We start from the raw sequence: 144,179 nt of genomic DNA, 5'->3' as shown, positions 1-144,179 counted from the left end.
AGAAAAGACTAAACGCCTACGTGACGCCCATTTAAAAGGAAACAAGAAATTCCAAGTTGGCGATCGTGTACTGCTATACAACACACGTTTACGTCTTTTCCCAGGAAAATTGAAATCAGGATGGACAGGCCCATACATAGTTGAGTCAGTATTTGTCTATGGGACAGTCGAGATTTCAAATTCAAACGGCCAAAAGTTTAAAGTCAATGGACATCAATTAAAACATATATCGATGGACCATTTGAAGAAGTTTTGGAGGAAGTGACCCTCCAACTACCTAAATAGAAAATTAAGGAGACAAGGTCCGGCCAAGACCTTCACAAACTAGGCCTTGTGAATATTCATAAAAAAATCAGAAAACAAAAAAAAAAAAAAAACAAAAAACAAAAACAAAAACACGGGGGCGTGCTTAAGGAAGCACGGTCTCGTGCCAAAAATTGCGGGCCGGAATCTTCGCTGCCAAAAATCTCAGTCAGACTGGTGTGTAACAGAATTGTTAGAGTTAGAACAAGGGACGTGCTCCCAAAAGCACGGGGCCGTGCTTAGGTATCTGGATGGATATAAAAGGCACCTCTTGCCAAAGCATTCTTTGCACCAACCAAAACCAACATACTCCTCTCTGAAAAATTCAACATCCCTACTGAAATGAGTGAAGCAATTCTCATTCCTCGACAACCGAGAAACGATGCCCACCATGTTTCCAAAACCGAGCTTCTCTTGAAACTTCAAGAACTCATCGAAGAACTCACCGAAATGAATCTCCTTGCTGAGATGCGCCTTGTTCAACTCACCGAATCAGTGGAAAACATGAAAATGGAACTTCGAGACATTAACGAACAACTCTAATTTCAAGTTCTCGGTTTCACGTACTTTCCACCACCAGGGCCATTCGGAGGAGGAGAACCTTTCGGGGAAATATAGGAAACTTAATTTTCTGTTTTCATGTGTAAACAAGTGCATTAAGCACATTGTTTTAGGAATTTCGGGCTTATCTCGAATATTTTTTTATTTTTAGGAAAACCGGGCTTATCCCGTATTTGTGTTAGGATCATTAATAAAAAGTGATTTTTCGGATGACTAAGCTCTTAAAATAACATATTAAACATCATTCTAGAAATTCCAACTCTCGCGTTTTGCTGAAAAATAAAAAGAAAACCTTAATAAGAAAAAGCACGGGCCGTGCTTCTAAAAGCACGAAACCGTGGTCACCCTAGAATCTTCAGCATGATACGCGCTGACTTCCGTACAATTCTCTGAATCAGAAACATTTATTCCCCTAGAAGCACGGGGCCGTGCTTCTAAAAACACGGGGATGTGTTCGACTTCACAGTCTCTATATAATGCATGCAAAAACTCACTATTCCATTCACACCAAACACAACATTACTGAAATGGAAAGCAAGAAAGTTGAATGGAGATCAGTGATGAAAGGCAAGCAACATGAATCTTCTTCAAACCTTGAGGAAGAGATAATGAGGCTACAATGCATTATGAGAGACCAAGTCGAAAGCAACATCCAAACTGAAGCTCGCGTAATCGAGCTAATCAACAAAGTCGAACTACTTCGATTCGAGAACTTCCATGTGGTGGATGACCACGACAAGGATGTAGCTTCCAAGCTCAACTTTCTCAACCAAGAAGTCGTAAAACTCGACAAAAATATTTCCGAGCTCTTGGAAGTGAAACGAGCGCCACCTCACATTCAAGACCTGTTCGGGAATGGTGGTCGTTGAAGTCCCGACTTTGTTTTATGATGAAATTGCTTCCGCTAGTGTTATGCGTTAAGATCTAGGATTTTTGTACTTTTCATTTCTACTATGTTTAATTATGTCTTTATGTCTTTATGTTTCTTTAATGAAATTTAGGACCTTTAATTACTATATTAAACTAACCCACAAAGAAAATCAGTTAGAAAACGAACCAGCTCGACAAATAAACAAAAGAACGGCGCCGTGCTTTTATGTCTAGTACAGTTACGGATTTTTAATTAATAAAATAACTTCTTCAAACCATTAACCCTAAAAACAACTTGGTTTCTGAACAACAAACCGCTGACCAACCCCTATTTCACTAATTTTTTCATCAAATCTTGAATTTCGAACCAAAGGTATGTTAATTTAACGATTATATTGTTCAAATTCATCTTTATAGGTCTAGTTTAACCCTAAAATCTCTCAAATTGATTAAATCGGGTCTAAACCCAAAAACGATATGGGTTATTCTATTAGTTTATGATGAATAGATTTTTGAATAATTGATTGTTAAAGTTTAATTGAAAGGAACCGTTCGAGTTTTAGGATCTTGAGATGAATACCCAACAAACTAATAAATCCAATTGTTATAACCGGTTACAAACGAAGGTTCTAATCTGGATAAAGTGAAATTAAGATTAAAAAAACGAACCGTGCTTTGAACAACACGAATCGTGGTCACCTTTTGGTCAACCAAAAGTCAAAATTCTAAAGGAACTGACAAACAGCAACAACACGGTACCGTGATTTTGAAAGCACGCCGCCGTGCTTTGCTCTTTGTTCCAGCTTGATGATAATTTTTGTTGAATTTTGACTAATTTGGGTACAAATTGCAGATCGCCGAGTATGAGGGCGATGTTCATGCATTTCTGGTCTTTCCCGGACATGATGCAAGGAATAGACGGGCCAACACTAGATTAACATACCTCAATCGTCGATATCCATAGGCAAAATTCTATGCATGCAAAGCCACATTGAAACAAGTTAATCAATGGAAATGGTACAAGGCCATTGCGAAGGGACCGTGGAGACAGGTCCTTGGTCAAACAGGAGAGGCTATAACCGAACTTACAAAAGAGTTTTTGCCTTCTTTCCAAATAAAGACTAAGAACCCGGATATGTGGGATGAAGACGCCATTGAATTCAGATGCGGGGGTATATGGTACACAACTTCTTTCACTCAACTCGGATCGACCTAGTAATATACACAGAAGAGAAAACAAACCAAGAAATCTGGTTCAGGGCAGGAGCAACATTTGCAGACAAAGACGGTGATGAAAATGCAGAGCTGGAAATACACAGGTACATGCATGGGAACTATTGGGCTTTTGGGATGAAGCAAACAACGCAAACAGTTCAAGAAGCACAGCCATACGGGACCCACTCATGAGATATATACACCGACTGCTGAGCCAAACAGTGACGGCACGCAGCAAAAATAAAGGAGTGGTAAATCTAAGGGATTTGTGGGCACTTTATTGCATAAAGAATAGAACCGCTTGCAATATTACTTATCTTTTCTGCCAGCTTTTTAGAACAAATGCAGACGCACAAAGCCCGAATACCACAATCTTTGGCGGTGCATGGATCTATAAGCTCTATGAGGCCTATGGTGTAGACAGGGAAGGAACACAAATCCCTGAACCCATTGCCCTTGACCTCAGCTTCTGTAGCAGAATGCAAATAGCCTAACTTCTAAACGCAAGACCAAAGATCTGGAGGTTCATCGACAACCGAGACCAAATTTGGGACCCGGAAAGCCAATTAGAAATGGCAATGAATGATGAACGGAAGGACAAAATAGAAGCACAGATAGAAGCTGAATATGCACGAACAAGGCTTCGTAAACCATTTGACCCGGACACGGGTAACTGATGAGTAGCGATACTAGTAGGTCGGGCACGGGCAGGGGTTGGTGGTATCTTTATGACATTAGTATTATGTGTGTTTTAAACAATTTACTTTCTGTCGTACTTGTTTATTTGTTTGCTTGGATGGACACTTTTTATGGCCGTAGGTGCCAAGACATTATTAGTAGGTACTTATCTAGCCCGTTAGGGCAAGGGATGGATGATTCCATACAGAATTTTCAGCAAATTATGCTTGGTTGTTTGTGGTTGTTTGCAGTTTTATATTCTATAGGTACAAAACAGGAAAACGGATGATAAACATGGGACGCCCTGTCAAAATTTCGTTAGCCCGTAGGGAAGTACCTCTCCATTTGTTGGTGCATAAAAGTCAGTAGTTCATAGTCTAGTGTCTGTAATCGAGTCTGTAATGTTATTTATGTTTTTGTATAAGCGAAGTTGTCAACAAGTTCGCCTAGGCGAACTTGTTGAACAAGCGAAGTTATGGACAACTTCGCCTGAACATATCAGGCGAAGTTGTCGTGTATTTATATATAGGTTACGGATAGTTGGTAAAAGAGTTGTTGAGTGAATCGTGTGATAGTTGTTAGCAGTTTTGGTTCACGAGTCTGTAATAGTGATATCGTATCACGTGTTCGGTTATCAATATAACGTGTTCGTTTATTGTATCGTGTTTGTTTGATTTGCTTTCTACACTCGTAACGATCTACGCAGGGATTCCGCACCTGAGTAGATCGCGATATCTCGTGCGATCCGTCCAGGGAACCTACAATTGGTATCAGAGCGTTTGCTCGATTGTGTGGTTCGGGATATTCACGCGGGTGTAGAAATCGTCCCGTTTCGACTATTCGCGGGACGTGTTTTTGGTGTTTTTGATCATTCTTACCTCCTACCATCGTGTTCAAGCCTTTGCACCATCAAAAACCTTGTTAAATCCAGATTCCAGATCTTCAAAAACGTCCGTGTTCATCAGGCGAAGTTGTCGTCACTGTACGTAGGGTTTCGGCGAAGATATAAGGTTAAGCGAAGTTATCCACAACTTCGCCTACCTTCTCAAGTTCGCCTGTATCAGCGAAGTTATCTACAACTTTGCCTCATTCCTAAGTTCGCCTACCTCCAGCGAAGTTAAGAATCAGCGAAGTTAATCAGCAGAGTTATCAGCGAAGTTCTTCAGCGAAGTTCTCTACAACTTCGCCTACTTCAAGCGAAGTTATCCGTAACTTCGCCTACAGTACTTAAAAAAAAAAAAAATTTAACTTTTCAGGTTTCTTACTTTTCGGAAAAGATGTCGTCGATCAACATCTCTGAGTTAGTGAAGATGGAAGTTGTAGCAGGGTCGGCTACCAAGGCCCCAAGATTGCTGAAGGGAACCGATTTCGTTGCATGGAAGGATCGGTTCATACAGTACGTCAAATACCAGGATGCGAAGATGTGGGTATGCATCCAGGATGGTTATATTCCACCAATTATGGAGTATGAAGGTCGTGACCAAATCAAGAAGTATAGTAAAATGGAAGAAGAAGAGAAGAAGATGTATGAGGCTGAGAGCAAGGCTCATGCTGCTATTACCATGGCTCTTCCACAGGAGATCCTTCATACTTTTAGGAAGTACACTTCAGCAAGGGAGCTTTGGGAAGCCCTTGAGAGCAGATTTGAAGGAAATGTAGGAATCCGGGCTTCAAAAATAAAACTGCTCAAGACCCAGTTCTCAGTCTTCAAGTATTTGAAGAATGAATCATTAGATGATATCATCACTCGATATTATCATCTGATGACTGAACTGAGCAACTATTCCATTTCTTACAGAGAAGAAGAGATAGTTGAGAAGCTTCTGGATGCTCTCCCACCAAAATGGGAGATGTACACTGTGCTGATGAGGGAAGACAAGGACTTTCCCACTTATGATCTCGAAACGACAGTCAACAAGCTCAGGACCTTTGAGCTTAACATGGTAAGAAAGGAGACATCTATGGATCAGGTTCAAGATCCAAGTATGTATGGAGCTAAAGTCAACACTAGCTCAGGATCAAAGACTGAATCGGCTGCTTACTACTCGAAGGGAGAGTCGGGCCCCAACTCATCACATGAGGGGCATGTGTCAGTTAACACAAATGGGGATGTTTGCTATGTAGCAGCTGGATCTAGTGGTTCTCAACCCCAGGCAAGCAAGAGTAGTTGCTCTTCAAGTGCTCCCAGCAACAACTACTCCAAGATGCCTATGAGTGTGAAGTCTGCTGAAGAGCAGTTTGGCCTCTATGCTTCTTTCATTGCTTCATATGAGAACTATATTCAAGGGAAGATTGTTGATCCAGCTATGTTGGATGAAGATTACGATCAGATTGATGCTGACGATATGGAAGAAATGGATCTACAATGGCAGATGGCCATGATTGTGAGGAGGGTGAAAAGGTTTATGAATAAGACTGGAAGGAAGTTTGTCGGTGGTAAGCCAGGGTTTGACAAGACAAAGGTGAGATGCTACAATTGTCAACAAAACGGTCACTTTGCAAAAGAATGCAGGAATGAGCGTGTGGAACGAAGTCAGGGTAGGTCTCCACAGCAAAGTGAGGGTAGAAAAGATTACAGTGCCATGATTTCCAGAGGAGATGGTGAATATAACTGGAACCTGCTTTCTAAAGAATCTTTCGAGCAGGCAAATTTGGCAAAGGTCGAAACAGAAGAAAATGAGAAGGCTGCCAAAGAAAAAGCTCTTATGGCAGACGTTAATGACAAGCTCTCCGAGGTATGCTCTAAAACTACTTGTTCAAAATGTGAGAACTTGTCTGAGCAATTAGCAACTATTACCGATCAGTATGTTAGGTTGGATGCTGAATTTAAAACCTTAAAAGAAGATCATCACTTTACTAAATCAAGAGAAAATAATTATAAAATTAAAATAAAAGCTTGTGAAAAAGATGTTAAAAGTTTAAAAACTAAACTTGCTGAAAAAATTGAAGTGATTGATATAAGTTATGAGGTTTTGGAAGAAAAGACCAAACTAATTGCTGAGAGAGAAAAACAGATTGCTGACCACCAGGTGAAAGTGGTGGAACTGAATCGAAAACTGGAGCAGTTCAGAAATTCCTCTGCTATTCTTGATCACCTTGTTAGTGATCAAGGTTCCTCTACCAAGAGAGGAGGAATCTGTTATCATGAGGTTCCACCACCGTACAATCACAATTATACTTTTAACCCTAGTGTTCAGAAATCTATTGATTTTGAGGTTGCTCAGACAGTGCCAATTAAGGTAACTGTTAAAGAACCAAATGTTAGTAGAGGCGAAACAAGTTCGCCTGTTTCAAGTGTTGAAATTTCTGATCAGAGTCCTGTCTCGTCAGATTCGGATAAGTCATCCGAGTCTGGTAAGGCAAAAGAGGAGGTTGTGTTACCCAAGAGTGGAGAAAAAGATAAAACGAATAAAAAGAGTACTCCACTAAACCCGTACGTCCCACCTTATGTGAGACGAACGGGCAGTAATATAGCCTCGATATCTAAAACACCTGTTGATAAAAAGGTTGAACATAGGTGTTATTTTAGATGTAATCAATTAGGACATCTTGTTGCAAATTGCCCTCTGAAGCAGCGATTCAGAGGTGTAAGGCCTACTAAAGCTGAGAATAGACCTAATAGTAATTATTATGCTCCTAAAAATGAAAACCACTTAAAATTCAAAAATGTGAATAATTCAGGTTTTCATAGAAACAAATCTCAGTTTTACACTTCTAATAACCAAACCACAAGCTATAATACTTTCAATTCTCAAAGGTTTGGAAGGCCTTACAATCAATCTTCAATAAGATATCCTAATGGGACTTACAGGAGTTATCAAAGAGCTAACTTTGGAAAGCCAAAGTTTGGAATGCTTAGATCCAAGACCAATTGGTCTTGGGTCCCTAAATTCTAATCTTTTGCTTTGTTGTGCAGGAACAGTTGAACAGGGCTGCCAATAATCTTTGGGTTGTGGATAGCGGCTGTTCCCGGCACATGACGGGTAACAAATATTTGTTACACGATTTGAAACCTGTTCAAGGAGGGAGAGTAAGTTTTGCCGGAGAAAGTGGAGGCAATATTACTGGAAAGGGAACGGTGTCGAACGGAAAGATGACGTTGGAGAATGTCAACTTTGTAGAAGAATTGAAGCACAATCTGCTGAGTGTGTCGCAGATTTGTGATAAGGAGTACACCGTTCATTTTACAAAGAACGAGGCGATCGTGCTGAAACCGGGTTTTCAGATACCAGAGGAGTGGATTTTGATGAAGGCTCCTCGTGATAGGAATATGTACATTATGGATATGAGATCAACTGAAATGCCCACGGCAGAGTCATGCCTTTTGACAAAAGCGAGTGAAACAGAGTCCGAATTGTGGCATAGGAGAATGGGACACATTCATCTTCGGAAGATGAATCACATTGTCAAGAATGGGCTTGTGCTGGGCGTTCCCTTGAAAAATTTCAATTTTGAAGATAAATGTATAGCATGCAAGAAGGGAAAGCAGCACAAGAAATCCCATCTCACCAAGGAAGTAAATTCAATTGCCAGTACTCTAGAATTGCTTCACATGGATCTCTTCGGTCCCGTGTATGCAAAAAGTCTAGGAGGTACTTCATACTGCTTGGTGATCACTGATAACTACTCACGATACTCGTGGGTATATTTCCTGAAATCAAAAGATGAAACGGCTCAGATGGTGAAGAATTTGATTACCAAAGTTGAGAACGTTATGGATAAAAGGGTTAAGTTCATCAGAAGTGACAATGGAACAGAGTTCAAGAATTTTGAGATGGAGATCTTCTGTCTTCAGAGAGGGATTAAACACACATACAGCGCTCCTTATACACCGCAACAGAATGGAGTGGCTAAAAGGAAGAACCGAACGTTAATTGAAGGAGCCAGAACTATGTTGGCTGATTCAAAGCTTCCTGTGGTGTTTTGGGCTGAAGCTGTTGCTACAGCCTGTTATGTTCTGAATAGAGTCTTAACTGTTAAAAGACTGGGTAAGACATGTTATGAGCTTATGCATGGAAGAAAGCCCAACTTGAGTGGTCTAGAACCATTCGGGTCCCCTTGTTCGATTTTGAAGACAAATTCTAAATTTGGTGAAGTAGCCGATGAAGGAATCTTAGTCGGTTATGTTGTTGGGACTCCCAACAGACGTGTCTTCAATACATCGACAAGCAAGATTGAGGTGGTGTGTAACACAGATATCACAAGTTACCAACCGCCAAAACCAAGCAACGGACCTGCGGAGTTTTTCGACTATGTTAAACTTTTTAAGTCTTTTAACATACCGGATTTAGATATCTCTGAAGAAGAAGAAAGAGTTGCTACGAAGATGATCCTTGATGAGGAAGAAAATCTATTGCAAAGACAGCTGATTGATAAATGTCAACCTTCCTCATCAAATACTATCGATACCCCTGCTGCCTCAACTGAAGAAGAATTTATCAATCCTTTTCACTCTTAGCATGAAACAACCATTGACGAGCTCTCTTCTAACTTGGAAGACAATTTGCATGTCGGTTCTGTTCCGACCACGAGAATTCATAAAGATCACCCTTTGGAGAATGTGATTGGTGATGTGTCCTCCGGTGTACAAACAAGACGTAGCTTGGATGAGCACACCTGTGTTTACACAAGCATTAAGGAGACAGGAATAATCAACGAATGCTTGTACACCTGCTTTATCAGCCAGATTGAACCAAAAAATTATCAAATGGCTTTAAAGGACAGCTCGTGGGTCGAAGCCATGCAAGAAGAATTGGCTCAGTTTAAGAAAATGGAAGTATGGGATTTGGTTGAAAAACCGAAGAATGTGCATGCGATAGGCACAAAATGTGTGTTTAAGTGCAAGAGAGATGAGAAAGGGATTATCATAAGAAACAAGGCGAGGCTAGTTGTGAAAGGATTTAATCAACAAGAGGGTATTGATTATAATGAAGTGTTCGCTCCTGGCGCAAGGTTGGAAGCCATTAGATTGTTTTTGGCGTTCGCTGCTTATAAGAAGATGAAGGTATTTCAGTTGGATGTGAAAAGTGCGTTCCTAAATGGGAAAGTTGATGAGGTTGTGTACGTTGAGCAACCTCCGGGTTTTCCTGACCCAGACTTTCCAGACCACGTGTACAAGTTAAGCAAGGCGTTGTATGGACTACATCAGGCACCTCGTGCCTGGTACTCAACTTTATCAGATTACTTGCTTGAAAATGGGTTTGAAAGAGGGAAGATAGATAGCACGTTGTTCGTTAAGAGAGAAGGAAGCGACTTCCTGCTGGTGCAAGTCTACGTGGATGACATTATCTTTGCTGCATCTAAAGTCTCCATGTGTCAGGAGTTCGAGGACGTCATGATGAAAAGCTTTGAAATGAGTGCTATGGGTGAACTAACTTTCTTTTTAGGATTGCAGGTTGATCAGAAGAAGGATGGGATGTTCATTCATCAGACCAAGTATGTCCATGATGTGCTCAAACGCTTCAAGATGGAGGACAGCACTCCATTCGACACTCCTATCTGCGTCAATCACAAATTGGGTGCTGAGTCAGACGGTGATGCAGATGTGGACCCAACTCAGTATCGGGCTATTATAGGTTCTTTAATGTACTTAACTGCTTCTAGGCCTGATATAATGTTTGCTGTTTGTCTTTGTGCTCGTTTTCAGGCAAACCCAAAGGAATCTCACATGAAGGGTGTGAAGAGGATCTTGCGGTATCTCAAGGGCAAACCGAAGCTGGGGTTGTGGTACCCGAGAGGAGGAGACTTGGAGCTAGTCGCTTACACAGATTCTGAATATGGAGGGTGCAATCAGAGTCGGAAGTCAACAACTGGAGGATGTCAGTTTCTTGGTGGCAGATTGGTGTCGTGGCAATGCAAGAAACAGACTTCGGTCGCAATTTCAACCTGTGAGGCAGAATACATGGCAGCATCCAACTGCTGCTCCCAGGTTCTTTGGATTCAACAACAATTGCGCGACTATGGTCTGAATTTCTTACTTACTCTTATTTGCATTGATAACACAGCTGCTATCTCAGTAACTAACAATCCCGTGAAACATAGTAAAACTAAACATATTGACATACGTCATCATATCATACGGGATTGTGCTGAGAAGAAACTGATAGTGCTTGAAAAGGTGGATACGCTTGATAATTTCGCTGATCTTTATACTAAAGCGTTTGATAAAACAAGATTTCAAAACCTTATAGAGCTAAATGGGATGATCAATCCCGAGTAACCATGCTTTTCTTATTATATTTAAAAAAAAAAAAAAGGGGGTCACTATCGCTTAAAAATATGTCGGTTACATCAGTTTGAAGGACTTGTCTTTGGATATGTTTTGGTCCTCATTTTCTACTTGTAGATTTTGAGGATAGCCATTAACCAGATTACTGATTGTGACCGGGGCGGTTTATGATGTGTTTTCATTCTTTCGCTTAAAATTAGTCGATCATATTAATTAGTTAGAAGGACACATACTAGTATGTGGTCGGTCCAGCTGATCCATTGGATCTTCGGGATAGCCGTTAACCTGACGACTTGACTTGATCGGGGCGATTGAAGTCAAAATGTTTTTTAAGGGAAATGAAATTATTTTTCAAGTCTACTACTTCGTAAGAAGTACGTTTGCTATGTTAAACGGAAAATTGATCCAACCTTGGAAAATGATAGATATACTAACTTTGTGTGCTTAACTGGTGAGGTTATTAGGCTTAAAAGGCTTTAGGACAGTCATTGTATGTCAAGGTAACTTTTTATGGTGCGTAAAAGTAGACGTGATACAAACTAAATTTACTTGATTTTACGTGGAAACTCCTTAAGAGTTCTGCATGTCTTCATATATATCTTTCCGAATGATAGGCAGAAAAGCGATTACCCAGTCATACACGAGCCCATAAGTGTTCTGATTCCCGTGAAGATAGCATTTCAAGAAACTGCAGTGATCCAGATTCGGGACTTGCAGTTGGTTACTACTCTGAAGTCTATGTAAATGTTTATCAAAAAAAAAAAATATATATATATATATATGAGTTATTGAAACATTTTAGAGTTCAACATATCAAGACTTCTTAATCATGGAGTAAGAAAGAAAACGGGAATGAGATGAAGAGTAATTACAAACTTAATCAGACACTAAGGGTCGAAGTCAATTCGGGGTGACTTGGGGAAAGCCAAATACGCTTTGAGAATAGATAGAAGGCATCAATATTTCTGAGTTGTTGCCCACTTAAATTTTGAGGCTTAATTGAACCTAACTCGTATCACAGAAACGATGAAAACCATCTTAAGTTATTTACCTGCTTACAACCTGTCTCTTTATGTCATAATACAGCTAAACACGGATCTATGTGACAGTCACATACTTAGTATGATTCCTGTTCGGATCTTTTCTAAAACGTAGCAGTCCCTATCCAGACTGAAATTTGATCCCTTATACTTAAATTGTTTAAAGTTTTCTTTTTCTGTAGTTGTATTTGTTTATAACGGGTTACTTGGACTTGAACGTGTCATTTAGTTCATAAAGGAAAGTTTTATAACTTAATTGAAAACTGTTAAACTTATAAGGTTAAATTTTGTAAATATATAGGCGATGTTGTTGAACAGGCGAAGTTGTGGATAACTTCGCCTAGGCGAAGTTATCCGTAACTTCGCCTGTATAACTTCGCCCCTATATAAGGATTTTCAAGAGTCAAACAGTTCATTATTCTAAATATCAGCGAACTTATTCTCCTTTTTCTCAGCGAACTTAACTCGATTTTCATCCGATTATCCTTTTTCCGATTTCAGTTAGTATTCAAGGTGTGTTTGGATTCTATATCTTTTACTCGATGTTCGATGTTGTTAATCCTAGGTTGTTTCGACACCCGGTTAACGACCTCGGATGTTCGAAACCTATACCCGATTTCAAAACTTGTTTTACGTGTTCATGTACAACCTGGTCGTTTAGTTATCATTAATATCATGTGTTTGAGCCTCCTCAATCGTCAAAGTTAATCGAAACACCGGTTTTCCGGATTTCGATTAACCTTACTGTCGCCGTTTCAGATTCAGGCGAAGTTAAGGTTTAGGCGAAGTTATCCGTAACTTCGCCTGGAGCTTAAATTCGCCTGAGGCGAAGTTATCCGTAACTTCGCCTGATGCTCAACTTCGCCTGAAACTTAAATTCGCCTGAGGCGATGTTGTGGTGAGGCGAACTTAAAGATGAAGCGAAGTTGTTCCCAACTTCGCCCCAACTTTAACTTCGCCTGGAACCTTTTTAACTTAATAATTTTTAGTCGAACTTAAAGCTGAAGCGAAGTTGTTCCCAACTTCGCCCAAACTTTAACTTCGCCTACACAGTTTTTGTCACAACTTCGCTCATGGTAACAAGCGAACTTGTGTTATGTCTTAATGTTTATCTAACTTGGTTCGTTTGTTGCAGAGATGGCTGCTGTTGCCGGTGCTGGAGGTGCTGGAGGAGATGACGGAGGAGACAATCAGAGGCAATTCTTCCCGGGTCACAACATGTTCATCACCTTAGACCCGGAAGTGAGTGGTGTGGAGGATTATCGCGAGATAATCACATTCCTCCTACGCTCGAGGATATTCCACGCAATCACGACGACACTGCCGATATCCTTACCCAATATCGAGGACTTCTGGCAGACGGTGGAGTACGATTGTCGTCTTGAGCCCCCGGTTATGAGAGCAACAGTCAATAATCAAGAAGTTCAGTTCTCGTCTGAACAAATACGGGTGGCATTACGATTTGGAGAGGAGACTCGGAACGACCCTACGGAGTTTGTGGCTCCGTTTCGTGATGGAGCATTTCTAAGAATGGGCTACTCTGGTCCATTAGGTGATACTCAGAGGAGGAAGGGGTTCCTGCTCGATCAGTGGCGCTTCCTCATGCACGTTATGATAGTATGCATGTCTGGGAGGAAGGCGGGCACTGATGGTATGGGTGCGACCATGCAGTCAGCAATGACTGCTCTGACTTATAACAAACGTTATAGTTTTAGTCAGATGGTCTTTTACGAGATCGACAGACAGAGGAGGGCAATGGCTCGTGAGCGGTTCATAATGTATCCAAGATTCATACAGATGATCTTGAACCATGTGGCTCCGAATTTGCCACAACGACGCCCGATAAGATACGTGGAAAGTGTGAGCAAACGTATCTTTGCTCAATGTCGTACTTCGAGTGCGAGGAGCAAGCCTGAACGTCGTCCAAGGCATACTCCACTCTTCGGGTACTTGATAAACCCGGGGTATGTGCCAGCTCGGGGGGACGAGTTCAGAGACCCTCAACCACAACAGGCAGGAGCAACTCGAGATGTACCTACTGTGCCTGTTGTATCGGCTGAGGAGGATGTAGACCTTGATGCTGCATTTGGCGGCCAAGGTTTCTTTGACATGGATCGTTTTGATCCACATGAAGAAGTGCAGGTCTCTGCTGCACAGGTGAGGGAAGTGATTGTGACTAGAGCAGCTACGACGGTGGCTGACTCAGATCTTGACGACGTTATGGATGAGGCAAGGAGGATGTTGGTGACTAGAGAGAGGAAGTTGGGGAAGAGGAAGAGGACGGTGGATGATAGTGAGTCAGAGGAAGAAGAGGAGGACATACACAAGTTGATCAGACGTTCGAGACGTGAAAGGACAGGTGCTGGTATGGGAGCTGGAGAGACTTCACGTGTTATACGTTTTGCTCCATCCGCACTGTCAGGTATGTCAATTGTTCCTACTTCTGTACAGGTTACAAGCGCTGCAGATGTTGTTGTGGTGGCTACATCAGCTGTTGGCATCCCATCCACTACACTACAGATGACGACTCCGGAGATTGTGTCGTTACCACCTCCAACGCTTACTCCTTCAGAGGTGGTGGCACAATTTGTAAAGTCGACGGTCGTCGCAACTGCAGGGTTGTCGGTCACGATACCACCTGCGGTTACGTCCACAACTGCTTCTGAAGTCCCAGTTGCATTCGAAATCCCTGCTGAGTATACTCAAGACACATCTAACATGAGGTTTGATTTCGATGCAACCATCTCAGACTCGGAGAGAATAGCTGCACTTGAGCGGGTCGTGGCAGAGCAATCAAGGATCAACTTTATCCAGACCCAGGCTATTCAACGCCTTGTAGCAGAAAATCAACTACAGTCGTCCCTCCTGGTTGAGCATGGGAGGATTATAGATGCTATGAAGGCGTTCTTGGCATCTCAGGGGGAGACAGGCTGTAGAGGCGACGAGTTAAGGACTAAGAAGAGAAACGACAGAGACGATGATCCCAATGCACCGAAAGGTGCAGGTGGTGATTTGCCAAGAACTACTCAAGCTCTTGGGACTTCCACAGCTCAGGGGGAGTCTGCAGGTGCAGTTGGTGGTGATGAGGTGGTGATGGTTGATGATGTGATTGATGCGTTGAGAGAGTTAGATGATGATATGCTAGATGATGATGTGTTTGATGATGATGTGCTGCCGTGTGAGGAGATTGAGAAGATTGGCGCACAGATTGTGATTGAAGATGGGATAGAAGAGGGGGAGATAGTAGAAGAAGACGTTGAACACGAGATCCCAGATGTTGAGAAAGCCGACATGGGTACTGAGATGGATGAGACTGAGTGGGAGGAGCAGCCTAGGTGGAAGGAAGGCTGTGCTCATTGGTTTATTAAGACCAAGAAGCCTGCTGTTCCAGCCATGTTCAAGAAGAGTTATAACATCAAAGGCTATGCTGAGTCGAAGAAGGGAATTATCTGTTGGATATATGATGAACAGATAAAGTTGTTTGTGGTGAAGCGTTATGATGGTATTCAATACTTCAAAAGAACCCTGAGATCTCTCAATACGTTGCCGGAATGTGAGGTGAAGGATTTGGCCAGGTTGGGCCTGATAAATAGAAGTGACGACAACATGGCAAGAGTGATTGAGAAGATCGTGTGGAAAGAAAGCATAAAAGAGAAGAAGTTTGAATTATTAAAGCCACAGAAGGGAAAGCTCGTGGAGGATACAGAAAGGGGAATGAGAGCAGATGGCAAGCCATGGATGGTGATGAAGTACAAACCCATCCGATGCATCAAGGAGGTTCCAATGAAGACTATGCCTCAAGATGTGTTGAAGAATCTAAAATGGTGGTACGTTGATTGCCAGACTGCTGAAGCCGTGATGGAAGACGAAGACGAACAAGAAGTGCTGAGGGTGTATGATCCGATGCATCTTGTTAACTTATCGAAAGCTGATCTGCAAGTGTTGAATGAAAAGAAGATATTCTATATTCCTGCTTGGAAGGATGAAGCAAGGAAATATCAGCGAGTAGTCACGGTATGTGTTAGAGAAGGAGTGCATGCGTGAAGATACAGGATTACAAGACAAGAGCTTAAAGATCAAGATATGAAGCTACTGCCAAGGGGGAGTCTGTTGGTGCATAAATGTCAGTAGTTCATAGTCTAGTGTCTGTAATCGAGTCTGTAATGTTATTTATGTTTTTGTATAAGCGAAGTTGTCAACAAGTTCGCCTAGGCGAACTTGTTGAACAAGCGAAGTTATGGACAACTTCGCCTGAACATATCAGGCGAAGTTGTCGTGTATTTATATATAGGTTACAGATAGTTGGTAAAAGAGTTGTTGAGTGAATCGTGTGATAGTTGTTAGCAGTTTTGGTTCACGAGTCTGTAATAGTGATATCGTATCACGTGTTCGGTTATCAATATAACGTGTTCGTTTATTGTATCGTGTTTGTTTGATTTGCTTTCTACACTTGTAACGATCTACGCAGAGATTTCGCACCTGAGTAGATCGCGATATCTCGTGCGATCCGTCCAGGGAACCTACACCATTTCAACCCACCATACTTAATTAGAATTTTTGTCTTTTCATAAATCTTTTCACGTTGAGGACAATGTGAGATTCAAGTGTAGGGAGGGAAATTACTTGATCAATTGCTTATTCAAATAATTATAAAAAATTCTCTAATCAACCAAAAATATTTTTGCAGTAAACAAAGACTATGTTTACAACAAAACCTAAAGAAAAAAATTCAAGAAAAGGTTTTTGCAAATAACCAATTATTAATCTACTATAACTAAAAAGTGAAAAAATAAAAAGAAGTTTTGTAATACTGAGAAGAAATTTATGCAGAATATGGCGTTTATACCCAATCCCTCAGTTACTGTGAGATAAACCTCATGCCATATAAATATTTTTTCGGAAGCTTTGAGTGATTCACCTGTTTCTTTTGATTTAGAACTTGTCACAATTATTCGTTTCAAGACCGCACGAAGCATTGTATAAGGAAGAAGGTAATGTTATCACAAACCCATCAAACCATTCTTCAAATCACAAAAAAAAACCTTACAAAACCTTACCATACCACTTTATCCCTCTCACTGGTAAAATACAACGCTGGTCTTTTACCGGCAGACCCTAAAGAACTGGAAATGCATTCTTTCGATTTCAATTTCCTTTGCTGCATACATTTCGCAAAACCTAGGTTTCCTCCGGACTTAGGGAGAGAATCTTTCTCTTCAACAATGAGGTGGGAAAAAGTGGCGCCAAAACGAACAAAGGCCACCATTTTGTGGAGTTTCCAAAATCGCGATGAAGAGAAGAGAAAAAAGATACGAATGATGCTTAGGTTGCGGAAACTGGTCCCACGAAGGAAGATGTAGAAAAAGTAAAACTCAGTCTCAGCATGAATATACCGAACTAATGAGGGTGGGGGTTATTAGGTTCAAAGTCGAACGATCCACTAGAGTTGGAAGTTATGTTCAGAACAGGATTGAGGAAGAGCTTATCCAAATCCTCGACAAAATTGGTCTTGACGATCTGACCTTAAAAGAGTCACTAGGTTTGTTTTTAAATATATATATATATATATATATATTGGGAGAAAAAGATAATCACTGAAGACATCTTAAGACTCCCGACAAACAACACAAAGTCGTATTTACCGTCCTCACCATCATTAACCTAAACCCTCAAACCACCAATACCAAAATCCCTACTTACCCAAAACCAACCATTATTACCTTCTGATCTATCCAACCCTTCACAAAGGTGGAGATTTGAACTTGTTACAAGCATATTTATCACAGGTCACATTTTGACTAAGAGTGTTCACATACATACATCACAGGTATGAACAGATATAAAATCGAGTGTGAGTGAACATTGTAAGAACGTGACATTCTGCATAAACAGAAGCTCATAAAAACAAAATTGCCTCTTTATTTATCACTACATATATTCCTATGAATTAAGTTTGGTTATTTTATTTCCATCTTCTTGGAACTCTATTAGGGGATGTTTAAGCTATGGTCCTAACTTGCTGTTTTTAGAGAATATTTATAAGTAAATTTCTTGAGGACAAGCAATGTTCAAGTGTGAGGATGTTTGATGTACATAAAATTATACATCTTTTTAGCATCAAATAATCTCTAAAAACTGTAATTTCTATCAAATAACATAACACATAAAGCTACTTATCATACTAAAATGCAATTTCAGGTGAAACCAAGCCCCAAACGAAGAAACAAGCGAAAAGATGAAGAAAAACAGAAGAAAACACAAGAAAAACAAAGAAACAGGCCCCCATGCCTCAAGAAGCACGTCCCCATGCTTCTGAACACCAGAAAAGACAAAAATCTACAAGAAAAGACAAAACATGGGAACAAAAGCATGGGGCCGTGCCCCTTGCCCACGGGGTTGTGATCGTCTACAAGAAACGACAAAACAAATCTGGCACATGTCATAATAAAACACGGGGGCGTTCTTACGTAAGCATGGGGCCGTGTTTCTCACTCCAGATTGCCTATAAATAGTGGCTCATGTTGCACTCATTTGGTGTGCCTTGAAGAGAGTTCTATCCAGTTTTCACTTATAAAAACACCCACTAACACTCATATTGAAGATCTAGTGAAGAGTTTGAAGGCTTGGAGATCATCATCAACCATCATCATCATCATTAAGTGTAAGGCCCCGTTACCGGTAACCCTACTTTCGTGTTGGATTTACTCATAAATGCAGTTCTAATATCAGAGTTAATTAAAAACATTCACGGAATATAAAAACTTTAATAAAACATTTCATAACAATTCAAAACTTGTCTTAAACAACCAACTTGTCTTTCAAAAACTAAGTAATTAAAACATAACACGCCATGAGCCTTCCGATGCCAGTCTCTTATTCAACGCCACGTGTCCCCTCAAGCAAGCTGCCTCATCCTACTCACCTGCGTGCATACTAAAAGTCAGCTACGCTGAGTGAGTTCTTGTTAATCATACATTATACAATACACATAAACTTATATTCTTTCAATCATACTTTCATACTTTCATACTTTCTTTTGTACTAACTTACTTTCATATCTTACGTTATAAAGAGCATTACGCCCTACATTCCTCGAGTATTATTAGGGCTCGGTACCCTCCTTCCTCGAGTATTATTAGGGCTCGGTACCCTCCTTCCTCGAGTATTATTAGGGCTCGGTACCCTCTTTCCTCGACTATTATTAGGGCTCGGTACCCTCTTTCCTCGAATATTAGTAGGGTTCGGTTCCCTAGTTCTCGAATATTAGTAGGGTTCGATTCCCTCTTCGTTACCATACAACCATACATCATACCTCGAGTATTATTAGGGCTCGGTACCCTTTTCGTAACCATACAACCATACAACCATCCTTTCCTTCTTTTATTAACTTTATCACGTTCATACACATAAGCATACATATCATACTTACCTTATACATAGCGTTACAACCTGACGGTACGTGCAATATCCGAAGATCGTTCACGTACCATCAAGCAATCATTCATACATTTCACATTATTCACATAAGGCATACACTTATCTCTTAGGATAAGCGTATTAACAAACATATTGAGTATGCACACAGCCCCGAAAACATAACACATAAATGGGGCTAGAAACTCACCTGAATCCTGTTACGCTCTCCGTTAATCGTTATTCCCTTCTTGAGCTGTGCACGGCTAACTGTATAATATTTACATGTATCAATTAACTACTACTACTCATGTTGTATTTCTATCTTTATATAACCCACAACGAACGGGGGTCCGGGGGCAGCGCCCCTGGCAGCGGGGTCTAGGGGCGGCAGCCCCTAGCAGGGTCCAAGGGGCAGAGCCCCTGGCTGGGGTCGAGCTTATTATTAAGCGAACTTAACAATAAGCGAACTTAACATTAAGCGAACTTACTGTTAAGCGAACTTATCATTCGGCGAAGTTAAGCGTTCAGCGAACTTAACTCAGGCGAAGTTAGCATTCAGCAAACTTAACTCAGGCGAAGTTAGCATTCAGCGAACTTAACTCAGGCGAAGTTAGCATTGAGCGAACTTATCACCAGGCGAAGTTATGGCTTGGCGAACTTAGCCTGCGGGCGAGGTTAAGCTTGCAGGTGAAGTTGTTCAGCAGTGGTTGTTGTTCGCTCTAAAAACCCCGTAATCATAATCGTTTAACCCGAAATCCAGGAATATGGTATTTAACTAACCCGCAACTATTCCTATAGTCGTTTTTGGTTAAGATTGGACCCGAAAACAAGTAAAGTTTGGACCTTTAATTTCATAAATGTTCAATACAAGATCTGCGATTTATCTTAAACGAACCGTACATGTTTATGGGTTTATTAGGTTCGTTCTAGCATCAAGTTCGCTACTTTACGCTTCGTTTAGATCCGATCTATTATCGTTTCAAGTTTCATGGCAAACCGTTTATAAAAACATGAACTTTAAGATCGAAATCTTACCTTTATGTGTTCGGTTTGCGTGGTTATCTCGTAGCTAGCTCGTATATCGAAGATCTAATAATGATTGGCTTGATTTTGGTCTCGGACGTCTCTCTCTCTCTCTCTCGGCCGAAATATAGTGTAGTGTATGTGTGTGTTTTGAATGTATAGAGAATAAGATGGAAATGAATGATGGTTTAGGGTTTAAGGGTGGTTTAAGAGGGTATTTATACCTCTTGAAGCCCATGGACCTAAAGCCCATTACCACTTAATCCACCTTAATTAATCTAAGTCCATGATCCGTTCTTTACTCGATATTAATTAATTAATAACGCGAGATCACTAAACGTAACTTTCTTTATTTAACGTTATAATATTTTAGAATGTTACAAGTCTTCCCTCCTTAAAGAGGTTTCGTCCCCGAAACCTAACTATTATATAAACAGACTAGGGTAAAACTTGCGCATCTCATCCTCGGCCTCCCAAGTAGCATCTGATCCCTTGCGATGTTTCCATATCACTTTCACCAAAGGTATAATCTTGTGACGAAGCTGCTTCTCCTTGCGATCAACAATCTCTATCGGTTGTTCGACGTAGTTCAGTTGTTCATCAACCTCGATGTCCATTAATGGCACGTGAGACGTGTCATCAGCTAGACACTTCCTCAGATGAGAAACATGGAAGGTTGAATGAATTCCTTCTAACTCATCGGGTAAATCCAGCTTATAAGCTACTTCACCCACACGATCTACAATCTTAAATGGTCCAATGTACCTTGGACTCAACTTCCCTCTTTTCCTAAAACGGATAATCCCTTTCCAAAGCGAGACCTTAAGCATCATATTATCACCAACATTAAACTCAATTGGTCGTCGCCGCTTATCTGCATAAGACTTTTGTCTGTCTTGAGCGGCTTCCATTCTTGCTTTGATCTAATCGAATTTTGAAGACGTTTCTCGAACCACTTCTAGGCTTCCCATTTCTTTCTGACCAATCTCACCCCAACACACCGGGGTTCTACATCGTCTACCGTAAAGCATCTCAAACGGTGGCATACCAATACTTGAATGGTAACTGTTGTTATAGGAGAACTCTGCCAGGTGCAGATGATCATCCCAACTTCCACCAAAATCTAAAACACAAGCACGCAGCATATCCTCAAGGGTTTGGATCGTCCTTTTAGACTGTCCATTGGTTTGAGGATGATACGCCGTACTGATGTTTAACCTCGTCCCCATAGCTTCATGGAATTTCTTCCAGAACCTCGAAGTAAACCGTGTATCTCTATCAGACACGATCGATAACGGTACTCCATGCTTGGTTACAACTTCTTTAATGAACAAGCTTGCTAATGTTTCTGACGAGATGGCCTCTCGTATGGGCAGAAAGTGAGCACTCTTGGTCAAACGGTCCACAATCACCCAAATGGTATCATGATGCTTAGCTGTACGTGGTAGCTTAGTTATGAAATCCATTGTGATGTGTTCCCATTTCCACTCAGGTATCTCTAGCAGTTGCATCTTCCCATAAGGCTTCTGATGTTCGGCTTTGACTTGTAAGCAAGTTAAGCACTTACTAACATAATCCACTACATCATTCTTCATTCCAGGCCACCAGTAATCTCTTTTCAAGTCTTGGTACATCTTTGTAGCTCTAGGATGGATTGAGTACCTTGACTTATGAGCTTCATCTAATATCGACTTCTAAGATTACCATGGCGTGGGATCCACATACGGTAGAACCTAGTCTTAACTCTGTAGGTCCCCCCTGGGGCGTCGCCGATCGATACGAGATCCGCACGAGGTCTAGGAGTGCGGAATCCTCCTAGACTCGTTTATTGGTGTAAAGATGAAGAACACAAACACGTACACGAACAAATACACGAACAAATACAAGAACGGGATAAACAAATCTGCAGATTCTTTATAATAATAATTAAACAAAACACGTTACATACCGTAACATAAACAGAAACACGTCCGACCCGAGGTGAGCTCTACCTCGGGTCGTCCCTAACGACACTCTCTCTCTCTGTTTGTTCTCTCTCGACACTCAAACTGTAACACACAACTCTCTGAATTACTGGATTCTTAACCTAAACAAGACACACGTATATATATATATATAAACTTTAGTAGGCGTCAGTAGGCGAAGTTGTTCATAACTTCGCCTATGGCGAAGTTGTGATAACTTCGCCTAAGGTGAAGTTGTCCTAACTTCGCCGTTGGCGAAGTTGTTCTAACTTCGCCTAAGGCGAAGTTGTTCTAACTTCACCTATGGCGTCTCCGCTGGTCTGAATTGCATAGCGACGGTCACAAAATGCACCAACAGTCTCCCCTTTGACCGTTGCTCTCAATTCTATCAAACACAAAAGATCATCTGTTACAAAACATGCACCAACAGACTCCCTCTTAACTGATGATCTTCTGTTTGCTCATCAACCAGCCGTGTCTGAAACTGTCCTGTAGCTTCACAAATCTACCAATCACCCAGCGTCTTCCATATCAGATCTCCCCTTCAGTGTAAGCTTCTCCGACTATAATGATTGAGGTCTTTGAAATGCATGCATCCTCGTGCCAATAGATCATCTCAACCAATCAAGTGAGTCCATCTGACTTCACCAACACGTGAAGTTGGGCGTCCTCCACAACTTCACCAACTCGTCGGCATACGATAAGGTTTAATCTTCCACTACTCAACATCAAGTGATCAATTTCATCACAAAACCACCTTGACAGAATCTAACACATGACCATTAATTAATCTGAAGCATCTTCAATCACCAGGGATAACGATCAAGAACATAAACACTTTAATTCCCGATTAAATCCAACATGTTCCAGAATTTTCACTCTAATAAATGAGCATCACGTTTCAGGATCCAATTCTCGAACGCCTTGAAAATAACATAAATAATATGCTCTGACCGCAATCCAGTAATGACGAAAACCTTCAGTTCAATTTGACTTTCTTCAGTTGGTCAACCTCGAACAACAACAATTTCATTGCCCACAAACACCTAAATATGTGTCAATATCCAGTTTCAATCAATATCCCATTCTCAAACTCAACTCCATATCCAGAGTTGACACGTATTTGTTCACACGTAAGACCAAGAGATAACAAGTTTCACTCGTTGACGGAACAACGTCTTCGGTCTCAAAATAATCGTGTACACCTGGCCATACAAACGAAAACTCCAAATACTTTTTTTTTTTTTTTTTTAACTTCGCCTAAAGTCAACTTCGCCTGTTCATAACTTCGCCTGTCCATAACTTCGCCAGACCTTATATCTTCGTTGAAACCCTACGAACAGTGACGGCAACTTCGCCTGATGAACAATAACTTCGCCTGCGGCGCTGTTCGGCCAGAAACGCACAGAAACGTGCCAGAAACACCAAAACGCAGATCTAAACAATAGCATAAGAGCCTAAGGCTCTGATACCACATGTAGGTCCCCCCGGGGGCGTCGCCGATCGATACGAGATCCGCACGAGGTCTAGGAGTGCGGAATCCTCCTAGACTCGTTTATTGGTGTAAAGATGAAGAACACAAACACGTACACGAACAAATACACGAACAAATACAAGAACGGGATAAACAAATCTGCAGATTCTTTATAATAATAATTAAACAAAACACGTTACATACCGTAACATAAACAGAAACACGTCCGACCCGAGGTGGGCTCTACCTCGGGTCGTCCCTAACGACACTCTCTCTCTGTTTGTTCTCTCTCGACACTCAAACTGTAACACACAACTCTCTGAATTACTGGATTCTTAACCTAAACAAGACACACGTATATATATATATATAAACTTCAGTAGGCGTCAGTAGGCGAAGTTGTTCATAACTTCGCTTATGGCTAAGTTGTGATAACTTCGCCTAAGGTGAAGTTGTTCTAACTTCGCCTAAGGCAAAGTTGTTCTAACTTCACCTATGGCGTCTCCGCTGGTCTGAATTGCATAGCGACGGTCACAAAATGTACCAACAAACTCCATGAGTGTTTTCCATCAATTCATCTTTCTGGCCATAAATCCTTTCTTTCTTTACTTACCCTTCATCTACTGACTGCACCTTGATGATTTCTTCAAAAAGACTTGGGTTCATGATCAACTTGTATGACTTTACTGTTGCAAGGACTTCCTCATTCTTACGACTTAACGCGTCAGCGACCACATTAGCTTTACCGGGATAGTACTTAATGTCGCAGTCATAATCCTTAATCAACTCCAACCATCTTCTCTGCCTCATGTTCAATTCTTTATGCTTGAAGAAGTACTTTAAACTCTTATGATCTGTATAGATAGTACACTTAGTACCGTACAGATAATGCCTCTATATCTTAAGAGCATGCACTACAGCTTCTAACTCTAAATCATGCGTCGGATAAGTACTCTCATAGACTTTCAACTGTCTAGACGCGTAAGCTATCACCTTCCCTCGTTGCATCAACACGCAACCTGGCCCTTGATGCGAGGCATCAGTACAAACAACTAAATCCTCGTCACCATTGGGTAGAGCAAGGATTGGAGCTTGCGTGAGTCTCTTCTTTAATTCCTCAAAGGCTTCTTCTTGAAACTTTCCCCAACTGAATACTATCGAATTTCGGGTCATACCGGTCAGCGGTGCGGCTATCTTGGAGAAACCTTCGATGAATCTCCTATAGTAGCCAGCTAACCCTAGGAAGCTTCGTATATTAGTCGGATTCTGCGGAGTCTTCCAATTCGTTATCGCTTCAATCTTAGCTGGGTCCACGGTAATCCCTTCCGGATTAATCACGTGACCTAAAAATTGCACTTCTCTTAACTAGAATGCGCACTTCGAAAACTTGGCATACAACTTCTCTTTCTTCAGAGTCTCCAATACCTCTCTCAGATGCTCAGCATGGTCAGACTCGCTCTTTGAATAAATCAATATATCATCAATGAAGACGATAACCGACTTATCCAACATCGGCCGACACACCCTATTCATCATGTCCATAAATGCTGCAGGAGCATTTGTTAGACCGAACGACATTACGAGGAACTCGTAGTTTCCATACCGCGTTCGGAACGCTGTCTTAGGGATGTCTGCCTCCTTCACCTTCAGCTGATGATAGCCTGATCTGAGATCTATTCGTGAGAACCAATTTGAACCTTGCAGTTGGTCAAATAGATCATCAATCCTTGGCAAAGGATATCTATTCTTTACCGTAAGCTTATTCAACTCACGATAGTCTATGCACATTCTCATACTTCCATCCTTTTTCTTCACGAACAACACTGGTGCGCCCCACGGGGAAACACTTGGTCTTATTAAACCCTTGTCGAGTAGTTCTTGCAGTTGGGACATTAATTCTTTCATCTCGGACGGCGCTAGACGGTAAGGCGCTTTCGCGACATGCTGGGCTCCTGGTACTAAATCCATTTGGAATTCTATCTCTCGCTCTGGTGGCAACCCCGGAAGATCCTCAGGGAATACTTCTGGGTAGTCGCACACAATAGGAACATCTTTCATTTCTTTCGTCTCGGCGGTAGCGCTGACGACATACGCCAGGTAGGCACCGCACCCTTACCTTAACAATCCTTCGGCTTTTATCATCGAAATGACATTAAGCCCATAACTTTCCTTATCACCATAAACCGTCACCGCACTACCATCCAAGGACTTTAACCTTATTATCCTACTCTTACATACTATCTGAGCCTCAAACTCAGACAACCAATCCATCCCCAAAACCACATCGAACCCTCCTAAGGTCATAACATACAAGGTAACAGGGAACTCATGTCCCTCCAATTCTATCTTACAGTCCTTAACCATTTTCATTATTTTAACCGAAGTGTCACTAGCGGTTTCTACTATAAGAGTTTCAGACACTCGGCAACATTTCATTTTAGCTAGTTTACTAAATGGTGTGGCTACGAAACTTTTGTTTGCTCCCGAATCAAATAATACAGAAGCGGAAACACCGTTCACTAGAAACGTACCTGTGACGACATCCGGAATCTGCTTGGCTTGTTCTTGGGTCAGCATGTAGGCTCTAGTTCTTGGCCTAGCTTGATCGGCATCCTTCTTTCCACTACCTCCAGCTTCACCCTCGGTGCATTCTCTAGAAAAGTGACCTGTCTTACCACACTTGTAGCATGCAGGCTTAGAACTACACTCATGAGCATAATGACCTGCCTTCCCACACTTGTAGAAAACATTCGACCCAACTCTACACTCCCCAGCATGCATCTTTCCATACTTATGACATGTATCCGAACCCTTTCCCCACCTACACTCACCACTGTGTGCCTTGCCACAAGTCTTGCACGACCTGTTCTCCCAAACTCTCGGTTGCTTGTTCTTAGGGTTCCACATCTGGGTACCGGGTCGTTTAGCAGGAGAGACCCATTTCTTCTCTTTCTTCTCGTCTCCCACCACTACATCATCCGCAGCCAGGTCTGCATAGACCATCTCTGCGAGTTCGACAGCAGAATCGAAAGTAGCAGGTTTACTTGTCCTGACTAACATGCGGACTCTCTGTGGTAATCCCCTCACGTAACACTTGATTCTCTTAGCCTCATTGTTGACCATATCGGGCACCAACCTAGACATTCGATTGAACTCGGTGGTGTACTCACGATGTGTCATTGTCCCAGCTTTCAAGTTCAGGAACTTCATCTCCGCCCTCTCAACCTCGGCGTCAGCACAGAACTTCTTCATCACTAATTCCTTAAGATCCTCCCACTTCATCGCTTTGATCTCTTCACGGGTCTTCCTCTGCTCCACACTCTCCCACCAATACATAGCCTCATCTTCAAATGATTGGGTGGCATAACCGACAGCTTGGTCAGGACGACACTCGCTGATTCGGATAATTTTATCCATGGCGGTTATCCACTGAAGAGTAGCGATTGCGTCTCCTAAACCAGTTAGCTCAGGCTGGTCACAACCTTTGAAGGACTTATAGTTGCAACCGCCTCGTCCCCTCTTCCTATCATCAACTTTCACAGACCTTACCTCACTTGAATCACCCTTTTCCCTCTCATCATCTTTCCTACCATTACCACCTGCCCCTTCAACAGTTCTTTCACGGCTTCCAGCAGACCCTCCCGGAGTAATATTCTTCACAGCAGTGGCTACAGCTTGAACAATAGCTGCTTGAATTGCGGGATCCAGTTGAACCCCTTCGTTGTTGATTGGACCTCCTCCAGCTGCACTCCCCTCATCTCCGGTGTTGGAAGCTGTCTCAACCGAAGGTTGCTGGACATGACGAGGCCTGCCGCGTCGTCCAGTGCGACCTCCATCTCCAACAATGTCTCCAGCTCCAGCCATCGTATTCTAAAAGGGAAAACACAAACATCATCACTCAAGGAACTATTTAGTACAAGGATAGTAAGGCTAACAGGTAATAACAGTGGCCAGCTGTGATTAGCTGATCACGTTACTTTCCGTGTCCTATACACTTCCCTTTATGAGTCTATTTGTGCTGGTTCTACTTAAGCAGTTAGTCAAATCAAACAATCAATTATTCCTATCCCTGTCGTTCACATATCTTTTCTTTCTCATTAACATATATCATTTAATCATACACTTTACCTTTACTGATCTTGCTTGAGCGACCCATGGAATTCTTGAACTGGCATCTTCTTTCCTTTCTTACTTAAATCCCATTCTCTATTCGAGTCTAAGCATGTAGGATGCTTAAATCTCTCGAACTTTGCTCTGATACCAACTTGTAAGGCCCCGTTACCGGTAGCCCTACTTTCGTGTTGGATTTACTCATAAACGCAGTTCTAATATCAGAGTTGATTAAAAACATTCGCGGAATATAAAAACTTTAATAAAACATTTCATAACAATTCAAAACTTGTCTTAAACAACCAACTTGTCTTTCAAAAACTAAGTAATTAAAACATAACACGCCCTGAGCCTTCCGATGCCAGTCTCTTATTCAACGCCACGTGTCCCCTCAAGCGAGCTGCCTCATCCTACTCACCTGCGTGCATACTAAAAGTCAGCTACGCTGAGTGAGTTCTAGTTAATCATACATTATACAATACACATAAACTTATATTCTTTCAATCATACTTTCATACTTTCATACTTTCTTTTGTACTAACTTACTTTCAAATCTTACGTTATAAAGAGCATTACGCCCTACATTCCTCGAGTATTATTAGGGCTCGGTACCCTCCTTCCTCGAGTATTATTAGGGCTCGGTACCCTCCTTCCTCGAGTATTATTAGGGCTCGGTACCCTCTTTCCTCGAGTATTATTAGGGCTCGGTACCCTCTTTCCTCGAATATTAGTAGGGTTCGGTTCCCTAGTTCTCGAATATTAGTAAGGTTCGATTCCCTCTTCGTTACCATACAACCATACATCATACCTCGAGTATTATTAGGGCTCGGTACCCTTTTCGTAACCATACAACCATATAACCATCCTTTCCTTCTTTTATTAACTTTATCACGTTCATACACATAAGCATACATATCATACTTACCTTATACATAGCGTTACAACCTGACGGTACGTGCAATATCCGAAGATCGTTCACGTACCATCAAGCAATCATTCATACATTTCACATTATTCACATAAGGCATACACTTATCTCTTAGGATAAGCGTATTAACAAACATATTGAGTATGCACACAGCCCCGAAAACATAACACATAAATGGGGCTAGAAACTCACCTGAATCCTGTTACGCTCTCCGTTAATCGTTATTCCCTTCTTGAGCTGTGCACGGCTAACTGTATAATATTTACATGTATCAATTAACTACTACTACTCATGTTGTATTTCTATCTTTATATAACCCACAACGAACGGGGGTCCGGGGGCAGCGCCCCTGGCAGCGGGGTCTAGGGGCGGCAGCCCCTAGCAGGGTCCAAGGGGCAGAGCCCCTGGCTGGGGTCGAGCTTATTATTAAGCGAACTTAACAATAAGCGAACTTAACATTAAGCGAACTTACTGTTAAGCGAACTTATCATTCGGCGAAGTTAAGCATTCAGCGAACTTAACTCAGGCGAAGTTAGCATTCAGCAAACTTAACTCAGGCGAAGTTAGCATTCAGCGAACTTAACTCAGGCGAAGTTAGCATTCAGCGAACTTATCACCAGGCGAAGTTATGGCTTGGCGAACTTAGCATGCGGGCGAGGTTAAGCTTGCAGGCGAAGTTGTTCAGCAGTGGTTGTTGTTCGCTCTAAAAACCCCGTAATCATAATCGTTTAACACGAAATCCAGGAATATGGTATTTAACTAACCCGCAACTATTCCTATAGTCGTTTTTGGTTAAGATTGGACCCGAAAACACGTAAAGTTTGGACCTTTAATTTCATAAATGTTCAATACAAGATCTACGATTTATCTTAAACGAACCGTACATGTTTATGGGTTTATTAGGTTCGTTCTAGCATCAAGTTCGCTACTTTACGCTTCGTTTAGATCCGATCTATTATCGTTTCAAGTTTCATGGCAAACCGTTTATAAAAACATGAACTTTAAGATCGAAATCTTACCTTTATGTGTTCGGTTTGCGTGGTTATCTCGTAGCTAGCTCGTATATCGAAGATCTAATAATGATTGGCTTGATTTTGGTCTCGGACGTCTCTCTCTCTCTCTCGGCCGAAATATAGTGTAGTGTATGTGTGTGTTTTGAATGTAAAGAGAATAAGATGGAAATGAATGATGGTTTAGGGTTAAAGGGTGGTTTAAGAGGGTATTTATACCTCTTGAAGCCCATGGACCTAAAGCCCATTACCACTTAATCCACCTTAATTAATCTAAGTCCATGATCCGTTCTTTACTCGATATTAATTAATTAATTAATAACGCGAGATCACTAAACGTAACTTTCTTTATTTAACGTTTTAATATTTTAGGATATTACATTAAGAAGGAAGATTCATCCACATCTGGTTAGATTGTTCTAGTTTAATCATGTGTTTGTTATCATCATCAATTCTAATGTTCATAACTATGCTCATTATGAGCTAAAATCCATTTACCATCTAATATCTATGAAGAAGCTTTGTTTTACTTGATAATTATATAAAACATATGGGTTAGTCTAGTAAAGTACATATTCATCTTACAATTATCTTTTGATGAGAAATGTTTCACCATTTTAATTCAACAATTCAAAGTTGGTGATTGTCAATTCTATTGGCAATCATTCATGATCGATTCATGTTCTTGAAAGATAGAAACACTTTGATAACTTATCGAAACATGGATCCTTATATTGTATTTAGAAATGATGAGATATAATTTATGATCTATTTCTCTAAGTCTTGGTAATCCGAAAATGGCTTTGTTTAGAATATCATGCTAGTTAAAGAAATCATATGTTAATGGAATGTGTAAGTATAACCTACTTAAATCAACCAATGGGAGGTTGTGTGACTAAACTACAACCACCCGAAGTTTTTAGAATTGGTATTTGAGAAATCGGAGTCAATCCTAATATTTCTACTTTACGAAACTACTTGCCAACTTAAATTGACATTCTCGAGGTAGCATGACATTAGGAAAGGGTCGACTTTAAAACGCGCATGCTACTCCCTTTTTGTCATAGATGCTCGCTTAGAAATGAGGAGCTATCTATAATATATTATCACGACAAGTTTTACCACATGTTTACGTATTAATTATCAATGATAAAATGGAGTGGATTCTTGATCTTAGATGGCAACCTTCATATAATTGAATTACTTGTTTAGAATCTCTCGTCTTGGTCACCTATATATTATATTTAAGTAATTATATTTTATAAAAGTTCAAAAATTAACCTCAAAATGATTAAAACCTCCGATTAAAGTAAAACAACGGTTCATTATTAGAAACATTTGTGTCTACGGATCGATACTTGGTTCTTACCAATACTATTCTACATATACGATAGGTACACTTGCCTATTTTGTGTGTGTTTAGTCGTTGTGAAAATCATTTTTATAAATTTAAAACACGATCTTGTGCAAAAGCTAAATAATCCAATCCATCCTTTCATAATTTCACCACACTAACGCAGCACACCGCATATCACTTCTATGTGGGATTGATTCTCTTTTCCATTTCCTTAATATGAGATGAACTTCTTATGGAATATTTGTATTTTCTTATATTCTTAACATGAAATGATTTTATTTCCTTAACTAAACTTTCCCATTACTTGTTTTGAGAATATTTTTGATCATTCAAATTTGCTAAGTTGTCAAATTTGGATAGAAATTTTGGGAATGTTACACAAATGCTGAGAATCCTCCATTTACAAATAATGCAATCTGATGGTTTGAGAAATTGTAGAAAGCAACCAAAGCTTTTAAAGTCCGTTTATATATATTTAAGATATATTTAGAAATCTATTATTGTTTTCATATTTTTTTTTAAATATCTTTAATGGTACTTTAAAATACATTTTATTTTTTAAATCTATAACTAAAAATATGGTTAAATAAGTTAAAAGAAGATGTTTAAAATATTTAAAGTGTATTTTATATACAAATTGTTTTCATCCAACAAGGTTAAGAGAGAGAAAAATAAAGTTTTGAAAAATACATATTTTGATAAATAATTTTCAAATAACTCATTTTGAAAAATAAAATTTTCACCATCCCCATTTTGAACTAGTATCCAATACGATTTATGCTAGTAATAAATTATATGATCTATTAAATATGGTTGTTGCCTTGTCGGTGTGAACATAATATCACCTTATTTTGTGTTTATTGTGTAACTAGTGGCAGTGGTGTGATGTGGTGTTGTGTTAGTTGTGGTTCCATCTTCCTCGGGTTTGAATCACCACACCCCCTCCCGGATCTCGCCACTCCCAAATCTTTTTCACCTTATATATCTTTTAATTTTGATTATTTTATTATTTGTTTTAATGTTTTTTATACTTTTTTTCTTTCATATATTCTTTTGGAAAATTGGTTATAAATAATCCAAACTATGGCCTATTGGTAAATATCCCTCCCAACTTTACACTTGCCTGCTAGCAGTACCAACTACATATGCATTTGTTTTGAACCGGCCGCGACTAACGGATGCTAACTCCGTTAGTTTTTTTGCTGACGTGGCCATCCGAGCTGTCAATAATTAAATTAGGTGGACGTCTACGTGGCTTGCTGACTGTGTATAACGTATATGTGTAACTTTACGTGGCCGGCTCACTTTATACAATCTGTATAAAAATACAAGTCCCTAACTCAATATAAATCCCTAACTCAATACAATCCCTAATTCTATCTCAACAACGGTAATATTGACGATTGACGGTAATATAAATCCCTAACTCAAGAACGAACCCTAATTTCTCGACGATTGAACATCATTAGGGCCAGACGATTAAAACAATGGGTGATAAAATCATTATCGACTTCAAGACTGGTGGGAAATTTGACGTCAATCATTAAGGTATGTTGGGGGGGGGGAAACAACATCATTAGGGTTAGATGTTGATAAGCTTTCATATTTTGAGATACTAGGTTATGCAGTGGATTATGGTTCATATGAAAAGAATGAGGATTTGTTATTATATTGCTTAATACCTAGTGATGGTCGGGTAAAACATTTAAATAGTGATGGAGTAGTAAACGAGATGGCATCTCTGCTTGAGCTGATGAAAGGATAGTTATATACGTTCAACCCGAAAAACTAAGGAAACCCAAACCACAACCCAGTAGCCTTGAATCCCAGCCCACTAACACTCAATCCCAGCCCACTAACACTGAAGCCTAGCCCATTATGTAGCCCACTAGCCCCTTAACTCATCCAACAATGCATCAGCCTGTTAAAAATGGTCAATATGTTGCAGTCAACTCAAGTTTCCCAACAATCAACTCAAGTTGCATCAGCCTGTTAAAAATGGTCAATATGTTGCAGCATGTATCAAATGCTCATTTATAACATATGGTTGGTCAAAATGGTCAATATGGGCATAATGGTCATTAGGGGTAAAATTGTCAGTAGGGGCAACATGTGCAGCAACTTGTTTAGAGATCACAGATGGTCTTTAGGGGTAAAATGGTCAGTATGGGCATAATGGTCAATCGGGGTCAAATTGTCATAAGGGGCAATATGTGCAGCAATCAAAGACTATGTATCAAACACTAACAATCATGTGACACTCGTCAATTTCAGGTTAACTCCGTTAACTCAAACTCCGTCAATTCAAACTTGAGATCACTTGATCTATAACGCACATCTCATTACATTTAAACTAGGGTTTTAAATGACGCTTGACAATTACTACATGTGTAGTCTTTCGGGATTTCACCGAAACGCAAACGATTTGACGCAAACCATTGGTGGATAAATGAAAAACATCCAAATAATAATTATGTGTTAGGCTTATGTGTTATTTAATAATATCATTTAGAACACTAACTCAAGATGCAAACAAGTTACTTTAGGCTAGAAAAGTAATATTTAAAAGTTGAGGGACCTATGTGTAACATGTTATTATTTAATAATAGTACAAAACCCTAACTCCTTCTCTCCTCCCTCTAACCCGTTCGGCAGCCCCCTCTCCCCTCCTCTCTTTGCGATCGGCAGCCACCACCCACACCCATATCACATCCGTTTGATCTTGTTCTTCATAATCGGAGCATCCCACACTCGTTTCTAAGCATCTCTCACCTTTCTCTTGGTTTTTTCTGCGTTTTTAAGGTATAAACATGAATCCCTAGCTTTGTAAATTATGTATTAAGTGTTTATATGCTTGATTTTGATTTGAGGATGTTTGATTATGCTTTGGTTATTGATTTAGATGATCATATGTGATTTTGAACGGTGAAAGATTGTTAAATCATTGATTGTTTGTAAACCCTAGAGGGTTACTACTGATTTTGATGAATAATTATGTTTATTACATGTTTGGAGATATGTTGTATGCTTAGGATGCATGTTAGACAATTGTTTGTCCTTGCTGAGTTTTGACAGCAGTTATGGTTAAACTTGAACGATGTGTAACTTGTTAAATATAAAACCAAACTGAGCTATTTATGAGTCTAAAAGTTAGTACTCTGAGTCTAGTTTTCAGAAAACCCAACCACGCCAAATTTGGAGGTGTTTTGGTTGCTCAAACGATTTAAATGTGATTAAAGGTCTAAAATGGTACTAGACAGATTGTAAGTTATGTTTAGACAACTGTAACTAAATGTTAATGTGGAAATTGGTCGAGATTGTTAATACTACAGGGTACTATGTTGTGTCTAGTTTCTATGAAGTCCAAAATTGTAATTTTTGGACGAGTAAAAGTTAACTTTTATTATATTACAAAACTGAAGTGCAAATCTGAATTGTGAGACATGCTGTTAGGTTGTTTTGTAATTATCATATCTCATGAACTACAAGACCAAATGGGTTGGTTCCACTTCTGGAAGTTAAATTGTTGAGTTAAGAACCTAACCCAATTGGTCTTTCATTAATTGGTTTTTTCATTTAACGGGAATAACAAATAACATTCTGTTGCGCATGATTTTGACTGCTGTGAGTTTGCTGTAATGTTTTGGTCATTGTGAGAAATCTATGTGGAATAAAAATACAATAAAATATGTTCTGGAAACCTAACTCATGTATGTTTTTGTGACGATTTTTGGTGAATTATTTGATATGTTGTGATCTATTGAATATAGTAATCTTTCAAGTAGGATTCTGTCTTGATAAAACTAGCTGCTGAACTTTGTGAAAATACATGAAACGTGCTAATTGCTAGATAATTGTTATGTTTTGACCAAATTGCCCTTGCGGGGAATAATTGCTAGAAATGTACACTATTAATACTTGACACGTAAATAGTTGTTCACACATGTAACGTATCACAAGTGTGTTTTTTGAGACACACACAATTCACAAACGAAACACGAAACGTATCTCGTGCATAGGTATTATGTGCCGAGTCTAGAGACTCGATAATAGTTCCAACACTTAGAAAATCTCCTTGTTGTTTTAGAACGCTAGTGAGGGTTTTCTGTGACGCATCACTTGGGTGACTTGTTTTTGGAGTTCTTCGCAAACAGTGAGTTTCATGTTCCCCTTTTACTCTTTTAAAACGTTTTTCACTTGGGGGAGATTACATACTCCGAAACGCTTTAGATTTTGTTATTTATTATATATCACTTGTAAAGGCTAAGTGGCAAATGAAATAACTGAAGTCCTTCACACATCGAACCGTTTAGTATTGGATAATAGCGAGTCACTGTTGAGTAGTACTACTGGGTTTGACAAACCCCACCCAACGCTAAACTCGACTGGAGGTCGAGCGGGTGTAATCTTGGCTAACACATTTTCCATGGCCTGGATAGACATGGTGGCAAGGCAATTGATAAACAGTCAGCTTCGGTGTCGAACACTTAGTAATACTTGTTTTATAGGCTAGCTACCTATAGATATATAATTGATTTAACATTATCTGGTAATGCAAACGCTAAACGCAAAACGCAAAACGCAAAACGCAAACGGTTTATTTTATATAAACTTGTGAACTCACCAACCCCGTGTTGACACTTTTAGTATGTTATTCTCAGGTAGCTGAGGCGGGCGCGCGGTATAGGATCATGCATTACTTTGAACGCTTTTGTTTATGCAAACTTGTTTTTAAACTGTTATTTGGGTTTTTAAGTCGTCCTGCGTGACGCAACGCTTGGCTTATGGTTTTACGCTTCCGCACTTATTTACACTTAAATGTTTTCGTGGTTTGAAAACTTTACTTATGGTTTGATTATAACTAATGATTCCGATCCTGTTAGTTCACACCCTCTGACGGTAAAACTCCGTTAGTGGATTTTGAGGGTGTGACAAATCAAAATTCCAAAACAAAGATTAACAAACAAACATTTCATTACTTAATTAACAACTAACATTACATAACAAGGTTCCATACATAACATTACCAACACAGATTCAATTGATTGCCATTAACATAATTAACATTACACATGTAATATCCACCACGTTGCTATGAGAAAGACCACTAAACCTAAAACACATTTATTCTTCCAATTGGACTTCATTGACAACTGTTGTTTCAGGTTTTTGTTCTCTTCTTGCAAGATAATATTGTGCAACTTCAAATTCTCTATTTTTATATCTTCAAATTCTTGATCTTTTCTTGCATTGCAGTTGCATACTCGACGTTGCTTCAAGAATTCTTCAATTTCTTTTTTCCACTTGAAGAACTTACAATCTTCATTCTACTCATAAAATCAATTAACCTAATTAGATTTGTAAATAAAAACATGAAACTTAGATAAGTGTACGTACCGGCCATAAATGGCAACCATAAAACTCATCCCCAATTCGAATACTTCTACGCCCAGCAATCCTTAGAATGGCAAGGATATCATGATTGCAGTAAACGTTTCCATCGAAATCAAGCTTACACCTTTTAGGGTTTTTCTTGGCACGAGATGAAGACACGGTGGATGAGCTCATTTCCATCTATCGATTGTTGTTCAATTGATTGATTTCGTATTTTAGGGTTCTTCAATTGAACAAAATTACTGTTTTAGGGTTCAAAATCGTTATATAAAGTGAGCCGGCCACGTAATGTTACACATATACGTTATACACAGTCAGCAGGCCACGTAGACGTCCACCTAATTTAATTATTGACAGCTCGGATGGCCACGTCAGCAAAAAACTAACGGAGTTAACATCCGTTAGTCGCGGCCGGTTTAAAACAAATGCATATGTAGTTGGTACTGCCAGCAGGCAAGTGTAAAGTTGGAAAGGATATTTACCAATAGGCCATAGTTTGGATTATTTATAACCAATTTTCCTATTCTTTTTTATATATATATTTTTTAGAGTTTTTAGTTAATTTAATCTTTATCATTAATTTGACCAATATTCTTTCTCCTTGGATCTATTAAATAGATCCTGTATAAATCTTTATATGAGTGCTGATATCGTAATGTTACCGTAACGAACCGAAACGAATCAATTCTGACCGAACGACATCAGTGCCAGTATCGATACTATCAGATCCGATACCAATATTCATTTTTATAGTTTTCAGTCAATGCAAAATAGGTGTCGATATCTTTTTAACCATATCACAATTTGGTTGTTTGGGTTGTTTCTTTGATTGCTATTGCGAAGTACCGATATTGTAACGAACTAACTGATGTTGTCCGAATTCCTACCACGTCTATGTTGAGACGGGTGGGTTCAATTCTACTACTACTTTTAAGTTTTCAATTAAAGATAAAAGTATACACGTCATGATTTTTAAATCACAAGAACCTTTGACTTTAAACCCGTTTTTCCATGAAAAGTTTTGTGTTTGGCTTTTTGGGTTACCTTTTCATGACATGTGATAAAAGGTTAGATCATCTTCCCCACCAATTTATCCGCTCTGTGTGTGATATAAAAATAATTATGATAATGACCAAACAAAAAAAAGTGTCAATAGCTGTTAGTATATATATTAAAAAAGGGATTTTCTCTCACTCATCAAAACACTATTCATTTTACTATTTAATTTAATAATATTTGATTATACAGTATTTTATTTTCTTATTAACTAACTTTACTATATATTTAAACACTATTCATTTTATTATTTAATTTAATAATATTTTATCTTCTTATTAATTAACTTTACTATACTTTTTTTATCTATATTTATATATATTCTAACTTTTAAAAAAAATACATAAAGATATATACACTATCACTTGGTTTTTATTACCTTTACTCACTTTTTTTTCAACTAATTAAAAAATTAACAAACAAAAATTTTAAACTTAGGTAAGTGTCGGTTTTACATGTTTTATTTGTCTGTTAAGCTATTTTTTTTAACTTTGCTTTCGTATTTCTTATAGTTGGTCTTACAATGATAGAAAGTTTTATCATGATTTAAAAATATCCCGTCATGACATGTTTTTATCTCCACGCTTCGACGTTTGCGCCTTTAAAATATGTTTTTTTTTCTTACAAATTCATGTTTACGAGTTTATGTTTGTGCCACGATACTAGCAAAATTTGCATCGGAAATCCTAGTTTTATATTAAAAACATATTTAGTTGGTTAAGGTAAAGGGTATGTACAATTCAATAGTAACAAGGCTTTTGCTAGTATACCACAAAATCACTCACATTTTTTTTAGGAAAAAACACTAAAAAATCATTATTCTGCTTGTAAACTTATAAATGTTTGAAATTAAGTGTTTTAATGAAACAGATGTTTTAATGAAATTTTGAAGGAAAAAGGTTACTTAATAATAACCAATTTATTCGATTAAAAAAATTAACAGCAACAATACACTATATGAAACTTAACTGATTTATAGTTAAAAAAAGTTATTTTATTTGAACAATATTAAAACTTAGTTATTATTTTAAACTTTTATAGCATAACAAAATAAAATAGTTTATTTCTAAAGTGTTATAGCATAATTTTATGAGCTAGAGGTGAGCTCCATAATTGTGACGGTGAACAAAATTTTAACATCAATTTGATTATCTTAATACAAATGATGGTCTTTTGACTTCAGGCATATAAATTATCTACAAATCAACAAAACAAAGATGTTCTTTATCAAATATATCTTGTTTATTCGAATTAAATAACCAATAAAAGCTAAAATTACATTAAAGAGCATTTTCATGGGATAGAATCTTCTCAGGCTGATCTTAAGCCGCCATCCAAGCACAAATACCTTCGTTTAAGAGAATATTTTGGGTGTAGAAACTCTCAAATTCAGGATCTTCTGCCGCACAAATTTCTTGAGAAACGAAGTCATAGGCATGTAGATTCAAGGCCAAACCGACTAGTCCAAGTGCATTAATCCATAAACCAGTTACTAGTACAAATAACATAAATAAATGTAACCAATGTTTATTGGATAAAGCAACCCCAAAGATTTGGGACCAAAGGCGATTAGCAATGACCACTGAATAAGTTTCTTCAACTTGGGCTGTGCTAAAAACACGGAATGCATTTGCGCCATCACCATCTTCGCTTTAATTTACTTATGATATGTGATCCTTGCCAAGTTATTGGCTAACCGCATGTCTAAGTTTATTGGTAATTTGGTTTCGGGACCTCAGACAGGATGACCATCAACTGGTTCTATCACGTTTATACGTAGCCTAAATGTTAATTTTCATAACACAAACTTAACTTTTTAACTTTTAAAACTTAACTTCTTTAACATGGATAATTCACTCTTACTTGTATTACAAACATCGTTCAAAACTTTCAAAATTCATTACTCTCTCTTGTAGAAGGATTTATAAAATATTCAGACAAGCTTTTATTGATGCATATGGAGTCGTCATCCTTTCATCATACTACCCTTGCTTAGGCTCATATCCTTCCGTACAATTACCTAAAAATGTTTTTAAATTAATATGTCATCAAATGCTCGTGAATAATGTCACATGACAAAAATAATTTATCTTTGGGATGAATGAATAGTAAAAACAGTTGACCATGTTTGGATCAGTAGTCTAAACACTCAATATGACTATTTCAACAAAAAAAAACCATTGAACACACAAGTGTTATACTCGGACAACTCATAATATGGATGCCTACTACTGAGCTTCTTGCTAGCCTTGTTACAACGTTTCATTAGTACCACATGTATGACAATACAACTATACATGCACTTATGGCATTTATGTTGTCTCGTTAGACTACCTTATGCATCAAATGGTTTTAAAATCGTTTGAAAAATTTTAACGATATGAAAGTCACTTTCAGGTTAATAAGGAGTTAAACCGGTTCGCCTTGTAGCGATTATTTAAAATGAAAGTCTCTCATAGTAACTGTTTTTGTTTCTCACATATAGTTAAAACCATAGGTTTTATTAATCATCTATCATGGGATCTAGTTTTGTAATCAAGAGTAGACCTTCTCATAATGCATTTGGTGACTTTTGCTTCTCGTATATGAGACTAAGGATGTGAGGAACCAATCATTTTGAATTCCTTTTTTTTTTTTACTTTCATACATTATATTAACACACTTTTGTTAATTACATAAACAACCCGTCCCAATACCATGGTCCCGATAGAGTGTGACGGTGTTCCCGCTCTCTTGCATCCCTCTCCTCGGGTTCCTTGTTTTCAGTCCAATTCGTGAGCGTTGCTTACCACATCAGCTTCCACCTTAATCATGGTATTTTTTTATGGATGAACATAAACTAAATTTAGGTAATGCTTGAGGCTACTGTATTCGTGATTAAGTCACGATATAAAAGATAACAAAAATTATCTACAATACTAATGATTTCTTCATATTACGTGACCATAACTTTTTTTTTTATTTTTATGATACAATTCTTGCAGAAATGGACCTCATTAACTTCAATTTGTACAAAAAAAGTGACATGTAAGAAAATATGAGCATGTTTTTGTGTCTAATGCTGACTTAAGTCATTAAACCATCTATAACTTGTAATAATCTAACTCAAACCTGAACATACCAATACACAACCAAAAAGGAAAATAAATATTTTCACCATAAAACCCGAGAATCATTTTAAACATTCACCTTACACACCAAGTTAGATCTACTACTCCCACATGTCAAAACAACCATACAACTACATCTTTAAACCTTCCTTCCCAAGCAGAACAAAAGTGTGTTGCGGGACCCACCAAAGTCATCTTTGCCCTTGTTCCGACCCATACCCAGACCCACGTGCAGGTGACGTGACAGCTAGTCGATGCATTTTCAGCAGGTGGTGGGACCCCTCATTTATTAGTATATAAACTAAACTTATTAATATTTATATTAAGTATAGGGTCTTATTGTAATTATTGTATTTAGTAGGGTTAATATGTAATTACCTGGTCTATAAATAGGGAATGATGTCAAACAAATAACGATCGTGTATTCAGTATTTTCATTCACATATTCGGTATCAACAATTCAGTATTTTAATTCAAGAATTTGTTTGTGTATATCATCTTGTTCTTATTCAATTGTGAATTCTTTGATTTGTTCGCTGATTACCAACAGTGGCATCAGAGCCAAGGTTTGAGAAGCCTGTGATAATCAGATCAATCTGAAGCATCAATCGATTTGGGAATTCAATTTGTGAACGTCATTGGTTTATAATCAAATAATTGGAATTAATATGTGTGATTAATTGAATCGATTAAGGGCTAAACAATTGATTATGGTTAAGGGTTGTAATAAGTTGAAATCAAGAAAACCCATATAATTGAATTGATCGATTAAAGGAGATTCTGTCTCAGTCAACAAATTGATCAGGAAATCAATTCAATTATAAATCATCCGGTTGACAGAAACTATTTGTGTTTTTTGTTGTCTTGGATCTCGATGAAAAAGAGGCCATTGTTGCTTTTTTTGTTTTGTTTTAGTAATTGATGAATTGGCAGTTCTTGTTATCAAGAAAATAATTTTGAGGAAAATTGTATAGTCATCAGCCAAGAAAAAGGGCTGAACGAATTTTTTTAATCAAGAAACTAATCAAGGCTGTGATCAAAGATTGTGATTGCTTTTTTGTGTGTTACAATCAGTATTTAAGAGAAAAAAAAAGAACCAGAAATCAGAAACATCAAATATTGTACGATTAAGTTTCTGATTCATTTTTTCTCTAGTTAATAGAAGGGATGGTTTTGTTTTAGAAAAACAAGAAAAATATAAGAATAGTTGGTTTGATTTGTTTGGCAACCGAAAAACCCGTGTATTGTTGTCGGTGGAGACGAACAATTGGTTTTGATTTGCCTTGCAACCGTAAACCCAGATACTATTCTTGGTCGAAGCGGTTAGATAAACCAGTATACCGTTTGTGTTTTATAGTCGGCTTAGGCAACGGATAAACCCGTGTACTGTTGTTGGTTGAGACAAACAGTTGGTTTTGGCTTGCCTTGTTAAACCCGTGTACTATTCTCGGTTTAGAAAAAACGATTGTTTTTAGTGTTTAGAATAGTCTGCTTCGGCAACGGATAAACCCGAGTACTACAAGGTTGAGACAAACAGTTGGTTTTGGCTTGCCTTGGTAAACCCGTGTACTATTCTTTGTAGAAAACGGTTTGGTTCTGATTTACATTGTGATCGAAAAACCCGAGTACCGTTGTTGAAATAGTTTGTTTCAAAAAACTCGTTCTCTATTTCTGGGATTAACAGTTGGTTTGTTTATAACTCGAAACTGTTTAGATTAGAGTTAACAACAAATTTTTCTAAATTTGTAATAGTCAATTTATCAACATTGGGAAAAAGAAAATTTGTAAAATGGTCGAGTCCAAGGATAAAGAAGTTGTGACTTCAAAGGAAGGAGGGTCATCAATGAGTTTTCAATGCCCTGTGTTAAACTCCACAAATTACACCATTTGGGCTATAAAGATCAAATCGATCTTTAACGTCCTTGGAATTTGGGAAGCCATCAAACCAAAAGAGGACAGCGAAGTTGATGAGAAAAAAGATAATACTGCAATTGCATTCCTATTCCAAACGATTCCAGAAAACATGGTATTGCAAATTGCTAATTTTATTTCGGCCAAAGAAATTTGGGACGCATTAAAAGTTAGACATGTTGGAGTTGATAGAGTTAAAGAAGCGCGTTTAGAAACACTCGAGTCAGATTTTGAGTCTCTAAAAATGGGTGTTGACGAGTCGCTTGATGTGTATGCTGGGAAAATAAGTGAGATTGCATCACAAGCGAGCAATCTTGGGCATACTATGAATGACAAGAAAGTGGTCCGAAAGCTACTCAGTTATGTGCCAGAAAAATTCATACAGATTGTTGCTGCGATCGAGCAGTTTGTGGATCTTGGTGCAATGCCATTCCAAGAAGCCGTTGGAAGGTTAAAGGCTTTCGAGGAACGCACCAAGAAGAAAAACAAGGAAGTGGACATGCATGACAGACTTCTGTTCACTAAAGAAGAAGTGTAAGGCCCCGTTACCGGTGCCTCACATTTGGACATTGGATTTACTCATCAACATAGTTCTATTTATCAGAGTTAATAAAAACATACGCGGAATATAAAAACTTCATAAACATTGCATGATAAATTCATAACATGTCTTAAAACCTTCACCTTGTCTTTCCAAATTCAAAACATAACTTATAAAACATAGCAAGTCTTCAGATGTCAGGCTTTTATTCTTCCGCCATGTGTCCCGCTCACACCAGCTGTCGCATCCTACTCACCTGCGTGCATACTAAAAGTCAGCTACGCTGAGTGAGTTCTAGTTAATCATACACCATACAATACATTCATTTACCTTCAATCATGCATCCGAAGATACATAATAATTACCTTACTAATTTACTTTTATTTCATACCTTCATACATAAGTTCATACGTTATTACTTTCATACTTTATATTTACTATCCATTCTATCTCAGATATTATTAGGTTCTGATCCCTTTCTTGTCTATCTCAGATATTATTAGGGTCTGATCCCTCTTTCCTTTGTCTATCTCAGATATTATTAGGGTCTGATCCCTTTCTTGTCTATCTCAGATATTATTAGGGTCTGATCCCTTGTTACTTCTCTATCTCAGATATTATTAGGGTCTGATCCCTTTCTTCTCTATCTCAGATATAATTAGGGTCTGATCCCTTACTTCTTCATATTCGTACACACTGTCTATGCATACCCGTACCATACATATACTTGATTTAGTCATTTATACATATTCATACGTTGCACGTATATATTTATATATCATACACATTCATCTTTCATATACATACCTCCCTTGTCTATACGCGCAATATCCAAAGATCGTTCGCGTACCGACAAGCTTTCATTCATAAACATGACATATATCTATCACATAAATTATACAAGGCATACACTTACCATTTAAAGTAAGTGTATTAACTATCACATCGAGTATGCACACAGCCCCGAAAACATAACAAGGAAATGGGGCTAGAAACTCACCTGAATGCGGTTACGTTCACCGTTTATCGTAATCCCTTTCTTGAGTTGTGCACGGCTAACTGTATAATATTTACATGTATCAATTAACTATTACTACCCATATCGTATTTCTATCTTTATATAACCCACCACGAACGGGGGTCCGGGGGCAGCGCCCCTGGCAGTAGGGTTCTAGGGCGGCAGCCCCTAGCGGGGTCCAAGGGGCAGAGCCCCTGGCTGGGGTTAAGCTGTCTTTACATATTTTCCATTAACATTTTAAATTGTTTTCTAAGTTGGGCTTATTTAAATTAGATCCAGCTGTCTATTAAATACTTGGGCCCAACTGGGTTCTGGCCCAAACAGTAATTGGGCTAGCCGAGAACTCTTGGCAGAGAACCCCTACTTGACCGAGAACCCATGTTGACCCAAGCTCATGCCCGACCGAAAACCCGCATCCGACCGAGAACCCGGTGGCCAAGAACTCATTGGCCGAGAACTCAGGTTGACCGACAACCCTTGGTCACCGAGAACCTACTTTGGCCGAGAACTCCAAGGAAGAGAACTCGTGGCCGAGAACTGCCGGTTTGACCGAGAACCATAAGGTTTGACCAGGGATTCTCAATCCTGGCCGAGAACCCCCAGCTCAGTTCATCCTTCTATCTTTTTCATTTCCTTCTTAGCCCAATTAACTGTTCTACGGTTCAAATCATGAACCTTTAACCCCTATATAACGTTATTCATAATCGTTTTTCACTCGTCACTATATCATTATCTAGATCTAACCCGTTTTAGGCATAAAGCTTAGACCTTTATAGATTTAAAACGTTCTAAGCTAGATCTAGGGTTTACTTTAGGAACCGTTTATACCAATGAGTATATTTCGTCCATTTTAATCATCAAGTTTGAAACTTTATGATTTGTCTAGACCCGATCTAGTCTATGTTCAAGTTTCATAGCAAACCGTTCATAAAAATGTAACCTTTAAGGCTAAGGAACGTACCTTTAGATGTTCCTACGGTCACGGCTAGCTTGACTATGAACTTCCGGGTTGTATCTTGCTCTTGAGGTCAAGATCTCTCAATAATAAACGCTCGATCTCGGTCTTGGACCACCTTCTTACTTGCGGCCGTAAGATGGAGGCTTGTGTGTTTTGAGGGTGTAGAGAGAATATGATGGAATGTATGGATGGAAATGGAAAGATTTAGGGTTTAAGGGGTATTTATACTCCCTTAAGCCCATGTACCTAAGGCTCATCTTTCCTTTTTAGTCCATGATCAATTCCATTTACTAGCCTACTTATCTCTCTATTTATTATTTACTAACTCGGGTAAATTCTCTTCCGTGAAAACAAATAATATATTAAAATATTATTATGGAAATTTTGGGATGTTACAAGAAGGTAAAGAGAAAGTAAAGGAACAAAAGTGTGAACATTGCGGTCATGAAAGTTCAAAGAAAGAAACAAAGAACATGGTCGAGGCAAGTATGGGAAGACTTGGAAGAATAAACAAGGAAATCAAGCCCAATTGGACAAGGATCACATAAAATGTTTCAAGTGTAATGAACGTGGGCATTTCAGGCATGAATGTAAAAATTGGAAAAGAATGGAGGAGACAAACTTGATCCCGGATGTAGATGATGAACCAACGCTACTGTGATGGCAACCAGATCTTGAAGAAACAAATACCTCACTTAAACTAAGTTTAGTTTAAGGGGGAGTATTATTATATAAACTAAACTTATTAAAATTTATATTAAGTATAGGGGTCTTATTGTAATTATTGTATTTAGTAGGGTTAATATGTAATTACTTGGTCTATAAATAGGAATGATGTCAGACAGATTAATGATCGTGTATTCAGTATTTTCATTCACATATTCAACATCAACAATTCAGTATTTTAATTCAAGAATTTGTTTGTGTATATCATCTTGTTCTTATTCAATTGTGAATTCTTTGATTTATTCGCTGATTACCAACACCATTTACCTTCCGATTCTAATGGCTCAAGCACATGAACCTCTCCATCAGAAAGCCCTAATGCAAACCGATTCAGTTCTTGTGGTTTTGCCGCGATCACCATCGGCTGCACGTTTAGATTGCTTCAACAAACATGTTGGAGAAACAATTGTATATCTCTCTTTAATATGAGTTATGTTACTTGTAAACATAAAACGGAGAAACAGAAACCTTCGACGTCAGATTATGGCTTTTGGTCAACAAAACCTTGAAGTGGATTATATGAAAGAATATTATATATTGTGATGTTTTTAATTGAATCGGAATGGGCAGCAGGTTTTTTTAAACTAAAGAACTTTCACTTTTCTCTCTTTTCTTATTATTAAAACTCAAAGTAAAGAACCCTATTTATAAAGTAAACAAATATGAGTTTGACTTAAACTAGGATACTAATAAAGATAAACATAAACTTTCAAATAAATAAAACTTAAATAATAGAGTTAAGTGTCATTTAGTACATGTGGTTTGAACAAACTACGCAACTTTAGTACTTATTTTGAATATTTCGCAACTGGATACCCCGGGTTAAAAAACCTGGTCATTTTAGTACTTTTTCGTTAACCCGTTTAATTTGTCTGTTGAGTCAAGGGCATAATAGTAACTTTAATTTTTTTTATTTTATTTTATTTTTTCTTTTAAGCTCATTCCCTTCTCCCTTTATTATCATCCAAACCCTAACCCCATTCTTTCACTCTCAGCGGTACACTGCAGTGGAGAGCACGTGCTGACCAAACAAATAACCCCAAGTCAACCTCAGTACACTTGCCGGAAGAAGGATATTCATCCGGAATTCTACAATGACGCGGACGTGTACTGCAGCGGAGAGCACGTGCTGACCACCGGCGGCACTAAGAAGGAGTACGTGGTGGATGTGTGGTCTAGGTAACCACCCGCTCTACTTAGGCAGTCGGTCGGCTAACCTTATTGATGCTGACCAGGTTGAGAAGTTCATGAATAAGTTCGATGAAGACTGTGGGTTGGATCAGTTTATGCAGATTCTGACCTTGAAAGGTGAGATTATTATTCCTCCTAAACGGAAAGCAACTGGTAAAGGCAAGAAGAAATAGAAAAATAAGTTAAATTAATTATAATTGTGTGTGGTGGTGTTTGATTTTAATATTTTATACATTGGTGTTTGATTATTATTATATGTTTTTTTGCGTAATTTGTGACGTCGTTGATTAATCTCCCATTTTGGTTTTTGTCTAGTTAGTCATGAGACGAGACTACTTCCTGAAACTTAGACCTTTATGCAGCTCAATATTCATTTCGGCCTAAGGGCGGGTTAGTTTTTCGAGTTGTTTGGGTTTGGATGACAGGTGTAAAGAATGGAGGGAGGGTTTGGATGATAACAAAGGGGGGAAGGGAAGGATCTTGAAAGAAAAAAGAAAATAAAAAAAACACTAAAGTTACCATTATGCCTTTGACTTAACGGACAAATTAAACGGGTTAACGAAAAAGTACTAAAATGGCCAGTTTTTTTAACATGAGGCATCCAATTGCGAAAAATTCAAAAAAAGTACTAAAGTTGCGTAGTTGTTCAAACCACAGGTACTAAAATGACACTTAACTCTAAATAATAATATTTGAATTTGATCTCCTCCTTATCCTCCCCTTAAGATCCACCTAGCCACCCCTCGGTTTTATCTTTAACGAATCGGGATTAAATATATCATTCACCCCCTTAATCTTGATTCGTTCCTTTCAGATCTTCAATCCCGAGCAATTTCCTCATCTCTTCAAACTTTATCTTCGGTAGTGCTTTTGTAAGAATATCCGCCTTTTGTTTCTCTCCACTAATGTGCTCAACTTGGACTTCACCACGTTCAATACATTCACAAATGAAGTGAAATCTAATATTAATATGTTTACTTCTTCCGTGAAACACGGAATTCTTCATCAAATCAATAGCGGATCTATTATCCACATGTAAAGTCACCACCTTTTCTTCATGCCCGGTCAACTCGCTTAACAATCCCCTTAACCATATAGCTTGACTAGCCGCGGTTGCTGCTACCATGTACTTAGATTCACATGACGACAAGGCTACAGTTTGTTGTTTTTGCGAGAGCCATGAGATCAATGCACCACCATAATAAACCGTCATTTCGGTGGTACCTCGTCCATCTGTTTGATCCATACCATAACTACTATCACAAAAACCAATCAACTCTCTACTACCGCTTCCATACGTTAAACCATATTCACTCGTGCCTTGTACGTATCGTAATATATACTTTAGAATCTGCATATGGGATTGTTTCGGTTCTTGCATGAACCTACTAGCAACTCCAACTGAGTAACTCAGATCGAGCCTCGTGTGTGTCAAATACCTTAAGCTACTGATTATTCTTCGATATTCGGTTGCATCATCTGGTTCTCCTTCTTCATATTTCGACAAATGCCTTTGATACATTTGGTTTTCTGGCTCCAGAGGCTGTGAAATTTTTTAATAGGGTTCAGCGTGTCGTAAACGGAACCTCTTCAGCTTCTAAGTCCCAAAGCTTCGTTTTTAGCAGGATTGGTTTTGCTATTCAAAAGGGGGTTGCGGCGCAGTTTGTTGCCCGTTTGTCTGCCACTTTATTGTAATCGTTTTGTAGTAAATTAAATAAAAAATACCGATGTTCCATAGGAAATCGAGCCGGGTTGCCTCGCTTAAACCTGCACTCATCAAAAAATAATTAGCATAAGCTTCTTGTTTCAACTTTATCTCGTGCTTCTTTTGGGTTACTTCAATTCCAAAGTAATACGATAAGATTCCGAGATTTTGCATCTCGAACTCATTCTTCATTTGACTTTTGAATTTCTCAATCTTGCCTTGACTCGAACCAGTCACGCTAAGATCATCGACATATACACCAACAATGAGAATGTCGGTTCTCGTATTCCGCTTGTACACCGCCGGTTCTCTCGGGCATCGAATAAAATCCAAACCTTTTAACGTTTTGTTGAGTTTTTCGTTCCAAGCTCATGGGGCTTGGCGAAGACCGTATAAAGCCTTTCGTAACTTATAAACCATAGCGTGTTTCCCGAGAACTTCAAAACCACCAGGTTGTTTTACGTACGCTTCTTCCTTCAACTCGCCATTTAAAAACGCCGATTTAACGTCCAAATGGTAAACGAACCAACCATAAATCGCTGCAATTGCTAAAATCAAGCGTACAGTTTCCATTCTCGCCACCAGGGCAAAAACCTCATCAAAGTCTACCCCGTGCTCTTGCACGTACCACTTCGCGACTAATCTTGCTTTGTACTTTGTTATTGACCCATATGCATCATGTTTGGTTTTAAACACCCACTTCAAACCAATCACCTTGTGACCCGCTGGTAGGTAACATAAGTCCCACGTATTGTTTTGTTTGATTGAGAGTAATTCAGATTTCATTGCTTCTCACCATCTTTTTGAATACTTTGCCTCTTCAAAGGTAGCTGGCTCTTCATCTAGGAGAAGACATTCTCCTTCACTCAACATCACATAATCTTCAAATTTTTTCGGTGGGACCGATTGATGATGATGTGCGAAAAAATATATATAAATAAAACACGAAAACGCAACTAACCTTTAAAAACCAAACAACCTATCCTAGTTCACACAAACGGAAAGTGTACAGGTCGCGTATAGAAAAGATGAGGAAAGTCCGGATATCGAACTCGAAGACACGTGAGAACAGCTCAGATTATAAACCCTAATCCAAGTCCTACCTTAATATTTTTTTAAATGATTTTTACTAATTAACTACTTGACCTAACTTACTTTAACTAAATTAAAAGACTTAACAAGACTTAATGAAACACTTAATGGAACTTAGAAGCTTAACTGGCAATGGAGAATGTCTACCTAGGTAAGAATCCTATTGAAGGCCTAAAAAGCTAATGGATTGAATAATCTCACGACACCGGTATCTAAGGATGACACAACTAAGGTTCACTCAAGAAAGCTATACCACCTTTCGGTCTCACTAACAAACCCTAACTTACACTTAGTTGATTTTAAGAACAAACCGCGAAACGAGTTGCTAAAGTGTTCTAATGTCGACTCTCCTCTTGGACTCACCGACACACGACCCTAATGGAAACGAATACTACGCAACCAATGATAGAGGAACAATTTGGTTTAACTTAAACTAGATCAACTAATCGCTCACAAACCCAAACCCGACAAGAACCGAACAAGCTCTCGCGCAATCCTAATCCTAATAAGCAAAAGCTATGAGACGACCTTACTTCCTATCACCTCTCGGTCTCTAAAAAGGTGCCTACCCGCTGAATCTAATCAATTAACAACCCCACTTAAACCCCACGGTTGTACCTCCCGCAAACAATCTCTAAACACAAAGTAAATAGTCAAACAAGCAATAATCAAATAAAACTAATTCAACCAAACGAAGCAAGGGATTTATGAGTATAATTAATAAAATCACAGCCACTAAACACAACCTAATTCAATATTAAACCAAACTTTCATTAACAAATCAAGTTATGATGATCAAACAATCCATATTACTTACTAAAACCTAACAATATTCAAACCTAGATAGAACTAACAAGTTTATCCTAACATGATTTTTGGACAGCCGGTATAACTCTTAATAAACATCATAAAACTCAACCAATTCATAATCAAACTCATTCAACAATCAATATTAATCAAGCACAACTCAATCTTCAATTCTAATGCAAAACAATTCAAGTTTAAATATCAAAATCAAAAGAGTATGAACTTAAACAAGAAAGCAAAGTTTATAAGTGTTTTACTATCAAGTGTGGCTGAGTTATATGATGAGAAAAAAAATCCCTAGCTGCAGTCACAAGTCGTCCTTATTGATCTTCTTCTTCCCTTGGCTCAAGAATGGCAAAAAAAAACGAATTTTCCTTCCTTACCCTAGCTGCCGATCACAATATGTCCAGCCCACCACCTTTGAGTTTTATTATATCTTTTCTCCTTGCTTGTGGTGTTGCTGTCCACGTGATTTATTGACCAAGAGACATAATAAAGTGATGTTTCTAATAAGGAGTCAACAAACAAATGTTCGTTCCAGCCGTCCCCTCCAAACCAACAAACCTTTTTTATTTCTTTGTTCTTGCTGTCCGATCGCAACCAGGTAGGGATGTTAGGGTTTTTCTTATTTTTGTGTTATAATATATATTAACAAATGTAAGGCTTCATATAAATGGGTCGGGCAAGGCTTTAAACTTGAAATTTGATCATAAAGGCCTCCAATGACTTCAAAAAACCCGAACCTTATCTCTTGTAAAACTTATAACCTACAACATTTATTAAACTTTGTAAGATCACACACAAATAAGCCATAACTATTATTTATTATACGATTAAGCACTTAACACGTGATAAAAAGGTGAGGAAAATAGGTGTGTTTTACAACACATCAAACATCCCCACACTTAAGACTTTTTCTTCCCTGAAAAAGAAATCTACACAGGATCATAACCAAGTGAAAAAATCAAAAAACTCCCAGATTATTTATCATTATTAAAGCACAAGAAACAGCTCGACATATTGACCGTGATTGCCAGTATTGTTGTCTATTTAAACCCAGCCACTAACCAATCAAGCCCCCAATTGCATTAAGCGTTTTAAGTCCAAAAATCAAGGCTACACCTACCCCATCTCTGACAAAGAGAGCTAGAAAAACTAGAGTCAAATCAAACTGGTTCGACAAATCGCCATAAGCCAAGGACTCTTTGATGGTACTAATTAGATGCACTCGGTGAAAATTGATGGATGAATGGTCCTACGGAGGTCGAACGAGCTATTCCTAAATATTATTGGACTTTTTTCTATAAATTCCTAATTTGATATTTATTAACTAGGAACCTTTGAGCCCCAATAGTGTATCCTCAGAGTCATTATCCCCTTGGTAACACGTAAACTCTAAGTCCCGTCTAGTATGTGCATCTTTGGCCTCCTTTACTAACTTTAGAGAATGTTTTTTTGGCATTTTACAATACATAACTTTCTCACAAGTATTTGCTTTCTTGGAATAACTTTTCATAATACACTTTCAAAACATACTTCTCTTTTTCTTTTCTTTTTTTTTTCTTTTCTTTTTTTTTCATTTTTTTATATATCACCATAAAGTATATAACTATTTCTAAGCTCGTAAAAAGATGGACATGTGGTGGTGTGCTGGTTTGAGTGCATCTAAGTCTTATCATCTCAAAGTTTTCAGATTATGGTAATCCTCCCTAAGCATCAAAATTCGGTTTCACCATTTTTCAAACTATTATATATATATATATATATATATATATATATATATATATATATATATATATATATATATAATCTGCTAAAGAGGACTATCAAAGCTAGTTGGCCTACCGACACATCCCATATCAGATATGCAAACCATCTCTTCTTGTATTATTATATTATATATTTCAAAAGTTCTGAGAGTTCGTTAACACAACGGTAATAATATCATTTTCTGCTTAACGTAGAACAATTACAATTTTCAAGGGACATTTTTAAAAAACTTTTTAATTTTTTATTTTTTAGTCGCCCCAGCCACTTTCAGTTTTCGGGTGAATGGCTATCCCGTTCATCTACAGGTAGAAAACGGGACCAAACATATAAGTATATGTCCCTCGAACTTAAGTAGCCGACATAATTTTCAACGAAGGAACAAATCAATTTTTTTTTTAATTTTTTTTCTACAATTAAATAAAATAAATTCTCATCCCCACACTTAGAACGAAATCGTCCTCGATGAGAACAAGGAAAAGAAATAAAATAAAATAAAAAACTTAAAGTAATCAAAAGTAAAACAGAGAACGGGTTACTCCCCTGGTTTATATGCAGAATCTGCACCAGCTGTGAATCATTCGAGCGATCGTATAGCATTTCATTCGTGGGCGCAACCTCGGGAGAACCAGTTCCAAAACGCCATCAGAGCTACCATGCGCGTAATAATACCTGCAATAACTTAAACTCGCTCGCATGTAGCGGCGTACAAAACAGAAAGCAAAAAACATAAGAAATAAACATATTTTTGTGTTTTTGTATTTTTATATTTTTTTTATTATTTTTATTTTTAATTTGTTTTTTATATTTATTTTTTTTATAATAATAAAATAAATAAAGCAGATAATAATGAAAATCATAATACACACTCCACAACTCGGGTCATCTCCCGAGTGATGCATCCAACACGTCTATACCTCGGTGAGTGAGTCAAGATAGAACACCTCGACTGTCTGATCAGCTACTGGCTCGCCTATATAGTGCTTCAACCTCTGACTGTTCACCTTAAACTTCCCGCTTTCGTCTTCAATCTCAATTGTGCCATACGGGAATACCTCAGTGATGGTGAACGGGCCTGACAATTGGGAATTCAGCTTTCCCGGAAATAATCATAATCGGGAATTATATAGCAAAACCCGATCCCCACACTTGAACTGCTATCACCTCTCAACTTCCTATCATGCAGCTCTTTGGTCTTCAGCTTATAATTATACGAGTGTGCATAGGCATGATCGCGAAGTTCCTCTAACTTATGTATCTGATGGAAACGGTCAACTCCAACAGTCGAAAGATCAAGGTTGACCGTTTAAAGCTCCCAAGAAGCACGATGCTCCAACTCAACAGGCAGATGACAGGCTTTCCCATTAATCATCTGAAACGGTGTGGAACCGGTCGGAGTTTTGTACGCTGTATGGAAATCCCACAAAAGCATCATCTAATTTGTCGGACCAATCCTTTCGGTTTAGCCCAACCGTCTTCTAAAGAATGCGTTTAATGCCCCCGTTACTCACCTCCACCTGTCCACTAGTCTGTGGGTGGTAAGCAGTCGCAAGCCGATGGGTGACCCCATAGCGTTGCAATGCCTTCTCCATCTGTGCATTGCAGAAGTGAGTACCTCGATCGCTGATCAAAGCTTTTGACACACCAAAACGAGAGAAATTTTTTTAAGAACTCTCACTACAACTCGGGCGTCGTTAGTAGGCAAGGCTTTGGCCTTGACCCACTTGGAGACGTAATCAACTGCCACAAGTATGTACTTGTTCCCTCTAGACGATGGGAACGGGCCCATAAAATCAATACCCCAAATGTCAAAAACCTCGAAAACCTGAATGGCATTTTAGGGCATCTCATTTCGGGATGAGATGTTACCGACACGCTGGCATCGGTCACAGCTTTTAACGAATGCATGAGCATCTTTGAAAATCGAAGGCCAATGGAATCCTGAATCATAGACCTTCTTAGCAATAAGAACAGCACCACGGTGACCTCCTGTCGGTCCCTCAAGATTGTGGCTCAAAATCCGCCACCCTTCTTCAACATCCACACATGTCCTCACAAGCTGATAAGCACCTATACGAAAAAGAAATGGGTCGTCCCAGATGTAGAACTTTACGTCAGCAAAGAATTTCTTCTTTTGCTGGTGAGACATCCTCCTAGGGAGGGAACCATCGACAAGAAAGTTCGCGATATTGGCAAACCACGGGTATCCGTCATCTTGGGCTTTGGCTGATATGGTCTAAAATATACATATTATTATCTAAATATTTCTACACTTACAAGTAATTTTAATTCATGTTTTATTGAACATTATTCTTAATGTGTTCATATGTGAGTTTTTAAGGTTCTAAGAGATAACGAGTTAAAATTTGGTTCTTTTATTAAACTTGAGCCCAAAGAGTAAATATTGAAATAGATTTTATATTTTACTATAATTATAGATATTATCCATTCTTATTAGTTAACGTGGTTTTTGTTTTATTGGTATTTTTAGATGTGAGAGTGAAGCACAAATTTGAATGGTGCATGTGACTTCTCGTGAGCCAATAAACTGAATCAACAAATGGGTCACAAATCAACTAAGATAATCACATGGGAATTAGGAAGATCATGGATACAAATTTGTAAAGGGAGCCGTTAACTAAACATGGGATTATTAGCCCACTAACAATTTTGATTGCTTAAAGATGCTATATAAATACGCAGCCACAACATATAAAGTGGAATGGGGGTTTTAAAAAGAAAACAAGGGTCGGCTGATTTTGGAAAAACAAATACCCTATGGACCTACGAACGAGAGTTTCGATAATAAGGAGGGCTGCCACAAAAAGAGGAGAGAGCACCTTGGTTCGAGCAAAGAGCGTTTGGGTTCAACACCAACTCGACCATTATTATTGGTTTGAATTTATTATTATCTTTATAAATTTATTATTTGAACCAAGTTATTTACTTTTGTTCTTGAGTATGGTTGTTGGCTAAACCCTTAGACCGCCTAGGCTAATGATGAACTTTTGTTGACGTTGGATTTTGGTTTGGATTTTGTTTTCGTCTATGGTTTATGATTAAGTAAGAGGTGTATTTTTATTTAATTGATGCATATGTGTGCTTGGTTTTTGTTTGATGAGTTTTATTATTCCACATTATCCTTGGTGATTGTATGTCATATAATAGAATTTTGTTAGGTCATTTACTGCGTGTTCTTGACTAGTTTATGATTGATTTGCAATAAGATCATAAGAATAATATTATTAGTCAATAAAATACAAGTGTGCCGCTAACCTAAAAAGTTGTAAGGTGATAGGTTATTGTTAGATCTTTGTTGATTAAGACTGCTAGATTTAGTTCTTCGTAAGGAGTCCGTCGAAGTTTGATTAACTAACATTGTCTAGCGAGTCATGTGAGTTCTTTAAACTACCTTTGATTTCCGCGCTGTAAGGTAGGATTTCTTATAGAGGTAACTGTCATAAAATAAATTAGTGACCGTAAGTGAGTCTAATTAAAACTGGTGTTTTTAATAACTTATTAAGATTCCATAGGTATCTTCTTGAGAAGGGTTAAGGGTCCTGTTAGGTTTCCTATTAAGTGAGTAGTTTAAGATCTCGGTTCCATAACTTAGCATTTTCCAACCATTTGATAATTGATGCATTAGGGATTCTATCTTAGGTGGTTGTTCGTCATCATTTGAATTAAGTCTAGATTTAAGTCGTCTTTAGTTTTATTAATTAGTTTAATATTAGTTTTTAGTAGAATCCCCTTTTAAGAATAAATATATAGCCGCGTCTGTAGTTGAGTCTAATTTAGCTAGTTTACGTAATTAAAAGAGTCTCGTAGGTTCGATATCCAGACTTACTTAGCTGTACTAGAGTCGACCGGTTCACTTGTCGATTAGTAGTTTTAGTTAAGTTAAGAGTCTAAAATTATAACTTAGTGTCTAGATTAGCGTGTTTTTATATAACTACTTTTAGCACATCAAGTTTTTTGGCGTCGTTGCCGGGGACTCTTGGCGATTACGTTATTAGTTTTTATTTGACTTATTTGCTACATACGTGCTATTTGTTTTATTTTTGTTTGAGTCATATGAGTCTAAGTTGTTTTTCTTTTTATTTTTGTTTTTTATAGTTTGTTTTGAGTCGAGGAGTTAGGTTAATATAGTTAAGTTTAATTTCTTTTAATTAGTTTAGTTTTCTTTGATATATTTTTTTTATTTTACTACTATTTGGTGCTCGTGATCCTTTTCTGTTTAAGTTTATCTTTGCAGTGATCTTCATGGATTGTTACTATGGGGCCAGAGTTGAAGGAAATCCTCATAAAAATCAAAGAGGTTTAACTATATGGGAGTCAGAAATACAGGAAATTATGGACCATCTAAATAAAAACAGCTATCAACCTAAATTCTATGTGGTGTATGATAAGATGGGGAATATTATCGGTTGTAAAGACTCATCTGGCGCAATGATGGATCACATACCACATCTAGAAGAGATATTATACGATGTTTTACGTGTCACCCATAGCATTAATCCAAAAGTACCACTTTCAGATATAATGGATGATTTTCGACGAGGCTTAAAGTATCAAATACAATTTTATGAGCCGACGATCAAGTTTGAGGATGTTGGGTTGCAGGATAAGACAGAGGATCGTATTCCTTCTTGGGAAGACAAGTTTAGGGATGAATTTGGTGAAGATTTGGTGGGTTCAACCGATGTGGATGAGAGTGATTTTAACCCCGAAAGAGATCTTGAGGAGCTTAAAGTTTTGTTATTCGGGGAGCCAGTTAAGAAACAAAATGTCAAAAAGGAATCACAAGAGATATCAGAAGAATTGAAGAGTAAAGAATTGCATCTCGTTGTGAAAGAACATCCACGTTTGCACGTTAAAGCGAATATGTTTTTAGAAATAGTTGTTCGTGGATCGCCACGTAAATCAAGAGCCCCAAGAAGGAAGATATTCGGGCTCGGGAATCAAAGTGTGCCGAATTGGTCGTATTTTCATAATTTTAATAATGGGTGGATCGAGCCGAATGCGTATTTTTGGGCCTACATAAGTTTGGAAAAGAAACAATTAGTGTCTTCCCAACTGATTTTAAGAGGAGATTGTTGAGGAGCACTGATGGGAAGAGGATCAAGGAGAAGCCTCCTAATTGAGGTTTCAGGAGTAAGTCTGGCTGAAGACTTTTAGTAAACTTAGCGCTTTCCGGGAGGCAACCCGGTAATATCTTTTTCTTCTATTTTTATTTCTATTTTAATTTTACTTCTTTGCTATGCCGTTTGTTTCTTCTCTTACTTGCAGGTTGTTCCAAGGTTGCTTATGAGATACTTGATGAGCTATGGTTTTAAACAAGTGTGGGGATGCCACTTGTTTTCAGGATTGCTGCATTTTTTCGTGAAAGATGATGTTAATAGAAGATAGTTTGCTGATCGCGTTTGAATTGGAGGGCAATGGAACACAACCCACGAGGCATATCGTCAACTTACCAGGGGAGTCTGTTCCAATTCATTAGTCTATTTTTATTTTCTTTTTGCTTTATTTTATTCGTAATTTCCTTTTTCTCACATTGAGGATAATGTGAAATTTAAGTGTGGGGATAGGAAATTGATTTTTTCGGCAAAAATAAAAATATAAAGTTTAAAAAAAAAGTTGAAAAAGAAAAAAATTGAAAAACGTCCCAAAATTTTAAATTAAATTTTTGAAAAATAATGGAAAATGATAGTAAATCGGAAATTGGTTTTTTAAACTACTAATAATATGAGATAAATAAAAGAAAACACACTTAACTTGGGATGTGTCGGTAGGCCAGCCTTGAAAACGAAAGGGCAATTTGATAAAATGGTTAAAACGGAAATCTTTTGTGGGTAAAGCGTTTTGTCCGTGGAAGATAGGTAATGAAAGGTCGGGCCATACTCAAGCCTCAGTTATTGGTATGAAAAAGTGGAAATATTATAAAATTTAAAAAAAAATCTAAATACGTTATCATATGATGCTTGGGTAGGTTTAACGTTAGAGTATGCCGTGTAGCCTGTGATATAAACCTTAAACTGTTAGTTTAGTGTTTTACACCTCATTGGCGTATGGTTTTATAACCTTAAATCTTGTATTGATGAGATGCTTCGGGTCCGGAGACCATGGGTCTGTGTGCAATCTATTCATCTAGGTATTCACAATTCCTAAGTGGGGTTGTGGATATTTAAATAAAGCCAAAAAGAGCAAACCGTTATAAGTCTTTAAACCATGATCATAAAAGTACAAATACACTACAGACTTGATCATCCACGGTTTTAGCCAAGTGGGGTCCCCTTGCTCGCGTCTCATTACCATTAAGAAACGGACTACAAGGGACACGCTACATGTAAGCCCTACAGATGAAGTTTTGCATGCTCATCTATGGTGATGGGTTCGGGGTATTGCATGATAACGGTGGTATGTCATGTTGTGGAGAGCACTAGCTATTAATTAATTGAACCTTAATCGAATCTAATGGCTGCTTGGTAGACTTTGATGCTTAAGCTTAGGTGGATAAACAATATCCTTGATCGTCTTAACTATTCATGAAAAAAATAGATCAACAAAAGTTTCAAATCTGCTAATTTTGAGTTTTAAGTCAAGTTGAGGTGGCCTGGTCCGGTAAAAGCTGAAAATTAGCGGGTCTTAATTGTGTAAACCACTGAGTAATATTATTGTTGGATCTTATTTGTCCCGGTAAAGATTTAGGCATAGGTTTAAGTGGACAACAATATCGGCAATCGCGGTTTTTGCGTTTATCTAAGCTTTAAATTAACCTATATGTTTTAAGGTCAGTTTTCCGATTATGATTCCATTGCAAAATATATTTTCGAGGACACGATATCGGCAAACCATGGGTATCCGTCATCTTGGGCTTTGACTGATATGGTCTAAAATATACATATTATTATCTAAATATTTCTACACTTACAAGTACTTTTAATTCATGTTTTATTGAATATTATTCTTAATGGGTTCATATGTGAGTTTTCAAGGTTCTAAGAGATAACGAGTTAAAATTTGGTTCTTTTATTAAACTTGAGCCCAAAGAGTAAATATTGAAATAGATTTTATATTTTACTATAATTATAGATATTATCCATTCTTATTAGTTAACGTGGTTTTTGTTTTATTGGTATTTTTAGATTGCGAGAGTGAAGCACAAATTTGAATGGTGCATGTGACTTCTCGTGAGCCAATAAACTGAATTAACAAATGGGTCACAAATCAATTAATATAATCACATGGGAATTAGGAAGATCATGGATACAAATTTGCAAAGGGAGCCGTTAACTAAACATGGGCTTATTAGCCCCCTAACAATTTTGATTGCTTAAAGTTGCTATATAAATACGCAGCCACAACATATAAAGTGGAATGGGGGTTTTAAAAAGAAAACATGGGTCGGCTGATTTTGGAAAAACAAATACCTACGGACCTACGAACGAGAGTTTTGATAATAAGGAGGGCTGCCACAAAAAGAGGAGAGAGCACCTTGGTTCGAGCAAAGAGCGTTTGGGTTCAACACCAACTCAACCAAACATCATTATTATTGGTTTGAATTTATTATTATCTTTATGAATTTATTATTTGAACCAAGTTATTTACTTTTGTTCTTGAGTATGGTTGTTGGCTAAACCCTTAGACCACCAAGGCTAATGATGAACTTTTGTTGACGTTGGATTTTGGTTTGGATTTTGTTTTCGTCTATTGTTTATGATTAAGTAAGAGGTTTATTGTTATTTAATTGATTCATATGTGTGCTTGGTTTTTGTTTGATGAGTTTTATTATTCCACATTATCCTTGGTGATTGTATGTCATATAATAGAATTTTGTTAGGTCATTTACTGTGTGTTCTAGACTAGTTTATGATTGATTTGCAATAAGATCATAAGAATAATATTATTAGTCAATCAAATACAAGTGTGCCGCTAACCTAAAAAGTTGTAAGGTGATAGGTTATTGTTAGATCTTTGTTGATAAAGATTGCTAGATTTAGTTTTTCGTAAGGAGTCCGTCTATGTTTGATTAATTAACATTGTCTAGCGAGTCAAGTGAGTTCTTTAAACTACCTTTGATTTCCGCGCTGTAAGGTAGGATTTCTTATAGAGGTACCTGTCATAAAATAAATTAGTGACCGTAAGTGAGTCTAATTAAAACTGGTGTTTTTAATAACTTATTAGGATTCCATAGGTGTCTTTCTTGAGAAGGGTCAAAGGTCCTGTTAGGTTTCCCATTAAGTGAATAGTTTAAGATCCCGGTTCTATAACTTAGCATTTTCCAACCATTTGATAATTGATGCATTAGGGATTCTAGCCTAGGTGGTTGTTCGTCATCATTTGAATCAAGTCTAGATTTAAGTCGTCTTTAGTTTTATTAATTAGTTTAATATTAGTTTTTAGTAAAATCCCCTTTTTAAGAATAAATATATAGTCCCGTCTGTAGTTGAGTCTAATTTAGCTAGTTTACGTAATTAAAAGAGTCTCGTGGGTTCGATATCCGGAATTACTTAGTTGTACTAGAGTCGACTGGTTCACTTGCCGGTTAGTAGTTTTAGTTAAGTTAAGAGCCTAAAATTATTACTTAGTGTCTAGATTAGCGTGTTTTTATATAACTCTTTTTAGCACATCATTAACAAACATAAGATTCTCTATCGGGAAATGGTCATTGATGATGACCCCAACATCTCCAATCTCGGCTCTCTCAAGACGTGACAAGTGATCGGCCGCTACATTATCGGCGCCCTTTCTATCACGGATTTCGATATCAAACTCTTGAAGCGGCAGGATTCATCGGATGAGACGAGGTTTAGCATCCTGCTTGCTGAAAAGATAACGAATGGCAGCATGATCCGTGTAAACGACTGTTTTCGATAGAACAAGATAGGACCTAAACTTATCGAATGAAAACACTATAGCTAATAACTCTTTCTCGGTGGTAGTGTAATTCTCCTGAGCACTGTTTAGAGTCCGGCTAGCATAGTAGATCGGGTGGAAGTGCTTCTCCTTCCGTTGTCCAAGCACTGCTCCAACGGCATAGTCGCTCGCGTCGCACACCAATTCAAATTGCATAGACCAGTCGGGAGCAATCATGATCGGGGCGTTAACGAGTTTGTCTTTTAGAAGATCAAACGCCTCGATACACTGTTCAGAGAAGATAAATGGAGCGTCTTTCTCTAGTAGCTTGGTCATCGGTCTCGCAATTTTTGAGAAATCTTTAATGAACCGGCGATAGAAACCTGCATGACCTAAGAAACTACGGATAGATCTCACAGACGTGGGCGGGGGAAGATTAGAAATGGTTTCATTCTTAGCTCGATCGACCTCGATCCCCGCACTCGAGATCCTATGTCCTAAAACGATGCCCTCGCGTACCATAAAGTGACACTTCTCCCAGTTGGGACAAGGTTGGTGTCGACGTAACGAGCCATCATCCTATCAAGGTTGGAGAGACAATGATCAAAAGAATTCCCGAAGACAGAAAAATCGTCCATGAAGACCTCCATGGAATCCTGAATCATGTCGTGAAAGATTGCCACCGTACATCGCTGGAAAGTAGTTGGAGCGTTACAAAGTCCAAAGGGCATGCGTTTATAGTCAAACGTGCTGTAAGGGCAGGTGAATGTGGTTTTCTCCTGATCATCAGGATAGATCGGGATTTGGAAATACCCGGAGAAACCATCCAGAAAACAGTAGTACTGCTGACCCGCCAAACGCTCTAGCATCTGATCAATGAAGGGTAGAGGAAAATGATCTTTCCTAGTGGCATCGTTCAGTCTGCGGTAGTCGATGCAGACTCACCAACCAGTCACGGTCCTAGTGGGAATAAGCTCGTTCCTTCATTGGTGACGACAGTCATGCCACCCTTCTTCGGAACCACTTGGACCGGACACACCCAGGCACTATCAAAGATGGGAAAAATGATTCCCGCATCAAGGAGTTTAATGATTTCTTTCTTAACGACCTCTAACATTTTCGGATTAAGCCTCCGTTGAGGCTGAACGACGGATTTGAAATTATCCTCCATGAGGATTTTATGAGTGCAGAACGAGGGATTAATCCCTTTGATGTCGATAATCTTCCATGCTATCGCCTCCTTATGCGCTTTCAGCACCTTTAACAACTTCAACTTCTCGATCTCCATCAAGGCAGACGCGATGATGACGGGTAGCTTCCTTTCCTCGTCCAGAAATGCATACTCCAAATGATTGGGTAGATCCTTAAGTTCTAAGGAAGGAGGAGGGCTCTCAACGGAAGGTCGGTCTCTCGGATCGTCTCGCACGATCTCAACATCTGACTCTGAATCTAGGGGTGGCGACACGGTGTCATCCATCAATGGTTGAGTGGTCATGGCAACCATCTCGACCTCCGAAATCTCCCAATCGAGGATTTGTGGGTCCAAGGTAGGTCCTCCACAGATGTCAGTGAAAAACTCCCGCACATGCGATACGATGGTGTCAACGAAATACAAGGAGTCATCTGCCGACTTGGGGTGTGTGAGTGATTGTCTTACGTCAAAGGTGACGTTATCATCCCCAACTTTCAGAATCAATTTTCCCTCACGGACATCGATCAACGCATGTGCGGTGGCAATGAATGGTCGGCCTAAAATGAGCGGGACACTATCATCCTCATTCATATCCAAAATGACAAAGTCCACCGGGAAGATGAACTTATCGATACGAACAAACATGTTCTCGACCACCCCTCGCGGATATTTCATGGAACGATCAGCAAGTTAGATACTTATTCGGGTTGGCCTCGGTTCACCAAGACCCAACTTACTGAACACAGAATACGGCATGAGATTGATGTTGGCCCCAAGGTCGACCAAAGCATGTCAAAGCGTATCGTCACCTAAGATGCAGGGAATCGTGAAACTCTTAGGATCGGCCATCTTTTCTGGCAACTTGCTTTGCAACACTGCGGAGCACCCAGCACTCAACGAAATAGAAGAGACCTCAGCTAGCTTCTCCTTATTGGAAAGAATGTCCTTGAGGAATTTGGCATATTTGGGCATCTGAGTGAGCGCCTCAAGGAAAGGAATGTTTAGGTGAAGCTGCTTGAGAAGTTCGAGGAACTTTGGGTTTTGCTCCTCGTCTCTATCCGATCGGAGTCTCCCAGGATAAGGCAATTTGGGTTTGTAGACTCTCAAAGGTGGGTTTGATGATGATGAAGGTATATCGGCCGGCTTCGTACTCGCTGGAATAATCTTCTGGTGTGCCTCGGCCGGAGGTGGCTCCATCTGGATCTCCTCGTCCACCTGCTCCTCTTCATCGACCACAGGTGTGACAACTCTCGAAGGATTAGCCTCTCTTTCTCTTCTTGCACCGCTTCTATTAGTCACTGCTTTGGCGAACCCTCTCGGATTTTTTTCCGTATTACTTGGTAGTGAACCTGGTGCTCTCTCGGATAACTGGCTGGCAAACTCTCTGACGTGGCGCTCAAGATTAGCTAGATACGTGGCTTGGTTCTTCAGCATAGCATCGTGTTCCGTAAATTTCACCTCATTTGTCACTCGGTTCCTCTCATCTCGCTTCAATAGCTCAACCATCATCTCCGCTAGTGAGGCTTTCTTCTCTTCTCTCTCCACTTGTTCCGAACTCTCCTAACCTAAACTCCCCTGCCCGAATAGATTCTCTCGACGCTGGTTTTGGTATTGGGCTTGGTAGCCACTGGCTTGTCCCCCTCGATAGTTATTTTGATTTCTCCAGCCAGTGTTCCCGCCGAATACGGGGTTTGATATCTCAAGGGGTTGTTGACGAAGTCAACCTCCTCCTGATTGCTATCCGGCTTAACAGGACAGTCAATGGTGTCGTGACCCCTCGGCAAACCTCACACTTCACGACGCTCTTAACGGTAAGATCTCTAACGAGTTTATTTAAAACATCAATATGCACCTGCATGCTAGTGCTCGAATCGACCTGAAGTACTCCTCTCGATGACGTGAAAGAATTTCTGCCCATGTGCCCCTCGTAGCTCATTGCTAGATCATCGAAAAGGACGACGCACTCATCGGGATCTTTGTTCTTGAGGAGGTTCCCGTTAGCAGTCAGGTTCAACATCTCTCTCATGTGTTGTGTGACTCCATTGTAGAATTTCTCAATTAGCATCCACTTATCTAAACCATGATGTAGACAACTAAGAAGGAGGTCCTTGAATCTTTCCCAAACTTCCCCGAAAGACTCGTCTGATCTCATGCGGAAGGAACAAATCTTGATATAATGCAAAATGTTTATGTTTCCCATGTATATTTTATTTAATATTTTAATTTTTTTTGTTTGTTTTTAGTCAAGATTTGTATACTACTAACACTTTTATGTTTCGTAGGTTCCGGGAGTGGATCGTGATCAAAAAGGACGAAAAATGAGTTAAAAAGAGCCAAAACGGAGATCCGGAACTCGTTAGGAAGGAGCCAGAAGAGAGAACCGGTCAGACCGGGCCGGTCTGACCGGCCCCCTTGATGGAGCACGCCGCGTCGTGCGACTGGGGAGGCCAAAACCCGTCGCGCAGCGCCTAGGAGGAGCTGGGTGGACTTTAATTCGTTTTTGTTATATTTTGGGCCTTGTTTTGGGTATTTAAACATGTTTAATTTAAACCTAAACATAACCTGAAGCCACCAGCTGAATTTTAGAGTTCTTGGAGCATATTTTCTCGTTTCTTGGTTATTTTGAACGCAAGAGGACAGCCAGTGAAGACTTATACGTTCACGTTTGGAGATTACGGGTTTTATCGCCTTTAATCTTTCGTTTATTAGATTTTCACCATGTTTTCAGTATTACTTGTTTTGTTTGATTTAGACTTTATGATGCTAGGCTAAATTCCATAAACTACCTAGGTCGTGATGAACCTTAGTTCAGTTTGATTTTGTTTGGATTCCGTTTCGTTATGGATTTTATGTTCTAAGTAAATTGTTGAGTTTGATTTAATTAATGCGTATGATTGCTTGGTTTTTTTTACTTGGATTTATTGTTTCACATTGCCCTTGTTGATTGTTTCATAGGATAAGGTTTTGTTAGGTCATTTACTGTGTGTTCTTGACTCGTTTGTGATTAATATCGATTAAAATCATAGAAATAATAAAATCAATTAAACGAATAAAAGTGAGCTGCTAGTCTAGAAAGCTGTAAGGTGATAGGTTATTGATAGATCTTTGCTTGTCGGGATTACTAGATTTAGTTCTTCGTAAGGAGTCCGTCTAGATTTGATTGTCAGCTTAGTCTATTAAGTTAATTAAGTCTTCTCAACTATCTTTGAATTCCGCGTTGCAAGGTAGGTTTTCGTCATAAAGATACTTAGACATAAGTTATTAAATAACCGTAAGGAAGTTTAATTCATAAAACTGGTGAGTCTTAAAACTTGCTGGTGAGTCTTAAAACTTGTTAGAAATCCATATGCGTCTTCTTGAAGTTCAAGGGTCCTGTTCGGGTTTTCTGTCAAGGGTCTATATCATGATCCCAGTTCCATAACTTGAGTTTTCCATTTAATTAATAACCGTAACTTTGGGGATTCTAGCCTAGGTAGTTAGTTATCTTTATCATCTGAATTAATCTAAGAATTCTTAAATGTTTATTAGTTTAAAATTAATTAGGGTTAAGGTTTATTAATTAATTAATTAGTTTAAGGTTATGATTATGGTATATTATTATTATATTAATTAGGTTTAGAGTTTTAATATTTTATTATTAGTTAATTAAAGTAATCATTAGTTTTAATTATTAGTATTAAATTCCCCCGCAAATATTATTAATAAATAATCGTGTCTTGTAGTTGAGTTTTCTTTGCTCGTTTCGTAGTTTAAAGAGTCTCGTGGGTTCGATATCTGGACTTACTTAGCTGTACTAGAGTCGACCGGTTCACTTGCCAGTTACTAGTTTAAGGGTCTGGAGTATTACTTAGTGTCTAGATTAGTATAATTTTTGTTAATAATTATTTGACTACTTTTAGCATATCAAGTTTTTGGTGCCGTTGCCGGGGACACGTAGCGATTGCGTTATTTGCTTTAATTGGACTTAATTGCTACATACGTGCTATTTGTTTTATTTTGTTTGAGTCGTAGGAGTCTATGTAAATTTTAGTTTATTTTCGTTTTAGCTTTAAATTTTATTTTTTAGTCTACTGACTTGGTCTATTGCGTTTTTCAGGTATGTGCCACATCTTCGTTCGCAGGGACCACCGCTGGATAATCTGGATTTTTCTCCGTTCAAGACCGAGGCCAGCTCGTCAGCAGAGAAACAACCGTCAGAAACTACTTCTACACCAAAATCGTCATACACAGTTCACCACCAGAAAGTCCGAGAATTCAACCAGACGTTCAAATGGCCGACGATAGAACAGTTGCTGCTCAAGCCTTCGATGGCTTAACCGGAAACCAGTCATGCATCGTCATTCCCGAGAACGACAATTCCAACTCGTGGCAGATTCCGTCATACGTCATGAACAATATCGTTCAAAATAATCAATTTCATGGGAACGATGATGAGGATACACCGGCACACATTAACCGGCTCTACCGCGTTTTGAAAACTTTTAATTTACAAGGTGAAACTGACGATGCAATTTTCTTACATCTTTTTTCCTCATAATAGTGGAATGGCTCTGCATTATCAAATTCCGGATGACCCGGCCCGTAAACTGGTGCTCTATAACCATACCCCGAACCACCCGGGGCACTCGACCCGCTCGGACCCACAACATCCGTTTTCAAAAATTAAAAACATCATAAAAGATATAAACACCCATGCCAGCTCGTCAGCTCAAGATCAATCCTCGTCCTCTTCTTCCTCCGACTCCTGCTCATAATAGTGGAATGGTTCAGCATTATCAAATTCCGGATGACCCGGCCCGTAAACTGGTGCTCTATAACCATACCCCGAACCACCCGGGGCACTCGACTCGCTCGGACCCGCAACATCCGTTTTCAAAAATTAAAAACATCATAAAAGATATAAACTCCCATGCCAGCTCGTCAACTCATGATCAATCCTCGTCCTCTTCTTCCTCCAACTCATGCTCATAATAGCGGAATGGCTCTGCATTATCAAATACCGGATGACCCGGCCCGTAAACTAGTGCTCTAAAACCATACCCCAAACCACCCGGTGCACTCGACCCGCTCGGACCCGCAACATTCGGCTGCCTAAGATAAACAGGCAAAGTAATCCTCAGCTCAGTCATCATATACCTCATATGCCCATCTTGCCTTCTCTGATTCGCCTCTATCATCCTCTGCTGTTCTTGCATCATCTGTCTCAACTCCTCCCGGCTCTCGGTCACATACCCCCTAACCTGATCAAAACCGGACTCCATCCGGTCAAACAATGAGTCCATAGTAATACTCTCGGGGCGAGGCTCTCTGACCGGGAACAGAACACCTAGTCTCTCGGATCTGTGAAGTGGCCTCTGGTGACGTGACGGTAACCCGGCTCTCATAGCCGCAGCAGCCGCGGTGCTCGATGGTGGATGAATTTGTGGGCCCATCTTAACATCCTCCCACTCTAACGTATCAGTCCCCTTCAAAATTCCCGCATTTCTCAGATCCTTAACTCCCAAAAACTCTCTTCCGGGTCCCAATCTCATATATTTCGGTTTAAACCTATCAAACACACCCAAATTTTTAGCAATAAGTGTAACGTATGGGCCCATATCCAGCTTTGACCTATTTTTGGTACCACCACGTCACGTCCGATGAAACGACCACGCCAAAAGACTCGCATAATTAATCGGAACCTGATAAACCATCGCTAGCAAGCAAAAGATATCCAACCAGTTTACTTTATTATTGCCCTCATCCTTATAAAAAACCTCTTACTACCGCAAACTGTGCGATAGTCATATTATACAACTTCCTTCCCAAAGAAAACGACACCGCATTCGACTGAGCAAAATTACCATCTTTGTAGTGAAACCTGCTAAAAAATTCTAATGTCAGCTCGCGATACTGCGGTTCGTTTAAACATAGCATGGCCATAAATTTAGGGCCCAATAACTCTTCAATACGCCTCCTTTGACCAACCGACTCCACTAAATCCCAATCTATAGTCTTGAAAGTGAGAAGATACGAATTTATTAACTTGCATACTTGACCATATTCATGGGAATCTACCCCGAACTTAAGCAATGAACTTTCATAAGATTTGGAGCTCTTTTATGCACAATCGGTCCGGGTTGGTACTCAATCACCCGAGCCCTCGACTCCATGAAGATAACCGGTTCCGGCTCGCCTCGCAATCGCGCAGCCAGTCCTCGTTTTTTCTTTCCCGCTTCTTTTGACATCTAAACACATTTAAACAAGAAAACAAACATGGGAGTAAGTAAATAAACTAAAAAGAATTTAAAAAAAAATAATTTTTGGAATTTTTTTTTCTTTTTTCTCTTTTTTTTTGGTATGTACTGATATTATTTTAGACCATTTGGTTGAGTTGGCGGGTTGGAAGTTGGTGGATGTTTGAAACTTATAAGTAACCTTTATTTTTTAGATGTTATTTTTTATGTTACTTAGGTTTGTCGAGAGGAATGGTCGTGTCCGTTCAGAGAGAGAGAACGAGTTACCAATTCATGTTGAGCGGTCGGTGAAATAGACTGGCACATTGACAGTCTCGCATATTACCAGCTAAGTCTTTTCCATTATAATTTGTTTTTATGTTTTTATTTTTAGGAAGATTTACATATATCCCCTCACTAAACCAACTAATTACATATTTACCCAAACCTTAAAATCAAATTACATATTTCCCCTTTTCTTACTAAATTACCTATTTGCCCCTTTTATTTTAATTTATATCTTCTTCTCCTTGATGAATCAAAATCAACTCCATGACCTTCTGTCCTCCACCATTGCTTACCGGGAACCACCAACTCTATTCCGTGGTTCCGATCGATTTCACCCTTGTGGCTCATAAAACTCGGTTATAAAGCCGAACTATGGTCCTTTCGACATCACCATCTCATTTCTTAGAAACCTCTCGACCTCTGACACTCAAACCCAAAATTTTCTGATAGGATTCGTCTATTTCGACGAGTCAAAAGCAAAATGAAACTGACTTAGATCGCCAAACAAATAACTCGCGTATTTGTCTCCACTTCTTCAATACCTTATGGTATAAAGCTCAACGTGAAGAACTCCCTCATAAAGCTAAAACTGTTTTTCGGCTAAGTCCTTTCATACTCCAGCGAGTGTGTTGGTGAAGAAGATGACATTTAGGTTCTATTTAGATTAATGTATTTCGTATTTACCTCTCATCTCAGGATCTTTCCCATGGCGACTTCGCCATTTATGAACATAAATTCAGATTAATCGTTTCGTGTCGCATTGGTGTTCCCACGGTTGTAAGTTTTTTCGATTAGGGTTCTAGAATGGGCGATTGGGTGTTCTTTGGGCTAATTTAGTCATAAAATGGTGTGGGTGGAAGATGATAGATGAGTTTCATATGAAATATGAAGATGAAGATGGGGAGGAGTTAGATGAGAAGATGAACCGGGGATAAAAATCAAATAAAATGTGAAATCTTTTATTTTGAGATTTAATCATTTTTTATATTAAAGTTTTATGAGGGTAAGATGGTCATTTAATGTGTTAATTTTAATGAAATTGAGAAATATGTAATATATATGTTTAAGAAAGGGGAAATATGTAATTGTTTTGTTTAAGTTGGCGAAATATGTAATTAAGACACTTAGTAAGGGGAAATATGTAAATGCCCCTTATTTTTATGTCTTTGCTTTTATTTTTAGGTTTTGTGCTTTTTATTTTTATAATTTTAGCTTTTTTTTAATTTTTCGAATCGTGTTTTCCGTGTCCGCATTGAGGACAATGCAAAATTTAAGTGTGGGGATGGGACACAAGTGTTTTAACTAATTTTAGTTTTGTTTTCGTTTTTGTACTTAAGTTTGATTTAAAAAAAATTAAAATTAAAAAAATGTTTTAAAAATGTCCCTTGAGTCTAGTTTTTGTTGCTTTAATGTGGGAGATGATGATTTTATCGGAAATTGGTTTTTCAAACTACTAATAATGTGAGATAAATAGAAGAAAACGCACTTAACTTGGGATGTGTCGGTAGGCTCAGGCTTGAAAATGAAAGGGCAATTTGATAAAATGGTTAAAACGGAAATCTTTTATGGGTAAAGCGTTTTGTCCGTGGAAAATAAGTAATGAAAGGTCGGGTCATACTCAAGCCTCAATTATTGGTATGAAAAAGTGAAAATGTCATAAATTTTAAAAATCTGAATACGTTATCATATGATGCTTGGGTAGGTTTAACGTTAGAGTATGCCGTGTAGCCTGTGATATAAATCTTAAATTGCTAGTTTAGTGTTTTACACCTCATTGGCGTATGGTTTTATAACCTTAAATCTTGTATTGATAGGATGCTTTGAGTCCGGAGACCATGGGTCTGTATGCAATTTATTCATCTGGGTATTCACAATTCCTAAGTGGGGTTATGAATATTTAAAATAAAGCCAAAAAGAGCAAACCCTTATAAGTCTATAAACATGATCACAAAAGTACAAAAGTACAAATTCACTACAGACATGATCATCCACGCTGTTAGCCATGTGGGTCCCCTTGCTCGCGTCTCATTACCATTAAGAAACGGACCACAAGGGACACGCTACATGTAAGTCCCACAGATGAAATTTTGCATGCTCACCTATGGTGATGGGTTCGGGGTATTGCTTGATAACGGGGGTATGTCATGTTGTGGGGAAAACTAGCTATCAATTAATTGAACCTTAATCATATCTAATGGTTGCTTGGTAGACTTTGATGCTTAAACTTAGGTAGATAAACAATACCCTTGATCGTCTTAACTATTCATAAAATAGTGCAACAAAAGTTTTAATTCTGCTAATTTTGAGGTTTAAGTCAAGTTGGGGTGGTCTGGCCCGGTAAAAGAAAAATAAGTGGGTCTTAATTGTGTAAACCACTGAGTAATATTATTGTCGGATCTTATTTGTCCCGGTAAAGATTAAGGCATGGTTTAAGTGGACAATAATATCGGTGATCGCAGTTTTTGCGTTTTTCAGAGCTTTAAAAATTAACCTATATGTTTGTTAGACTGTAATTTTCCGATTCTGATCCAACTGCATCAAACTTTTTCAGGGACGAAAAAAAATAAGTGTGGGGATATTTGATATAATGCAAAATGTTTATGTTTCCCGTGTATATTTTATTTAATATTTTAACAGTTTTTGTTCGTTTTTAGTCAAGATTTGTATACTACTAACACTTTTATGTTTTGTAGGTTCCGGGAGTTGATCGTGATCAAAAAGGACGAAAAACGAGTTAAAAAAGCCAAAACAGAGATCCGGAACGCGTCAAGAAGGAGCCAGAACAGAGAACCGGTCAGACTGGGCCGATCTGACCGGCCCCTTGGTGGAGCACGCCGCGCCGCGCGACCGAGGAGGCCAAAGCCCGTCGCGCGCCGCCTAAGAGGAGTTAGGTGGACTTTAATTCATTTTTGTTATATTTTGGGCCTTGTTTTGGGTATTTAAACATGTTTAACTTAAACCTAAACATAACCTGAAGCCACCAACTGAATTTTAGAGTTCTTGGAGCATATTTTCGCGTTTGTTGGTGATTTTGAAGGCAAGAGGACAGCCAGTGAAGACTTATACTTTCACGTTTGGAGATTACGGGTTTTATCGCCTTTAATCTTTCGTTTATTAGATTTTCACCATGTTTTCAGTATTACTTGTTTTGTTTGATTTAGACTTTATGATGTTAGGCTAAATTCCATAAACTACCTAGGTCGTGATGAACCTTAGTTCGGTTTGATTTTGTTTGGATTCCTTTTCGTTATGGATTTTATGTTCTAAGTAAATTGTTGAGTTTGATTTAATTAATGCGTATGATTGCTTGGTTTTGTTTACTTGGATTTATTGTTTCACATTGCCCTTGTTGATTGTTTCATAGGATAGGGTTTTGTTAGGCCATTTACTGTGTGTTCTTGACTCGTTTGTGATTAATATCGATTAAAATCATAGAAACAATAAAATCAATTAAACGAATAAAAGTGAGCTGCTAGTCTAGAAAGCTGTAAGGTGATAGGTTATTGATAGATCTTTGCTTGTCGGGATTACTAGATTTAGTTCTTCGTAAGGAGTCCGTCTAGATTTGATTGTCAGCTTAGTCTATTAAGTTAATTAAGTCTTCTCAACTATATTTGAATTCCGCGTTGTAAGGTAGGTTTTCGTCATAAAGATACTTAGACATAAGTTATTAAATAACTATAAGGAAGTTTAATTCATAAAACTGGTGAGTATTAAAACTTGTTACAAATCCATAGGAGTCTTCTTGAAGTTCAAGGTTCCTGTTCGGGTTTTCTGTCAATGGTCTATTTCATGATCACAGTTCCATAACTTGAGTTTTCCATTTAATTAATAACCGTAACTTTGGGGATTCTAGCCTAGGTAGTTAGTTATCTTTATCATCTGAATTAATCTAAGAATTTTTAATTGTTTATTAGTTTAAAATTAATTAGGGTTAAGGTTTATTAATTAATTAGTTTAAGGTTTAGACTATGTTATATTATTATTATATTAATTATGTTTAGGGTTTTAATATTTTATTATTAAGTTTTAATTATTATTATTAAATTCCCCCTCAAATATTATTAATAAATAATCGTGTCTTGTAGTTGAGTTTTGTTTGCTCGTTTCGTAGTTTAAAGAGTCTCGTGGGTTCGATATCCGGACTTACTTAGCTAAACTAGAGTCGACCGGTTCACTTGCCGGTTAGTAGTTTAAGGGTCTAGAATATTACTTAGTGTCTAGATTAGTATAAATTTAGTTAATAATTATTTGACTGCTTTTAGCACATCAAATCTCCTCACGGAGTCGAGCGGATTTAGATGGCGGAAAGAATTTGGTCATGAATTTCTCTTGAAGGCCCGCCCAAGTGGTGATGGATCCAGCAGGTAGTGACTTCAGCCATTTGTAGGCTTTGCCGGCGAGTGAGAAAGGAAAAATACGGAGATAGATGGCTTCATCGTTCATGTTGCCGATATTGAAAGTTTCGCAGATTTGAACAAACACGTCGATGTGGTTTGAAGGATCGTCGCTCTCTAGCCCTTGGAATTGGAGCGCGGTTTTGATGAGTTGCATGACGTGGGCCGGAATGGACCAGTTGCCAGCGGCGGCACCGTTAGGTAAGGTGATGCTAGAATGAGGATTCGGATTCGGCCTACCATAGTCAGCTACTACTCTCCTAGGCGGTTGGTCACCCATGTTCCTATCCCTAGAATAAGCGGAAGAAACAGAAGAAGAAGAAGAAGAAGAAGAAGAAGAAGAAGAAGAATCAGAACCTGACGGTGAAACAGAACGCTCTCTCTCGTGCTAGACTTTCTCGGTATCGTCAGGCGTTTTAATCTTCGGAGGTCCTTGTGAGCGGGTATGACGCATACGACTATAAAGAAAAACTAAAATTAACTAAGCTAAAATTAAACTAAAAACAAATAAAAGCAAATACACAAGTAAAAAAGAAAACAGGTAAGTCCCCAAACTCGGGTCGTTCTCTAATCGCCTCAAACCGTGTCCCCGCCAAAAACTTGATGTGCGAAAACATATATATAAATAAAACACTAAAGCGCAACTAAGCTTTAAAAACCAAACAACCTATCGAACTCGAAGACACGTGAGAACGGCTCAGATTATAAACCCTAATCCAAGTCCTACCTTAATATTTTTTAAATGATTTTTAATAATTAACTACTTGACCTAACTTACTTTAACTAAATTAAAAGACTTAATGAAACACTTAACGGAACTTAGAAGCTTAACTGGCAATGGAGAAAACGTCTACCTATGTAAGAATCCTATTGAAGGTCTAACAAGCTAATGGATTGAATAATCTCAGGACACGGGTATCTAAGTATGACACAACTAAGGTTCACACAAGAAAGCTAGATCACCTCTCGGTCTCACTAACAAACCCTAACTTACACTTAGTTGATTTTAAGAACAAACCGGGAAACGAGTTGCTAAAGTGTTCTAATGTCGACTCTCCTCTCGGACTCACCGACACACGACCCTAATGGAAACGAATACTACGCAACCAAGTATAGAGGAACAATTTGGTTTAACTTAAACTAGATCAACTTATCGCTCACAAACCCAAACCCGACAAGAACCGAACAAGCTCTCGCGCGAACCTAATCCTAACAAGCAAAATCTATGAGACGACCTTACTTCCTATCACCTCTCGGTCTCTAAAAATGTGCCTACCCGCTTAATCTAATCAATTAACACACCCACTTAAACCGTACGGTTGTACTTCCCGCAATCAATCTCTAAACACAAAGTAAATAGTCAAACAAACAATAATCAATCAAAACTAATTTACCAATCGAAGCAAGGGGTTTATGAGTATAATTAATAAAATCACAGGCACTAAACACAACCTAATTCAATACTAAACCAAACTTTCATTAACAAATCAAATCATGATGATCAAACAATCCATAATACTTACAAAACCTAACAATATTCATCAAACCTAGATAGAACTAACAAGTTTAGCCTAACATGATTTTTGGACAGCCGGCATAACTCTTAAAAAACATCATAAAACTCAACCAATTCATAATCAAACTCATTCAACAATCAATATTAATCAAGCACAACTCAATCTTCAATTCTAATGCAAAACAATTCAAGTTTGAAGATCAAAATCAAAAGAGTATGAACATAAACAAGAAAGCAAAGTTTATAAGTGTTTTACTATCAAGTGTGGTTGAGTTATATGATGAGAAAAAAATCCCTAACTGTTGTCCCAAGTCGTCCTTATTGATCTTTTTCTTCCCTTGGCTCAAGAATGGCAAAAAAAACGAATATTTTTCCTTACCCTAGCTGCTGATCACAATATGTCCAACTCATCACCTTTGAGTTTTATTATATCTTTTCTCCTTGCTTGTGATGCTGTTGTCCACGTGATTTATTGACCAAGAGACACAATTAAATGATGTCTCTAATATGGAGACAACAAACAAATATTCGTTCCAGCCATCCCCTCCAAACCAACAAACCTCTTTTATTTCTTTGTTCTTGTTGTCCGATCGCAACCAGGTAGGGATGTTAGGGTTTTTCTTATTTTTGTTTTATAATATATATTAACACATGTAAGGCTTCATATAAATGGGTCGGGTCGGGCTTTAAACTTGAAATTTGATCATAAAGGCCTCCAATGACTTCAAAAAACCCGAACATTTTCTCTTGTAAAACTCATAACCTACAAGAATTATTAAACTTTGTAAGATCACGCACAAATAAGCCATAACTATTATTTATTATACGATTAAGCACTTAAAACGTGATAAAAAGGTGCGGAAAATAGGTGTGTTTTACAACACATCAGACAACCAGTTCTTCGCAGCTCAGGTTCGGGATTTTCTTCCGGTTGGTCTTCAAATTCAGGCACGCTAAGGTTTGTTGGGTCTTCGTTTTCAACTGGAATTTCTGGTTAAACTTCTTCTTGGACATGCTCGATTATAAATTCAATCCATTCAGGTCCGGTTCTGACTTGAAACGAGTCGGTATGTCGAGACCAGTCAAACTTTTGACTTTCTTCGAAACGGACATCCCGGCTCACATAAATACGGTTTTGAGCCAGGTCGTACAACCTATAGGCTTTTAATCCCGATTCGGTTCCGAGATGTACAACCTCCGTACTCCGATCATCTAACTTTTGAAGGTTGACATTAGGTATCTTCATGTACGTTAAACACCCAAACACTCGTAAGTGTGTTATGTTGGGCTTTCGGCCCATCAAGGCTTCATAGGAGGTTACCGTCTTCAATGCTTTAGTTGGTACCCGATTCAGCACGTAAACCGAGTGTCTCACCGTTTCTCCCCATAAATTTTGTGGAAGGTCCATAGCTTTCATCATACTTCTTGTTGCATTTAGGACCGTTCGGTTTCGCCTTTCGACTAAACCGTTTTGTTGAGGAGAGTAAGGAGCCGTAAACATTCTTTTTATTCCTTCTTGATCACGGTAATCGGTGAAAAGTTTGTTGAGAAACTCGCCACCTCGATCACTTCTTAGAGCTTTAACCTTTAACGAATGCTCTAACTCCACTTCCTGTTTAAACTTTTTGAAAATACCCAAAGCATCATTCTTATTTTTAATGGTATAAACCCACATGTACCTCGTATGATCATCTACAAGAAGCATAAAATACCGGTTTCCTCCTAAACTAGGAGGTGAGATAGGTCCACATAAATCGGTGTGAACCAAATCGAATGGTCTCGTGGCACGGAACATGGCGGCGGGTTTCTACTATGTTTGCCTAGCATACATGCATTGCAAACATGCTCACCATGTAAAGTTTGAATATCACCACGTACCATATTTTTAGACTTCATATTAGTTAATGTTTCAAAACTAACATGACCAAGTCTAGCGTGCCATAGCCATCCTTGGTCTTTAACGGAAGCTAAAAGACATACCGGGGTTCCGATTCTAAGCTCGATCTTATAAAGACGGTTTGGACTTCTCGGGACTCTCATTAGCAAGCGATCTCCTTCCTCGTATAACCACAAGTGGTCGTTTGCTATCCAAACCTTACACCCTTCTTCGGTTAACTGACCGATGCTCAATATGTTGCTACATAAGTCGAGTATGTAATAAACATCATTCATAACCCGCTGCTCGCCATTCTTGCAATCGAAAATAATGGAACCTCTCCCTTTAATATTCACTTTGGACCCGTCTCCAAATTTCACCAAATCGCTTACTCGATAATCAATTTGGGCAAAGTGGGCTTCGCATCCGGTCATGTGATTAGACGCCCCATTATCTAAATACCAAATTGAATCGCTTACCGAGTCGTTTGCATAACGGATTGGATGAACCTTCTCTTCGTTTAACATAACCTGATCTTTATCAACTTCAACCGAGGCAATCATAAGAGTTGGCGGCTTAGCCTCGGCTTGGTTAAGATTCGCTTCTTGAGTCGGTGGACTCGGACATTCCCACGCAAAATGGCCCAAAACATTGCAATTATAACACCGAACACCGCTTTTATCTCTACCATTATTATGATTATTACCTTGATTGCCATCTTTTCCTTGGTTGTTCGTGTTCGGTTGGTTACCGTCTCTTCAGTTATCATTGCTTTGATTAAACCGACCCCTTCCTCTACTCGAACCTCGACCATGGCCTCTTCCACTGCCCCGTTGGTCATAACCCGAGGAGCCACGACCCCGAGCATAATTTTTCCGGTCATGATCGGTGTCCTTTTTTCGTTGATTATCGTTTTTGGCATACAATAATTTTCCCATCTCGGCCAATGCTTCCTTGCCTTTGATTCTTTCTTCAAAAGCCTTTAACCTTGCTATGCAATCTTCAAACACGATAGTGTTAAGATCGGCACACTGTTCGATAGTTCCTACAATAGCAAAAAAACGGTCTGGAACGCTATCGAGCCGTTTTTTCACGAGTTCATGTTCTTCCATCGGACTACCCAAACTATCAAATTGCGAGTCGTATTCCGTTACCTTCTCGGCAAAGTCTTCAACGGATTCTTTTTCTCCCATCTTCAATTGATTAAATCTCGCTTTAACGATCGTAAGCGAGCTTGTTGCACTCGATCAGCACCGAGAAATCTAACCCGTAGTGATTCCCAAATCTCATGAGCATCACGTGTTCTTGCAACTTGCATCAACACGTTTTCCTGTAAGACTTGAAAAATAATAGCCCTAGCCACCTTGTTTTTTCTCTCATCTAGGGCTTCTCCGGACACCACCTCCCATAAATCTTGAGCATCAAGGATCAATTCCATAATTACAACCCACGTGTCGTAGTTTGTTTTTGTTAACTTAGGGCACTTCAACGAAGTTGAACTTGGTTCACTTGCTTGCACAACTTGGTTCGCACCCGATACCGCGTCCCCCATAGTCACCGTCTTCTTCGTTGATTGATCGGAAAAACGTGAGCCGTACTCCTTACGGCTAAATTGTTTCCCGTCGGTCGGATGTGGTTATTCGCCCCACACCGCTCTTTCCCAAAGATCGTAGATCGCCTACGCTCTGATACCAATTATTGAAGAAACAATTGTATATATAACTCTTTAATATGAGTTGTAAACATAAAACGGAGATACGGAAACCTTCGACGTCAAATTATGGCTTTTGGTCAACAAAACCTTGAAGTGGATTATATGAAAGAATATTATATATTGTGATGTTTTTAATTGAATCGGAATGACCAGCAGGTTTTTTTAAACTAAAGAACTTCAACTTTTCTCTCTTTTCTTATTATTAAAACTCAAAGTAATGAACCCTATTTATAATAAACTTTCAAATAAATAAAACTTAGATAATAATATTTGAATTTGTCTCTTCCTTATCCTCCTCTTGAGATCCACCTAGCCACCCCTCGGTTTTATTATTAACGAATCGGGATTAAATATATCAAAACATACCTGTTTTCAAAACCGTTGGTCAAACTATTATTAAGCTTTAAAGAAATTACCCGAGAACTGAAGGGGAAAGATAAACGGATGGATTGTGCGGCACCGTAAACGTAGGTTAGATGCAGTGAAGACACACACAGTTGCATCCATGAAACACGCGTATATGAGTTGTTGACTATCGCATGAACATGTGGCGTGCAATATGTGACCGATGTTTCACGTGGTACCCACTGAAGAAGTAAACAGAAAAAGAACATAATGTCAATGACAAGATGAACAATAGAATAATATCACAATTTCAACCCATTTACTTGAAAGCCATTATATTAGATCAAAACTTCAAAATCAAAACTTAATAGGATATAAACTTAATATTTACTTTTATTTAATATTATAACTATATATTTATATGATAATAACTATTATATACAAATTTCTGATAAAATAACAAAATTAATATTATGTTACAACAGTTATATATATAAATTATTTAAAAATAATTAAAGAATCTATAAACTAGTTAACAAAACACAAAGAGTCAATCTCGATCTTGATAAAATTACCCACAAACCGAGCTCGCCTAGTCGAGCTCGTTTACATAGCCCCACTTCAAATAAACGATGTGAAATCAAATTCTGACCTGTTTTAGACAGTCTAGTTTTGATGTCTCATATATAGCGAGTTGAGTCTCATGTACAACAAGAAAATGGATCTGATCTTGATGAAACTGAACCCGAGTGTCTGACAATGACTGGCAAGTATTTTGACTTTTGTTTTTCCCATCCATCAGAATTCCATACACAAATCTAAAACAATATCATTTCACAAAAAAAAATATTAATAATTGTTTTCATTAAGATTCAGCTAAATTCAAAAGAAAATGCTACTAACTAACCAACCTGTTGATCTGCACCAGATGACACAAGAACATTGAGCACATTAGAGAAAGCAAGACCCGTAATTCTTTGCGAGTGGCCTCTAAGTTTGCTTTTGACCTTCGTGTCAAAAACCATTGATTAGAAAAAAAAAGTCAAACTGGCGGGTTAGTCAACCCATTTGACTAAGGGTCTGCACGGGTCGGTTTTTGGATTTTTCAAAATCGTTTGGTTTCGGTTTTTATTTTCAGTACGGACAATGGGTTTGCTTCCGTATTATTTTTTTCGGTTTTACCATGGGGCTTGAAAATTTTGAGCTGAATAAAATATAGCCCAAAATAATAAACTTGGTCTTAAAAACTGGGCCTTACTTTTAGGTTACAACATTTATTAATTTCTTAATATTCACTTATAATCGTTTTCTCAGAGCTATTCACATTTTCCAGTTTTTGGTTGATGCAAAATCGAAACCAAGTTGAAAAAACAGTTTTTTAGAAAACATAAAACCAAACCGTCGGTTTTTTATTGGGTTTGTAATGTCGGTTATTCCGATTACGGTTCATTAATTTCGGTTTCGTGCACGGCCCTACAATTTACCCGTTTCTTTTAACCAACGTTTTTACCTAATGGACCGAACCCGTTTCTTATAAGTCAACGTGACAAAATTACCACCTTGATAAAAAAAAAAGGTCAAACGTCTATGTAATACTTTACCTCATCCACACGAACATTATATATTTGAATTGTGGAATCATCCATTCCAATAGCAATAATATTATTATCTTGAGGATGAAAAGCAAGAAATGTGGCTGCTGGTGGTGGGGACATGAACGTTGTCATTGTCTGCATTTGACCAATTCAAAAAGTCAATCAGGTGGACCTCAAAAGTCAAACTTTCTTTCTTTTTGCAAAATGAGAGAGCGTAAAAGGGTAAATTTTACCTTGAATGTCATCATGTTAAATAAAGAAATCTTTCCTCCAGATGCTGACATTACATACGAATCGTTTTTTGATAAAGAAAAACATGACACTGATTCTTCAGGGTTCATGTCCGCCACGTCATTCGTCATCAAAATCCCACTTGAAGGTTGCCATAATTGTGTTGAAATACTTGCTGTTGCCTGCAATTAGGGGTTGAGAATGTTTATATGATTAGGCCTGTAAACAAACCAAGCATTCACTGAACGCCTGAACATTTCGTGAATCTTTCAGCGGTAAGTTTGTTTATGTCCGCTTATATAATAAATGAACGGACATGAACACATGTGTCGTTTGTTTATTGTTCGCTGGTTTACTTTCGTTAATATGTTCATTTAATTTTTTTGGACCATTACAATCAACTCTAGTGTTAGTAACTTTGTATGCCCAAAATATTGTTGGACACATTACTTTTAACTGATTTTAGCTCAGTTATGTTCATTCGTTTACATTCGTGAACTGTTCGTTTATAACACTGACGAACTAACATACATGAACACAAACATGTTTATCTTCTTATCCAGTGAACACAAACATGTCCCATTCTTTAGTTGTTCGCGGTTGATCTTTTGTTCGGATAAAGTTAAATAAACGAAACAAACATGCTCCATTCGTATGATATTCAATATTAAAAAATCAGATATATAGCGTCACGAAAACGAGTTGAATATAATATATGAATGAAAATGTGTTTGAAATTATAATCAGATGTTAATTATGTCAAAAATGAGTAAATAGGTAAAATCATTTTACCCTTAGATAATTAGTTTTGTCACATGTGGTACAACCCTAATTATCAAAAAATGATTACTTGATCACTAAACATCAAGTTAATTTTTATTATTATTATTTCTTATATTATATTATATTATTAATCTCACCTTGCCACTTGAGTTACGCTCGCTACGTTGCCATTTCCATAACAAATGAATAGCATTTGATGCTAACGCCAAAATGGCATTTCCCGAATTTGTATATATTAATCTCGATATCTGCAAAATAAAAAAACAACAATTATATTAATATACTTCCCACCCAATTTTATTATAAAATTGTAAACAGACCTTTGTTACTCTCATGTTTTCCTATCTTACAAAACTACCGTTAGAAATGGACTAAAAGTGAGCAACCCAACCCAATCCTTTTGGCCCATACCAAATTGATCCATTTTGGCCTCAACTCACCCACCCATCTTGCAATTTCTTGTAACGTTGACTTACCTTTGAAGCTTCGGGTGTTCTAGAAGCGGCGTCATAAGAAAGATTCTCAAAAGTGCCAAGCAATCGAAGGCCATCAGAATTTGCCAAAATCTTGAATCCCATTTTCATTTGAAGAAACAGCCAATAATGCGCCATCATTATTAAATCGGAAACGCAGGCTTGCCTTCATTTAACAAATTATAATTAACAACAAATTAGACTTTATTAGCTTATAATCAGTTAAATAGTATTAGGATGTGTTTCTGCAATTTAAAGTTGTAATATTAAGATGTTTGGGTGTTTCACAAACACTCATTGTTTCGGGAATTAATAGAAAAATGACCAAAGAAACCTTTTTTTTATAATAAAAAGAGACATTTTGCAAGATGGGAGTGAAGTTCTCAATAATAATAGTAAAACAAGAAAAAATGTGTACTTTTAAGGTATAAACAAGTCAAGCCGCTCATGAGCTACTCAAGATAAACGAGCTCGAGCCCGAGACCGGGCCTAAAAATAAGCTTGTTTATAAAAATAGGATTTCAACCTATACCAAGGGTTTAGAAGACCTATGTCCTATCCATTAAACCATTAACGCCCTCGTTTCATAGTCATACCCCACATAATGAATTTTAATACTTTGATAAGGATAATAATGAGCCCGAGCCCGAGCTTCATTTACAGAGCTAGACCTGGCTTGCGAGCCTAAACATGCCTATTATATATATATATATATACAATTTGCAACTTTGTTGTCTAATAGAGTTTGTACTTTGTGCTCTTTGTGTTGTACATGAGGTTTGTGTTTTACTGAGTATGTTTTGTGAATGGATGATCGTATGTTCGATACGTGGCCTCTATGCTATTTTTTCTTTTTGCTTTACTCATCTCTATGATAGATATAGACAGGGAGAGAGTGCCATGGTAGCGAACAAAACCGCCCAATGAAACGCTAGAGTTGGCTATGACATCCTCTTCAAGGTCCCGATCTCCATTCAAGTTTTATTTATTGTGTTTCTCCAGCCTGATTTGAACTTTGTTGTTTTGATTTGGTAAACCCTGCAGCTCTCATGGCTTAGGGTTTAGGGCTCTGATTGACGGCCATGATTGTTCAACGGCCAACCTTGCGAAAGAGCGGATGTGAGTGTAGATGCTCTATTATGGTGTTTCACCAGATTGATTTGAACTTTGTTGTTTCGATTTTGTTAACCTTGTAGCTCTCATTATTTTGCTTGCAATGAAGAAGGCTTCGTCCCCAGGCGATCACTGCTTCTAATTTGATGGTTTGTTTTCTGATATTGAAATTTAATATTTTAAATACATGAAGCACATAGAGATGTGATTGTGATTAGGTATACCAGAATCTGTTCTTGCATCTCTTTTTGGTTACTTTAGCATAGACTCAAAAGCTTTACGCTAAGGTTAGATAGACCCACACACTTGCCATTTTTTAGAAAAATAATAATATTATTTTGTAGTGATAATTGGCGACGAAACACAGTTATTGGAACTTGAGACTACTACCAGAAGGGTTATGTACATTACTAAGGAAGTACTTTGAGATCGAATCGAATAACATGTAGGAATATAAATTGACTCTATAGCTTTGCACCAAGGTTAGATAGACTTATAGACATTTTTTAAATAAAATTAATAGTATTAAAGTGTATTGACAAGTGACGGACACGGTAATTTGCACAGGACTCAAGCGTACACATGTATTGGAACAAGAAAACTGATCCTTCTTTAAGGTGCCCAACCTCACATCAAAGGGGTTAGCTTGACTTTCACAGTCAAAATTGTCATTTGTAATTATGTCCTTTTGTAAACTGATGGCTTGACTTTCAGAGTCAATATTGTCATATGTAACTGGATTCTTTGGTAAACTGAGATGGTTTTTCAAAGTCGAAATTGTCATTTGTATTTGGATCTTTTTATTAACTGGTTATTTGACTTACAAAGTTGTCACATGTGATTGGATTATTTTCTAAACTTATATGGTTCTATTGCCTTACCTATTCCGGGCCTGACACAACGCACGTTTGCTCACAAGTCGACTAACTGGTTGGTCGAGTTATCGTATCATAAATCCGCTGCAACGCACGGGGTGATCTTTCTAGTTACTTATACAATTTGTATTTAATATACTCAATTCTTATATATAACAATTATGATTAAAATTTATGAAAAAACAATTATAAATGTCAAGAAAGTAATTAGCAAATAATGAATAAGCCAGCCGAAGCGGGAGCTAAGCTCAGCTCGAACTTGTAAAACAACTCACGAGCCGAACTCGAGCCTTGAAGTATCAGTTTTGATGCAGTTTTTATCATAATGATGATCTAAAATACGATTATTTGATCCCTACATACTCATATAAGTAGAAATCAGAAGCACGATTACTTCATCCATAAATATATATATATATATATATATATATATATATATATATATATATATATATATATATATATATATATTATGAAACAAAGGTTATTACCGGAAGACCTCCATCAGCATCAACACTCATCAAAAGTTGTGTATAATCCATATCCCAATATTTAATAGCAAAATCATCACCAGCTGCCAAGAATCGGTTTTTTGTAGTATCAAACTGAACAACACCTAAAGATCGTTTACAGAATAACTGCTCCTTCACATTCATTCCATTCCACAATATGTGATTCTCCATCTTTGCTTGTCCCACACGAAAATTTTGATTGAAAAAATGAAATTATCGAAACAACCTTCACATTATATATTTAGGCAGGAAGTCAGCCATACCAAACCCGCCCATTTTGCGGATCCATATGAAACAAACCTGGTTCCATCAGCGACCAGGTGCCTCATAATCAACTCGGAATCCCAGGTTATCATATAACCAAGCTTTTATCTTCCCATCAAGAGCTGTTGAAAATATAAACTGAAAAAAAAACAGTTAAAAAAATTAGTTAGGAGATAGAAATTTGCTTTTACCGACGATGATTTTATCATAGGTAATCGATAACATGTCATATGTGATGTGTAAATCACAAAAAAATAGCTAATGAAAGGAAACTAGTCGATTTTGTAAAATTTGTTTGAAAAACCAATATTGTAGAAATACATAATGTTATATGTACAATTTGTAAATTACAAAAAAAAATGACTAGGTGACTCCCAAGTCCCAACAACACGACACGAAAATAATCAGGTTTTGAGTTGGCATATCTATCCCCTTTAGAAATCACGCCGTGTTCGGGCTGACATGTTTAAGTAAATGGGTCATGTTCGACTTGACCTAATTAACCTGTTTAGTGAAACATGTCAACCAACTAACCTGTTTTTTTAAAAACCTATGAACTCGATTAACACGTTTACATCTTATTTGACACCAGCCAATCCATTGGCAAGTTTGGATAAATGGATTAAATTGGTCATGTTTGGGTTACACGATTTTAAATGTGTGGGAGTTAGGGTTGATGTTGTTTGGTCATGTTTGATTTAAACAATTCAACCCACTAACCCGACACAATTGACACTCCTGCTTTAAACCATTTAATTTCAAAGAAAAAAAATAATTGTAATCGTCTTACACTTGTTTTTTAGAAACCCAATCTTTTTACATAAAAACTACTCATTTTGCAAAAAGTTACCTGGATAGTTTCTTTATAGTGAGGCTGTGAGGGCACACGGAATATACTGGAGCATCATGACCTTCAAATGTGTACTGGCGTGCACCCGTTGCAGCATCCCATACCTATGAAACAATATAATACTGATTATCATCATTACTAGCCATTAATGTATTATACTATTAATCTGATTGTAAATATGTTCATATGTGAAACGAACCTTGATGGTTTTATCATCCCCACATGTTATTACACAAAGTTGCTTATTGGGATGAGAGAATGCAAGATCATTTACTCCACCAACATGGGCATCAATCTGTAATAAAAATAATAAATCATTTAAGTTAATGTAATTAAAGAATATGATTATATATGAATAGAAATTGACAAACCTCTAGAAGCTGTCTAACATCATCAGCACCATGATATGAATATATTTGTACAATGTGTCTTGAATATGCAACTCCTGTTCATACGAAAGAAAATAATTGGTACCACCTTTTTTTAGTGCAAAAAGGTAAAAAAGAAATTACCTTTTTATGTTTTGAAATTAATTTATATCGCTAAAAGCTCAGAACTTTTTATATATCCTTCTAAATTTTGTAGAATCATATGTATCCTCTGAAGACAATATACAACATATAATACTTACTCATTTCATAGTAAAGTAAATAAAAATAAATTGTTTCACTCGAATAAAATAGAAAATATTGTATGCCATACAAGTATATAACGTTCCCTTTGTTTATTCAATGAAACAAAGTGTTGTAACTTATAACTAACTGGTATTATTTTATTACTCATGCATGAGTAATATGATATTTCAGAAACTTTTGAGTTTTAACTTTCGATTCGACCCATTTGATCCGTTAGAAATTATAAAGAAAACATAACTAGAATTGAACATGCACTGATTGACCATACACATGCATAAGTAGACGGGTCGAATTGACTTACCAAATAATTGACCATCTGGGCTCCAAATTACACGGTTCACAGACACACCGGGGTCTTTTACAAGAGCAGCATGAGTTTAATAAAATAAAAACATTACTTACAGAATTAAAAGAAACATTAATGAAAGCATAATATATAAATGTTTTTAAAACCTGCATAGGCATTGAACATGCACTGAGATCCCAAACTTTGAAATTTCTAAGAACCAATTTTTCCCGGGAACCAATTTGTTCCAAGTGCATGTAATCACAAAGTTAATATCCAATTCAAATTCAACAAAAAGTCAAATGTTGACTCTGGTCATTTGACTTCAGCAAAAGAATACTAAATCTAGGGCTGTAAATGAACCTAATGAGGCATTATTCATGCCGTTCGTTAAGCTTTTATCGCAGACACGAACAGTTCACGAACACTTAACCGAACAAAATTTTGCTCCATGTTCGTTCGTTAAGGAAATGATTATGATCGTTTCGTTGGTTAATTTCATAAACTTACAAAGACAAACAAGCAAAAGAACATAAACGAACACAAACAAAACATAATAAATTTAAAAATAAAAACAACATTCTTATTATTTGGCAAGCTGTTAGAAATTAAGACCATCAACCCACATCAGCCTTTTTGTACATTCTCGGGTCAAAATCATTTAATTTATAAATCTTGAAAAACACAGTGGTTTTAGTAATTATTTACGTTCAAATGATTTTTAGTTTGATAATCCTTTCATAAATTTTCCGCAGATCTGTTTATTCAATGTCATCATTGATAAAGATCAATTCATTATATTTAGAAGGCTATAAGGATTAAGTAAACACAGTTGTATTTTTACGAGGAATTTCTTAAGATTCAAACTTCATTATTGTATGGTAAACATCGTTTCTTTTAGTAAATTCATCTCTTTCTTCAACTGCCCGTGTAAACAAGGGTCCATAAACTAGTTTCTATAATAGTTATATATCTAAAATCTAAATCATCCGACTTTCAAAAATCATTATAAAGATCATTCAGCCACATCAGCACTTTATAAGATTTACCAACAATATTGAAAGTCCAGTGACCAAATTAGAAATGAAGTGAAAGCAAATTTCTATTGACGACTTACAAAAACTCAAAATATTTGACTTATTATAAAGTTCTGTAATGATTTTGAAAGTCAGGTGACTATATTTGAAACAAAGCGAAAGTAAGCTTCTATTGACTTCAATTTTGACCATTTATAAAAAGTAGAAATTTTCGACTACCGAATAGTATCGTTTGTTTCCATGCTCATAGGAGATGCGGTGGGCAACACGTTAGGAAACAAGAAATAGCTTAATGTAACGCTTAAAAACTAATAGGAAGACATGCATATGATGATAACAACAAAAAATCATAATAATAATAATGATATTTTATAATACCTCCTCAGTTATGCCCATGGGCCTAGTTCTTTTGCTCATATGATCAGAATCACCAGTCAGGAAGTCTAAAGAAGGATTTGTTGGAGTTCTTGGATGCTTCAGAGCGGCTGTAAATATTTTGAAAAACTCAGTTATTAGGGGGGGGGGGAGTGGTACAAAACCATCATTTGTAACACTTAATTGGGGTGTGCCACCTCACCCCGCCATTTCCATCACTAGTGATGGAATTTTAGTGGGGGTGGTGATGTGGTGTGATGAATGATTCTTTTTTTAATTTTATATAATAAATAGTAAAACAAGATTACATTAAATAAAACATAAAACAAGATTAAATAAACGTTACAAAGACAAATAAATTAAAAAAACCGACCAAAAAAAAACCTACGGCCCTTCCCAACCCCACTTGTCGCATATCTCGCGTATGCGTTGAAGTATGATCGATTTAAAGGGTTTGTCAAGATATTCGTGCGGTTGTAGGAGGAATGTTAAATCGACATTTTTTTGGTTTTCATTCAAATGGTTGATATACGTCTCCTCACATTTCATTTTTAAAGCATGAGCCTCTTTCTTTTGCTCCTTCGTCTCGGCCATTTCCGCCAACTTAGCCGACTTGTATTCGGCGAATGCTTCGGCCACCGCTTCCTTTCCGAATCTTGACGATTCCCCACTTTTCTTGTGATTCGGCCGTGTGGGTGTGGGTGTGTCTTCCAGTGGCGGATCTAGGATAAAAATTCAGGGGCAACCCAATTTCTTTTAACGTATGGCCCATGACGCCCTGATGGAACCAACACATTTTAATCATAGGGCCCGAGCTAACTTTTGTTGTATTCACGATTGTATGACAACTACTTTTTTTTACTAAACAATGTATTACAAACACCAAAACGTAAACTTCTTTTCACATTATCTTAATATCAAATTGGTATTTAAAACCTTGATAAATTAAAAATAACAAATATCAAACTGATAAGTAAATAACTTGTTAAAAATACACTTAGAAAAATTATATTTATACTCCGAACCATAAAATACATTATTCAAATATGGCATCCAAACAAAAAATAATATTAATCAAATATTTAAAAAAAACTAAACATATTCCAAAATTAATAATAATAAATAATAAACTAAACAAACTTTAAAAGTAAATAAAAACAACTTTTTCTATATGAAACTGAATAAAATGATAAAAAAATATAAATAAATGAAAAAAAATCTTTATTTAACAAATAAATAAAATACTTGTTACCTACTGAGAAAGGCCCATTATTTTTTAAACACTTTCTTTTTTTTTATAATGAAATGGGCTCTGGCTTTAAAAAAGCCCAATATTAGTTCATGTTGGTCATCTTTCTCAGAGCCCTGGTGACAACAAAAAAGAAAAAATGAAACGAAAAAACCTGGCTATTTCACTCTGTTTTCATCTCGATACTTATTAGAGCTAACCTAATTTTTCCTAAGGGGTAACCTAGTACATAAAACCGAGAAAAAGAAAAAAAAATTACACTAATTTTGCACTTCGCCGTGAAAGTTGAGGGGTAACCCGCCCAACCCCTGGATACACCCTAGATCCGCCTCTGATGTCTTCGTTGAGATCGTCTCCAGGTTCCTCGTTCAAGTTCATGTTTGGCATGTTGCTTGACAAGCCGTCAGTAGACGTTGTGTAGTTCTCAAACTCGGAAGTTTTTGATCTTTTTGAAGAAGATCCTTTCTTCATTGGAGTCGTCGGTCCGTCCATGTCGACCAAGGGAATCGGTTCCCCTTCGGGTGTCGTCTCGCAACCTCCCACGCTTCCAATTGAGGAAATGATCTATATTTGACAACCTTGACATATTCGAGCAAAGACTCCTTGATGATAGTCGCCTCGCTCGCTCCGCTTTGTGGAGTTCGGGACTACAAAACGTTTAGGAAAATATATATATCAAATTGTAAAAATAAAGTAATAAATTTAAAAAAAAAATAGTTACCTCTTGGATGAAGCAAACATTAAATTGTGACATTTTCCGATTCAAATCTCCCTACTTGGAAGTCATTTGATCCATGTTTCGTTTGGTTGACCCGGGAAGTTTCTCGAAAAGTGCAATAATACGTCTCCATAATATTTTTTTTGTTGGTTTGAGTGTTTTTTTGATTCGGAGCAGTGTAAATAAGCCTTGGTCAAGGCGACCTCCTCTGTGGACAACCAACGCTTCTTCACGAGTTCATCTTCATCCTCCTCCGCAGGTTCATCTACATCCACATTGTTCACTTCATCACGAAAAGCACTTGCAAATTGATGTATAACATCGTTATCGTCTAGGGGATCGACGGACATTTGAGACGGTTGAGATTGAAGCATTTGAAAAACATTATTTGGATAATTTTGGGTAGAAAAAGGTGGAATAAAAGGTTGCTTTTGATACGGTTGAAAAAATTGCGATTGGTTTTGGGATGGTTGAAACGATTGGTTTTGGGACAGTTGAAAAGGTTGTGGATAATAAGGTTGTTGTTGGGAAGGTTGTTGTTGGAATGGTTGGGTTGTGTCGGGTTCATCTTGTAACCGAAATCTAGTTGGCTCGCCTAGATTTTGTTGAACCTTTGGTCGGGTTTGGGTTTTCTTTGAACCCGACCCATGTTTCCTAGAACTCTCCAATGGTGTGATGTTAAAATGTTGTTTGTAGTAGAATATTTGAGTTGGATTTGAGTTTTTTTTGAAGATAGATTTGAGTTATTTATATAGGTTAAATAAGTTTAGAGTTAAGTGCCATTTTATTACCTGTGGTTTAGCCAACTACGCAACTTTAGTACCTAAACTTTATTTTGTGCAACTGGCTACCTCAGTTTCAAAAAACTTGCCATTTTAGTATTTTTGGCTAACCCCGTTAATTTTTTCTCGTTAAGTCAAGGGTAAAATTGTAATTTCAGTTATTTTATTAATTCATTTAAGAGTTAAGTGCCATTTTAGTACATGTGGTTTGGCCAACTATGCAACTTTAGTACCTAAACTTTTGGTACTAAAGTTGCGTAGTTGGCAAAACCACATGTACTAAAATGACATTTAACTCTTCATTTAATCAAATTCTCCCTTTTGTAAAGGTTTTGTTTAGTTTTTAAACATTTGAAAACCCTAGGGACCGATGGTTTCAAATCTTAAACTAAACAGCCCCCACCCCCCTTTCTCTTTCGTTTTCCGGCTTCTGTCCCGATCCCAATACCGGCGGGATTCCGGCCATCTCAGCTCTGGCCAACTGATTAATTTTCATTTTGAATTCCAACCCAAAATTTGCTATACAATATGTGCAGTGCATTGATTTGATTAAGCAGGGGATTAACAACTCTAATTGACGAAATCGGAGGGCGGAATTGGGCCCAACTATGTTGGTGTAACTAGTTGCATGATCCGTTATGACCAATTTTGACATTTATATGGTTTATGAGGATTTGGGGGTCTTTCAAACTTGACTATAAAAGTATTCAGAACCAGCTTATGAACAAGTCAGTCACTTGTCCTACTGGCTAGTGCATCCCTTGTTAAAACTTTGTAAAAACCATAGGCGCGCGTTCGAGTCCCTGTCACCACATATTTTTTTGAGTTTATGATAAAATAATTGAAATTACAAGTTTACCCCTGACTTAACGAGAAAAAATTAACGGGGTTAGCAAAAAGTACTATAATGACAAGTTTTTTGAAGCTGGGGTAGCTAGTTGCACAAAATAAAGTTTAGGTACTAAAGTTGCGTAGTTGGCCAAACCACAGGTACTAAAGTGGCACTTAACTCTTTTTGAGTTTATGATAAAATAAATGAAATTACAAGTTTACCCCTGACTTAACGAGAAAAAATTAATGGGGTTAGCAAAAAGTACTAAAATGGCAAGTTTTTTGAAGTTGGGATAGCTAGTTGCACAAAATAAAGTTTAGGTACTAAAGTTGCGTAGTTGGCCAAACCACAGGTACTAAAGTGGCACTTAACTCATAAGTTTATTTTATTTTATTTTAAACCCCCCCCCCCCCCAATGGTCATAAACCCCCCCTCCCCCCACTGTCCTAAACTCCTCCAACAGTCATTTTCTTGGAATCTCAACACGTGATGGCCATCACGGAACCGGCGGCGGTGTGCCAATGTCCATCATGCGTGATGGTGAAATCATCACGCACCACCCCTAGTCCTCTTATTGTTTTATTTTGTTTTTTCCTTCCTTTCTTCTTTTTCGTTTCGGATTGAAAGAGGAAGAGTTGAGTAAATGAAAAATCCAAAGGAGGTTCATGGCCAAGGGTAAAGATGTGCGAATACCAGTTCTTTTGGAATGTACCGCTTGTGTTCGAAACGGTGTTAATAAGGAATCAACGAGCATTTCCAGATATATTACTCAAAGAACCGGCACAATACGCCTAATCGATTGGAGTTACGAAAATTATGTCCGTATTGTTACAAACATATGATTCACGGGGAGATAAAGAAATAGATTGAAGCGAGTACTTGCGCCCTTATCTTAATCTTAAAAGGCAAGGAAAGGGAAAAATGACATTTTATATATAACATATTTAACATAGTTATAAATAATTATAAACAAACCAATTCCTATTTATTTATTCTAATTATATATCCGGCTGAAATAGAATTTTAGGAATAAGAAATAAACTAACCAAACCATGGATAAATCCAAGCGAACTCTTCTTAAATCCAAGCGATCTTTTCGTAAGCGTTTGCCCCCGATCCAATCAGGGGATCGAATTGATTATAAAAACACGAGTTTAATTAGTCGATTTATTAGTGAATAGGGAAAAATATTATCTAGACGAGTAAATAGATTGACCTAGAAACAACAACGATTAATTACTGTTGCTATAAAACAAGCTCGTATTTTATCTTTGTTACCTTTTCTTAATAATGAGAAACAATTTGAAAGAACTGAGTCGACCACTAGAACTCCTAGCCTTAGAGCCAGAAAAAGATAAAGATAGGTTTACTCTTTATTAACTTGAAGTCAAACCCCCATCCGAATTCAAACGCGGATTTCTATTTTGTGGTCAAAATCCAAAAATCTGGATTGAATTTTGTGTCATAAGTAAAAAAAAGAATCTACGCCCTGCTTGCGGTGCGCGCATATAATGTATATATGTGTGAACCCTCGGGTGGGCAAAAGTAAAATTGCACTAATTTTGACGTTATTTTACTAATCTCGTGAAAATAACGTTAAAAGTGGCGGAAGGTTAATCAGGCATCATGTGGTGGCGTTGATAGCCGAAAGACAAGGGCACATGCACCGATCAGCCGGTGTCCCGATGATTGAGTGCTATGTGCTTTATGTCCAAGGCTTGATGCAAAACTACTATCGAGCCGGGGGTCTCACCGGAAGCAGCCTCTCTATCCCTATGGGATAGAGGTAAGGCTGTCTACATCTTACCCTCCTCAGACCCTACCATAGCATTGCTATTGGTGGGATATACTGAGTACGATGATGATGATGAAGTAAAAAAAAGAATCTGGGAAGAAGAAATTTTTTTATTGAACGTGTTAATGTGCCTTGGATGATCCACATCTCAGGGTCAAGCGCTGATGAGCACATTGAACTATCCATGTGGCTGGTAGCCCTCACAGCCATGGCACAACGACGCAATTATCAGGGGCGCGCTCTACCAACTGAGCTAATAGCCCGTCGTGCGAGCCCCCCACCGGGGCCCACTATGCCAAAAGCGAGAGAAACCCCATCCCTCTCTTTCCTTTTTTCGTCCCCATGCCGCCGGTGTGGTGACATGGGGACGAAAAAAGGGGGATCCTATCAACTTGTTCCGACCCGAGATAATAAGCTCATGAGCTTGGTCTTACTTCACTGTCGAGAAACGAAAGAAGACTTCCATATCCAAATTTAACTCAGACGTAGCTCCCTTCTTTTTGGGTGTGAAGCAGTGTCAAACCAAAATACCCAACAAGCATTAGCTCTCCCTGAAAAGGAGGTGATCCAGCCGCACCTTCCAGTACGGCTACCTTGTTACGACTTCACTCCAGTCATTCTCCATTAGTAGCAAATGATTATCCATTAAGAGGACAAAATCTTAGTTAACATAGACCTCACTTGCAAGAACGGACTAACAGGGTCAGCTACCCAGCCAACCTTCATAATTAAATACCGTTACTGTATATGTAGAGCTTGTTGTGAAAGACCTATTACTGGATAATTCATGGGTAGAGCCAAGAATGTGAACTATACAAGTTAGCAATAACATTGATTAAATGAAGTAAAGGCTCCGGTGTATAGTGAAGACCTCACCGTTTAAGAAGTAACCATAGAAACGATGGAATCCACTATTTCTTTATCATTACTTTGATTTTTTAATACCTAGTATAGTACAATTTCGGAATGGGATCTTCGTAAAGTTGATCATTATGAGTGTTACGATGAATTTGATTGGGAAGTCCAATGGCCAAAAGAGGGGTATTCGTTAGCTTGTTATTTAGTACGAATCAGTGAAATGACAGAATCCATCAAAATTATTCAACAGGCCCTAGAAGGAATTCCGGGAGGCCCTATGAAAATTTAGAAATCCGTCGTTTTGATAGAGTAAAAGATACGGTATGGAATGATTTTGACTATTGATTCATTAGTAAAAAACAATATACTTGAAACAAAGACTAGATTGTCTAATGCTGAAACCAAAAACAAAAAAATTGCCTAGTAAAAATGTATGATCTCTTTTTGAATGGGATGCATCGTGGAAGAATGAAGAAATTTTTTTCTTCTTCAATCAAAAATAATTGGTCTGTCATTATACCCCGAGAGGTAGAAAGAATGACAACTCTCATCCCGCCTAAAATTCTAGGAATTCAATGATAGTTAGAATAGATTCGGAGACCCGACCGGCTGATCCGTTTTAAATTTAAAAGATTTCGATAAGTACTTTTCCTATTCCTTCTATGTCGTAGGGTTAAAACCAAAAAATATTTGTTGTTTTCTTGATGTTTTCACACGTTTTTGATAAAACTCTCTCGTAAAAGTATTTTAACAATACTTTGGCTGATATTAGTAGATGCTACTTGAACCACACTTTTTCTATACATATCGGCATTTCGTATAGAGGTTATTATGTCAGCAATAGTATCACTACCCATGATTAATTAAAATGATTTTTGCCTCCAAATTTGGATATAATCAACATGCCTTTTTACATATTTTTTTAGGAATTATGAATATTCTGACGGCAACAAAAAGTCTTCGTCGTTTGTGGGCTTTTCAGAGTGTTTTATTGTTAAGTATAGTCATGATTTTTTCTATCAATCCGTCTATTCAGCAAAAAAATAGCAGTTCTGTCTATCAATATGTATGGTCTTGGATTATCAATAATGATTTTTCTTTAGAACTCGGATACTTGATCGATCCACTTACTTCTATTATGTCAATATTAATCACTACTATTGGAATTATGGTTCTTATTTATAGTGATAATTATATGTTTTAAAAAACGGGTCGTGTTTAGGTTGATCTGTTATTGAAATGGGTCGGGTTCGAGTTGAAATGTTTAACTCGTTTAGTTAAACTGGCCGACCCACCAACATGTTTTGTTAAACAGGCCGACCCAAACACAATCCATTTAATAAACAGAACGGCTTAACCCATTAGTTAAAAAGATCGACCCGCTAACCTTTATAAACTATATAGGTTGACCCACTAACCCGCTTAACCCATTTTATAACAACCCACCAACTCGATTAACACATTTACAACATGGTTATCACCCACCAACCCATTTGACATGTTTAGATGAATGAGTTAAGGAGTCGTGTTTGGTTTACACGATTTAAGTGCATAAGGGTTGGGGTTAATTTTCTGACACAAATAATGATACGATCTGTGTTCAGGTTAAACAAACTCAACCCATCAACCCGAAACAATTGACACCCCAATTTTCAACACATTTTATTTCAGTTAATTATATTATTTGAACTGTTGCAAGATAACAAAATAACCTGGAATAGAGGGCCCACCAAGCCCAATTGCACTACCGGATACACTAGGATGAGCTACTTGAGGAGGATTAGACATCCAACCAGCAAGCGGGGTCGGAACGAGACCCGGTGTTGGTTGAAACGACTGCAAATTTATATGTTAGTTTAGTCAAAATGCCCAAAAAGACAAAATAAAGTCAATTAAATAAAATTACAAACCTCGTGTGCACCCAAAGGAGGAAAACCTCCAGCTTTAGGTAATGGCCCAAGCAACTGATTATTTAAGTTTCTTAACCTTGAATTTTTAAAGTTAGGAAATTGTACCTTGTCACGAAGCAAAGGATTTGCTTCGATAAGCTTCTTGAGCTCAACTAACATTATTGCCCGAGCTGATTTCGTATCTCCATATTTGATAATTGCTCGTTTTCCCTAACATAAAAGAAACCAATATCAAAAGTTCAAATTCATTTGAGATTTTATTTAAAATTCATTATTTAAAGTACGTATAATTCTCCAACGTCAGTAATTGAGTTATCTCCTTAAAAAGGTCTTTATTAAATGACACAAATACTTTAAGACCCTTTACAAGAATCTCCACTGCCTTCGATAGATCATTCCTAAAACAGAAATTCGATACATTAACATGTTAAGTATTTTTTTGTAATTTATCATGAAGTTGACAAAAGAAAATACTTACTTATCCAGTGCTTCAAGATACTTCTGCTTCCTGATTTCAAAAAATATCTTCATGGAATAGCGATTATCATCGACTTTGGTAAAACCGGAAAGATACTTTTCGACATCATCCCAATTCCCATTTTGTACCTCATCCTCAAAATACTTGATGTTGAAGAAAAACTCTGATTCTAGTTCCAACCTATAATATATAAAAATCATACAAAATCATGTTTATTTTATTATTGCACATAAAATTGTAGGGAAAGTAAATAGCCCTAATTCCATGTTGTTAAATCCATACATTTTGATCATTCAATAATAGAAACTAGTTTGATACTCGGCGCGTTGCGCCGTAGCTGTCCAAGGTAGGCGTTTTTACTATCGTGTGTCCAAAACGTACGCAAAGGAAAATTGGTCGGTATCAGTTGAGATAAAACGTAACCCGAATCAACCCATTAGTAGAGGTGGCAAATGGGTTGGGTTGGGTCGAACGAGTCATGGGTTGAAATGAGTGATGTGTCAAAACGAGTATGAGTCAAAATGAGTTTGGGTCAAAACGAGTCAATTAAAAAAAGGGTTGTTTTGGTTTGGGTCAAAATAGGTTAGTGTCAAACCGGTTTTTTTTTTTTTTTTTTGAACGAGAATAACGGCGGAAACATTTTAGTTTTTTTAGATTTTTCGTTTTTTACTTATATTTTAATTTATGATTTTTTTAATTATTTTTTTTGAATTTTTTTGAGGGGTTTTCTATTAAGATAAAAAACCCTCAAAAATAATAATAAAAAAATAATAACTCAAAATTTAAATTATAAACAAAAAAAGTAAAAGCACTAAAATGTTTCATACATTGTCCACGTTCCATAAAATAAAATCTAGAATCAAACCGAAACCGAAACCGAAAGAATTGACGAAAATGAAACAAAGAAACAAAAAGCCAAAACCGGAGCATATCAATTGAAATCGAAAAAATCAATCAAAACGAAACTAAAAGAATTCAAACCGAACAAAAACTGAACTGAAAAAACGAACAAAAACGAGTCCGGAATCGACCAGAAAGAAACCAAAACCCAACACGTCACGGGTGAAAACTCGTGTTGACTTGAAACCTGAACCGAACCCGTTCCGATCTGAAATTCGTTTCGTGCCAAAACCTGTCTTGTACGAAAACCCGTTCCAATCCGACAAATAGAGAAAAGCCGACTATCGGAATCGAACTGATGACCATCGCATTACGAATGCGATGCTCTAACCTCTGAGCTAAGTAGGCTCACATAACATAAATTCAACATGCATAGGAATTCAACAAACTCTTAATATTAACTATTTGAATTCTTGGCTCTTCCATCTATATACTTAGAATATATTAAAGAATATAATATAGAATAAAAAATAACTGTTAAATATATATTATAGTAAATATTATAGAACATCTAAGCCACCTTTTTTTAAAAGGGATTGTAGTAATTCTGTTTTTATACTCTTTAAAATGGTTCTCTCATAATGAGAAATTCTGTATATTCTTAACTATTTAGAAGAATAAATCAATCTTTAAAGCTTTTATTTTTCTAAGAATTTTGCAATGTGGCTTGCTGCGAGTAGGGTTCTTTTGAATTTCTTTTAAATAAGAATCCAAAGTTTTTTTCTTCAGTGGAACTCCCTTTCTATAAAAGAGACATTCCCTTATCTCATACCGCTTTTCGAAAATGCGATCTCTACGAAAATCACCTATGAGCAGCTCTTCCTCCACGCTTTTTTCGATGATATGTTGTTTTTCCACCATATCATCGAAGGCCATTCTATTGCTCGTTTCACTCCCCCCAACGAAGTGCCGCTTGAGGCGATCCTCAAGTTCGTTGTACCTTTGCCCGTCTTCTATAACCGGGTTGATCAGCTCAAGACCTGTTTTCTCTTTGTATTTCTTTTTTTTTATGCATTGATATTATAGGTTTCTATATCATATACTTTTCCGAATATTTTATGAAGTTTTATTTCCAATTCAAAATCAATCGAAAATATAGGCAAATGTAAATTTTGCTTATTGATTACTTTTCTTTATTAGAAAAACTATTTTTTTTATGTTAATTTAAAAATATAGTAATACTAGATACTAGATAATAGTAGAGGGGCGGATGTAGAAGTTGCGGTCAATAAGGTAGGGATCATCAAAACACATGTTTGCAAAAACAATGTTTTCTTCTTTTTCTGATTATCTATCTATACTATACCGATCGGATTAAATTAATAAATTAGAAATTAGAATGAATTGACTGAGCGAGGGGTCTATATTTTATGGTTAATGGATATCTTTAGATCATGATTCTATCTATTTAGACTATGATTTCATATCAGAAGAATTCTCAAATTGCTGTATAGGCCAGTTTTAGAGTTATAAAAAAAACCCTTATCCTATCTATCTATTCTATTAAAAATACAAATAAATAAAGAATTTTTTTATAGTTGATTTTATAGTGTATACACGTAAATATACAACACAAAAAACGGGCGGCAATTCTATTTTCATCATACAATGATTCTTTTTCTTTATGAAGAATCTTAATGGGATTTCCTATGTGCCAACCCTGTCAGAGAGATACGGTTCAATAACCCTTCTGTAAAAACAGAAGAAAGACGAATATTTTATCTCTATAGGGTGCGCTGAGGCCATATGTACTTTTTTACCTTTCATTATTTCTTTCACGACGAGAGAACCGCGTTCGTTGTTGCCTGTATAGCTTCTAAGAACTATAGCATTTCGTAATTTATTGGAAAATCCACTTTGATTCTCTATCAACCAATGATGTGGGACCATTAACATGGTTAAAGCTAAATTGTTTGAAGCCCAGACGCAGCATGGTATTCTTTCTACCACTATGTTAATTTAGAGGTGGTTTCAAAATAAATATTTTATCAATATAAAACACTCATATCAATAAAATGATTTGAACTACTTATTGGGGGTTTTTTAGCCAATGCTGAATCGATGACCTATTTATTTTGTATAAAGTAAGAAAAACTTCTTGGATTAAAAAAAGTAAACACTTTGCTCTCTCTATGTAGTGATCGGCCTTCTAGAAGCTTCGCTAGAAGGAGGGACACTTTGTAACAATTCATCGCGATAGCTGCCTTTAGCTCTACTCTAATTAGCAACGAGACAGTGGATTGATTCCTACACCTATAGGCTCAGGTTCCTTCCTCCTCTAGCCCGAATCAAGATGGCTCTTGTGATGCCTTTGGCCCAAAATTATCCAGATAGCTGCCTTTACTTTTAGATTAGTCAAGGGAAAGTTTATGAACGGTTCCGAAATGACACGCTATTCCGTCTCATCCTTTCGCCCCTGATGGTAGGAATAAGATAAAGAAGGAGGACTCTTGGGGAGGGATTTTGACTGATTTAACAAAGAAATTATCTACTCTATCCGACTAGTTCCGGGTTCGAATCCCGGGCAACCCATTGTCATAGTTAAATTCTATTATATGTATAGTGTATTGAAATTTTTGCGAACCTTTTTTATTAAAAAATGGAAATATATCCATTGATTGACACGCGCATATAAGTCATGTTATATTGTTGGGCATAAGCCACACCAACCAATTTCTTTCTTCCCACGCATCATATGAGTAAGCGGAGCTCTAAAGTTAACCCAAGCTAAGTAAGCGACGCGACGCTCAAATTGGATTTCTTACTCCAGAAAAGAAAGACTAATCTTAAATAATGCGCACACGTGAAAAAGGCAGGTTGACTCTTCCAATCCAACTCAATCGAAGGAGAAAAAAGCTGGGACTACGACTTGCTTAGTGCAGGGAGGTAGTCATGCATTACGATAGGAACTCCCAATTCTCTGGCAAATATAGCCCTTTTCATCATTTCTTCGCATGTACCCGCAGTAGCATTCAAGTAATGCCCTTTGATTTCACCTGTTTCAGCTTGTGATTTATAAATAGCTTCGGCACAAAATAAGAAACGGTCTTTCCATCGCATAAATGGTTGGGAGTTTACGTTCTCATCATCTTTAGTAAAATCAAGGCAACCACGAAGACATTCATAACAAGCTCTACCGTAGTTTTTAGCGGATAACCCCAATGCATAAAAAAAAAAGAAATACAAAGAGAAAACACGCAAATCGAACCAAACTAGAAAAAGTCCTCGTTATTTTGAAATAAATTATGTTTGAAATAAACTATGTATTTTATATACAAAGTCAAATAGAAAAAAGGAAAGACATGTGATAGCTCATAACAAGGTTTTTCCAGTTATAAAGAGTTATTATTGACGAGCTACAGCAATTGCGCCGATTAACGCAACTAAAAGAATTATTGAAATAAATTCAAATGGAAGAAAAAAATCTGTTGATAAATGAATCCCAATTTGTTGACTATTACTTATCAGATCTTGCTAAATTTTATCCCCTATTTTGGTTTGGTCCTTATTAGGTTCAACCTGAATATTTTTATTCAATTTCTAACCCAAATATTTTCTATCTGTATTTTTTTCCATATATATATATATATATATATATAATTGCTTTTTACTAGATAATTCTTGATAGGAATATTTTTAAGTATGTTAAAAAAAATTTCTTTCTTTCTGGTGGAATTTTCTTACTTCTTATTTGTAATGATGATATAGAAATATAGGCCTTCTTAGTTTCATAATGAATATAGTTATATGATAAACGATCATATCTAGAGTTTTTTTTTTGAAAATTTTCTTATTTATTTGGTAATAAATAGACTTTCGAGTTTTTTTTTTTTTTTTTTTTGTAATAAAATAATTTGTCTTTTCATAGGAATACCATTTCTTTAGATCCTTATTTGCGATGCGAAGAGCTTTGCTTGGAGAAATCGAAGGAACATGTATCACACGCGCAAAATCTGAGAAAATCTCACACGAATATTCTACCATAATGGGTATTCAAGAATCAGTACATGAAACTTTAATGAATTTGAAAGAAATCGTATTGAGAAGTAATCTCTATGGAACTTGTGAGGCGTCTATTTGTGTCAGGGGCCCTGGATATGTAACTGCTCAAGATATCATCTTACTGCCTTATGTAGAAATTGTTGATAATACACAACATATAGCTAGCTTGACTACTACTGCGGGTCAAGCTGTAAAAGGTATCGCGAGACAGCCCGAGGCAGAAGGAAAAATACGAGGTACTTTATTGCTTAGTCTAGCTTTTATGGAAGCTTTAACAATTTATGGCCTGGTTGTAGCATTAGCACTTTTATTTGCTAATCATTTTGTTTAATATTATAAATGCGAAAAAGAAATTTTTTTCATATTTTATTGCCCTGGACTTGTGCTTTGTTTTTTCGAATTATATAAAGATTTCATTCCTAGAATATTCGTTGAGAAAATAACCCACGGGAAGGGCTGATTTGCAGATGAGGAATTAGCATACCAACTCGCTTTCATCCTTCCCGTTCGTGTTCGTAGGCCTTTTTTAGTGGGGGGTGGGACCAAGGAGGTAATTCATGATTTCTATTGATGAGCTACAACAATTGCGCCGATTAACGCAACTAAAAGAATTATTGAAATAAATTCAAATGGAAGAAAAAAAATCTGTTGATAAATGAATCCCAATTTGTTGACTATTACTTGTAACATACCGAAATTTCTAAAATAATATTAATTGTATTATTTAATATTGGTGGGAAAGTTTACTCGGGTAAGCGGGGAAATAATAAAATAGAGTAGGAGCTAGTATGGGTCGGGCTAGTGTTGGGTAATTGATATGGGTTATGGACTTGGGTCATGAAGGAAGGAAGGATGAGACCATGGGCTTAAGCCCATGATCCATAATTATAAAAGCCTTAATTACCCAATTATCATTCATTTCTCATACTCCATACACCACCCAAACACACACTTAGCTCTCTCTCATTCTACTCTCTCTCTCTCTAAGCCGAAACCAAAAAGAAGAAGGAGAATCGATTTCCGACCCGAGGTAATGATAGTATGTTGTTGTAGAGGTCCAAACCGTTAGATCTAGTGGCGAAACAACGAGCCGACACCGAGCCGACACCGTTAAACCGTTGAAGTCACGAGATCCAGGTGGAATCGGGTATAAACCGAACCTAAGATGAGCTTAGGGATCACCCTAGCTCAGATCTGGATCGAACGGGATGAAAAACGGTGAAAACGGTGGCCAAACGAGTGAGATCTCGCTCTTCCGGCAAGATTCACGTTTTTCCGGCAACGGCGGCGCCGGAAAGGCGCGCCGGAGTTGGCTGGTACGAGGATAGGCAAATGTCAGAGAATGTTTTGACATTCTCTGACCTAAACCTAATTCGTTAGCGGAAGGGAGACGAACTAGCCTTAGTTTGTTATGCGAGTTCGTTAGGGGAAGATAACGAATTAGCCTTAATTCGTTATGTCCATTCGTTAAGCCAAGAATGACGAATGAACCCCCAGTTCGTTAAGGGTTCAGTTCGTTAAGAGTTCAGTTCGTTAACAAGGTCCAATTCGTTATGGAAGACGACGAACTAGATTAATGAATCAACTAAGGAAAGATAACGAATCAGAATGTGATCTGGATAGCGAATTAAAGTGTGATCTGATAACGAATTACACTTAATTCGTTATGGGAATTGTGATGGTGATTAAAATAATAATTTAAAATCGTAGTAAAAAATGTGATAAGACAGCTCGACTCCAGCCAGGGGCTCTGTCCCTTGGACCCTGCTAGGGGCTGCCGCCCCTAGACCCCGCTGCCAGGGGCGCTGCCCCCGGACCCCCGCTCATTGAGGGTTGTAAGTAGACTAGAAACGTGATATGGATAGTAATAGTTAATTGATATGTGTAATTGTTATACAGATAGTCACGCTTAGCTAAGGAAGGAGTAACTATTAACCAAGTTCAGGTGAGTTTCTAGCCCCATTTTCCTTGTTATGTTTTTGAGGCTGTGTGCATACTCGATGTGAAGTGTGAATACACTTACCTTAAGTGGTAAGTGAATGCTATATATGTTATACGAGGTAGCTATTATATAATGCTTGTCGGTGCGTGAACGATCTTCGGATATTGCACGTATCGCCAAGGATAGTGATTGTCAAGTGGTTATTAGTGTGTGTAAATGTTATGATGTAACTTGGTTATTATGTAAATGATGTAATGTTATGAAGTGTGTTGTAGACAAGTAGAGGTAGAGTGTGTTAGAAGTGGCAAGATTCTAGTAAGAGTGTTAGTGGCATGACGGTAGTACGTGGTAGGGTAAGCCTATACGTGACTTCGTTATTAAAGTGGCAAAGTGGCAAAGTGGCATAATGTTATACGTTATTAAAGTGGCAAAGTGGTAGGGGTAAATAAGAGGTTAAGTGGTAAGGTGAGCAGGTTAGATAGTGGACTACGTGTCTTCGGATACGTATATGATGCATGTAGTGGTTGTATGATAAGTTGCTTGATTAACTAGAACTCACTCAGCGTAGCTGACTTCAGTATGCACGCAGGTGAGCTGATTTTAGAGTTAGCATGAGGATGACACATGGCACAGATTGAATGGCTGGCATAAGAAGATAGAAGAAAAGATGTTTTAAATATAATGATTTGTGTTATGGTATCAAAGAAAAGATTTAATATTTTGTAATGAATGATTGATGTTTTATATTCCGCGAAAAGTTTTAAGTAACTCTGATGGTAAGAACTGTGTTTATGAGTAAATCCGACACTAAAGTAAGGCACCGGGAACGGGGCCTTACATTACTTATCAGATCTTGCTCTACAATATGGTTTGCTTTTGTAGTCCAAACAATCCTACGGGATTGTTTGGACTACAAAAGCAAACCAGATTGTAGAGCAAGTTCTGGAATAGTAGTAATTAGTGAAACAAAAAGACTTGTACAGACCACGGAAGTTACTCCATCTCCCACGGTCCAAAGACGGAAAACTTTGGAATATTCTGAATCATTTATGAACATCACAGCAAAAATGATTAAAACATTTATGGCTCCTACGTAAATAAGGAGCTGCGCAGCAGCTACAAAATGGGAATTCAATAGAATATAGAATAACGATATACAAACAAAAACAAATCCCAATGAAAAGCCAGAATAAATGGGATTGGCAAGGGCATCGTGGCCTAACCGTCGAGGTGAAGTCGGGATAAAAAGATCGAATGAAACAGTACATAGACAAGTAAATTCCTTATGAATTTCAAGGTACTCTCTTTAATTAAGAATTACGGGATTCATCATTCGAGAGGAAGTAGACTACTCAAGAATTTCACATTTCATTTATGTCATAATTGAATAAAGAATTCATAAAACCTAAATAAAAAGAATAAGGAAGACAGAAACAATAAAGTTTTGCTTGATCTTCACTAGAAACTAGATCTTTTCACAAAATGCTTAACACGATTAGATTCTTTCATGATTCTTTACCTGTCCCAGCTGATGTTTCTACTCCCAGCAAGAGAAACCTCTCATAGCTGAGGTTGTTCAAATAAATTTTCTAATTCCAGGTTAAGACACCCGTATAGAACTGGGAAAAGCCCTAGTTGTATCCATGCTCGCCATCTAATCGTATATCTGTATTCCATAGGTAAAGACACCAGTTATCAATGGTTAAATCCTATGTTATATCGGCAAAAGTGAAAAAAATAAATCATGTCATCTTGGAGGTATCTTATTTTTTATTTAGTTAAGGCACGAGGCGATATGAGTCTTATTAAAAGGTTAGAGCTATCTGATTTTCTTTATTTAGCATATAAGGACTGTAAAAACGAGGGCATAATAATCACTAATGAAGAATTTATTCAAATAAAAGATAAAATAGAATGTGGAAAGTATGTTTTCAATTTTCATATTAGTGAAATACACACTAAAGATTTAGATTCTGAGTTGGCTTATGAGGCACGATAGCGAGACCTAGCATCTCTCAGCTCAGATTCGGCATATCTGGCCTGTCACATTTCCTTAGGACACTAACCCACATCGACCCATTTCTTTGAACTTGTCGACCCATTTTGACTCGAAAATAAAAGGATGGAATTTCAAATGACTCATTTTGACCCATTTATTTAAAACCTTTTACCCAAACCAACTCATTTAACTTTTAAAACAACTCAAATTGACACATTTGAAAGGGTTTAGGTCAAGATTGCCACCCCTACCCGTTAGAGATAATACTAACCTGAGTTTGACCCGTTAAGAGATAATAAATGACCAGGGGTCATTCCATTAGAGATAGAAGATACGTTACTTCCGTTAAAGATAAAACATAACTCTAATGTAGCCGTTAAGAGAAAAAAAAATAACCGAAATCGACCCATTAGATATATAACACATTTCGAAATGATTCGTTATTATGTAAAATATAACCATATTGCAAAGTAAAAACAAACTGGGATATAAGAGTTACCATATTGCAATGAAGATAATGTGGTCAAGCCTTCTGTCCTGTGCTTATTAACCATTGTCCTACAAAATTAGCACATCATAATTAATACCAGGGACATAAGAAACTAAAAAAAATGTCACATACTGTAGTCAACAAACGTCAAAACACCTTAACCACAACATCATCATCATCATGAATAAACCCAAATTGAACTCATATAAAGCACTGTAAGATGACTCTCTCAGCTACACATATATACACAGCAGGATAAGCAAAGACAACAAAACCGAAACCAGCTAGCCCGAGGTGTGATATTTACTTATCATTAAGCTGCAATGTTTTTTATTACTATACATATATACATGGGAAACCCCAATTAGCATGCAACGATTCCGGCAAAATCAGGTATACCCTAACCGGTATATACTATTTATGAGTTATTTAATACTGAATATATGAATTATAATGTGTTTATACGAGTATGTATGATTCACAGTACGAATTATACTCGATTATACAGTTAATCGTATTAGAAATACGATTAACCGATTAACGGTTATTGAAGCCCGAACGTATCAGGGATACATTATAGACGGGATATATGATATCTAGTGATGTTTACGAAGTATTAAAGCTTTGGGATGAGTGAATTAAAGCACAGAAAAAGGATTTCGATTTAATGATACGTCGGTACGTTAAACGAAACCTTTAATACCAAACCGAGCAAGAGACGATCGATCAAGCCGAAAAAGATGCACTATTATTAATAATATGATGTATTAAGTTAATGAAAGTCATGATTTAAGTTTTTGAAGTTTTTAAATCGGTTTTATATAAATTTCATTTTTAAGCCGAAAAACTACCGTTTTAGCCTCGTTTTAAGCCGAATTAAACGTTTAACCGAAAAACGAACTGAACCAGATTATCCAAAACATTATCCAGATCTCCGATATCCGAATGTGTGGTTAGAAATGGAGAGGTGGGTCCCATCCCACCTCCCTCTCACTCCGGTCGCAATAAGGGGTAACCCCCCTTTTGCTTTATCATTTTTTTTAAAAACACCACATTCAACCTTCATCATTCTCTCTCAATCTCTTGAGCTAAAATCCGAATTTTGAAGCAAGAACAACGAGGTAAAGATCGAATTATAGTCGTTTTCATCTACCTTTCTCGAGTTATTTGTAAGAAAATGAGGTTTCAATGATGAAAACCGATTCTTGCATTATCAAGTGATGTATACGGGTTATACAAGGGATCTTGGTCCAAGAAATGGGTTAAACGAACCAAGAACAAATTTTTACGGTTTAAATCTTTGTTTTTGTATCATAACTGTAACCATGAAAGAAATGGCTTGATCGTGAGTGTGACTTGCTTGGTATTATGGTATGTTGTTTGTAGGCTCTGTATTTAGTGGTAGATAAGGCGGAAAGACGAGTTTGTAGCTTGTAGTGGCGGAAAACGAAAGGTATATTCGGTTTATGTCGGTGTTTGTATTTTTGGACAGATTGTTGGTCGTTTAGAGTTAGATCATGAAAGTTTACAGGGATGTTCTACACATGAAAATAAGAGTTCTGTGAATTTTTGGTAATTTTTGGATAAAGGATGAATATTTGGTGAATTTAATGCTCGGTTTTAGCCAAAAATGGTGAAAAATAGTTAAATATCATGAAAAATTCTGGAAAATTGTAGATAAGCTTTTCATATCATTTATAAGTCACACACAAAATTTGAGGTCCGTTGGAAAAGTCTAAGTAGGCTTTTCGGTTAAACAAGTTCTAGGGATTTCTAGCTCGGTTTTGGTAAAAAGGGGATGTAAAAGAATATTTTGGTTCTAGAAAAATTACAGGGGACTATATGGATGGCAGGGGACATCCAGGAAAAATTCGGGATTTTTCTAAGATTTTTTGGTATTTACGACATATTTAGTGTTTAAATGGTGTTTAAAAATAAATAAATAAATTTTAAATATAAGAATTAATTCTGGAAATATTTTTATAAAATTCCCCACTGTTAAAAAGTGATTTGTGCAAAATTTCAAGATCCGAGAGTAAACGGATAATTAATTGTGCTAATTATCAAACTTTTAAAGTTAAAACGCGTAAACCGGTGAAGTTCGCTTAAGCGAGCTGACTGGTGTATAAAAACCCTAAAAATGAGCTATTTTCATATAAATGAGTTAGACAAGTAAAAATAAATCATCCGAAAATAATTCGGATGATTTGAGTAATTTTAACCTATTTTAACAGTTTCCGGTAAGTCAAAGACGGAAACGGGTCCCGCGGCCAATCAGGACGTTTAAACCGAGCTATAATTTCACATCTTTAATTAAATTATCAGTCAACGACTATTTTCGGGTCGTGTGTGACCAAACTCATTTTTGAAACATAAAAACGGATAACCGTGCTAGGCACGCAAAACGAGAAAAACAACTAATAGTAGTTGTGACCATGGAACTCTAAACGACATCACAATCTGAGTCCGGAGAAGTGTTTCTGGGTTAACCTTGCCCCCAGAACAGGTACAGTGCTGGGTTAACAGTGCCCCCAGATGTACCAGTTAACTTGGTTAAAGTTATATTAATAATGAGTGTATAGTAACGATCGTAGGGATCATATTACAGATTGGATGTATTAACTGATAATGATTGTTGTTACCTGCTTGCATGTGCTAAGGTGAGTTTCATGAGCCCCTTTTTCTGAATTGTTTTCAAATATTTTCCCGGGCGGAAGCATGTTTCTACTTAAATGTTTAAGTACATACTGAACGCATGGATTTGCGTGTGTTTATAAATATTTGATTGTACGGGAATCGTATGGAGTGAGCACAGGACTGGGTTAACAGTGTCCCCAGATGTCTTTGGAAGTGTTTCCGGGTTAACATTGCCCCCGGAGTGAGTACAGTACTGGGTTAACAGTGTCCCCAGGGGTTCCTAGAAGTGTTTCCGGGTTAACATTGCCCCCGGAGTGAGTACAGTACTGGGTTAACAGTGTCCCCAGATAGTATTATATTATGATATGGATTTATCATGGTTTACTAAAATTGTGAAACTCACCAACTATTCGTAGTTGACCCGTTTTCTCACATGCTTTTCAAGTACAATTAAGATGAAATGATTGCTTACGTGCTAAGTGCTTGATGTGTGTAAGATTTGCGTGCAGGATGTTAGGATACATTATAACAAATAGAGTTATGTATCGTATGGATGATGTGTGTATCACCTAGACGGTAATGAAATACGAGATAATGTAATTTTGAAGTATATTAATGCATTCAGTTTTCTTTATAAACAATGTGGTTGATATTAGAGGTGTCTGTCGCATCCCGTTTACATTTCCGCTGCGGTTGCGGGGTGTTACAGAACTTGGTATCAGAGCCATTGGTTATAAAAGAATTAGGATGTCTTTAAAAGATACCTAAAATATAACCAGTAGCTCAAGTATTATAGGATCTGAATATCAACTAATAATTTATAGTGACGAGGTCTGGATGAACTTGGATGGACAAGTGAGTTGTTATGGTCCGGAACATAATAACCGACTTGTCCGCACGAGGGAATTCAGGGGAAGTCACGGGGTACAATGATAGGTAAAAATGGCAACATATGTGTAAAGTATATAATATTATTTATGTGTGCTAATGTGTATATATATATATATATACGTGCATATCTTGTGGGTACATGTATCGAGAAATGGGACTCGGATAAGGAACCGGGGGATGAAATAATAAAAGTACCGAGGATGCCGAAATTTCTAAGAGCATCGGTTGATGATGAGTCTAACTTATCGGGTCATAATTATGATAGTACCAAGTTAGATCTCCCGTTCGACATTAACCAGAAATATCTAGTAACCGTCACTCCCAACCAAAATTGATGAATCCCTTACCCTACCAACACTGGTACCGTATATCCTAATAACCCCAGATGTTCACCCGAACCGTCGACCCTCACGTACGGACGAATCCGTACCTGAACCCATTCTTATTCCATTAAGGTAAATAAATACATAAAATAATAGTAATAATAAATTTGATAATAAATCAGCAAATAAAAATAATATATAGAAATATATATGTATTTCTCACTCTTAAACATATGAGTCATACCACCTCCAGATCGAGAATTACCGATTTCAACGAACCTAGAACGCCTGAGGACATTGACTGAGCAAGTGATAGAGATTCCCATAATAGTAATTAATAATATTTGAAGGCAACCCATGTTGCGCGATTACCTTGAACCTTGCAACTCCTTATGTTATCCTTATATCCGTTAGATGCCTACGCCCATGTATGCTCGAATAGAATGATTACCCATACACAAAATGGTGTTGGAGTCATTATAGCATAGTTGGTTGTTCGTTCGTAGATGGTATACCGCGTATACCGGAAATACGAATAGACACGGATATTATGACTCCGTGGTACGTAATCGTTTAGTGCTCACGGTAAGCATGTATCGGTTATGCTGACATGCAGAAGGATATTGAAATCAAATATATTAAACATTAACCTTGTTGAGAAAGATCTATATGTCGGTTGGTGACAAGGATTATGAAATATATTTGAACGTTAACCGACTTCAGGTTAAGTCCATGTGAGATCATATTTGTGGGACATATATATACTAGATACTGGTATGTGTAATATGTATGATAATATTTGGTGTGTATGTATACCTGTTGTTATGATTGAGCTAGTAACGAGTTAAACGGTGAGATTAATATTGATTACTGCGTACGGGATGAGTACGGCAGAATGACATAAAAAGAGTAACTCCAATGATGGAGATTGATATGATTCAGTTGATTGCTCAAAGATAGCAGATGATGATACCGAATGTCGTATCACAGATCACTGCTAGTGTTGATACAAATGTGATCGCAAGATTGTAGATCGAGCAATCACATGAATATGAATATTTCAATTCTTGGTGGTATTACTAAAAGTGATAATGTTCCACCGAATGCTATTATGACTACAAGTATTAGTTATATACTAAACATGAATAGTAGTCGTAATGAATTAGATCCGGTATGAAGGATATGTTTATCGGTGGTGTTAAGGGGAGTATTAATAGTTTGCTGATGGTAAAGGGAGGAATTGATTAGCGAGTGGATAGAAAAGATCGAAATGGTTAAGGATATTGGTAAGAGTCTAGAACATTGTGTAGTGAAGTATGCTACAGATATGTTGGTAGATTATGTTGTATCGTGATGGAACACGATGGTACAAAATAATAGATAGAAAATTTTTGCTCAAATGATGTGGTCGGAATTTAAAATTCTTGTGCTAGAGCACTTTTATTCGAGTAATTAAGTTCAGAGGTTGGAAACTGAACTATGGAAGATAGAAATGTTGTATGTTGATCACTTAGAAAACGCTAATCGTTTGAAGGAATTGTCATGTCTGGTAACATGGCTAATTACTCCTGAAACTAAGCGAAGTGAGCGCAATATTGGGGACTAACTCCAGCGATAAGGAGTTTAGTCAATCCTGTAAAATATATAACCTTTGGAAGGGTTGTGTCACCAGTCAGCATTGATATATTTGACTCTATAGGAAGCGGACTGGAAGGACGTTAGGAGAGACGTCGAGTATTAAAGAGGAGAAATGATAAAGGTATAGTGCAAGATAGACTTGTGAATAAGTAGGCATGTCCTACAACCCAGAATTATACTAAGACTAGTTCTGGTTTAAAAACATGAACCGCATGAAGGGTCCTTCCCTAAATGTGGAAAATATGGTTATCGGTAGGAAGAAGAATGTCGAGTGATAGTAGGCCACAGGTGTGGTAAAGATGGGCGTAATACCCCAATTGTAGAACCAATTGAAGCCATGTGAACCGGCAACCCCAACCCATTCGTATACAACCACTCCGAACCCAACAACTTCAATAACAATCCATCCAAAGAAACCAAATTATGCCAAACAGTTGTATTTGCTATGAATATGGCATTACAGAACGTTTCAAAAGAAATTGCCCAAAGTTGGACCAAGGTGTCGTTGGAAGACGAACCTCATGACAAGCATCCATCTCTGATCAAGCAAAGAGCCGTGCTTTTGTGAGTAATTTGAATAAAGCACGTCATGATCCAAAGGTGGTGTTAAGTATGTGGTAGTTTTAAATCAATAGACTTCAGTGATAATTTTTACGGTCGTCGATAGAAGTTAGTTCCCGTTAACCTCCTATCATTTGGAAAGATACCGATTAGTGAAACTATAGAACCCTATACTGTAGAATCGCTAACGGTAAATCCCTAACGGTTAACTAAATTGTACGGAATTGTCCTATTATTCTGAACGATTAACCTTTCCTTATTGACCTACGACCAGTAAAGCAAAGAAGTATTGACGTAATAGTTAGCATGGATTGGCTAACTCAACATGAAGCTGAAATCAAATATGAAAAGAAGATGATTAGAAGCTCTCTTTCGGACGATGAAGCGATTAAATACAGAGAAAAGTGTATGGTATTATGTTGCCACTCAAATCTCATCTTGAGATGTTATAATATTTACGACAAGAAGACGTGGTGTATTTAACAAACGTGATTGCCAAAGTATTTAAGAGAAAACATATAGAAAATATCCCGGTGGTACGCAAATTTCCACAAGTTTTCCCAGAAGAACTCTCTGGATTACCGCCAACCCGACAGGTCGAATTCAGAATCGATTTAATGTCTCAAGCTGGCCCTGTTGCTAAAGCACCCTACCGAATTGCACCGTCCGAGATGCAAGAATTATCCAATCAGTTACAAGAATTGTTGGATAAGATTTTATACGACCTAGTTAGTCACCATGGGGTGCACCAGTTTTAATTGGGAAATGAAGGACGGAAGTGTTAGGATATGTGTTGATTAGGGAGAATTGAATAAAGTGACGATCAAGAATAGGTATTCACTTCTTCGAAGTAAATGATCTGTTTAACCACTGCAAAGGGCGATTTATCTTTAGAAAATTGATCTTATATATAGTTATCACCAAATGAAAAATCCAAGAGGAGGACGTTGCAGCAACAGCGTTGCGGACTCGCTACGGCCATTATGAATTCTTAGTTATGCCTTTCGGGCTAACAAATGCGCCGGCAGCATTCATGGAACTCATGAACCGAGTCGGTAAACTTTATTTTGACAAACTTGTCATAACATTCATTGATGATATTTTGATATATTCGCAACGTAAAAAAGGAGCACGAACGACGGTTAAGGAAAATTGTGGAAGGGTTAAAGCAAGAGGAGTTGTACGCGAAGTTTTCGAAACGTGATTTGAATAAAGAAGGCATAATCCCTTGGTCATGTTGTAGAACAACAAGGATTTCACATAGATCCAAATAAGATAGAAACCATTAAAATTGTGCTAAGCGCCGATTTTAAGTCTCCCCGATGGAGACGATGGTTTTGTCGCGTATTGTGACGCATCGCATAGAGGGTTAGGATACGTGTTAATGCTGAATAATAAGGTTATAGACTATGCTTCCCGACAGTTAAAAATACACGAGAAAAATTACACTACTCATGACTTAGAACTGGGAGCAGTTATCTTCGCACCTGAGATCTGGAGACATTATCTCTTCGGTACGAAGTGCACCATCTTCACCGATCATGTAAGTTTGCAGCACATATTTGATCAGAAGGAACTGAATATGAGGCAACGAAGATGGGTCGAGTTGTTAAGCGATTATGACTGTGACATCCGTTATCACCCCAGCAAGGCTAACGTTGTAGCCGATGCCTTGAGTAGGAAGGATCGGGTTAAGCCATTGCGAGTGCGAGCATGGGGGATGATAGCCCAGTCGAACCTTTCGGGCCTGATTCGAGTCGCTCAACGTGAGGCGTTGAAAGAGGAACAGCGAAAAGGAGGAACTTTACGGCAATGAGAAGAATTTTGAACAGCGCGTGAACGAAATTCTCTACTTCAAAAATTGGGTTTGGATCCTGACCCTCCATGACCTTCGTGAATTAATCATGGACGAAGCGCATAGATCGAAATACTCCATACATCCGGGATCTACGAATATCTGAAAGGAGTTTATTAATGGCTGAGTTTGGAGAAATATATGGTTACGTATGTTGGTGAATATTTAAGTTGTGCAAGAGATAAGGCTACATACCGAAAACCCTTGGGAACGCCACAACGACAGAAAATTCGCCAATGATAGTGGGAATAAATTACATTGGATTTCGGGACTCAAATTCCCAAGATATATCAAAGGCATGAGGACAATTGGGTAATCGCGGATCGATTAACCAATCCTCGCATTTCATTCCAATCTATAACGATTACCACAATGAATTCTCGCCCAAACTCCTGATGGTGAAATGGTATCTCGTCGTGGAGTATCATTTTCAATTATCTCAGATCGAAATGGGCATCCTACTTCCATTATTGGAAGACAGGGAAGGAAGCATCGAGAACTTGAAGCTTTCTATGGGTAAAGTGATTATCATCAATTTGTTAAATCGAAAGTGGGCGTCACTCAAGCCATAATATTTGGATTGATTCGAGAATCAACCAATCAGGTTTATAATATTTAAGATAAGCTGAAAGCAGCGCGAGATTGGCAAAGGATTTATGCCAACATTCAAAGGAAACCATTGTCGCTGGAAAGAGGTGACAAGGTATTTTTAAGGCATCACCTTAGAGAAGTGATATGAGGTTTGGCAAAACCGAAAATAGCTCCTTGATATATTGGACCTCATGAGACTATTTCCATGATTGGTCATTTAGTTTATCGATTAAAGTACTCCAGGGGCTAAGTACGATACATGATGTTTTGCCATGTATACGGATTGAAAAAGTACCTAAGCGATGAGGCAACGAAAGTACTAGTAAGGGAAGTACTCATAGAAGTCATACTTGATATCATGAATAATTCCGTAGAAATAATAGACGGGAGAACTAAAGAGTTTGGACATACCAAGCTTTATTGATTAAGATTAAGTGGAATTCACAGCGAGGACCAGATTATACCTGGTAACGCGAGGGTGAATTCTGAAGAAACCCCCCCCCCCCCCCACCTTTCTCTCGAAAGGGGGTAGTCGACGCGTAAAAATTTCGAGGACGAAATTTCTTTTATGGGGGGAGAATGTAACGATTCCGGCAAAATCAGGTATACCCTAACCGGTATATACTATTTATGAGTTATTTAATACTGAATATATGAATTATAATGTGTTTATACGAGTATGTATGATTCACAGTACGAATTATACTCGATTATACAGTTAATCGTATTAGAAATACGATTAACCGATTAACGGTTATTGAAGCCCGAACGTATCAGGGATACATTATAGACGGGATATATGATATCTAGTGATGTTTACGATGTATTAAAGCTTCGGGATGAGTGAATTAAAGCACAGAAAAAGGATTTCGATTTAATGATACGTCGGTACGTTAAACGAAACCTTTAATACCAAACCGAGCAAGAGACGATCGATCAAGCCGAAAAAGATGCACAATTATTAATAATATGATGTATTAAGTTAATGAAAGTCATGATTTAAGTTTTTGAAGTTTTTAAATCGGTTTTATATAAATTTCATTTTTAAGCCGAAAAACTACCGTTTTAGCCACGTTTTAAGCCGAATTAAACGTTTAACCGAAAAACGAACTGAACCAGATTATCCAAAACATTATCCAGATCTCCGATATCCGAATGTGTGGTTAGAAATGGAGAGGTGGGTCCCACCCCACCTCCCTCTCACTCCGGTCGCAATAAGGGGTAACCCCCCTTTTGCTTTATCATTTTTTTTTAAAAACACCACATTCAACCTTCATCATTCTCTCTCAATCTCTTGAGCTAAAACCCGAGTTTTGAAGCAAGAACAACGAGGTAAAGATCGAATTATAGTCGTTTTCATCTACCTTTCTCGAGTTATTTGCAAGAAAATGAGGTTTCAATGATGAAAACCGATTCTTGCATTATCAAGTGATGTATACGGGTTATACAAGGGATCTTGGTCCAAGAAAGGGGTTAAACGAACCAAGAACGAATTTTTACGGTTTAAATATTTGTTTTTGTATCATAACCGTAACCATGAAAGAAATGGCTTGATCGTGAGTGTGACTTGCTTGGTATTGTGGTATGTTGTTTGTAGGCTCTGTATTTAGTGGTAGATAAGGCGGAAAGACGAGTTTGTAGCTTGTAGTGGCGGAAAACGAAAGGTATATTCGGTTTATGTCGGTGTTTGTATTTTTGGACAGATTGTTGGTCGTTTAGAGTTAGATCATGAAATTTTACAGGAATGTTCTACACAAGAAAATAAGAGTTCTGTGAATTTTTGGTAATTTTTGGATATAGGATGAATATTTGGTGAATTTAATGCTCGGTTTTGGCCAAAAATGATGAAAAATAGTTAAATATCATGAAAAATTCTGGAAAATTGTAGATAAGCTTTTCATATCATTTATAAGTCACACACAAAATTTGAGGTCCGTTGGAGAAGTCTAAGTAGGCTTTTCGGTTAAACGAGTTCTAGGGATTTCTAGCTCGGTTTTGGTAAGAAGGGGATGTAAAAGAAGATTTTGGTTCTGGAAAAATTACAGGGGACTATGTGGATGGCAGGGGACATCCAGGAAAAATTCGGGATTTTTCTAAGATCGTTTGGTATTTACGACATATTTAGTGTTTAAATGGTGTTTAAAAATAGATAAATAAATTTTAAATATAAGAATTAATTCTGGAAATATTTTTATAAAATTCCCCACTGTTAAAAAGTGATTTGTGCAAAATTTCAAGATCCGAGAGTAAACGGATAATTAATCGTGCTAATTATCAAACTTTTAAAGTTAAAACGCGTAAACCGGTGAAGTTCGCTTAAGCGAGCTGACTGGTGTATAAAAACCCTAAAAATGAGCTATTTTCTTATAAATGAGTTAGACAAGTAAAAATAAATCATCCGAAAATAATTCGGATGATTTGAGTAATTTTAACCTATTTTAACAGTTTCCGGTAAGTCAAAGACGGAAACGGGTCCCGCGGCCAATCGGGACGTTTAAACCGAGCTATAATTTCACATCTTTAATTAAATTATCAGTCAACGACTATTTTCGGGTCGTGTGTGACCAAACTCATTTTTGAAACATAAAAACGGATAACCGTGCTAGGCACGCAAAACGAGAAAAACAACTAATAGTAGTTGTGACCATGGAACTCTAAACGACATCACAATCTGAGTCCGGAGAAGTGTTTCTGGGTTAACCTTGCCCCCAGAACAGGTACAGTGCTGGGTTAACAGTGCCCCCAGATGTACCGGTTAACTTGGTTAAAGTTATATTAATAATGAGTGTATAGTAACGATCGTAGGGATCATATTACAGATTGGACGTGTTAACTGATAATGATTGTTGTTACCTGCTTGCATGTGCTAAGGTGAGTTTCACGAGCCCCTTTTTCTGAATTTTTTTCAAATATTTTCCCGGGGCGGAAGCATGTTTCTACTTAAATGTTTAAGTACATACTGAACGCATGGATTTGCGTGTGTTTATAAATATTTGATTGTACGGGAATCGTACTGAGTGAGCACACGACTGGGTTAACAGTGTCTCCAGATGTCTTTGGAAGTGTTTCCGGGTTAACATTGCCCCCGGAGTGAGTACAGTACTGGGTTAACAGTGTCCCCAGGGGTTCCTAGAAGTGTTTCCGGGTTAACATTGCCCCCGGAGTGAGTACAGTACTGGGTTAACAGTGTCCCCAGATAGTATTATATTATGATATGGATTTATCATGGTTTACTAAAATTGTGAAACTCACCAACTATTCGTAGTTGACCCGTTTTCTCACATGCTTTTCAGGTACAATTAAGATGAAATGATTGCTTACGTGCTAAGTGCTTGATGTGTGTAAGATTTGCGTGCAGGATGTTAGGATACATTATAACAAATAGAGTTATGTATCGTATGGATGATGTGTGTATCACCTAGACGGTAATGAAATACGAGATAATGTAATTTTGAAGTATATTAATGCATTCAGTTTTCTTTATAAACAATGTGGTTGATATCAGAGGTGTCTGTCGCATCCCGTTTACGTTTCCGCTGCGGTTGCGGGGTGTTACATAGCATCAACCTGAACCATCACCACCGCTTCCCCGTTCCCGTCAGAAGTCACGACAACCAACAACATCATCAATTCCAAGTCTTTAGCCCTAATTAGCTCTTAGGCAGATTCGATTGAAGGGGGAGAAGAGGAATTTGTGGGTCACTGAAGAAAGAATGGAAAGCCTGATAAAAACAATGGTGAAATTCGCGATGCAATATGCAGGTGGAATATGTGTGTGAATTGTCCAAAGAAGCCTGATAAAAACAATGAAATTACAAATATACCCTTGGAACTGTAGCAGTTCGTTTCCTTTAATATATAGAGTAATTTAAAAATAAATGAAAAGGTGAAATGGAAGATGAGCTACTTGTGGACAGTTTGTTTAAAATTTTCTTCATCAAGAAACTGTAGAATCAAGAAGACAAGCTCTCTGCTTAAAGACGACATTGCTGTATGTATGTAATTAGGGTTCAGTTCAGATTTTCTGTGAAAACCCACAAACTCAAAGCAAGCAAGCACCCAAACAAGATGATCCACCAATTATTTAGTATGGCTTCCTTCCGACACAAACTTCAACAGTTTTAAGAATAAAGTTAAAAAAAGGTAACATAAAAACATAGTCGTCTACTGTATCCATCCGAGTACAAAGAATTTCACGTCACGTGTACTACGATATAAAAAATACTATTTACTTATTTAGTAGTAGAACTAGAATATTGATCCGTGAGCGTCATGAGTGGAAAAATATAAATCATGCAACATCCACACTTAATATGAAAGTGGAAAACATAATTTCTTATATACTTGCGGACGACAACATGATATATAATTGTTAATAATGCCGGTAACAAAATAAAAGATTATTAAACATAACATTCAACGAAAATAACATCCATTTTACAATTATTAGATAGATAATTAAAACTTCAAAATGAGAATTTCATTAATTACTAAATAGTTCCTTATAAACCGCATTTGTAGTTTTATTACAAACTTTACATTCCTTGTCTAATATAAGCATTTTATAATCGTCTCTACTATTCACTCGTGATAAAGCCACATATAGTTGACCATGTGTAAACACCGGTTCTCGCAGGTATATGCCAACTCTTGCTAATGATTGGCCTTGACTTTTGTTAATAGTCATTGCAAAACAAACCGCAACAGAAAACTGTCATCGTTTCAATTTGAATGGCAGTTTCTTAACTGAAGGAGTTAGACCACTGCGAAAGCCAATGTTAGTACCTGAAATAACCTTTACTTAGATAAAACGCCTCCCCAAGTTAATTAACTTACTTGTAATCTCGTTCCGTTGCATAAACAGTTCTTCTGATCAAGCTTTCTTAGTAACATTATTGGCACACCAACTTTTAGAACCAATATATGATTAGGCATACCAGACATATTTTATAAAATATTGTAACAATAGAAAGTGAGTTAATTTGGTAATAATGATAAAATAAAAAAAATGCTTAACGTACAGAAATTCAGGAAGTCAATTGATGCTATTTTTAAACATATGCATATTGATATTTAGACATATTTATAAAATTGTCAAATAAAAAAATGTGAACTTTTCTAAGATTGAAACGTATCAAAATCTTTTAAATGTCAACGGGAATTGGTCAAATAATGTTTGCTGAGTTTGAGATACGACTACAAATAGATTAGAATTTGACAATTTTTAATTGTAGTGTTTGTTAATAAGATTTGGAATAAAGAAAAAAATGCATGCTTTGTATATGAAAAAAAACATATAATTATATAATAATTGTAATCGATAAATATACAAATTGTTATTTTAACTTTTGTATAAGAAACATTCAATAACTTTTTTGTTAGATCTATTAAATCCAATGCTAAAATTCACATTTATGAAAAAAAAAATTATTAGTAAACTTCAAAAAAATATTTAGTACAATTAATTGTAATAAATAATTTTGACATAATTACATTTAATATCAAATTCGTTAATTAGTCAACTTTTGACATTAATATGTAAAAAAAATGATAATTTTTTGATTTTTGTAATATTAAAATAGTGGTTTATTTTATACATTAATTTTAGACATTCAATTTGTAAAAGTTTGTATTTAATTTATAAAATCCCGTATTTAATCGGTTACAGAAAACATGTGGGTGTTACTAAAGGTATATATCATGAAATTTAGACATAATTAATAAATGGTCAAATATAAAAAAATAGAAATAAGGGTTTAAATATGTTATCAATATTAAGACAAAATTACAGAGATTGTCCTTTATGTTTGTATAAAATTTCATTCATTGTCCTTTATCTTCAAAATTGATATGTTTTGTCCTTTACGTTTTCAAAACTAACATCGTTTGTCCTTTAGCCCTAACTTAGTTAAATTTTTTCGTTAACTCTGGTCATGTGCCTTGCACATGAGGGCAAACTGATCATTTTATTCCATTTAGATAAAAAAAACATTTATATAATTAAATTAAATTTTCTTAAAAGATTAAAAACAAATACATTTTATTTTTAAAATCAAATGTAATTAAAATATTTCTAGATATAACCCACTGTCTCTAACCTCCCGTCACCGTCTTCCCCGTTCCACCGCTGCCACCGTCTCCCAGCTCCACCGACGCCACCGTATCTCACCTCCACTGCAGCTAAAAATCCGTTAAAAACTCATCAAAACCCAAACTCATCTTCATGCGTTCGTTCGTTAGGGTTTACTTTATTCGAATCTGCATTGCACCAATACCAATGAAGCTCGCATGGCTCCGATCTCTGGAAGCCGCACACACCGAGTGGGTCTGGACCGGCACGTGGCTCCCATCCACCAACTTTCTACCCACTGGATCTCTCGGTGAGTCCGTCAAGCTCTGGAATTCGAAAGACCTATCACTCGTCCGTATCACTGCATCTTCCATCTCCACCTCCACCGACGGCCGCAACTATAACATACGTTAATTTTCAAACCCGAAACCCGACCCATTTTAAATTTTCAGATTTATTTATAAATATATATTATGATCTCAAGTTTCGTTTCTTATATTTTGTGTGACGTTCGTCAACTTTTATTTGAATTTAGATCTGTTAAACCAATATGTGTTTTCTTTTTTTGTTCATTGTTGATCATTAATATAATATTATCGATGTTGTAAGTGTATCGATCGTTCCTTTTCTATTCGTGTTGAATTCCGAGGATTTATGGTTATTTTTTGTGTGTTTGTTTGTTTTCAATTTGTTCAATTAACGAAACTCCGAGATTTAAAGTTTTTATTATGTTAAACGATTTGCAAACCATTCGGGTATAATTTAAAAATGATCCAAGTTTATAACTTTTATTACATTTACAAAGCATTTCAAAGCTTAAGGGTTAAAGTGTAATTATAGTTTAAATCTTGCTTTAAAGTTATTTGAAATATATCTATATCTATACTATATATAAAGAATGAGTGAGGGACCTCTTAAATTTTAAGAGGTACCAAACTCAATGTTTTATGTACAACACATAATGCATCAAAAATATAAAAAACAATGGTAATTAAGTCTTTTCATTCCTTTAAAATATACTTATAACTTTGGTCCCTCAACTTCACTACTTTTTTTGCAAATTTAGATAACAGTTACACATATGCCCCTAATTCTAAACCAACTATCCCTCGACTTTTTAACGGACATATCTTTTCACACGTAATTTTTTTTTAAATAACCACATCATAAAAACGAGTATTTTATTCTCTTTAATTTGAGTATGGTATTGCTATAGTTTTTTTAGTTTTAAAAAGTTAACATGTTACACAATTACCGTGTAGAACTGGTAACACGTCGAGTCGGGTGAGCTTGGGTCATTTGTAAAAGTGGATTAGGGTCAGAACAAGTCGATACAAGAAAAATGGTTAATTAGGTTCGGGTTCGAGTAGATAGAGGCCAGGTCAGACCGATGTCGAGTCGGAACGGGTTTAGGGCCAAAACGGGTTGGTTTACAAAAGTGATTTATTTGAAATTAATGTATATTTCGGGTTTGCTTCCTGATTTTCGTCACCGGTTACGGAGATGTTGTTTACATGTACCGGGGCCGATAAACGCCTGTTCAGCACCACGTAACACACATAACCAAATCTTGGTAAATGCTCAACATAGCGCCCTGCACCGGTAATCGTTATGAATTACACGCGTGGTGTTGGTTAAGCATGTTTTAATGTCAGTATCGTGCATTCCGGGTCGGTTACGTGTGTTCAATCTTAGATTACATGCAACAGGATTTTCACGAGTTACGTGTCTAATTTCGGGCTACGTGCACACTGTCATCAGATGGCATGTGTCCTGAAACATACTATACGTTCAATGTTAAGTTGCGTTCACACCCCGCTGCATTGCGCGGGCACTCAGCTAGTTATTTAATTAAAAACCAACCCAGCCCACTCCTATCCCCACGTTTTTCTGGTCACCGGATTCCGGCCACCGGAGTTCGGCTCCGGCCAACTCCAAAACCCACTCTAATACGCGATTTGACCCAATTAAAAGCTGTAACGACCCTAGGCTGTAACGACAAGTGATAATATTCGATTAATAACTCGTAATAACACCTAATCAAGCCGCGAATTAACCGGGTAACCACTGGTTTTTAATCAAAACACAATTACGTTCATTAATCATCATACGCTCTAATCAAACCTATAAATAGGACACTAACCTTCATCTAAACTCGTCCCCAGCATCATTTGACACTGAAATACTCTCAATATCTAGTAATTGTTCGTCAAAGTTTGTCTCCGGCCAACCATGGTTCATCCTCAATCAATAACACTTCCAGGTAATTAATATATGATTTCGTTTATTTTTTAGCCACTAATTAAAACCCCTAACTCAAATTGAACGAACATGGAACATATTAACCTAATTAAAATTTTAGGGTTTTTATGAAGAAGATGAACTTGATTGTTTATATTTAAATTTCCAGTTTCCATACTTTTAATATAAAACAAGTTAGTCCAGTGGTTAAGTCATGTTTGTGAGGGCAGAGAGAGCCGGGTTTAAACCCGGATCATGCAGTTTTTTTTAATAACCTTTTCTTTTATTGTTTTATAAATCAATAAATATATTAAAAATCTTTATAAATTTAATAAAATTAATTTAAGTTATATAATATTAGCTATAAATCGTATTTATCTTTTTTTCCCCAACTAAAACCAACTTTTGTTTCGTTAAAGCTTCTTGAAAAACCCGATTAACATTAGATTATTATTTAACTTTTCGTCAACTTTATAATACACTAAAATAAGATTTTTGACCGATTAAATTCATGATCCTCAAATATTATAATTCTCATGTTAACTAAACAATATTAAAATAATAAAATCGTTAAATTACTGTTACAACTTTAAAATTATTATAAATACCAATTGCTATACAAGATGCAATAAAACAAATGCTTCATCTTTAAAACTAAATTGTTCCAACTTTTATAATCCTGTTAGTTAGTCTTTAATTATTATATTTTGTTTATTTATAGTTTGTGAGGTTCGATCGTTCATTTTCTTTAACGCGCTTTCGGTTGATATTTCAAGTTTAGCTTTAATCTCAAAGGTGAGTTTCACACCCCTTTTTACGCTTTTACATTTAGGGGTAGCATATATATCCTATCCAAATTACAATTTCTTTTATTCATTATTTACAAACTACACTTCATTACATGGACTTGTGTGTTTACTCGCTTACTTGCTCAAAGATTACGTGCTCATGGTTCTCTCGTTAAGTATGATCATACGCCCCCTTATGCACTCAGGATCTCGATGTTATGAGTGGAATAGGAACTCCCGATCTGAGTACGTTGGTTGTTATCAACAGAATAGACACTTACTTGCGCTATTATCCGAGTACGTTGGTGCACAATCCCAACTGAAAAGGATCTTACTTGCTCGTTTACACTTGTTCATGGAATTATAGATTTTTATGCACTTATATCAAAACATGTGTGAACTCACCAACTATTCATTTAGTTGACTTTATTTTATATATATGTTACAAGTACAATTATTAGAGGATGAAACAGAGAAGACACTAGAACTTAGGTTATATTAATAAATGGACAAGTTGTTAATTATTCTTGTGTTTTCTTTGTAGTTATTGTTACAAACTTGTGTACTTGATGTTTAAATTAATTAATGATAATATTGTCACTTAATAGTATCACATGTATTTTGAGCAATCTGTACGTCACACTCGGGCGTATTCTGCTTTAGCCGGGGTGTTACAGATTGGTATCAGAGCCGTGACTATAAGATAGGACATTAGACGTAGTGTTCTAGTTGGTTATAGTTTATTTGCTTAATTGTTTAGGTTGCATGATTAGAAATTATGTGACCCTTATGTGATTGTTCAAAGCACTTACTTGTTACTATTTTACTGATGATTCAATTACTTCAATTACACAAGCACACACAAGTCCAAGGCTTATGCCTAACACAAAGATTTCCAAAGGATTTTCAATAATCAAATTTTCGATTTTAAGATGTCGATATTTCTTCTTCTTAAAGATGGTTCTATGTGGCGGGTATGTAGTAACTGGAAGGGTGACATGCTTATTTTCTGAACTCTTGACACTAAGGTTATTGAAACCTAAGGATAAGAAATGCGCATAAATCCCAATCAGACGCGGGACCCGGTTTCTTACCTGGAGAGTTCGGATAGCGCACGAAACCTATTAGGCCAAAATATACCACTCAACGCCATACGAATCACAACTTTAAGTTTTCAATCGTGATCATGTTCTCTTTGTGAAAAGAATATGGTTACACTCTTAGGATGTCATACAAGTTATGGTGGTTCATGCGACGTGTGATTCCGATGTTTTACAATGTCTTTTAACTGAAAGACTGTCAAGTCGTGATGATACACGAATACCTAGATTTTGGTTCGATTTGATACGTATTTTGATTTTTGTTCTTGTGTTGTAATACGAGAATAGTCGAATTTCAACTCGTTTTCATTATTTATTATTACAGTTTAAAATTGAAACTTCGAAAAGTCATGGTGATACATGAATTGTCGAGTTTCAAATTGATTATTTTCTTTAAATATGCTTTTATTAATACGATTTAAAATTGAAACTTCGAAAAGTCACGGTGATACATGAATTGTCGAGTTTTAATTTGATTATTTTCTTTATATATATTCATTTATTATTACGATTAAAAATTAAAACTTCGAAAAGTCAGGGTGATACATGAATAGTCGAGTTTCAATTCGATTATTTTATTTATATATTCATTTACTATTATGGTTTAAAATTAAAAATTCGAAAAATCATGGTGATGCATGAATAGTCGATTTTCAGTTCATTTTCTATATTTGTATCTATTCATTTATTTTTATGATTAGAATTGGGAATAAAAAGAGTCATGGTGGTACATGAACACATGATTTTTCTGTAACGTCCTGTTTTCTCGTTTCGATTAATAAAATAAAATATGAGTTATTATGAGTCAGGCTAGTGTTGAGTAAATGGATATGGGTTATGGACTTGGATTAAGAAGAAAAGAAGAAAATACAATGGGCTTAAGCCCATGATACATAATATATAAACCTTAATTACCAATTAATCCATTTATTTACACATATTCCATATACCACCCAAAATACACACTTAATCTCTCTCTCTAGTTTCTCTCTTTTCACTAGCCGGACTAAGAAGGAAAACCGATCCCGACCCAAGGTAATGATAGAATGATGTTGTATGGATCCAAACTTGCTAGATTTAGTTCCGAAACGACGAGCCGACACCTTTAAACCGTTAAAGTCATGAGATCCGGGTGGAATCGGGTATAAACCGAACCTAAGATGAGCTTAGGGGTCACCCTAGCTCAGATCTGGATCGAACGAGACGAAAAACGGTGGAAAACGAATAAGATCTCATTTTTTCGGCGAAATCGGGGTTTTCCGGCGACGACGACCCCGGAAAGGCGCCGGGTACGAGGTTAACATGTAAGAGAATGTTTCTGCCATTCTCTGACCTAACCCTAATTCGTTATGGGAACATAACGAATTAACCCCTGGTTCGTTAAGCCAATTCGCTATGGAAGAATAACAAACTAGCTTTATTCGCTAACTAATTCGTTAAGCAAATTCGTTATGTTAATTCGTTAAGGAATGAATGACGAACTAACCGCAATTCGTTAAGTAGTTCGTTAAGGGGAGAACTAACGAATGAACCCCCAGTTAATTAAGGGTTCAGTTCGTTAAAGGTTCAGTTCGTTATAAGGGTTCAGTTCGCTATGAAGTTCAATTCCTTATCCAAACCATACGAATGAGGTCCAATTCGATAAAAGGACCAGTTCGATATGATAGTAAATTCATTAAGAACTGAGTAATGAACTGGAAGTTTAATAAAATGACAGAACAGTCCTTGGACTTTGAGAAGAATGATATAATTACATAATAGCCCTTGAACTTTGATAATTGATGAAAGATACCTTTAAAGGTTAACCAGTAACGATTAACTAACCGGTAAAGATCCAATGAAGTAAAACCGGCTTAGATACTTAAGATTAATTAAGTAAGCAAGGAGAATGGCTAGAATAGTATTTGATATTGCATTTATTAAACAGTTAGTTGTGCACAGCTCAAGAAAGGAATAACCATAAACGGTGAACGTAATCGCGTTCAGGTGAGTTTCTAGCCCCACTTCCTTGTTATGTTTTTGGGGCTGTTTGCATACTCGATGTGATAGTTAATACACTTACCTTAAGTGGTAAGTGTATGCCTTGTATGATTCATGTACGATGATTTCTTGACGGTGCGTGAATGATATTCGGATATTGCATGTACCGCCAGGTGGTAGTTAAAGATATGATTGATATATATGATGTATGAATGATTTATGTATGTTATGTTGGTAGTACGTGAACGATATTCGGATATTGCACGTATAGTTAAGGAATGTATGTAAAGACATGTATGGTACAGTTGCACGAAATAATGGGACTAGACCCTAATAATATCTATGAGGATAGGGACTAGACCCTAATAATATATGTGATGTTGGGGACCAGACCCTTATAATATCTGTGAGGATAGGGACCATACCCTAATAATATCTGTGATGTTGGGGACCAAACCCTTATAATATCTGCGAGGTTATAGGGCGGAAGGCTCTTTAAGTAGTATGGATAGTTATACATGTAAAGTAAAGTATGAATGATGTACACACCTTCGGGCATGTGTGCAAGTATGTGAACTGATTGTATGTTGTATGATTAACTAGAATCACTCAGCGTAGCTGAATTTTAGTATGCACGCGGGTGAATAGAATGAGGTAGCTCGCTTGAGGGGAAACACATGGCATGGAATTGAATATACCGGCATCTCAAGGAAATGTTATGTTATTTAAAAGACAATGTTTTATGTTTAAACGATTCGAATGCTCGTTAAGACAAGAAATGATGGTTATGTAATATATTGGTTTGAAGTTTTTAATATTCCGCGAATGTTTTATTAACTATGATATTTAGAACTATGTTAATGAGTAAATCCAACGCCCAATGTGAGGCACCGGTAACATGGCTTTACATTTTAATTTCCATTTAATTACTTATATTAAGTTTGATATATTTTTCATTTGATTATTCAACAATTTGTGAGATTTTTATGGAAATGTGCATTCCAATTTCAATTTCAATTTCAATTTTAATTCATGTGATTTTATTTCTTTACTTACTTCTCTTTTAGATTTATATGGATTAATTCCGATGTTTCTTTGGTTGTTAATACGAACTTCATATTTACGTCCCATGTCACGCGAATCATCCACGTATCACACATATCGTCTTGTTACCCTCGACGTCGCCCTCAAAACTTAACTCGCGAAGTGACAACTCATATTATTGCACTATTGGCCACCATGATCCCAACCATGACCCAAAACCCATCAAAACACGTATTAACCATCACAGTAGATTCAATAACTATGCTTAAACAGATCGAAACCCAACACAACTCTTGGACACTCAAACTTACCCCAATCAAAAAGCTTTGCACGGGGATACACCCTTTGTATAACATGTGTAAATCCCACCACACAACTGTGATAAATTCAGCCACCACCTCTTACCAAAACTTCAACGAATTTCAGATCTGCGAAAAGCACCGTGCAAGGTTTCCGATGACAGCTGAACGGTGATGGAGGAGTCGCGGTATTCCGGTGGAAGGTAATGACGGCCGGACTGTGGTTGTCTTTAATTAGATCCGGTAAGTTGAAGGTGGAGGTGGTGGGTAGTTGATGGTGGTTAGTGGCGGAGCTAGTATATAGCTAGGGGTAGCCTCCGCTACCCCTCAACTTTTCGCCGGTAGTACAAATTTTTATATGTTTTGGTCGGTTTTCGTATTTCGCTACCCCTTTAAAAAATATAGCGTTACCCATTTTTGATTAAAGCCCAACCAAATTAAAAGTCGAAACCAATTAAAGCCCAACCAAATTTAACCACAAACTAAATAAACCATCTGTTTGTTTTACCCTTATGCTTAAACGCTTGGTTTAGGTCGGAAATCATCATTCAACCAAATAGAGTTTCATTTAGTCGTTGAGCATCACCCCATTGGTAGCAACTGAATAATTGATTATGGTTTGTTGGATATTCGAACAATATAAATTGGAAATTGGAATTGATTAGGGATTTAGGGTTAATGTGTAAATTATAATTGATTATGGATTTATGGTATAAATTTGTCCCTTTAAAAATTAGGGAACTTGGAAGATGAAACAACAAAAAATGATGATATTGGTCCAAAGAAAAGTTACAAAAAAAACCAACATTGTATGATATCTTAAAAAAAATTGGTTATTGTATGAAAAATGGTAAAAAAAAAAGTTCGTTTATATTGTATAAAAATGAAGATTCGCCACTTATGATGGTGGTGGGATTGCAGAATGTAGAAGAGAGAGAGAGAGAGAGAGAGAGAGAGAGAGAGAGACATGTGACCTAAGTTAACGAGAAAAACTAACTGGGTTAGGGCCAAAGGACAAAAGGTGTAACATTTGGAAATGTAAAGTACAAATTATGTTAATTTTAAAGATAAAGGACAACCACTGAAATTCATGTAAACATAAAGGACAATCTCTGTAATTCTGTCTCAATATCAACCATAAATTACATGTATTATATATAAACGAATTAAATAAATGTACATTTTATTATATATTTTATTTTTGATTTTTAGGAATAAATATATTAATAGATTTAGTTGAAATTGACATTAAAATCATAATAACTTGAAATATTTAGAAATGGTTATTAAAAATATTTTTTTATTTAAGGCATTAATATTGAAAATTTATGAAATGATCAAACTCGTTAAATTTCGGTTTTTGAATAACTGGTGAGAGTCAAACCATATAACACATTTTTGTAAACTTCATATATATAGTCAAAACCCGAATTTGAATGGTGAAAATCGGTTTCTATAATGTAATATTAAATGTGTATTATTTTAAAATATTAAATACGATAATATTGGAAACTAAAATAATGTTTTAAATTGCGTTGAAATTAGTGATTCAATTGGAATATGACCAACAACAATATAAGATTGATTATCTTACTATAACTAATTTAATTTGTTATAGAATGATCAGTTAAATTTCATTTCCGGATTATATAATAATCAATTAAATTACATGAATTGTGAAAAATAAATAAATAAATACACGAATAATAACAAAAATATACATTAACATTAAACAAAAAAATAAGACATCTTTTCAACAAATCCTCAATCCATTATATCAAGTTTGGGACAATAACCTGAAATGATAATATTAAATATTAATAGTAATATCACATAATAAATAAATTACCAATTATGAAAGATTTGAATTATGTGAACAAATGTAAACATTACCGGAAAACGATATAAGCTTACCGGAAAAACATATAAATGTGTATTAGTACAAAATCGGTGAAAAACTAACCAATAAATATAAAAACATTCACCATCCAATAATGAGTACAAAATTGTGTGAATAATATACTAAAATTAATGAATGTGTAATTTGGAATAAAAGTAAGAGTCCGGATTATGGTAAACTATTTATTTTTATGTTTCAATATGATTTTGTATTGCAAAATCATCTCTATCGACCAAATCTTCTCCGGGTTTGTTATTTTCCTTGAGACACCGTAGTTTCAAAATACGAACCTTGAAGACATAATCATTGTTAAGCACATCAAACTGGTTCAACATTGTAATGTTTGTTGGCTCCATCTTCCTGGTTGTGAAAAAATTAAAATAATCAAACTAATAATTTTTGAATAATTATAGAATGAACCAAACAAGTAAAAAATGAATTATATAAGCACGACCAAAAACACATACCTTACAAAGAAACAAATATGATTTTGCTAAATTCGGTGTGATGATGTGATCAACATTGTAATGTCTGTTGGCTCCATCTTCCTGGCTGTGAAAAATTAAAATTAAACAAACTATTAATTTTTGAATAGTTATAGTTTGAACCAAATAAGTAAAAAAATGAATTATATAAGCACCACCAAAAAAATCTACCTTATAAACAAACAAAGACGATTTTGCTAAATCCGGTGTTATGGTGTGAGAATTATTGTGTGAAGGTTAGAGTATATATGTACATAAATATTAGATGCTTGAATTTTTGGATAGTTGAAAAAAAAAGAAAGGTATAAATGTAATTTATTTACATCATAAAATTAGAGATTTTGAAATAAATATGGAAGAAAATTAGGAAATATAGTAATTAAAGATTTTAATTTTTTGTTTTTAACACATTTAATTATAATTTAATTTGATTTGAATGCAGAATAATATAAATTAATTAATATAAATTAATAATCATTTAATATAAATGAGTTTTCTAGTATTTTGATTAATTTAAGATAATTTTATTCACATGAAAAATAGAGAAGTGGTAGATAAAAATAGAAAAGTTAAGAATAGACCAATAGGAAGAGGCCATGTTGACTTAAACTATATTGTTTTAATAGTATAGGTAGATTACGAAGGATGTAAGGAAAAAATAATTACATATGAATACTTGGATGTGTGTACTAGAATATTTCATACATATGTGTGTTTCACTCTTCTTGTTAGGTATGGTATAAGAAGTCAAACCCAATGGAAAAATCCCGGGCATTTCAGGGCTATATTTTATGAGATAGTGGTATATGTGATATTTGTTTCCAACGCTCCGCGACTAACAAAATCCTAACGCCATTACTTCCGAAAAAATGCTTTTGGCTTATAAAGTCACATTATTTTGCAGGAAAACTCAACCTGAACACCGTCACCACCACCAACTGACTCACCAACAACCAACCACCACCACTTGAGTGCCACCAAATGCTTCCGACGATGGCTCTAGAGTTACGACGACTTCAATAATTAGGGTTTTTACTAGAAAACGGTTCTTAAATGTTCGATCCAAGGTTACAAAACTGTTTGGGACGAAAATGTTTAGTTTTTCAGAAAAAAATGTGAGTTTTCCGGTCAAAAACGTTTTTCTGACGACCTGCAACTAACATCGTTAGGATTCTGTTTTTCGCGGACCGTTGTGTAACACCCTTGGCAAACACAACATCGTCCCACTCTTAGGCAAATCTGACATCGGCCGTGGACAAGAGAGATCCTTGGTTAGTAAGTAAATATCCTGCCTCTTCAATCACCAACGCGTTTTGGGCTTAGTTGCTATGGAGCACATGATAACTCCACGGTTAAGCGTGCTTAGGTGGAAGTAGTACTAGGATAGGTGACCTCCTGGGAAGTCTCCATCTGGGCAACCAAAAATAAATCCGTGAGCTCTTTGTGGGCAGAGCGGACAATATTGGTGGTGCGAGGAGCCGAATGTTACAGGTGGTATCAGAGCCACTCTTGTGCCGTTCGGGATGATGGGACACGCCTCATCGAGGACGATGAGTCCAAAGGGGGGTTGTTTGTAACACCCTTGGCATACACAAGATCGTCCCACTCTTAGGCAAATCCCACATCGGCCGTGGACAAGAGAGATCCTTGGTTCATAAGTAAATGTCCTGTCTCTTCAATCACCAACGCGTTTTGGGCTTAGTTGGCTGTGGAGCACATGAAAACTCCACGGTTAAGCGTGCTTAGGTGGAAGTAGTACTAGGATGGGTGACCTCCTAGGAAGTCTCCATTTGGGCAACCAAAAACAAATCTGTGAGCTCTTCGTGGGCAGAGCGGACAATATTGGTGGTGCGAAGAGCCGGGTGTTACACGTTGGAACCAATACATTAAAATATGTTACACGTTGTATGTTTTGTGTTTCCAATCTAGAAAACAAGAAAGGAAAATGTTTTGTGTTTTCTCTCCAGAAAACAAGTATACGAACTTAGTTATGTGTTTTGTCTCTAGAATACAATTAAGAAAAAGCAAGAACTCACCTTAAGTATGCAAAATAGATTCTGTGAACAAGCTTAACGGAAGTAAGTGTGTCCGTCTAACCAATACCTAGTATAAGTGTTAAGCTATGAGGATGTGTTTAACGATATGATACCGTAAGACTCACATAACGACCCACACACAAACATGGACCTGACCCGACGAATCTTTGGTTATTGATATTAATGTCAAAAGTTTCAAATTATTTTAACATGCATCCTATCTCACGACATCATCCAAACATCAAGCAGTTTTCAATTATTTCAAATATGTTCAAGAAATCTTTAAGACATATTCTCACATTCACAAACTAATTTATATAACGAGGCGTCCCTTTGAAATAAATTCCACAAAATTTACCACAAAAGCACATATGAATTTGGTTTCTCAAGATATTTTTATTTTATATATTTGGTTTGTGTAAAACATTCACAACAATTCAGTCATCACAGCATGTACAGGTTTTTCATCAGTTTGCACAACAAAAACATAGACTTGGCTAAACCTCTAAACCAAAATAAATCAAGCAAGACCAATTGGGTTAGTTCCTGACTCAAAATATGAACTTACAGAAGTGGTATTAACCCATTTGATTTTGTCATTAGGGAGTTATGGTGTCGGAAAAATAGACCAGAATACAACTCCTTGAACCAGCTTTGACACACGTTTTTGTAAAATCATAAAACCTATTCGAAACTCGTCCAAACATTACAAAATTTACCTTTTTGGAAACTAGACTCATAATACTATATCCTAGAATCAAGAATAGATCAATATGTTTGACATCAAGTTACAGCCACAACAATAAACGAAAATCAATCTGTCAGCAAACTGTTGTCATAAAAAATCAAACCCTAACATGTTTATGACATCTCTAGGGTTCTAATTCATAAATTGAAAACCAATTAACATCATAATCATGTTATATCATCAATATTTCAGAACTTTAAACCTAGGGTTTCATCAAGAACGATTAAACTAGCATACAATGTGTAGCACTTACATGTATGATTAAACTAGCATGCAATCATCATTCTAAACACACAACAATCATCGAGAACTCTATTGGACATTTAGGGTTCATAAGAACTTATCAAAATCATAAAATTAATCAAAGTTGAGAATGATTCTTACTAGTTATGCATGTAGGAGTGTTAGAAAGCTCAAAAATCACCAAGAATTACAAGATATTGAAAGATGGAGATTGAATTGATGATGATGGAGGCTGTTTAGTGTTCACGATCAATGAAGGGATGATAGAGGGCTGATCGCAGGTTGGGGGGGGGGGGGCGGTTAGGATTGATTTTATTTTAAATTAATTAATATTAATCAAAATTACAAGAATGACCTTTTTAAAATGAGTTTTGGGCGAAAATGGATTTTTAAACACCAAACCGGGTTATAAACGAATCATTACGACCTGAACACTAATTCGAGTCTATAAAAATAAGGCCTTGTTGATATTTTGTAAAAAATATTTTATGAAATCCAAAAACATATAAATTGCACGCAATCAGTCGCAAATTTCACGAAATATGCTATGAACTAAACACATATTTTTCACATGTAATTTCACATTGATAATATTATAAACATATGTTTGAGGTATTATTTTATATAACAACTAATAGCATGTTAAACGAGCATAATTTGCTAAATCGTGTAACACATAAAATCATCCAACCCATAACAATTATATCTGAATTATTTAAACATATATGATTCGACATTAATCACCAACGCGCACTAATGGACTCATGTGTGTGACTCATTACCGACTCGTGTAAATGTTATGCATGGCGTGTAAGATAACAAAGTTTGGGGTTAACAAAGTTTAACGTGAAAATATGGTGTCACATCGTCCGCTTGTTGAAATAATATCGTCCTGAAAATTTATTGTTGTCATAATTATTATTTTCTAGTTGTCACATTATCCCCTTGTTGAAAGAATTTTTGTCCCGAAAATCAAATGGTTTTGTTAGTATTAGGTTCAGGCTTGATCAAATTAGAGTGGGAAACACCTCTTTAAGAATAATAGATTTCTCTTTTTCCTCCAGCAAATAAGTTTTATAACGAGACTGAAGTCTTGGGATAGAATTGACAAACTGCTAGTGAAGGCAAAACCACCAGTCAGCACCGGAATCAAGTAAAAGAGTATGACAGATTTGAAATGGTCGTTCGGAAGAAACTTACCAGGAACTCGATGGAAATTCCTTTAGTTGCGCCCGCCAATCACAAAGGCTCTTCCCCTAGTACCGGTACCATTATTGTTTCCATGTCTGTCATCATTGTTGTTACCGTTGTTCTGGTTTAGTTGAGGACAATACTTCATAAAGTGATCCTGATTACCACAGTGAAAACACTTATTTGCACCATCAGGTTGTTGTTGCGCCTGCTTCCGGTATTCTCATGGAAATCGGCTCCTGTAGTCATTCGCAACATGTCCTCTTTTACCACAACGCTCGCATTGACTCGTATTACACACACCATGATGATGGAGGTTGCTCTTATTGCACTTAGGACGATTACCTTAATATCCACCTTGAACTGGATTTGTCGTCTGTTGTTGGTTGAAGGTACGATTGTTGTCAAACCTCTTTGATTGTTGTGGTTATGGTTGATTAGAGCTTGAACCCTTGTTCTGATTGTTTTCCCAATTGCGCTTGTTATTTACTGGAGTAGAAACATGTGCAACCTTCTTCGGTAGTGTACCTTGCCGAATAGCTTGCTTAGTTGGCTTGTGTGCCAATCGAATAGCTTGTTGGATCATTCCGGAGTTTTTTAAATAGTACCTACACGGTACATATATGAACCCACACATGCTAAAATAATCTATAAAATACCACCTACATTGTGCATATATGAACCTACACATGATTAAATTTACATATACACAACTCGGAATACCACCTACACATACATGAACCAACACAGTACATAAATGATCCTACATATGATAAAATTTACACATATACAATTCGAAATGGCACATACAAGGTACACATATGAACCTAAACACACATATTCGAAATACCATATACACGGAACATATATGAACCTATACACGATAAAGTTTACACATACACAATTCGAATACCACCTACATAGTACATATATGAACCTACACAGTACACAAATATAAATAACATCATATACTATGTAGACTAGGTGTTTTGTGTTTTTGATATTTATATAGAATGCATATAAAACTAGTTGCTTTTAATTTAATTGAAAGACATTAGATACACAAACTAAAAGGTACCAAAATACCCTTATGGAGTTAAAAAGCATTAAATAGGGAACCTAATAAGTTACAACAATGCTATTTTGATTATATACCATTGATTATAGAAATTAATGGTCAAGATTTAATCCTCGCACTTCTCAATTTAACCAATTGAGAAATGACAATAAGTGATGTTTGATAGACTTCTCGCATGAACCATCCCCTATATTATGTATGTGTATATATATATATGTATATATGTATGTATATATATATATATACAGGGAAAGTATAAGAAGAAAACCTCCTCTAGTAGTGAATACCCTAGAAACTCAAATAAGTGGTTAATATGTGGCCACATATGCAATTTACTTATTTTAATTCAATGATCAAAGAGGGCATATTGGTCTTTTCCCATTGCTTATCTCTTTATCTCCTCCTGCACTTTTTTGACTACTAAATCAGATTTTCAAACACATTTTTCTCATTATCTTCAACATCCACAGTTTCTCTCTTTATCTCTCTATGTATATATATTACAAAACAACAATGGAGATTGTTTTGGGAAATCTGAAGCAACAAAGAGATTGGTTATTTTGAATCTTATTCTTTAATCTGACTTTTTAGCCCCTCACATACTTTTTTTATTTTCCAGATCTGATCTTGTTTCATCCGATTTGGGTTGGTCCGGTGACGGTGGACGATGGCACAATGATGGTGGTATGTTGGTGACGATAGGTGGTGTGGCCGTTTTCTCGAAATCGCCGCTCCGATGGTTGACCTTTTTCTCACAACCTGCCGGTGGTTCCAACCATCGGTTGATGCTTAGATCTGTCATATCAGGTTTGTGTTTATTTTTTGTGAACTTGGGTCTAAAACTTTTTGCTAGTTAATAATTAATTTATAGAAAAAAGGGTGGTCGGAACACACCTACGGTTTGAACCTTTAATTTTTTGTTAGAAGCTTTTGTTTGAACTTTTTATTCAAGGATATTCTATTTGTACACGTTTAACATATGTTTTTTGAGCATATGTTTTTAAACAAGTAACATATGTTTTAAAACAAGTTACATATGTTTTAAACAAGTAACATATGTTTTATTTATACCATTAACATATGTTTTATATTACTTCCAGACCGGAAACCCGATAAGAGATTGGCTTGTGGTGTGACGGATTTCCAAAGAGTACCGGGAAAACGCAGATTCGTTTAAAACCTGACGGATTTCCAAAGAGTGCCGGAAAACCACCATCAATATCATAAAGAAAAAGAGGAAGATGGTTGGACTGGAATGAGTTAGGATGAAAGATAAATATATATTTTTGAAAAATGGTGACTTTTGTGTAGGAGAGAGAGAGTGATGGTGACATAAAATGTGTGATAAAAATGTGTGGATATATGTAAGAGAGAGTGTGTGTAATTGTGACATGAAGTAATGAAAAAGTAAGAGTAAAAGTGATGACTTTGATTTAATTGATTTTTCAAAAGTACAATTTATGTGTCCCACACTATCTTTTAAATTAACTTTATCACACTATAACTAACACCTCATAGGAAATTTTTCAAAAATTTAAAACCCTTTACCTTATAATGGGTATATAGAAAAAATTAACAGTTAAAATGATGGTTTTGATTTGATTAATTTTTTAAAGGTACAATACTTGTCTCCCACACACTCTTTTGTATTAAATGTTCATAAACTTTGTATAACCCGTCTCTCGCTCTCTCTTGCGCATGTATGGGTTTTTTAAGAAACAAGTAAAGCGAGATCCAAGGGCACAGGTCGGCATCCATTTTTAGGGTTGTTTGTGATATAAATATAGAACACAACTGGTTTTTAGTATTTTTTTTATCTAAGGATATCCTATTTATTATCATTCTTATTATATTGCACATTTGTTTTACTTTAAAAAAATTGTATGTAAAAAAAGAGAAAGAGAGAGAAAGTGATCGTGACATAAAGTAATGGAAGTGATTGTTACATAAAGTAATGGAAATGATAATGACATATTTTATTTTTTTTAATAAAATTACACCTTGAAGATGATGAAAAGTACATTGGGGTGTACCCACCTACTGGCCTCGATGCGTGTCTTGTTTGAAAATTGTTACATCCCGAATTTTGTAACGATAAATAAAAGAGGCCTATTATTTAAAAATGAGTGTTAATATAATATTAAATATAGAAAGAATCATGGACTTTGGTAATTAAATGGATTAATATGGTGGGATGAGCCTTAGGTCCATGGGCTTTAAGGGATATAAATACCCCTTAAACCATCCTAAAACCCTAACTTCTCATTCCATCTTTCCATAATCCCTACACACACCCAAAACACACACCCAACCCGAACCAATATCCGAAGGCGAAAACCCAAGCTTGTTGGTGCTGGAACGTCGTGACAAGCCAAACCAATATCAAGACTTTACCGTGTTCGTAGTTCGACTCGTTTAAGGTACGTTATAATTAGGAATCGTTCGTTTAGGTTCGGTTTTGTTTGAGAATTCATAGATCTGTTTTAGTAGGCTAACAACGAATCCAACACAACAAATCCTACTAAAATCCGTTAACGTTTTATAGGTTTATTGATAGCCTAAAGGAACCTGTAATATGAATGTATAAATCGCACCCCTTGAACATGAATGTTTGGTTGATTTGAGGGTTAGGGTGCGTAGGCGCTTGGATTCCGAATCCACTGATACCTAAATCGAGTTATTTGGTTAAGAAACAAAGATGATTATGGGGGGGGGGTTAAGAACGAACAGTAGTTGCAGCTGGGCAACTACGCTGCAGCCAAGTTCGCTGCTGTTAACTTCGCCAAATAATAAGTTCGCTTCAGCTAACTTCGCTAAGTTCGCTTCAGCTAACTTCGCTACTGATTGAACTTCGTTGGTTAAGTTTGCTACTGTTAACTTCGCCAGTAGTTAAGTTTGCTGATGTTAACTTCGCCATTAGCTAACTTCGCTGATGTTAACTTCGCCATTAGCTAACTTCGCTACTGTTAACTTCGCCAGTAGTTAAGTTCGCTGATGTTAACTTCGCCATTTGCTAACTTCGCTGATGTTAACTTCGCCAGTAGCTAAGTTCTCTTAAGTTAAGTTCGGTAATGAATCAGATAGCGAATCAGACTTAATTCGTTATGAGGAATGAGTTAATGAATTAGGAAATAAATTAAAATCCTAATGGAAAATGTGTTAAGACAGTTAATGGAAATAATATTTTTTCCAAGCTGACATGGCAGCTTAACCCCAGCCAGGGGCTCTGCCCCTTGGACCCCGCTAGGGGCTGCCGCCCATAGAACCCCATTGCCAGGGGCGCTGCCCCCAGACCCCCGTTCGTTGTGGGTAACAATTGAACTAGAAAGACGATATGCGTAGTGATAGTTAATTGATACGTGAAATTATTATACAGTTAGTCGTGTACTACTCAAGAAAGAAGTAACCATTAACGGAAGAAGTAACCGGGTTCAGGTGAGTTTCTAGCCCCACTCCTTGTTATTTTTTTCGGGGCTGTGAGCATACTCGATGTGTTTAGTTAATACACTTACCTTAAGTGGTAAGTGTATGCCATATATGATATATGTGATAGATATGAATGATTGACTGTCGGTACATGAACGATCTTTGGATATTGCGCGTACTGTCAGGTTGTAAATGACTATATGAATGTTATATATGGATGATGTATGATCGCTATAAATGAATGCTTTTCGGGGCATGAACGATCTTCGGATATTGCACGTACCGACAAGGAGCATGAGTGTTAATTGAATGATGTGAGGAACGCCTAAAGTGTTCTTATGCTACGATGTGTTTATTGTATATGCGAAGTAAGTGTATGCAGGTACAGGAATGGTACGTGAGTTCTACGTCTGACGAAGTAAGTTAGGATGGCAAATCCCTCTAACTTCTGTTGGACATCGACTTGGCAGGTGATGGCGTAGTTAAGGACTGTGGGCCTTATACGTGATATAGATGATAGATGTAAACGTAGATAGGGACAGTGGGCCTTGTACGTGTTGTAGGTATGGACGTCAATCTAGATAAGGACTGTGGACCTTATACGTGCTATATTTGTGTTGTGGTAGCATAGGGGAGGACTGTGGACCTCGTACGTGCTATGGTTTAGGTTACAACATAGGGAAGGACTGAGAACCTTGTACGTGTTGTTATAATAGGATGGTACAGGGAAGGACTGCGGACTTTGCACGTACCAAAACTTGTGAACATAGGTAAGGACTGCGAACCTTTTACGTGTTCACGACCTTGAGTACAGGTATAGACGGCGGACTATGAACGTACTCTCGGTAGTCTGAGGTTAGTGATTGTAGATATGTATGTATGTATGATATACATATGTATTGTGTGTCGCCTGATTAACTAGAACTCACTCAGCGTAGCTGACTTTTAGTATGCACGCAGGTATACATGTTCATCGAGAGGGCATGAGGATGACACGTGGCATGGATTGAACGGCTGGCATATGAAGATAGATGAAATGATGTTTTAAATATGATGCTTTATGTTATAGTTTTAAAATAAAGATCAAATGTTTTGTAACAGATGATTGATGTTTTATATTTCGCGAAAGTTTTAATAAACTCTGATTTGTAGAACTGTGTTTATGAGTAAATCCGACGCTAAAGTAAGGCACCGGGAACGGGGCCTTATAAAAATGAATCTCAATAATCAAGTTAACATAATTTTCATTTTAATTTTAGTTTTAATAGTTGGTTTTTATTTTTAATCTTAATTTTAATTATTCAATATATATATATTAATTCTAATTCAATGTGACATGTAATTATTATCCAAATTACATTCAACGAATGTAATAGTTTTGAAAAAGAATTATTTCTTTTAAGAATACGATTAACTAATACATCTAAAATAAATTAATGTAAAACCTAAAGTCCCAAATCACCTAAACATAATTACCATAAACTTATTTTGAAAGAAAAAAAATAGTGTTAGCTGAGTAACTTTAATATAAAGAGTTAAATATATATAATGAAAAATTAAAAAATCTAATATAACTTAATCACCTTTCAGTCAAGTTTTATCCCAAAAAATAAAACTATGAAGAGAAGCATAACATACGTTTTTGCATATTAAAACATACGTTTATAGACAAGTGTAACATATGTTTTAAAAATATACGTATATATTTTTAAAAGGCTGGATACTAATTTTCCAGTACAAACTCTGAACACCACCCGTCTCTCACTCTCTCTTGCGCATGTATGTGTTATGCAAATGTTAAAAATGGTCCACTTAAATATTAATATTTCGATATAAAAAAAACATGCGTTTTTTTCATATTAAAACATACGTATATAGAAAAACGTAACATATGTTTTAAAAATGTACGTATATATTTTAAAAAAACTGGATAATAATATTTCCAGTACAATACAAACTCTAAATACCACCCCACTCCACTGTCTTATTTTCCAGCAAAACATAAGATGAAGATTTATTAAGAAATTCAAGATTTCTTCAAGAATTGCAACAAAATCAAAAAAGTTTGAATCTTTTTAAGGGCCAACAATAAACAGAAGAATGAAGCTATTTTTCTACTATAAAATAAAATATTTCAAAAAATTAAAATAAGATTCAAATTCAAACAAAATTTCAAAAAATATCTCAGAAAAACAAAAATACTAAAACGACCAAATCTGAACTATGTCGACATAGTACCTTAAAAATAGAAGAAAAAAAACAAAAAAACGACGAGATCCCAGCAGCTTTCATCCATAATTTCTTGTTCAGAACTTTGTCAATATAAAATCTCCAGATCTGAACCTTTTGTAGAGAAAAACCACCGGATCAAGTGGTAAACGATCGACCGCCAATACATGGAACTTTCCGATACACCAAGGCCTTCGCCGCCGTCATCACCTTCCGATACACCAAGGCCTTCGCCGCCATCATCACCTTGGATCTTGGCTTCGATATGCTTTGGATCGTGGTTTTGATGGAGGAAAAGGGAACATGGAAGATGAAGGAAGAGAGAGAAAGAGTTTTGGTTTTGTGAATGAAAGATTAAAGAAGAGAGAGAAAGAGAGTTTTGATTTTAAACAATTGGTTTTGAATAATGAAAAGAGAGAGAGAGAGAGAGACCTTTCATCTGAATGTTCTTGACTAGTGACATAAAACAAGAAATGTAAATTGTTCAGATTTTCCTTTTGTACCTTTCATCTGCATGTCCCTTTGTGACTTTTTTAAATCATCCAATCTCAACCATCTATTCATCAAGATCAATGGCTAGCATAGGGTTTTCAGGGTTTTCACAACTGAAGTGGGTTTTTATTTTAACCTTTCCATATATATATATATATATATATATATATATATATATATATATATTAAATCATAGTAAAATATGAAAGGTGAGTGTATACCAATATGATAAATTTAGTTGGTAGCTAATTTAAAGGATTCGTTAATTGTTCAAAATAATAATAAAAAAATAAATTAAATGTACCTTTTTAAAAAAATTTTAACAACAAGGTAGTTTTGTTTAAAATTTTTTGACAAAGTTAGGTTTTAATGAAAAAAGTAAATGAAATGGTGGATTACTTATTTTACCTCTTTACCGCTACTAGTAACATTTAGTTATGTTATAGAATTGTGAGTATGTGACCATCTCAGTTATCAATCACACTTAGATGTTGTTGTTTTTTTAGATGTAAAATGTCTGTAGTCTGCGGACTATATCTGCAGTAGAAGAGGTTGGCCAAATTCTGAAGTATGCAAGAAGAAGACTGCTTGTTTTTTAGCGTCAGGAGAGTGCTAAAATAAACTGGTGGTGGTCTACAAATTGATTTCTACAAAAAAGTACTAATAAGAATTCAATAAATCAATTTCTAAAAAAACTACTAATAATTCAACAAATTAATTTCTAAAAACTAATAAGAAATTAACGTGGGTTGCCCGACATTAGTGTAGGGCGGCTGGTGGAGGCGGAGGTGCGGCAGGGAGGGCGGCGGTGGCGTAGGGTGGCCGACGTTTGCGTAGGGCGGCCAACAAAGGCAGTGGGAGGGATGCCGGAGGTGTAACGGTGGAGAGATGAGAAGTATGGAGGGGTTGCTAGGGTTTGAGGAAAGTGTTTTGTAACGATTCCGGCAAATCCAGGTATACCCTAGCCGGTATATACTATTTACGTGTCATTTAATATTGATTATATGAGTTATAGTACGTTTATACGAGTATATATGATTCATAGTACGAATCATACTCGATTATATAGTGAATCGTAATGGAATTACAATTAACCAATGAACGATTATTGAAACCCGAACGAATCGGGAATTACATTATAGACGAAGTATATAATGTTTAGTGATGTTTACGAAGTATTAATGCTTCGGGGTAAGTGAATTATAGCACAGAAAAAGGATTTCGATTTATTAGTACGTCGGTACGATAAACGAAACCTTTAACACCAAACCAAGCAAGAGACGATCGATCAAGCCGAAAAAGATGCGTAATTATTAATAATATGATGTTTTAAGTCATTTAATGTCATGGGTTAAGTTTTTCAAGTTTTTAAATCAGTTTTATGTAAATTTTATTTTTAACCCGAAAAACGACCATTTTAGGCTCGTTTTAAGCCGAATTACGAGTTTAAACGAGAAACAAACTGAACCAGATTATCCACAACATTATCCGGATTGCGTAATCCGAATATGTGGCTTAGAATGGACTTGTGGGTCCCATCCCACCCCATATGGTGGACCGATCGGCCCACCCTCTTCATAATATCATTTCATTTTCTTTTTTACAAGATCAAACTCTCTCAAATCTCTTCATACGTTTCAAGTGTGCATCCAAATTCATCACTTTTAACCAAGAACACAAGGTATAAGCATGTTATAATGCATGATCTTTGGTGTTGATTTCTTAATTTTGAGTTGTTTTGCAAGAACAAGAGGTTCCAAGTGAAATATGGGTGAAAACCCGAGATGGAACCGATCCTTGCTTGACCAAGTGATGCATACAAGTTATACACGGGATCTTGGTCCAAGAAACGAGTTAAAAGTGTCAATAACGAATTTTTACGGTTAAAATCTTTGTTTTTATATCAAAACCGACACTATGAAAGAAATGGTTTGATTGTTGGTGTAACTTGCTTGGTATAGTGTTATTGTGCTTGTAAGTGTTGTATCTAGTGGCTAGCAAAGGCTAGAAACCAAGATCTTTGCGATCTAACGCTAGAAAACACAAGATAGTTCGGTTTTCGTGTGATTTAGTGATTTTGGACAGATTGTAGTGTGCTTAGAGTCGGGTCATGAAATTTCACAGAGATGATCTACACATGAAAATATGTGATCTGTGAATTTTTGGTAATTTTTGGATAAAAGATGAATATTTGGTGAATTTAATGCTCGGTTTTGGCCAAAAATGGTGAAAAATAGCTAAACTTGATGAAAAATTCTGGAAAATTTAGTATAAGCTTTTTATGACATATAAAAGTCACACACAAAATTTGAGCTCAGTTGGAGAAGTCTAATGGGGCTTTTCGGTAAAACGAGTTCTAGGGCTTTCTAGCTCGGTTTTTGTGAAAACGGCTTGAAAAATGAGTTTTGGGTTCTGGAAAAATTCCAGGGAGTTATGAGGATGGCAGGGATCGTCCCAGAAAACTTTGGGATTTTTCTAAAGTCTTTTGGTATTTTTG

At 36.9% G+C, this 144,179-nt stretch overlaps 1 non-coding gene and 1 pseudogene across 2 annotated transcripts; both read right to left on the bottom strand.

Annotated features, from left to right (window-relative positions):
• Positions 1-40,928: 40,928 nt before the first annotated feature.
• LOC143623406 (topless-related protein 1-like) lies at positions 40,929-118,319 on the bottom strand (annotated as a pseudogene). Its single transcript, XR_013151887.1, has 23 exons — positions 118,240-118,319; positions 96,504-96,683; positions 96,310-96,423; positions 96,026-96,235; positions 95,828-95,951; positions 87,885-87,991; positions 86,637-86,735; positions 86,485-86,554; positions 85,920-85,993; positions 85,748-85,843; positions 85,549-85,652; positions 84,735-84,836; positions 84,414-84,660; positions 81,938-82,100; positions 81,782-81,802; positions 81,599-81,709; positions 80,681-80,860; positions 80,454-80,582; positions 79,764-79,859; positions 79,505-79,670; positions 78,924-79,094; positions 46,150-46,271; positions 40,929-41,018 (listed from the first exon to the last, which is right to left on the bottom strand). The product of XR_013151887.1 is annotated as a topless-related protein 1-like (transcript).
• On the bottom strand, positions 97,679-97,751 carry TRNAT-CGU (transfer RNA threonine (anticodon CGU)). Its single transcript has one exon. It is a non-coding gene; the product is annotated as a tRNA-Thr (tRNA).
• Positions 118,320-144,179: the final 25,860 nt, after the last annotated feature.

The sequence above is a fragment of the Bidens hawaiensis genome, unplaced genomic scaffold (genome assembly GCF_021521415.1).
Source record: "Bidens hawaiensis isolate Kalapana, Puna unplaced genomic scaffold, B.hawaiensis_p1.1 tig00003430_1, whole genome shotgun sequence".
Classification (NCBI taxonomy): Eukaryota; Viridiplantae; Streptophyta; class Magnoliopsida; order Asterales; family Asteraceae; genus Bidens; species Bidens hawaiensis.
This window is presented reverse-complemented; position numbering and strand designations above follow the sequence as displayed.